General features: G+C 30.4%; 14 protein-coding genes and 1 non-coding gene across 32 annotated transcripts; 8 read left to right on the plus strand and 7 right to left on the minus strand.

Moving 5' to 3' along the window:
* Window positions 1-8,250: 8,250 nt before the first annotated feature.
* Window positions 8,251-8,946, minus strand: LOC113850725 (uncharacterized mitochondrial protein AtMg00860-like). Its single transcript, XM_027481281.1, has one exon. It carries the CDS (start codon window positions 8,944-8,946, stop codon window positions 8,251-8,253), a length of 696 nt encoding a protein of 231 aa, XP_027337082.1.
* A 2-nt stretch (window positions 8,947-8,948) lies between these two features.
* Window positions 8,949-10,922, minus strand: LOC113850732. The gene is made up of 2 exons (XM_027481287.1): window positions 10,262-10,922; window positions 8,949-9,955 (listed from the first exon to the last, which is right to left on the minus strand). The coding sequence occupies exons 1-2, from the start codon at window positions 10,920-10,922 to the stop codon at window positions 8,949-8,951; spliced, it is 1,668 nt and encodes a 555-aa protein (XP_027337088.1).
* An 11,300-nt stretch (window positions 10,923-22,222) lies between these two features.
* LOC113845933 (protein TRANSPARENT TESTA GLABRA 1) lies at window positions 22,223-24,817 on the plus strand. The gene is made up of 2 exons (XM_027473663.1): window positions 22,223-23,315; window positions 24,610-24,817. Exon 1 carries the CDS (start codon window positions 22,313-22,315, stop codon window positions 23,312-23,314), a length of 1,002 nt encoding a protein of 333 aa, XP_027329464.1. The 5' UTR covers window positions 22,223-22,312; the 3' UTR covers window position 23,315; window positions 24,610-24,817.
* Window positions 24,818-26,322: 1,505 nt separating this feature from the next.
* On the plus strand, window positions 26,323-28,312 carry LOC113847914. Its single transcript, XM_027477248.1, has one exon. The coding sequence runs from the start codon at window positions 26,472-26,474 to the stop codon at window positions 27,363-27,365; it is 894 nt and encodes a 297-aa protein (XP_027333049.1). The 5' UTR covers window positions 26,323-26,471; the 3' UTR covers window positions 27,366-28,312.
* Window positions 28,313-31,839: 3,527 nt separating this feature from the next.
* LOC113852714 (NDR1/HIN1-like protein 26) lies at window positions 31,840-33,394 on the minus strand. Its single transcript, XM_027483062.1, has one exon. The coding sequence runs from the start codon at window positions 33,340-33,342 to the stop codon at window positions 32,710-32,712; it is 633 nt and encodes a 210-aa protein (XP_027338863.1). The 5' UTR covers window positions 33,343-33,394; the 3' UTR covers window positions 31,840-32,709.
* Window positions 33,395-37,086: 3,692 nt separating this feature from the next.
* On the minus strand, window positions 37,087-43,439 carry LOC113852425 (two-component response regulator-like APRR5). Of its 7 annotated transcripts, XM_027482687.1 has the most exons (10): window positions 42,266-42,628; window positions 40,660-40,821; window positions 40,430-40,560; window positions 40,156-40,311; window positions 39,470-39,641; window positions 39,290-39,382; window positions 39,046-39,169; window positions 38,049-38,814; window positions 37,796-37,954; window positions 37,087-37,445 (listed from the first exon to the last, which is right to left on the minus strand). In XM_027482687.1, the coding sequence occupies exons 1-9, from the start codon at window positions 42,498-42,500 to the stop codon at window positions 37,841-37,843; spliced, it is 1,953 nt and encodes a 650-aa protein (XP_027338488.1). In that variant the 5' UTR covers window positions 42,501-42,628; the 3' UTR covers window positions 37,087-37,445; window positions 37,796-37,840. The 7 variants fall into 7 exon arrangements, with proteins under 7 accessions (XP_027338488.1, XP_027338484.1, XP_027338483.1 ...); XM_027482683.1 differs by having other exon boundaries at window positions 37,330-37,445; window positions 39,046-39,382; window positions 42,266-42,631; XM_027482682.1 differs by lacking the exon at window positions 37,087-37,445 and adding an exon at window positions 42,659-43,435 and having other exon boundaries at window positions 37,511-37,954; window positions 39,046-39,382; window positions 42,266-42,538.
* Window positions 43,440-54,278: 10,839 nt separating this feature from the next.
* LOC113869587 (ribosome-binding factor PSRP1, chloroplastic) lies at window positions 54,279-56,412 on the plus strand. Of its 2 annotated transcripts, none has more exons than XM_027505984.1 (5): window positions 54,279-54,690; window positions 54,898-55,044; window positions 55,154-55,399; window positions 55,734-55,842; window positions 55,930-56,412. In XM_027505984.1, exons 1-5 carry the CDS (start codon window positions 54,448-54,450, stop codon window positions 56,058-56,060), a joined length of 876 nt encoding a protein of 291 aa, XP_027361785.1. In that variant the 5' UTR covers window positions 54,279-54,447; the 3' UTR covers window positions 56,061-56,412. The 2 variants fall into 2 exon arrangements, with proteins under 2 accessions (XP_027361785.1, XP_027361794.1); XM_027505993.1 differs by having other exon boundaries at window positions 54,372-54,690; window positions 55,955-56,393.
* LOC113869579 (transcription termination factor MTERF8, chloroplastic) lies at window positions 56,354-60,079 on the minus strand. Its single transcript, XM_027505973.1, has 2 exons — window positions 59,808-60,079; window positions 56,354-59,707 (listed from the first exon to the last, which is right to left on the minus strand). The coding sequence occupies exons 1-2, from the start codon at window positions 60,010-60,012 to the stop codon at window positions 58,464-58,466; spliced, it is 1,449 nt and encodes a 482-aa protein (XP_027361774.1). The 5' UTR covers window positions 60,013-60,079; the 3' UTR covers window positions 56,354-58,463.
* Window positions 60,080-64,259: 4,180 nt separating this feature from the next.
* LOC113852631 lies at window positions 64,260-67,765 on the minus strand. 3 transcript variants are annotated; one of them, XR_003502453.1, is made up of 3 exons: window positions 66,985-67,765; window positions 64,871-64,944; window positions 64,260-64,647 (listed from the first exon to the last, which is right to left on the minus strand). XR_003502453.1 is itself a non-coding variant. In XM_027482950.1 (3 exons), exons 1-2 carry the CDS (start codon window positions 67,619-67,621, stop codon window positions 64,887-64,889), a joined length of 687 nt encoding a protein of 228 aa, XP_027338751.1. In that variant the 5' UTR covers window positions 67,622-67,765; the 3' UTR covers window positions 64,397-64,647; window positions 64,871-64,886. The 3 variants fall into 3 exon arrangements, 1 of the variants encoding a protein (XP_027338751.1); XM_027482950.1 differs by having other exon boundaries at window positions 64,397-64,647; window positions 66,993-67,765; XR_003502454.1 differs by having other exon boundaries at window positions 64,261-64,647; window positions 64,744-67,765.
* A 5,655-nt stretch (window positions 67,766-73,420) lies between these two features.
* Window positions 73,421-76,484, plus strand: LOC113866489. 2 transcript variants are annotated; one of them, XM_027501329.1, is made up of 6 exons: window positions 73,421-74,365; window positions 74,618-74,780; window positions 74,960-75,136; window positions 75,229-75,312; window positions 75,437-75,518; window positions 75,628-76,484. In XM_027501329.1, exons 1-6 carry the CDS (start codon window positions 73,980-73,982, stop codon window positions 76,062-76,064), a joined length of 1,329 nt encoding a protein of 442 aa, XP_027357130.1. In that variant the 5' UTR covers window positions 73,421-73,979; the 3' UTR covers window positions 76,065-76,484. The 2 variants fall into 2 exon arrangements, with proteins under 2 accessions (XP_027357130.1, XP_027357131.1); XM_027501330.1 differs by having other exon boundaries at window positions 73,447-74,218; window positions 75,628-76,064.
* Window positions 76,485-82,921: 6,437 nt separating this feature from the next.
* TRNAL-UAG lies at window positions 82,922-83,001 on the minus strand. The gene has a single exon. It is a non-coding gene; the product is annotated as a tRNA-Leu (tRNA).
* Window positions 83,002-105,516: 22,515 nt separating this feature from the next.
* LOC113852652 (60S acidic ribosomal protein P1) lies at window positions 105,517-107,179 on the plus strand. The gene is made up of 3 exons (XM_027482982.1): window positions 105,517-105,677; window positions 105,757-105,969; window positions 106,851-107,179. Exons 1-3 carry the CDS (start codon window positions 105,609-105,611, stop codon window positions 106,902-106,904), a joined length of 336 nt encoding a protein of 111 aa, XP_027338783.1. The 5' UTR covers window positions 105,517-105,608; the 3' UTR covers window positions 106,905-107,179.
* A 1,909-nt stretch (window positions 107,180-109,088) lies between these two features.
* LOC113872855 (protein EMBRYO SAC DEVELOPMENT ARREST 30) lies at window positions 109,089-115,895 on the plus strand. Of its 3 annotated transcripts, none has more exons than XM_027510727.1 (11): window positions 109,089-109,500; window positions 110,167-110,400; window positions 110,499-110,583; window positions 111,130-111,174; window positions 111,351-111,439; window positions 111,549-111,792; window positions 112,510-112,622; window positions 112,906-112,996; window positions 113,229-113,357; window positions 113,616-114,169; window positions 114,977-115,895. In XM_027510727.1, exons 3-11 carry the CDS (start codon window positions 110,557-110,559, stop codon window positions 115,422-115,424), a joined length of 1,740 nt encoding a protein of 579 aa, XP_027366528.1. In that variant the 5' UTR covers window positions 109,089-109,500; window positions 110,167-110,400; window positions 110,499-110,556; the 3' UTR covers window positions 115,425-115,895. The 3 variants fall into 3 exon arrangements, with proteins under 3 accessions (XP_027366528.1, XP_027366512.1, XP_027366520.1); XM_027510711.1 differs by having other exon boundaries at window positions 109,099-109,500; window positions 111,130-111,200; window positions 114,977-115,878; XM_027510719.1 differs by having other exon boundaries at window positions 109,106-109,500; window positions 110,163-110,400; window positions 111,130-111,200; window positions 114,977-115,777.
* Window positions 115,896-116,822: 927 nt separating this feature from the next.
* Window positions 116,823-122,507, plus strand: LOC113868635 (serine/arginine-rich splicing factor SR34A). Of its 4 annotated transcripts, none has more exons than XM_027504405.1 (13): window positions 116,823-116,959; window positions 117,648-117,911; window positions 118,054-118,163; window positions 118,698-118,763; window positions 118,860-118,934; window positions 119,010-119,151; window positions 119,493-119,539; window positions 119,610-119,667; window positions 121,039-121,088; window positions 121,180-121,236; window positions 121,505-121,662; window positions 121,764-121,806; window positions 122,233-122,507. In XM_027504405.1, the coding sequence occupies exons 3-13, from the start codon at window positions 118,077-118,079 to the stop codon at window positions 122,251-122,253; spliced, it is 804 nt and encodes a 267-aa protein (XP_027360206.1). In that variant the 5' UTR covers window positions 116,823-116,959; window positions 117,648-117,911; window positions 118,054-118,076; the 3' UTR covers window positions 122,254-122,507. The 4 variants fall into 4 exon arrangements, with proteins under 4 accessions (XP_027360206.1, XP_027360215.1, XP_027360224.1 ...); XM_027504414.1 differs by having other exon boundaries at window positions 116,824-116,959; window positions 117,839-117,911; XM_027504423.1 differs by lacking the exon at window positions 117,648-117,911 and having other exon boundaries at window positions 116,841-116,959.
* Window positions 122,508-128,785: 6,278 nt separating this feature from the next.
* LOC113869033 (polyadenylate-binding protein-interacting protein 12-like) lies at window positions 128,786-135,883 on the plus strand. 3 transcript variants are annotated; one of them, XM_027505141.1, is made up of 12 exons: window positions 128,786-128,964; window positions 129,051-129,102; window positions 129,201-129,730; window positions 129,843-129,953; window positions 130,054-130,098; window positions 130,188-130,260; window positions 130,344-130,456; window positions 130,561-130,620; window positions 130,747-130,794; window positions 130,971-131,039; window positions 135,300-135,361; window positions 135,463-135,821. In XM_027505141.1, the coding sequence occupies exons 3-12, from the start codon at window positions 129,269-129,271 to the stop codon at window positions 135,518-135,520; spliced, it is 1,101 nt and encodes a 366-aa protein (XP_027360942.1). In that variant the 5' UTR covers window positions 128,786-128,964; window positions 129,051-129,102; window positions 129,201-129,268; the 3' UTR covers window positions 135,521-135,821. The 3 variants fall into 3 exon arrangements, with proteins under 3 accessions (XP_027360942.1, XP_027360949.1, XP_027360958.1); XM_027505148.1 differs by having other exon boundaries at window positions 128,786-129,102; window positions 135,463-135,883; XM_027505157.1 differs by lacking the exons at window positions 135,300-135,361; window positions 135,463-135,821 and adding an exon at window positions 131,134-131,160 and having other exon boundaries at window positions 128,788-128,964.
* Window positions 135,884-144,179: the final 8,296 nt, after the last annotated feature.

Here is a 144,179-nt window from a genome sequence, read left to right on the forward strand (position 1 = left end):
AGTTGAGTTAAAAAAATTAGTAATAATAATATTTTATTAGAAAATCATAATATTTTTATAATTTTAACATAATCAATATATTTTAATAAAAACTTAACTCTTTTAAATACATAAACTTAATTATAGTAACTGAAATTAATAAAATTATTAGTTATTTATTTCTCGCAGAAGAAGAGAGAGAGAGAGAGAGAATATTATATTGATATCCTGTTTTCCGTAAAGAATCTTATTAAGTATTTTTATAAAGATCAATTAAAGAGTTAAAAAAATTAAAGTTTGTGTTAAATTACATTTAAAAAAAGTAATTCTTATACTTGTAATAAAATTTGTAATTCTTTAATTAATGTCAGTGTCTGTCTTACTTGAAAATGAAAAGAGAAACATTAATGGAAAATTGAAAAGATCCATTACAGCTGTATTGACACATTTGTAAACAATTGCATGTGAAACTTGACAGATGTCATCGAGTTTACGTCAACAGCTGACGAATCTATGACGCATATTAATGTACGACAAAGCCCACTTGCTGTCCCTCGTTGGACATTACTGTGCCTCTGTACTCTCTAAAGCAAATTCCACGCACCAAAGCAGCGTCTAAATTTAGTAGATAGATAGGTAGGGCCAGGGGTAGGCGGCGGTCGGGTTCGGGCGGGTTCGGACCCAATAACCCAGAACCGAGGCAAACTGATGAATTAATTTCAAGGCCCACTAGTGACCGAATAAATAATCGAGTCACACGGGTTTCGGATTGAGTGGGTACCGGGTCAGAAGGGTGGGTTATTTCGGGTGGGCTAAAATATTAGTCCTTCAAAAAATTGCAGATTGTTCAGGCCCAAATCTTTTTTTTTTGCTTTGAATCTTTGGTACTTTATTCCATTTTTTTAAGATAAGGCCAGATTCTAATTTTTGCTTCTTTATCATATTTTTTCAAATTGTACAGGCCCAATCCATTTTCAATTATTTTTTTTACTGAATAAAAAATTCTGGTTCAGGAATGAAAAAAATTGTACCATTTTTTTAACACCTAATTAAATCATCTTCATATTAAGTAAATATAAAATAAAATTAATGAATAACTTACATCATTGTATAATATTCACAGTTTAAAAATCTAAAATTAAAATATTTTAAAAATTAAAATTCATCATAGTTCAAACTTAAAAAAAAACATAATTATTTATTACAATTAAAAATTTGAAACCTTAAATATTACATCAATAATATCATCATCACGATGAGAGTAAATATTTCATTAATATATCATCATCAATAGTCAACAGTTTAGTTTATTGTCAATAATATCAAATATATTATCATCAATCATAATAATTAAGAGTTTAAAATTTATTGTCCATTACAATAACAATGATGATTAAGACAAGTAATCATATTCAATGATGTTTAAAGTGATGCATATGTTAAATTTCAGTAATCAATAGTCAAGTAGCTTGTATGAAAAAAAATCAATGCATTAGTAGAAAAAAATAATACACAATTAGTTTACCTAATTTAAACTTCAAATTAACAAAGAGGAACATACTTACATAGAATATCATGTGAATTATTTTAATAATCAAATAATTTCAACATAAACTTCAACAACTTGATTACAACATTAACTGAAAATAAAAGGAGAACAATATAATAACTAAAATGCACAGGATACGAAATTGTAATCACAGTTAAAGAAAAAAAGAATATGCTTGAGATAAAATGAATTCTTATTTTATGAAAGCTAACTTGAATAGAATCTATTGTGGATTTCTGTCAAACTCCAAAAGTAGTGGCAGCACCTCCAGAACAACGTTTCTAACACAAAATAAAATAAAATGAGACAATGATCAAATTTTAAGACAATCAAATCTAAAAACTATAATTGCAAGACATACTGAAAAATTTATATTACCGTTATTTTACGATATATTTGCAATTCTTATCATGACGAAAACAACAAAGATACAACTCTAAGCCTCAAAACTATATCAATAAAATAATTAAAGTAGGTAAAATTATAAATGAATTAGTCCTAGCTAACATTTAGAAATAGTTTATAGGACTTAACTATCAAGTAAAGCCCAACATATATCCTTGTAAAAATATATGATGATGAGTGATGACTTCCAAAAGTATTAAGTCCAAGTGTCAAACAGCTTCAAGACACTCCAAAAAGTTTAAAACTATAAAAAAATATATAAATTCTGAATTCATGGTATAAATAATAAACATTAAATTAATTTAAAAATCAGAATGAAATAAAACAACAACCAAATAATGAGATTTCAATGATTTTCCATTGGCTGTGACTGAATACACAGCCCTACTCCAACCCCAAAACCAGCAGCAGCACCTCCATAACCAGAACCAAGGACAACACCTCCAATACCAACATAAAATTCTTGAAAAAATTCAAAGCAAATTAGAAACAGTTAGGTAGTTAAATAAATTAATTGAAAAATAATACAGGATTAAATTAACTGAAAAATCAATTACCTGTTACAACTTTTTCTGAGTTTTCTAGTTTTTCAATTAGACTAAACTCTTTAAATTGTTGAAGAGAGGGTCTCAACCAATTTTAGGCACAAATCAACCCCTCTGCCATTTCTGGACTGAGAGAGCTTCTAAAAGTGTCTAAAACTCTATCCCCTGTGCTAAATGCACTCTCAGATGCAACAGTAGATACAGGGGGTAGCTAGAACATCTTTAGCCATTTTAGACAAAATTGGAAATCGTGAGGAGTTTTTCTTCCACCATAAAAGTAGATCAAAATTTTGATCTTCATCTACACACACGCAACCTTCAAAAAAGTACTTTTCTAGCTCATTTTTTGTTCAATTGAATTTTTTTTGTTTCAAGTGTTCTTTATAGGCATCAACCCTATTTTTGTGGAGAAGAATTTCAGCAGGACCACTAAGTCCAACAGCTGAATTCCCCTCTAATGGACCACGTGATGACTAACCACCCCTAATTTGTTGCTAATGAGATGTTGCATACCAACCTTATCTTAACAACACAAAAGATTTTAGCTAAAATATCTGGTTCAATTATGTATATTTGTTCAAAGGACCAAATCATATAATTCAATTTGTAATGAGGGTCAAGAGTGACATCAATGTAAAGATGATTAATATTGAGTAAATGTCCCTAATATTTATCATATTTCCTTTTTCATTTTTATTTCCATAGTTGTTAGAATAGAATTCAGGTTCATGCAAGATGCCATGATCTCATCATGGATTAAGGCAAGCTGATGAAATGTGGAATAAATGGTAATATACAAAGATCTAGAAAATATTTTGGTTGCCTCGTAGAATATCTTTAGAAATTGGACAAATGCTCTTACATTTTTCCAATCTAAACTTGTAGGAGCACCAATAGTCCTAAAAAATTGCATGTATCCAATGTCATCGTCCTCTTCAAGCTTCTCAAATGCATGCTGGAATTTCTCCGCAGCATCCAACATCAAATAAGTTCAATTCCATCTTGTAGGAACATCAAGGCAAAAAAGCTTTTGACAAGTGCAAAGTTTATGTATTCTTTAAACTTTGCAAGACGTTGAGGAGAAGACCTCACAAACCTCACAACAGTACAAATGCTTGTAATTGAGTTGTTTATATCTTTTAACCCATCATTAACTATAAGGTTAAGGATATGTGCACAACATCTTATTGCAAAAACTCTCCATCAAGTACTAGGCCAAAACTGTTTTTGAATTTTTTTTTCTTTAAATAGGTCATGACTACATCATTTGAGAAAGCATTATCAACTGTTATTGTTGAGATGTTTCTAATACCCCACTCCCTAAGAACCTCCTCCACATGTTTTCCAATGGTTTCACCTTTATGGTTAGGAATTAGAGAGAAACTAAGAATTCTTTTTTTATATTTCAACTCATCATCAATAAATGAGCAGTAAGTGTGAGATAATTCAAATTTTAAATCGAGGTCTAACAATCCATAGTAAAAACCACCCTACTACTATTAGACTTCAAGAGAGATTTTAATCTAACTTTTTCTTCTTAGTAAATTTTAAAGGAATCCCTTGCTCCAGTATACCTCGAATGAGGCTTCATTTGAGGTTGAAGTTGTCTACAAAGATTTTTAAACTCCTCACCTTCTACAACCTTAAAAGGTTGTTCATCTAATATGACAAACAATGCTACTGTCCTTCTACAAGCCTCAGAGTTAAACCTATGACTAGATGCAGTCAACGTAGAATTATCCCCACTCCTATTAGGTTGAAAGGTTAAAACTGTTTGGCTAGGGTTATTACTAACAACATATGGAAACTTTGGACACACTTGAATATGATTAAGCATGTTTTTGGTTCCATGTGTTTTAGTGTCACAATAATAAGTTTTGGAACAATATTTACATTTTGCAGTTGAAAAGGTAACTTCATTGTCAAACAATTTTTCAAAATGGTCCCATGCACGAGATGATGTGCGAGGACCACTCGCATTGGGTTTTCTCTTCTTCACCGCATTTGATGGGAGAGGAGGATTTGCAGCTTCAATTGTAACTACATCTTGGTTAAAGGGCTGGTTTAGGGAATCAGCCCTTGTACATTATAGTTTCACATACATAAAAAATAGAAATATATGATATACATCCACATGCATAATATAAATAGAAATACATACTATACTTTCATAATTATATACGAAAAAGAAGAGAAACATGTTGTTTAACATATTTTTCCAAAAAAAAAATATTTTCCAAAAAAAAAAAAAACATACAAGCAGAAATTTTCAAAAGTATTACAACACCTTGTATTTTCCTGCTAGACTCAACATGGCCTGTAGCTAGAAAGCCATTCAATTCCACCCAATGCTCTTCTTCTATAGTTGTCTCCATGTTCCAAAAGGGTTTGCTGTTAAAAATAAAATAAAATATAACACAAATAAAACATAATCAAATGTTAGTACACACAGAAAATAGGGGAAAGATAGGCAAAAGTGAGAGCTGAAGCATCATCTCACCAAAAACTATTTTATTTTGTTTTTTAATACGAAATCAAAGGTCCATTGCTCTCATTTCCTAGTTGTAGCAGAACATTTATATTTATGTAACATAAATATGAAGTTCTATTCTGTGATATCACATATGTCAAATGTAGGATCTAGTGCTAAAAATAGAGACACAAAATACACACATAGAAGAAAATAACAAAAACATTCAAGGAAAGTACAAACCCTAAAGAAGTCCAAGAATAACAAAATACAAGAGAAAATTTACCTTCTTTAATTTCTAAGGGATCCAATACCGAAAATAGAGACACAAAGTGGTATTAATGAGGATGTGTGAGAGATAAAATCTTAAAAAAAGATATTAAAAATGTAGAATTCAGAAACTCTAATAGGGATAGAACAAAATAACATTCAAGGAAAGACTAAATAAACACAAATACTTAAATAGGGATAGAAAAACTCTAACCCAAATGATAAATAAGGAAGAAATATACCTTCTTCTTCCTTGATTTTTTTCAATTTGAGAGGGGATAAATATGTTGACTGTTGAAGAAACAGGAGAGAAAGAGGTAGGGAGGGAGAATAGGTAGGGAAGACAAGAGGAGAAAATGGAAGAAACGGTGTTGAGAAGGGAGGTAGCGGCGCAAGAAAAAATGGTGTTGTGTTTTAGTTGAGGGTTTCAACTAAAATACTCTCTTTTAATTTTAGGCAAGAGCTCTCGGGTCCTATCGGTAACCGATACCCAGAACTGAACCTGACCATTGCAATCTTCCAATATCCATTATCTTTCACCCGTTTGGAGCAGCTACCAACTCAACCCAACAAATTCTATTTTTTTCCCTTGACATTATTCAATCATTTTTATAGAAAAAAGAAACTGAATATCCCTTCAGCGCACTTCATCTACCTACACTCCTTCGACCTTATCTCAGGACGAAGGGTATCCACACCCCTTTGGCCTCACTTTTAGATAGAAATACTAACACATTTTTAGTCACATCAAAATAAATTAACAGGCTAATTAAGATAATTAACCAATAAAAAAAAGCTAAACGTCTAAGCAATCAGAAAGATAATGTAGGGCTGACCCATTAAAGCCCATAGTAAGAACGATAGGTAAAAGAGTTGATTTTAGAATATTAATCGCATTTATTGTTATATACTGAACACTAACTTCACCATCAAAGTGCCTTTGAAGGTACATTTTTCATCACATTCAAGAATAATTTAGAATATTCAACAGGAATGTCATAACAAAAGATAAGAACAGAAATTATAACAGACAAGTGTATCATTTACAGGAACAGTAAGAGATAGGTGAAAAGCTTTCATTTGGACCAGAACAATGCATTTGTCTTGAAACAACGTAGCCTTTATTCTCTTAAATGTGTGGTTGGTTTTATTATATTTTAGATTTTACCAACAAGGCAATAAAACTTTTAGCCAGATTTTAATTATTTTCTTTTAGTCAAAAAATGGTATGACTAACTCTTTTAGTTAATTTATTAATGCACCAAATCTTTGTGAAATGGTCTAAGGCTGGGTTGGTTTTAGTGTCTATACATGAATCAAGTTCTTGACACGACTAACTAGGGAGAAATTTTTAGGTGAGAATTTATTTTCTTAGCCATTCAGATAAAAATTAACATAAGCAAAACAATTATTACTACTTTTTACATTAATATATATCTAATATGATAGACGCAATATTCAATATGTTCAATTGTTAATTTGATTTTATATAGTAGAAAGCTTCTGCTTAAATCGTTTGACTAGGACCTTCCATCTCTCTCATTGTTGTTTCATCATGGCAGAATATGCAATTGGCGAGCCCAATTTACGCCTAATTTTGTATTAAGGGGTAAGCAGTTTCTTCTCTGTCTAAATTTCCTTATTCTGGGCTTACATGTGTTTTAATTTTAGTCTCTTTTCACATGCGCACTTCCTGTATATTTGAGTGAGTATTTGTAAACTTATACTTAAATGGACTTAAGTTTATTTTATTTAAAATTATTTTTACAATGATATGACAAATATTTGATTTTTTTTTCAAAAATATAAAATTCTACTATTTAATTTAATTTTCTGAATTCACTACAAATATTATAATCTATTATGTTGGTCCAAATATGAGTTCAAAGGTAAAATCAATTTTAATCTAAAAGAATCAAATACCAATTTTTTTTATAAAGCTGTATTACAATAAAATGAATGTAATTTTCTAATAATTTAGCACAAATCTAAAAATGCAATTCCTCTGCTTATGAATGAAACCACGTAAATGCAAAGTTGTGCTTTGTTTTCCTTTCTTTTTTGGGTCCATAATGCTTTGATGTGGGTTTTTGGTCTTTTGATGCTTCATTGTTCAAGTAGCATTATACGATTATACCCAAGCCTCGCCTCAATATGGGCCTTACAGAATTCGGCCTGGCTCATCCATTTTTAAGTGGCTCAGGACTATGTGGAGCTTCTTTATTTTTATATGATTTTTTATTTTTAAAATACAAAAAATATGAAATTTTTTCCTATATTACATGAATATGGGATTTTCATAAAAGTTGCCGGTGGCGATTTTTTCATCTTATATATCAAATCACAATTAAAACTCACCAATGGCAAGATTTAAAATAATAATTTATTTATGGCAAAAATTATCATTGACGACTTCTGGTGCTATAATTAAAAAATATATATGTGAAATTGCAAGTGGCGATTTTTAGGAGTAGGAAAAAAATAAAAAATCATTATTGGCGAACTTTAAATAATATTAATTAATCTAAAATTTTTAAAAGTTGCTATTGGCGATTTTTAAAATACTTGCCTATAAATACGGAGTTCTTCTTTCATTCAAGTTGTAGGTGAGTAGATATGAATTTATATATATATACACATATATACATACATACATACAGAGAGAGAGAGCGTGATCATTATAGAGCTAAAATGAGTGTGCTCTTGTTAATATATTTTAATAGCTAGATTATTATAAATACCCGTAAACGTGTGTTATTTAGATGTGAAAAGCTAACATGTGTGTACATGAGAGAGAATATGTCATTGACGAACTATGTTATTGGCTTACTCAAAATATTGAATTTGAGTTTCCAAAAGCAATGGAAAGTATTGTTTATAAGTGTCCAATATCTATATTTGGCAGTTTCATGCAATATTATACAGTTCCAAAAATAAACGTGCTAATGTTGTACAGATGTTTCAAATACATCACCAATATCATGCACCAACTCCTGCTATTGAGTTATATGTTATTTTCAAAGAAATTGCAATTAACATTGATGAGAAGATGAGGATGCATATGTAAGCACTGTCCCAAACAGAGAGGTAGAATGGATAAATGTCAACAATAAAAATGGTGACTTTGAATCTGAAGGAGAATAGGGAAGTAGTGAACTGAGTGAAGATGTAGATGACGATGGTGATGACGAGGTCCATTTGTCAAATACAATGGATCTGGCTGCCAACTCAAGGTCAAGTGTTGGGTAATTCCTTTCATGTGGTTTCAATTGCTTGGAAGCATATGCAACCACATTCTTATTTTGTATTAGTACGCATCCTAGTCCTTGTTTGGAGGCATCATAGTAGACTTCAAATGGTCCTTGAGGATCTGGCAAAGTTAACACGGGAGTCGTTGTTAACTTTCTCTTCAATGCTTGAAAGCTCTGCTCACACTCTGGTGTCCACTCAAATGGAGCATTTTTCCTAGTTAACTTCGTCAAAGGCAGAGCCACTTGAAAGAAATCTTTTACAAACCATCGATAATATCCACCTAAACCCAGAAAACTTCTGACTTCAGTGACTGTGGTTGGCCTTTCCCAACTTAGTACGACTTCTATTTTGTTGGAGTCCACAAAAACTCCTCCTTGGGACACTACGTGTCCAAGAAACTTCACTTCAGCCATCCAAAACTCACACTTAGATAGCTTAGCATAAAGTTTCTTTTCTCTTAGAGTTTGTAGAACCATTCTCAAATGCTCTTTATCCTCCTGTTTTGTCTTCGAGTAAACAAGTATGCATCAATAAACATCACCACAAATTTATCAAGATATGGTTGAAATATTCTATTCATATAATCCATGAATATTGCTGGTGCATTTGTCAACCCGAAGGACATCACAGTGTATTCATAATGTCCATAACGGGTTTGAAATGATGTCTTGGGAATATCTTGCTCTCGAACTCGAATTTGATGATATCCAGAACGTAGGTCAATCTTGAAAAATACCATCGCCCCTTGCAACTGATCCATGAGGTCATCAATTCTTGAAAATAGATATTTATTCTTAATTGTCATCTTGTTCAACTGTCTATAATCTACACATAGCCACATACCTCCATCATTCTTTTTGACTAACAGAATTGGAGCTCCCCATAGTGATGCACTCGGTCGTATAAATCCTATTTCCAAGAGTTCTTCAATCTGCTTTTTAAGTTCTGTTAATTCTAAAGGTGACATCCTATATGGAGCTATAGATATTGGCCCTGTCCTCGGCACTAGTTCAATGGTGAATTCTATTTCCCTTTCAGGAGGAAATTCGAGAATATCCTCTAGGAATACATCAGGGTATTCCTTGACAACTAGAATATCTTCCATTCTTTTATTAACTTCTGTCACACTGGTTGACAGAAGAAGGAAACCCTGGCTCTCTAGTCCGCAATGATTTATAGTTATGGAGTTCAAATAGAGGTTTACTAAGTTTTGAGATTTAGGAAGTGAAACAGAGGAAAAAATTACAGTCTTATCAGAACAATTGAGCATGACACGATTAGCAGAAAGCCAATCTATGCCCAAGATTATATGAAATCCAGACAGAGGAAGACAAATCAAATTGGCTGAAAAAGTTCTATCATTAATTTGGAGAAGAACATTCATACATATCTGACTAGTTTTAACAGGTTTGTTGGTTGGAGTAGATACCAACAAATCGTATGATAACTCAGAAATTGGAATTTGCAAAATAGACACGCAATTACCTGAAATAAATGAATGTGAAGCACCTGAATCATAAAGTACAATTAGAGTCTCACCATTCACTTCACATGTATCTCGAATTAATCCCTCAAAGTTTTCAACTTTATGTGCATCCATGGTGAAAACTCGCCCTTAATGTTGAGGTCTAGAGTTTTGTTGCGGATTTCTGGTTGGACATTCGTAGATCTTGTGGCCAGGTTTGCCACATCCAAAGCAAACATTTTGACCTACTAGGCACGAGCGGTTGCCATGATTCTTGCCGCACTGATTGCAGATCTAGTTCCTAAAAGGCTGATGAGGTTATTTACCTTTATTACTAGTAGGTTGGAACATCCTCTGTTGTTGAAAGTTAGGCTTGAACCTTGGTGCTTGCGTAGACAATCCCTTCTTAAATTTACTATTGGTTGACCTAACAGCAACCAACTTTTTATTACAGTCTTCCACAAATCGACACTTGTTAACTAAGGTAGGGAAACCTCTTATCTCCATTGGCCTTATGGTGGCAAGAATATCCTCTCGCAGTCCACCTTCAAACTTCACGCACTTCCAAACCTCATTGGGGTTCTTTTGATAGATTGTGGAAAACTTACACAACTCCTCAAAATTAGCGATATACTCCGATATACTACTGTTTCCCTGATGAAGTTGCATAAATTCTAGTTCCTTGGCATTACGGATAAAAGCAGGAAAATACTTCTGATAGAACGGATCACTAAATACATCCCAAGTGATTTCAGTTTGGGATTCTTCTAATAACCTTCGTACACCATTCCACCAAAATTTCGCATCTGCTTCCAACATATAGGTGGCAAAGGCCACCTTCTGACAGTTTGTACAATCTAAAACAAAAAATACTTTATCAGGATCAAAGGCTCCTCTAAAGTTAGGCGAGTTAGCTTTTCTAAATTCTGCAAATTTAAGATACTCTAGATCCATTATAGGACCATTTGGATTCCCTCCGCGAACCATCATTTGAGTTGCTACAGCCGCTTGTTCTCACATGGCATGCGTAATATCTTGCATCGTATTCATAAAATCAGTCTGGTCCTCTTGTTCAGGTACAATTCGTTGTCTACCTCACCGTCCCGAAGCCATTAAATTTTGAACACACAAAACAAAAGTCATTGTGTTGATCAAGCTCATTACTAAGTTTAATGTGCTAGTAAATAATAGCTCACATGGACAAACACCTCTTACAAATACACTTCTAGAATTTAACCATAATCCAGTACATTATATCTAAAAGTTAAAAGAATATATATGGAGCATAATCAATCCAATCCTCAGGCCCTTGCTAGGATAAACTGCTTTGATACCAAATTTGTAACACCTACTGAATTTAGTTTATGCTTAAGTAATAATTACTAAATGCAGTAGTTGCATTACATTAATTAAAATTTTTATTTATTCCATTCCTTCATTTCATATTGATTTTTGTAGTAAATTATCAAATGTATAAATGAGCGAAACGTTATAAAAACAAAAATAAAAGAAGATCAAATATGGAAATAACCTGGATAAACATAGTAATTAATTTAACTCATACATTTTACAGAAAGGTAACTAGATAAACATATGTATATATGATACCATGTTATTTACATACAGTTAGGAATACATATATGAACCACTATATACAAAAAGATCAGTGGCCCATGTTATCAAAGTGCAGTCCTAACGAGATTTCATAAGACAATTTAGAACTAAGATTAGTGTCCTAAAACTACTTTCATGGCCCAATAAACTATCCTACCAAAAGAGGGCTATATTGTACAAAGTTAACTACTCCACCAACTACTCAGACAGAAAACCATTGGCCATAGCAAGCCCAGCAGGAGTATAGTCATCAGGTCCAAGAGAGGATGATGATGAGTCTGTAGCTTCTGATGGGTCACTTTCAGATTCAAGCGGATCTTCGATGATCACCCGCAAAGGTGAAATAGATATAGGTTCTGTATAATCTGCAGGAGTAGGATGTGTTGCGTACAGTGGAAATGCAAAATATGGAGTAGCTGGGTCGAATGCAGGATGAAAAAGAGGTCTAGAAAAGTCCCTATTACTAAAGAAATAAGCTCTAAAACGACACGATCCAACTATATAAAGAGAGTGAAAGGTAGGATCATAGTGTAACTACATATCCGAGAACTTAATGTAGATCACTGTTGTTGCGTCCATCATATAGATCTGAGAATGAAACGAAAACTAAGTAATGTGAGAACTTCTAAAAATTCTCAGTAGGGTTGTGTGTTTCTATGTGACATCGCTTTCATTCTCAATTGCTTTAGTTTTTATTTAAATAAAGGGTTATTAAACTAATAAGGAAATATTTCAATTATGATTACTGAAAACAGAGCCCAAAACAAAGTAAATTTTATGTCTAACATTTGCAATACACAGGATCATAATGATTATGATACACATATACCAGAATATGAACCTGAATCATACATGTAACATAACAGTACTTAAAGTTGTAATTGAAAGCAACATTGGAATGAATTAATATTAATTAAAATACTTTCAATCACATAATAAGGTACTTAATTCTCATATATATTCCTATCCTTGGTTCCCTGGGAGTTCTTGGCCATAAGACTACTGGATAATAGTCTGGTTATCAGGATCGAGCTTGTTCCTATACAGGATTTGTTAGGTTTACTTTCCCCAACGCTCGCACCGACTTATTCCCCTTAACTTTTTATCTGGGGCTGGCCCAAGTGATATAGGACTTTCTTATAACTTTCAATCATCTTAAACTTTCATAACTTTTATATTGTATCTCACATATCTCTTTAAAATTTTACAATTTATCCATAATTCTTACAAAATATGTGTAGCCTAACGGATCATATTTGCTTTCCCATAACTAGTGCCAACTCACAATTAGACATTCACAAATATCATAGCAAAGAAATAAATAAATAAGTAAATAATTAAATGAAACCTTAACATTCAAGATCATTTCCTTAAAAGGATAAATTTTTCCTTATTTTATTTTTTACTACGTTTATTGCTATATGACTTTAATAGACTCAATTTTTGTATGTTGAAGCCCTGTTTGTCTATTTTCTAACCTAATTGGTCTCATTCAGTTTTGACAACTACAACTCAAGATTTTTGCTTTCTACTATTACCTGTCCTGTGATTAGCCAGAATAGCACTCAAAAATATTAAAATCCACCAAAATTCGAATTCTAAGTGTATGACTGTGAAATTCATGTCATTTTAAATTTAAGAAATCAAATTTTAATATCCAAAAAGTTTCATTTTATTTGGTTAAATAGAATTCAAGCTATAAGGTTCTAAAGTTGGTTATTATAGGTTGCTCTGTTTCTGACTCAATAGTACTAGAGGTAAATTCAGAAAAATTCTGGGAACTACTCAAAATGAATTGGACTGTAAAATTTTTATGGTATGAACTAATATATCTTAGCTTTTTAACAAATTTTGTTTCACCTCAATCCAAGTTATGTGGAACGAGTTATGTCTTACACAAGCTTACTTGCCCAAAATCAAAATCTGAAACTTAACCCAAACTTCAAAAATTCATAACTAATTCTATACTAATCCAATTGCTTAATAATTTATATGTACAGAAAGATATGGATGTCTAGTTTAAGTTAAAAATATTTTAATAATATTTAAACTGTAAATAATTGGTCGACAGAGTGTATTTGTATGGAAACCCTAGAAAATTTTGTTTTTAAACTTGCTGTTTTCTTTCTCTTCTTTGTTTTTCTACTTGATCTACCTTCAAACTAACCCAAACCACCATTAACCCAACTATACATCATAAAAGAAAAACACCACATATATCATGTATTAAAAGATTTAAAACATAAAATAGATAGGTACACACATCCATATAAGCATATCAACATAGATAGAACCCTACTTCCTTTTAGCACCAATTTGATTTCAAAGATGTTTTTAAGTTGCAAGTGTAGGTGAGCTTGAGAGAAAAGCTTATGGAAGTAAGAAAAGGAGAAAGATGAAGAAGAGAATGAGGGAGAGAAGTGATCAATTTTATAAAGAGATGAGAGAAAGCAAAAGATCTAAGTGGCTATGATGAATGGAGTTACTTGGCAAATTTTGATTGGTTCATAAATTTTGTGGTCTCAAATGAGCCACAAGGTGGATTATGAACCATTGGATCAAGATGTGATGGATGACTTCCCCACCGTTGGATCTAAGGTAAATAATATTATTTTATTCTGCTAATTTAAATTACTGAAACTATACTGGTCGCTCTCCTAAGATGAAATTCTACTATAAATTTTTAATTCTAGTCTACCTAATTAACATAGATTTGAATTCTAATAAATATTCAATTAATCTCTTATTAACCTTATTCATGTAAATTAATCGAGAAAATCAATTAATAGCATACAACAGACATTTAAAATTTTAGACGTTACAGATGGTTGCTCTATCGGTTGGCATAACCATAGCCAATTTGTTGCATAAAGTGTGTACCATACCCAATATTTGGCTGAAGGATAATAGTGATCAATCTCCAATCCTAGTAAGATACGCTGATACCGATGCTCCCACATTATCACCCAATTATCATGAATGACCCTCCAATTCTTTGGTTCTTTTAATCCTCACAAGTCTTTGTTATAAACCCTCTCCAGACTTTTAGGTGGTTGAGGAATAGGCTGTGCATATCTAAATTGTCGCATGATACAATCAGCTGCATGCCACGATTAGCTACATGCCACTTTATAACTTTGAAACAAATCAAAGGGCTCACAGTTGACCATACAAAATGTTCTCTTCTCACATTATCTGCAATTAATGCATCGATATCATCATCCTCATATGGTTGCAATAGAAACTGCATGAAATAAGCAAATATTTATGTTATTATAAGTTACATACAGAAATTAACGGTATTAACAATTACAAGAATATTATAATAATTTACCTCATGAACACCCATTTGATCCAGAGCCAATCTAATACTGCTAATATTCTTAAATGGTGAGTTTGCTGGATATCGTATTTTTCTCCATCTGAGAACAAGTGAAAATACTATTGGTTCACCAAAGATTGGAGCCAACCACGATAGTCGATGCGTTGCCCATACTTGCAACAATATTATACACCCACAAATTTCTCTAGCATCATGTCGTGAACCATGATCCAAGCCTTTATAAAGAAATGAAAGGCATGTTAAACCCTGATAACTGCATAAATTTTGTATATGCCACTAAATTGCTTTTATTTGGCATTAAGACATGTCCCAACAGACTAACTATATATTCATGTGCATGTTGTGCTCTTCTAATGTCAGAATTAACAGGAAGCCAACCAAGATGTTCTGTAAGCCACTTTAATCTAATTTCTGATCCTTCAATATCACTCACTGACGGTCGACCCCCCAATAACTTATCACACATGTTTTGAACCACTGTAGAATAGGGATTAGTAGACCCACTAGTAGACCATTAATCCAGAGTTCAAATAGCATACAATGATACAAATATCTTCTAATGTAATTGTGCATTCTCCACAAAGTAAATGAAATGTTTGCATTTTGGGGCCTCCAATGTTTGACAAGTGCATTAATCAAATGACCATTTATTTGTATATGATAAATTTTAAAAACTCGATCAAACCCAGCATCGCGTAATATGTCATTTATTTCTTCTCTAGGTGGCATTATGGATAAGTGGCGAGAACGTAATTGTCTCATCTCTTGTCATAAAAAATTTATATTAGTCCACACAAAATTATTATGTCTAATTTATAAACAAAAAATAAGAAAAGTATAATTTATTAAATTTACTAACCAATTATAACTAAATAATAATAGAATTCCGGTCCCACAAAAAAAATAATAAATAATAATAATAATAATAACACAACAACAAATATAACATAAACAATTTTATTATCGTAAAGTTTATACAAAATAGAATGTTATAAATAGAATTTTATCTAACTTGCGGTACTTTTTCTTATTTGTTATTTATATTAAACATATTCAATTAATAATATATGAAAAATTTGTTTTAAATTGACTAAAAATAATTACAAATATAACATGAATTTTTAGATTACAATAAATATGTCATAAATTATTATATTTACTAACTAATTATACAAAATTAAATAAATTATATTTTTTAACCAATTTATAATATTTTTAGAATATGGTAATAAATGTTAAAAACACTAATTACAAAAATTAATTTAATTTATTAATGGTACGTGTAAAACGAATATGCTTTTATTAAATATCCATTTTTAGATTCTATTTTTTTGTCAATTTTTTATATTAAATAATTTTAATTATTACTTAACATAATTTGTTTTCAAATTATTAAAATAATAACAATTTATTATATTACCGTAAATATATATTTCAAAGTTTATATTAAGTAACTATTTAAACTAACAAATAATTGTTACGTCATTTCTCCAAAAATAATATAATTTAATAATTATATTAATACGTATAAAAATAACTAATTATAATTATTTCACAATTTTAACTAAACTATATAAATAAATGCAGATTTTATTTTCAATTACTTAAAATTATTAAACTTACATTTAAATTGCAGATTTTTTCTTAAATATGCGTCCTCGAATACAAAGTAAAATCTCTAACCATCTTCAAAAATAAATTTTAAAAAATTACACTCAATATTATTTTTTTCAAATTTTCTTCACCTTTATTCAACCTTATAACTCACCCTTCCTTTTTCTTCTCTAAGATCCTTCTTCAGAACCCTCCTTTTTCCTCACACGGTTTCACTTTGTCTCTCTTCTTCGCGCATGATTTTTGCTCAACTTGAATGCCATTTATAGCACCAAAACTCGCCGCTGGCAATTTTTTATATATGAGAGATGCCTGACAAACGTGAATATCTACAGTGACGGGTTGAATAGTGATTTTTCAGAGATTCATGATGCAAAAATCATCAATGGCGATTTTTCATATCTCAGAGATGTCTAGCAAGTGTGACCAACTACAGTAACGAGTTGAACAGACCTTATAGGGTCAAAGATCGCTAATGGCAATTTTTCAGAGCCTTTAAACTCCATTAATGGCGTTCACGTTGTTGCAGAAGTATTGCAGGTCATTTAGACACCATTAATAGCGTTCAAAGGTCATTGGTGGTGAGTTTTCAGGCTTCCTAAGAGCTCAGATTTAGGTAATTCAAGTCTGCAACTGGTAGTTTTTTTTTTGTTCCATGAAAAAATCGCCAATGACATTTTTTGGAACACCATATTTACGTATCTTCTCAAAAAAATATCATATTTTATATATTCTATTAATATGTTACCTTATTTAAATTATTCCCCCAGCCATATGGTTGATTATGTTTTTCCAAAAACAAAAATAGTTTATATGTAAAGTCTCTTTGTTTTGAAAATTAAACAAAATTAGTAATTGAAAAAATTTTACTAGCGATATTGGGAAATTTATTTAGATGTACTTTAAAAGGGATTTTATTACACATAACTTATTACAAAATATATTTTTAATTGTTTATAAAAATAAAACAAATTATTAAAGACTGACAAGGAAAAAAGTTCTTGGAGAACTTAAAGTAAAATTTAACTATATTTACTTCAATTAAAAACATATTTAAATTTAATTTTTTGGAAAAATGTTACTACTATACTCCCTTAAGGTTATTTTATTTTTAATTAAAAAATTTAATTTTTTGAAAAAATGTTAATACTATACTCCCTTAAGGTTATTTTATTTTTAATTAAAAAATGTACGATTTCCTTCATAATTTTCAATTCTGTCAACATGACTTTTATTAAAATTTTGACTATTTTTTAATTAGACTCATTATTTAAAAAATTAATAACATACCTCCTTTGTCACATGCAATATACTTTTAAGTAATATTATAATATTTTATGAATTTAATTTTAATTTATCGTTAATATAAAAATTAACCTTTAAATCAATTATAAAAAAATATATTATAATTCTTATATGATAACACATGATTGAATGATAATATGAAAAATATTTTTATGATAAAAAATTTTATTTAATTATTTATTACTTATCTAATATTTAAAAATCAAAATTTAATATTAAAATGTTTTATTTTTATAAATATAGTTAATTTAAATTTTTTATTTTTTGAACAAATGATATATTGTATTTATTTATTATTAAAAAATATACGATTTCTTTCATGATATTCTATTCTTGTCAACATAATTTTTTTAAAATTTTTTACTAATTTTTTTTAGTAAAACTTGTTATTTTAAATTCGATCATTATAGAATTAATTAGATTAAATTTAAAGATAGAAATACTAAATTCTTTTATAAAATTGTCATTCTTTATATGAAATGAAACTCTATCAAGACTCTAAGAGATAATCTAAATAATTGGAAATATGATCCCTTAAAACTTAAACATACTGTTTTCAATTTTTTTTGTGAACCTTTATTCTGATAACAATTTTAACAAATCATTTTTTAATATTGTTAATTTTTTTCTCCTATTAAGAAATATGATAAATCTAAATTAAACTCTGAGTTAACTCTTAAAGAAATCAAAATTTCCTTGTTTAGCAAAGAAAACTTTAAATCTTCTAGTTTAGGTGACTTCTATGCTTTATTTTTTAAAATTTAATGAGACTTTTTGAACCTTTCATTCATAAATTCATTTTAAATATTTATAGAAATCCTAAACAAATTACTAAAGTTAATGAAACTGCCATTACTCTTATTCCTAAATCTGAAAGCCCCGAGTCCATTAAGAATTTTAGATCCATATTCTTTTGTAACGTGAGTTATAAAATTATCACCAAACTTATAGCTAATAGGATTAGAGAATCCCTACTTTACCTAATTTTCCCCAACCAATCCACTTTTATTTCTGGCAAGTAAGGCATCAACAATTCTCTTATTTTTCAAGAAATTCTGTATTCCTTCTATAATTTTTAAAGGAAAATTTGATTATATAATCTTTAAATTAGACCTTGAAAAAACTTATGATAGACTAAATTAAAATTTTATTAGAGATACCCTTCAAAAAGTTAGTCTAAACCCTAAGCTTACTGAGTTTATTTACCATTATGTATTTACTACCTCAATGTATATCAATTGGAATAGTTCTAGGATTGAGAAGTTCAAACCTTCTAGGGGTATTAGATAGAGGGATCCTATTTCTTCTTACATTTTTGTCTTATACATTGAAAGGTTAACTAATTTACTCTAAGACAAAACCCTAAGTAAGGAGTGGTCTCCTTTTACCTTTAGCAGTTCTAAGTCCTGGAATTTCTCAAATTTGTCCTCAATGAGTTATGTTATGCTTCTGGACCTAAAATTAATAATACTAAATCCTCTCTATTTTGTCATAGGAAAACTATTTACATGTTAGTTAAGGATATTAGTGAGAGTCTTGGAATCAAACACTCCATCCAATTTAGGAATTACCTTGGGATCCCTGTTTGCCACCATAAGCCTTCTAGACAAGACTTTGGTTTTATAGTATATTAAGAAAAAACTCTCCATTTTGGAAGATGAATTTCCTTTCTATATCTGGTATAGTCACCTTCGCCCAATCCAGCCTTATGAGCATTTCATCTTATATTATGCAATCTCTTTTGCTCCTCAATTTTATTTGTAAAAAGATAAATAATATTTGTAAAAGATTTATTTGGAATTCCTTACAGAGTACGAAGTGTCACCTTATTGACTAAGATAAATTCTGGAGGCCCAAGACTGATGGTGCCCTTAGGTTCAGGGATATGAAAATTTTTTGGTGGATGATGTCTTCCCCCAATGATTTTGGGCTCAAGTCATTAGCAGCAAATATAAATTTTTTATTCGTAAAAGTCCTTATGCTATTAATTTTCATAATTTTTCCTACTTATGAAAGAGTGATTTGTCTGTTTGGGATATTTTTTTCAAATGGTTGGGGTGAATTATTGGGGATGGCCTATTTGCTAAATTTTGGAATGATAGATGGATTACTAACCTTCAATCTTTATCTCACTATGCTCTACAGTCTATTTATGTTGATAATCTTAATGATCTTATTGTTCTGTTCTCATCTCAGAATGATTGGGACTGAGCTAGGATAAAAAAATATATTTCTTGCACCTATCTATGATCATATTGTCCAAATTAAACCCCCTAGTAATTTAGGGGGTATGATGTGTTTTATTGGTGTTATGCTAATAATGAGATTTTTTCTATTAAATCTACTTATAATTTGATCACTACATCTGAATCTAAAAAATGTTGCCTGTAATGATATTTTTAAGCTTGTTTGAAAATGGGAAGGCACTCCTAAAGTAGCCTTATTTCCTTGGTAGACAACGCATGGTAGGTTACTTACTAATTACGAGCGTTGTAAGAGGGGCATGGCCAATTCGTCTATCTATTTTAGATGTAGTAATGCTCCTAAATCTGTGTCCATGTCTTCAGAGATTGTTGACATACTAAGTAAGTTTGGAAACAACTTATTAGACCCAATAATTGGGCCTGTTTTTTTTAGTGTAGATCTCTCTGATCAGATGACTTATAATTTGTCTAAAACTGATCTTAATGATTTTTCTTGCTCGAATTTGTTGTTTGGGGTTATCATATGGCATTTATGGAAAAATAGAAATTATGAAATTTTTTAAAACTCAGCTGTCATGCCTGATGTTTTAATCAACAAGATTATGTGTGATTTTGAGTATCTTCTTTCTTGCTATAGGAATATCTCTAAATCTAGTTCTATTTTCATAAGCAACCATAGTAAAATGAGATGGTACCCTCCGTTGTAACTTAGTTTAAATTGAACGTGGATGACTCTGCTTCTAATTCTAGTCTAGCTGCTTGATATGAAGGCTTGATTGGAGATGCTAAAGATAATTTTGTTGCTGGTTCTTAGAGTAGCTTGGAGCTATGTTCCCTTTTAGTTGCTAAGATTTGGATCATTTTCTAGGGGATCAAACTTGTGTTGTTGAAAGACATTGAGCTATTTGGGTAGAAAGTAATTCCAAAAAAGCAATCTCTTTGATTTAGGATGTTCAAAATTGTAATCATCCTCTTTTCTCATTGATAAATAATGTTAGATCCTTACTAAAAAATATAAAATTTATTAAGTTTAGTCACTCCTTTAGGAAGGCTAACGAAAATTCTGATAGGCTAGCCAAATTTGATTTAAAGGATTGTTTGCACTATTTTCATTTTGATACAATTAACTTGATTATGGTATTCTTTTTTAAAATTAGATACTTTGAGCTGTTAGCTCCTTAGATTATATTTGGAAGTTGTGTTTAAGAGGGAAGAGGAGTTAAAATAGATTAATCCTTGTTTGAGAGTTGCTTAATTAGGAGTGAAAGAGTTTAAATATTTTTCTAAACCTTCCAAAATCTTTGAAAATTTTTGAGTTTTTCTCCTATTCTTTCATGATTAGGATTTTAACTTTTTCTTTTAAATGTTAGTTTTTCAAATGATGATTTTTTAAAAATTTATAAAAAATAAAAATATTAATTTTAAAATTATTAATTTTTAGAGAATATTTTTTTTATTTTTTATAAAAATAAAAAAATATAAATAAAAAATATAAAATATAATAATATCATTTATATAATTAAACTTATTAATTTTTTTTATCTTTTAGTATTAAACATCTAAATAAAGAGAAGTCTAACCTTTTTACTTCTCTGTTTTCTTTTTTCTTCAAATTCTTTTTGTTTCTTTTTTTTTGAATTATCAAACAAAATTTTAGAAGAGCAGTGTAATTATTTGAGTTTGTTTAATCCTATTTATTAAAATAATAATTTATAAAAATTAAAACTAACAAAATAATTAAAAAAATTAATTTAATTATATTTATGAAAATTAAAAACATTGAAGTGTTGATTTTCTTAACTGGTGGGCAGGTTTAGGATGTTCTTTTTATCGGTCTCGTCAATTGTGGCGTGCCATTACCCCAACACGCCCAAAGCTAACCCCCTCGCGTGGGTATGAAATTTTTCAAGCCATTATGCCTATACTTTTCTCTTAGAGGACTTGTATTTTACACTTTTTTTAAATAAAAATATAATTAATATTCATTAAAAAAAAACTAGTTTTTAATTTAAAAACACAAAAAGTATTTACTCATATAATTTTTAATATTCATATTTAAAAGAAATACTATTTATTAATTGAACACAGATTGACAAATTTATAAATATATATATGTATTCTATTTATATATTTATTTGACACTTAAAAAATGGATCGTCAACGGATGATTACTCCGTCTCCACTGAACCCCTTCCATTCCACCCTTTTCTCTACCACCTAACTTTTCAGTTTCATCTTCCACAGAGTTCCACTTAACACCATAGCCATAAACACACAACCACCATCGTTTCAACAAAATGGAGAATTCGACCCAAGAATCCCAAAACTCGGTGACCTACGAATCCCCATATCCAATATACGCAATAGCGTTCTCACAATCACAATCGCACCCTCAACGCCTCGCCCTCGGAAGCTTCATTGAAGAATACACAAACCGCGTCCACATCCTCTCCTTCAACCCCGACACCCTCTCCCTCAACCCTCACCCTTCTCTCTCCTTCGACCACCCTTACCCTCCCACCAAACTCATGTTCCACCCTTCTCCTTCCCCACCCTCCTCCAACCACCTCCTCGCCACCTCCGGTGACTACCTCCGCCTCTGGGAAGTCCGCGAATCCTCCGTCGATGCCCTCTCCCTCTTCAACAACAGCAAAACCAGCGAGTTCTGCGCCCCTCTCACCTCCTTCGACTGGAACGACGTCGACCCCAACCGCATCGCCACCTCCAGCATCGACACCACTTGCACTGTCTGGGACATTGAACGCGCTGTCGTCGAGACCCAACTCATCGCCCACGACAAAGAGGTGTACGACATCGCGTGGGGCCAAGCCAGAGTTTTTGCCTCTGTTTCCGCTGATGGGTCTGTTAGGATCTTCGATTTGAGAGACAAGGAACACTCCACCATTATCTACGAGAGCCCTCACCCTGATACCCCTTTGCTTCGTTTGGCTTGGAACAAACAGGACTTGAGGTACATGGCTACTATTTTGATGGATAGTAATAAAGTTGTGATTTTGGATATTAGATCGCCCACTACACCTGTGGCTGAGTTAGAGAGGCATCGTGGGGGCGTTAATGCTATTGCTTGGGCTCCTCATAGTTCTAGGCATATTTCTTCTGCTGGGGATGATACACATGCTCTTATTTGGGAGTTGCCTACTATGGCTGGTCCTAATGGCATTGATCCCATTTGCATGTATTCTGCTGCCTCTGAAATTAACCAGTTGCAGTGGTCTTCGGCTCAGCCTGATTGGATGGCCATTGCTTTTGCTAACAAGATGCAGCTTTTGAAAGTTTGAGGTCTGCTATTGATACCATTCTAAGCCTTCTTTTCCTCATCTTCAATTTCAGTTCTTAGATTTTTTTTTAGCTTCTGTATGGGAATCAGTTAGTACTGTACTGTAATGTTGTGGTTATAGAACACACTAGTTTGTCTTCGCGTTTTGCTTGTAGGGGAATTGATGTTGCATTTGCTGTTGAAGATGGAATTGAATTGACCAATTTAGTCTTGTAATTTTTACTCCTCCAGATGATAGAGTAAAATGTTCACTGTCTGTTCCCATTTTATTGTGTTATGCAACGCCTTGATCCTGTTAGTAGTATGCATCGGTTTGTCATTATGACCATATGCCTATCATTATTTTGCTAATGCCTTTGTAACATTCCTAGACCAGCACAAACTTGTCAGTATTTGAACTTGCTTAATTGAAGGTGAAGATCACCTTTGACAATTGCATGTTAACTTTGTATCTCTTCCCAATGACTTGTTGTCTCGTTAAGAGTAGGGCACTTGTTGATGTTCATTTGGTATATCTTTTCAGCTCGCTGTCTCTGCATTTCAAGTGAAAAAGAAAATGTTAGGTAGTCTTGTTATTAAATTTTCAAAAGATTTAATTCAGGTTTCTGTTTGGATGGATCAATTTTAATGATAAATTCCTGAATTGTTTCTTCTTTGGACATCACTTTGTTATCACATATAGCAATTCTGTTTTTTAACCGGCTTCCCACCAAATGTGTGCTCCTCTTCCTTCTTCCTTTCCCTTTGCCTTCAGCTTTTAATGATTTTGGTAGCCTTTAAGGCAATTGTCCTGGTCTTCAAGATTTTAATTTTTTTAATCGTATCTGCGGATCATGTGGTTTACATGAGCAGTCACATAACTTCCCATCATGAAGGCTAAACATAATTCTTGGTGCATTTAAACATCATATTTCTTTTCCCAATATGCTTGAAAATGCTGACTATTGTGTATGATGAATATACTTATGGCATTTTGAAGTAACAATACGCGGATCAAAAGTCCCATTGATGAATGTAATTTTCAACTACACTTCGTGACTGTTTTTGGCTGATGTCTCTGCTACTCATAAGTAACAAGATAGTGAACCTCATGACTTCAATCAAGTTGAAGTTTTCTGCGATCAATTTTAGGATTGGATGTGTGGTTATAAGTTGGCTCACGTAATGCATTTATCATTTTACTTAGAAGCAAACTTATAAACATATTTTTGTACACCCTACTTACATGAGAGCTTAGTCATTCCTTTTCTGCTGATATTTCCCTTGTGTGACTAAAGAATAATGTTTCCTTTACAGAAATCCATCCTGAAGGATGTTTGCGTATTTAAAGAATTGTTACTGATTTCTATTTCCTCCATGTCAATGATAAATAATGTTTCTGCTAGGTAATTCTGGAATATTTAATTGGTGCTGCTGAGATTCTGGTGTAGGGCAAAGTAACTTTTATTGCCTCCACCATTTTCATGTTGAATATCCAGTTTCTTGGAGTTGGGACTATATTAAATTAAGGCAAAGTACAAGGGAGTTAAACACATTTTTTTGAAGAATCATCTATTAACCCACGTGTCTCTTACTTGCAGGATTATTAGTGGCTTATGACTTGCCAATTTTTTTACTTGTTTTATATCAAAGAGACTTCCTTTGTTTTTTTTTTTTAAAAAAAAAGAGATTTGCTTTGCTATAAGTTTCTTTTATCCCTTGCTTTGTCCCTTTGTGGCGGCTTTTTCTTGTCTACTTGTGATCTATAAGATAAAAGTAAATTATAACGTTAGTTGTGTAACTGTGTGAATCATAACAGCTTATGCGTAGCTTTAATATTTTTTACGGCAAATAAAGGATTGATCAAAGGACTTTATCATTTCTAAAGATAAATTAAATGATTTTATTAAATTATGATATAGAAGCTGTACTCATCACCACAGATTTAATGATTTTATTAACATCATCTCTTATTATTAATTTTAAATTTTAAAAAATAAAATTTGTTAAAAAAAGAATTCTATTTGTTATATCAACTCCAAAAATTTATGTTAGCATTTTTCTAAATTAAAAGAATATTAAACAACGTTGCATGAATCTTACTGCTGAAATGTATTTCTCCAAACTTAATTTGACGAGTTTATAATTTAGAAATCTGACTTTACTAAAGAGCTTGTTTATGTACGCATCTGAACGGTATTTATGGGATTCTCAAGGCACAAGAATGGAGTTTTGTCCAAAAGAAATTTACCTTCTCTCAAGGACGCTCTTCAAGACATAAAAAAACATGCTAATCAGTTTAACTTTCATGGGGATTCCAAGTCGATGTTTGATACTATATTTATTCTGACCAGAGAAGAATTAGCCACGTATTAAGAAACTCTTCGTTTTCAAATGTTAATGATGTGAATCACTGGATCAGGATCGAAGCATGGAGGGGACAGCACGTAAACGTTTTAAGTTATTAATTAGAATTAAAATAGCAAAGGTTTCCGTGATAGTGTGATTAGATCGAAAAGAATCACAGCACACTTCATGTGGATAAACATATAATGTTCTTTGATATCCCTTGTACCAATTTTTCAAAACTAATTTCATGGCGACTTCATTTAGTAGTATATGATATACAAAGTGCTAAATCATTAATTTCATAATAAACGTTAAAAATTTTATTGCAAATGATTAGTAACTAATAAAATACTTGATGATAAATAGAGTAAAGCTCACCACTTATATTATTAAAAATTTGCCAATTTTAGTAGAAGATCAGTGAGGAAGTATGAACCCTATTGACAGGACCCATATACTATTGGGCCTGTGAATATGCATGGCACTACTTAGGGCTGCAGTCCAAGTAGAGCAAAAGGGTGGGACCAGAATGAGAATTGAGAACCACAGAGGCGCAGCACAGTGAATGAAGCAGAGGGAGGCCACGTAACAAAGAAAGAGAAGACCCACAAAACAGAACAAGTAAAAACAAAAAGAAAAGGAGAATATAAAGAACAACCAAAGAATTATCATATCAAAATACAATTTACAAAACCACACCTCTAATTCGTTTTCCACAAAAACCCGTCCCTTTCTTCCAACCATGGACCTCCCCAACACCACACGCCCCCCACTTCCGCCGCATCACCAAAACCACAACACCCACCCCGAAAATCACCGCCACGGCTGAAATGTCCCCACCGCCGCCGCCACAACCGCTGACCAATCTCCCCTCCTTGCCGGATCTCCTCCTCACAGCCCTCTCCGTATGCTTCCTCTTCACATCCTCTAAGTCCCACATCGCTTCCACCAACTGTCCCTTCCTCTCTTTCCCTCTTAACCCTCGGCGTTTCCTCAAAATCCCCGCTATGTCCCACACCGCAACCCCAACAACATCGATATCATCGAACCCTAACAAGCTTAACCTTAATCTTCTGCCTCCTCGCCGCCATAACTTCGCTTCCCCACAATCTCTCTCCGATTGGCTCAAACCTCGTTTACCCTCTGACTCCTTCGCTTCATGGGGGGTCAAGCCAGGCACCAAGAACGTGCACAATCTCTGGCTCGAGCTCTCAGAAGGTGAAACCTCCCTCGCCGATTCAACCCCTCCGGTTCGAACTGTTCAGGTTCTTTCGGTTCGGATAACCGGAAAGGACGGTAAATTCTTAGTGGAGTCGCACCAGGAGTTGTCTGACGGTAACGTGAGACAGCGGGGAAGACCCTTATCGGAGAAGATGAAGCCGAACGAGGTTCCTGAATCTGCTGCTGTTAGGGCCATCAGGGAAGAGCTTGGGTCTGTTATTGGGGATGAAACGGGTTTTGATTTGCGTGACATTGTGACCATTGATCCCAATTCGTATCAGATGAGAGTGGAGGAGCGTGATTCGGGTTCTTATCCGGGTTTACCCGGTTGCTACGTTTTGCACACGTTGAATGCCACGGTGGAGGGTTTGCCAGAGGGTGATTTTTGCACCTATGAGATGGATGAGTATGGGGATTTTGATGAGAAGAAAGTTGCAGACAGGGCTGTCTCTGTTAAGAAGCATTATTGGACATGGGTTAGTGCTGATTCCATGGAAACTTGATATGGAGCTGGAGCTTTTTATATATATATTTTGAGTTTAAGCTGACATTTTTTTTGGAAGTTTTTATGCATATAGGAATATTGATACCAACGGTTTTTGCACTTGTAAAATATTATTGAGGTTTTGGGATAACAAGGTGAGTGTGGGAAAGTTATTATTTTGCATTGTTTGGGGTTTACAGATAGAGAGTGGAGCTGCTACTTGTTGATGTCAATAAATCCCGGGTATAGAATTTGTTGTTTTATTTTTATCTGTAATTATGTTGCATTCTTTTACCTCACTTGTTTACATTGTGGGTTATGCTTGTGAGTTGTGACCATATGGTGAATGGTTGGATAGTGGGATAGGGGATAGCTTCCCATTCCAATTTAAGGATCCCCAAATATGTATTGGCAAAATTTGATTTGGTGGTATGGGTGTGTCATGAAACGAAGTGCTGAATTGGACCTTCTTTCTTGAATGGCAATTATGCAATCTGTTAAGAAGTATTTAAAAATACCGGTGATTGTCTGATAACCTCTGCCAGATAAAAAAATGGCCTGAATCAGATGCTGTTAGCCTGCTACTACCTACTGATGCTTTGAGGCCGTGTTGGTATCGGTGATGGTTCTATCTTCATGAGGACTCAATGCGTTTTATTCCTTGTGCTTCATTATTTGGTGAAATCTTGATTAAAAGTAGGGGATTAGGAAGAAAATTGGAAGACAGCTTCAGTACAAATCTTACATGGTGTAGAGACTATTTTATAAATATTTTTCTTTTCTTTCAAATTCAGTTGGACAGTGAAAAAGGTGGTTAATCAAGTTGAAATTTTTAAATAAAAGCTGAAAACAAGAGGTGCATTCCATAGTCACTGTTCCACCAAGCAATTGCAGTTAGAGGAATTATGAGGGGCATTCTCTAATCCTTACATATATGGTTTTTTTCTTGTCTTATTATATATGAATTTAAACCATTGATTGTCTTTTCCACACATTATGTGGGTTCTTCGTGATGCTTTGGGCTTGTGGAAGACAAATTCATGGACAAGGTGGAGCACAGTTTAGGCGTGACAAGGTGGAGAAGGTTTTTCATTCTATTTGCTGTAGAAATTGGGTTGGGGTTGCTATACATTCCGGTGGATGACAATAGATTGGGTTTAAGTAAGGTAACTAGATCCGATTTCATACACATTTTTCAAAAAAATACTTGTATCTAGACTTATGCACGCTGGGGTAATAATTATAATATAATACTTGTATCTTCTTACTTGTTAGGTACCTAGCATCTAAACTCATCAGCTGCATTTTAATTAACTTGATTATGGTCTCCATTATGAGTTTTTGCAATAATTTAATAAAGCATGAATGCTATTATAATACTACTATTAATGATGAAAACCAATACAAGGGCATTAATCAAATGTAAAACATGTAAATTAAAAGGAAAAACTCTAAATTTAATTTAATTAACAAATTTAAAAATATTTTAAAGTCTAGTTATAAAATATAATAGATATATTATGTAGCTAGGGGTAAAGGTGGATAATATAGCACACCGTACATATACTTAATTTTTTTTGTAAATAATTACTCAACTGACCTCTGGCTCATTTAATGGATAAATACCTTACCTATTTTAACAAGTACCCTTTAGATTTAACAATAAATATCATTTCATCAATAACCCAATTTGAATAGTCACACAAAATGATATTAACAGCTCAAAGAGATTCAAGTTTTTGGTTGCATAGCTTCGTAAAATGAATAAAGGCTTAGCAGAGATGATGGCTTTACAGTGATGAAGCACCTTATATAACTCAACCACGGTCCAAATCAATCGGATTCTCCGTCTTCACTACCTTAGGCTTTTTCAATAGCTCTTTTTTCCCTACCAATTGAATAAACACGCCATTTTTAGAGTCTAATTTCACAAACTCAGGTGAGAAGTCAAGTATAACTCGAGTTGCTTATTGTATAACTTAAGTTGGGATCTTATTCATAAAAATATAGCGATAAAAAATTTATCCACCAACTACTGAATGATATATAAGAACTTGAATACTAAAGGTTCAATTCAATAAAACCCACGTTAATATAATTTCTGAAATTATTCAAAGTGTATTAGGTAAAATTAGTATATAAGTTACTTGAAAATTAAAAAGTTAGCTGAACCTGAAAAATTAGCTAGAAGTTGAAAGCTGATAAACTAGTTGATTGAATTGAAAGTAATCTTAATGGTTGAACTAGCTAATAAATATTAAATGACAGATCAGGGTATAATTAATTATTGAACTAAAACTTTAAATTTGGTAATTATATATTTTAAAATAATTATAAAATATATATTTTCATTTAAAAAAATTTTCATCATCCAAAAAAACTAGGATAGTAGATTTTTAGTTTTATTTATATTTATAAATATATTAATAAAATGAAATGAGAAAATATAAATAAATTTAAATTGTATTTTAACAAATTTATTTTACAAAGACATGATATTTGATGATTTTGTTAAATGAAAATATTTATGGAAAAATAATTATTTTTATTATTATTTTAAATTTTTTGTGCAAGTGACGATTCTTTGAGCATTGAACTTAATATAGAAAGAGATATTAAGTTTCTAAATTTGAACGACTAAAAAGAGAAATTACAAAGGGCTATTAAAGATAAAAACGAGAAAGGTATTTTGGTTAGCAGTTAAAAATAAAAAATATTAAAATAAAAGAGAGAAAAAAATATTAATAAATACCTATTTCAACTACTTTGTAAAATAAAAAAAATATATTAAATAAACTTTAAAGTTGATAAAATAAATTTTTAATTAGCTAAAATCATTACGAAACACTAATCTTACTTGAACTACATCTCAATGTTGAAAATTGATTAGTATATAACTCCATTTAACTTTCTCACCATTTATGACAATTTAACTCTGATTCATCAGAATATTCTATTATTTCCTTCAATTTTACCGATGCTTATAAATAAATGTTGCAAGTATAATTATTAAAACTCCTGCATCTTCACAGTCCAATGTCCGAAAGAGTTGCCCTATGCTTAATCACTAAGTCTATTTCCGAAGTTCTGATTGGTGGGTACGTACCCTTCTCGTTTGCGTTATATTAATAATGGATGAGTAGTAGGGGTTTGGAGTGGAAGACGGTAGAAGCAAGCTGTGTATGTAATAATAATATGCTCATCTTTTTGACAAATGTGTTTCATACCTTCTAAAAGTTAAACGGTATTCAAGCAAAAAGGAGTTGAATTTTCGGGGTTCATCGATAACCAATGCATTGCCTAACATTTGGAAGCGACTTTCATGTACATAAAAAGACATTGCACATCAAATTTTCAAACGTGAAGGATCAAACTAACCCAGCAGCACTTCGAAATTGCTTGTCCAGTTGTCCTTAACCAAAAAATCAACAAGCAATTATTGGGTCAAGTTTTATAGAACTTTAAGTCTCATTTATAAATTTTTTGCACTATAGGTATCCTCCACCAGAAGCTGGTCTTATTTATACTTGCCATTTATACCTAAGTTACATTCTTTCATAATAATCTCCATTTAATGCTTATATATATGAATTTAAACCATTGATTGTCCACACATTATATCGCAAACAAGACTCATGGACTATATCTTATTTGCTTTATAGAACAGTGTATTGCAACGTTTGACATTTGTTGCGCATTACTTTCATTTTCCATCGCAAATTTTGCATAATTGTAACTTATTTTCTGTACATGTTGGCCTATAAATAAGAAGTGATGTAAAAATAATGATGCACTAAAAATGTCACATTCATGGTTTAAATATTGTTCCTTGGAGACTTTATAATGAATAATTTCTCAAGGTAGACGACTTAAAGGTTACTTTTTATAAAGAATTTCTGTTGAGGTAGGTTTCAATGTTGGCTGACTTCGTTTATCAAAGATCCGAAGCAGGATAAGTATTTGTCAAAATGTTTGTTTCTATTCAATGTGGAAGAGGGCTTCCTCTTTTTGAAGCCTGGCATATTTGTATTTGTATCACCCCCTGATTGGACCTTTTGAAATTGGAAAGTTTTAGCTTGCTTTATATATACACACACACAAGTCTATTAAAACAATTGAATGGTGGGCTGAATTGCTTGCTATTGTCAAGTTTCTTTCTTTACCCTGCCACTTTCATGTTAATATCAGTTGCAATTGTAGGGACGGTAGGTAGAGAGATTCTTGGCTTTTTTTATCCTGAAAAAGTTACCTGACTTTTCAATTTTTGTGCCACTACAAAATTATATTAGAAAGAGTGATATGATAAGAGAGACGATATCTGACCTTAAACTATTTACCAAATTAGCTGCTTTAACTTTTGTAGGTTTACACTTCAAGCATATGTTGGGCGGTAAGTCATTAGCTTTCAATAACAATACATATTACAAGTATACAACCACCACCCAAAACTTTTGAATTAATGGGATAAATTTGAGAGGGTCGAGTACAAGTTCTTAACATACTTTAGAAAATATGAATTCTGAAAATGCTGGCATAAGCATAAGTAGCTCCTGGTAATCAATATTCTGGGTTGCTGTAGACAGAATGCGGAAAATCAATGAAGAAAGTGTTCTAACTATCAACTTCCTAGATCCCACAGTTAGCATGTCCTGGTATATTCGTTTGAGACATGCATGGCCAATATCATTTCTTGGGTATTGCTAAAAAAAGACAATAAATATATAAGCTGATTCACGGTTACCAAAAGTTTGATTAAAGTATACCATATATGATTCTTAAAGCCTTTAAGTTAAAGGCAAGGAATTGACATGTAAAATCTGCAGATTCTCCAAAGAAAGCTACCAATTTCCCCCTTTTTTTCTTCATTCTCTCTCTCTTCTTCGAATCTCGTCTACATAATCTTCAATCAAAACATTTTTCATCGTATCCCAAAAACCAACCAAAGAAACAAAGGTGACCCAATATCTACTCATGCATCCACTCCCAAAAGCTACTAGAGATATACCACGAAATCCAACACTCAGCTTCTTTTCATTTTACCCCGTTTACCATAACCTCTACCATCACGTGCAACGCAAGACAAATTTAGATAAATAGTGGGAGAAGAAAGAAAGAGAAAGATAAATGAATCCAAAAGCAAAGAGATAAGATTAACCATCGAACATGCATCCTCTTTTCATGATCACTCACAAATTGTAACTTTTGTCCTGTCATTCATATATTTGATTTACAAATGACACAGTGGCTTCAAAATACGTTTTAGTACAAAGCCAATCAAAATGTGCAAACAAGAAAACTGGAAGAACTCGCTATGATATATGAATAGTAGATCATATATTTAAGTTAGCAACAGTATGATAAGTTTAAATTGTGGTAGAACACTGAGCCCCTTGGTTTGAAGTAAGAGGACCTGCAGGCATAGAGGGTCCAAAGGCCATGATAGTAAAACAATTAACATTGAACCTGTAACGTCCAGAGACCCAAGTTCCCACCTTCCAACGAAGCTTCCCAATAACTTTGAGATTCAAAACTAGTCTTCCAATAGTTTGATCACGACCCACTTCATAACTAAGAGAGGGTGCAACTGGTAACCCATTTCCTACCAAAGATGCTGTTAAGAGATTACTCTCTTCTTGGCCTTGGTAGAAGGGAGGAACTGGGGTATCACCAGTTATCTGTTGGCCCTTGTAGGTTGCATAAACTTGAAACTCATCATAGTAAATGCCAACTTTCTGATTTGGATTTTTGGAGAGAAGAGTGAGTTGGATGGAGGAGTTGAGGCTTGGTCCTGAAAGGTTCAGCTGGTAGATATCAACTTCTTTGAGGGAGAATTGAGGCTTTGCAGGGTGGAGGATGAGCCAGATAAGAAGTATTAGTAATAGGATTGAGGTGAAAAATGCTGAGAAAGCAAAGAAGAGCTTCTTGTAGTTCCTCTCAATTCTCAGTCCTTGCTTGCTAGCACAGTCCTTCGGAGATTTTATTTCGATTTTAGACATTTGTAAAAGAGAGAGAGAGAGAGAGAGAGAGAGTTGAAACTTGAAAAGAGGGATGCTTACAAGGTTAAGGAAGAGGGGTAGGGTGGTTTTATAAAGAGAGCAAAAAGCAATAATCATTATGCCTGGTAGCATGCTTTTGACCGGTAGCACTAGGTCCCCTTTGAGGTGATTATTGATTAAGTATATAATTATGAGAGATTAAAGTGGTAAACTTCTGGAAAATTGCTTTATATATACCTAGACATTCTAATTCATTAATTCTCAGTTAAATTCATTAAAAATTATAAAAATTACGTGGGACTCATTCTTTCATGTCTGATTTAATATTTTTTTATCTTTTATAATTTTTAATAAATTTTAATCAGTAACTAAAAAGATTATTAAAAGTGTGTTCTTAGCCTGTCTTACAGGAAAATCCAAGCATCCTAAAGATGCACACGCGTCCTGTTAGTATGATAAATTAAGCGGTAAACTCTGCTGAAAAATTACAAAGTTTCAGGCTTCTGAATCATACACTTGTTCACCTTTTCAAAAGGATAATATTGGCATTCAAATATACTTATCGGTACGTAATTCGTATACTCTTCTTCTTTTAGGTATCGAGAAAAAAGTGAAAAACGCATATTCTAATGCCTATTTTGGTTTAATTTTTCCATTAAGGAAAGTGTATTAGTGAAAGAATGTAACAAACAAGAAAACCCATAAAAGAGAAGGAAAACGTCCCTTGAACATGTATGCACTTTGGGACACATAGAAAGGCCTATTTTAAACGTGTAATTTGGTTTACGGGTAATTAGGTGCACCTGAAAGGCATATGTATATACTTTTAAATAAAAATCTTTTACAAGGAATTGTGGAGCGAAGTTTCAGTGGCACAAATCAAGCTTTAACCTTTTTGCTGTGAAAACAAATTCCCCCGTTTATATGTTCGTAGTTCGAAGGTTAACAGCAACATAAAGTTCACACATGAACTGTATAAAGGCTATAATGTAACCTAGTAATGTAATAGATATTAACGATTGTTTCCACAGTACTTCCTTTCTTTAAATGCTTCGGTGGCTTTCACACTTTTCTTTATGATGAGCTGATTGGGACTGCCATACAATGCTAAGGACCAAATTTGTGGCAATCTCTGTCCCCAATCCAACCTGTTCTTTTTGGAGCAATTGGGTCCGTAGAAGCTTACTGCAAGTGAAAAAAAATCTATTTCATATACAACTTTGTTTGAGCATTATTATTTTTAGCCAAAAAATAAAGTGCCAATCGAATTGAACTCGCAACCTACTCGTAATAATTCGTATACTTAGGTACAAGACTAAGGAAAAGCCAACATAGCATGGTAAAGACAAAATCAATTAGCCGCATGAAGTGCACGTCATTGCTGGTGATTGAACAGCTGTAATAAGAGAAGCGAGACACATGGCACACAAGGTAGACCATAATAGTATATATTATTATATAATATGATATATGGGGGTAGGGTAACTCTTTTAAGTTATAATGGGTCATTAGGAAAGAAAAGCAAAAGCAACACTTTTAAAAGAGCCGTAGAAGAGAGATGCTAAATAGTCTTCGTTCATGATTGAAGATAGGGTGCTAATGGCCTCTCCCTTGTGCCCATTGGAAACTATATCTTAGCCGTATAGTGAGAGATGTATCCTTCAGAGAAATTATTGAGACTAGTGGATGTGATTTTATGCTTCTGCGTGTGTTGTTTCATTTCATAATAAAAGAAAACTTGGCCGTAAATGTGTTAAGTTTTGCTTTTTAAGTTGAGAAAAGGTCCCACTCCCGAGATGGTTTTCTAGTTTAGTTGATATGAATAGTCTTTAAAGTATTGATACTTTTTTAAACACTTGATTAACCAGATAAATAATTAATTAAGTAAAGGATTACCGTGTGAAGTTCGTCATACATGTCAATGCATGGTGATGGTGGACCATTTTATTACTTTAATTTTCGTTCATTTGCCATCATAGGACCCTTCTAGTTGGAGTTTGGATATATGGCACTCATAGAAGAGACGTTTGACATTAAAAGTTCCTTTTTCAGTTATTATTGTGTATTGATCCCTTCAATCAAGAGAAGTTGATGACCCCATCAAAGTGGTTTTGCCTCTTCTCATTTTTGTTTCTCAATTTCTTTTGTTTATTTTATGTCTTTGCTCATGGACCATAAACACTCCCAATTTTGTTCATAAAATACAACTTTTTTCTAATTATTCAAAACTTTAATTTGAGACCTCACTAATTGAAAACGATTTGTTCCGTATACAAACATAATGATTGATTATGTTGGTGCTTTGAAAACTGTTTATTGAGTGAAGATCCCTAGCAATCAAACAAACCCAAGAAAGCAACGAAATTGGCTAAGCATTAAGCAAAGTGAACAATGTTGAAATTTGGTTGTTGGGAAGTACAAGCGAGGAAAAGGGGATGGTGGGGGACTGAATTGTTTAAACTTTGGACAACCTTTGGCATTATTATTTCCAGAATTCCGAAGGGTCCCCTGGTTTTGGCTACTAGCATTTGTCCATTTACGTTGTATGTATTCTGTCTACGTTTCTTCTCAAATTTTGTCCACAAACTTAAGGGAGAATGGAGATGCTTAATGCTTTATTGCTGCGATCAATTCTTGAACGCAAGTATCACTTCACAATTTTCAACTATGCAATTCAAAATTTCAGGTGATAAGGATCCCCAAACTCGGATATTAGCGTGAGAAAAGGAATTGTTAGAGCTGCCAAAGTGATCTTTGATCAGTGGGATAACTCGGCCCATTTTTAGTTTTTAGTGAGTTAGATTATTAAAAAATTGACCCCTATATCATTCGAATTTTTTTAACCTACACCATGTCAACCCATTAACAAACACAGATCAACTCGTAATGAGCCAAGGTTAACTGAGGAGTTTTAAATTTAATTTATGATTAATAATTTAAATTTAAAAAAAATTTATAATTACATCTTAAATTAATTATTAATCTCTAAAATTAATCTCCTTTCCTTTTTATTCTTACTCATTTTTATTGTGTATTGCACTTTACTTTATACTGTAACTTTATCAACTTGTGCGATTAGAGATTTATATGACTTATACAACTTGTGTGACTAGATTTACGTGACATTGATGACCTATGAACTAATTATATATTTTTAAGATTTATTTTAGTTTTTTATTAAATTTTTTTTAATATAATAAACAATTAACCTGTGAGCTAATTCACCAAATTAATGAGTTGAGTAAAGATGCAATTTTATAAACTTACTATAAAGTAGGTTAGTTGAGTTAGCTAACTATTAAGTTTAACATGTAGTGAGTCAATCTAAATGAGTCAGATTAATTCATTTTCACTATATATATATATATATATATATATATATATATATATATATAATCATTTTAAAATAAATCCCAAAGCTACCTATTAGAAAAAAAATTAGTACTAAGGTTTTGTGGTTTCTTCAAGAATATTTTTCTTAAAATTTTTCAAGCATAATTTTATTAATAAGAATACTTTCACCGAAATGTGATTAAACTACTCTCTCTTCATCTAGTTTTAAAAAATATACTTTTTTTCCTAAGAAATAAATCTGCATTACATTTTAATTTATTTTAGCTTAATTAGATTTTTTAGAATATTTCTTTCCCACGATGGTTTTCAACACAATTGGTTATAAACCTATATTATCAATTTTGTAAGTTTAAAAATAAAACATAAAGATAAATAAAATTTCAAAACTAACAAAAGTGCTTCAACTTTTATTTTCAATCTTTTAAAGGTATAAAATCAATAATAATATTTAAAATAAGTTGTCAATAACATTAAAAATAAAACTTTATTCATAGTTGTTTTGATTTACACGAAAAAGTTAGTCACAAACTCCAAAATAACTTGGTTTAGAAAGGTAGATGGCGTCCTGATATCATGCAACTTCCAATGGAAATCATCTTACTTTTCTTTTCATTTCTCAATTCTTCTTTTATGGGGAAGGAATATTATATGGTTAGTGGAAGTGGGACAGGAATCACTTTCGAGAAACTCTTTCAAATGCACTCTTTAAGAAAAGTTTGCTTGAGAAACCTGCAACCACCTTGGGTAAACTGAAAATAGAAAGGTAATAATTTTGAACAAAATATAGAAGTTCAACTGGTTGTTATGGTAAAAAATCAAGATGTTATGGTATTTAATTAAGAAGCTCCAACATGATCAATTAGTGAGTCGAATCCTTGTAAGTAAACAACTCCTTAAAATAAATAAATAAATAATGTGGCAGGAAGATCCCTATAAAACTGTATAAAATTACAATGATATATTACACAAGGTATATTATATATCATGATCTAGAGAAAAAACGCAAATGAGAAAAAACGGTTTTAGGAAGCATATACAGATCAAGTGTTTTAGGTATTTAAAGATTGAGGAAAACAAAATTTGGAAGAACTATACTAACAACTCATGCTCTCCTCTTCAGTGAGTCAGAAACCTGTGCATGATCTTATTCTTTGCCATCTTTTTCTGCAACAAGAGGATCAGCATGCACTTGACGAACAAATTGTCCTTTCACTCTTGGACGCTGCTCTGCTAGTTTCTTTCTGCTCTCATATCGAACCTATTAAAAAGGATAACAAAAAGTCAGCATCTTTTGGAAACAATGGTAGTAATGCTTAATACAAGGACCAAAGGTTATGCTTATAGTGATGAACCTTCTTCTCATAGCATCTCTCTTTCCTTTTCAAGCGGAACTTGTTCAGAGCTGCTTCTCTTTGGATTGATCGATGAGAGTTTCCGTTGTTTGTGAGGTCTCCATTCTTACCTTCTGAAGCTGCCCTGACAGTGGCAACTTGATCAACATTGCTATTACTGCCACAATTGCTTCCATAACCGATGCTGTTAAGATGGCTTGCATTTCCATTGCAGAAACTACTAGATACACTTTGATCAGTTGCTGGAGATATGTGTCCTCGCTCCTCTCCATGTTCTGATTTGTGTTCATGCGTGTACACAACGTGGTTTGTGGTGCTGTTTCCATTTGGGCCGCGAGGTTCATAAAGCTGCTCTGAACTGCTCTCTTTCATATTTGACTGATAAAATGTATTCACTTGAAAGTTTGGTTCAAGGATCACAACTGGACTTGGACTTGGCATTGATGGTGGACCAGACTGTGTATGAAACACTGGAGGAAGTACAGAACCATAGGCTGTACGTAGATCGTTGAACCTCACACCTTTTACTGGAATTGGGAATGAATGCCCTTGATGGGAGTGTGAGGTTGCAAGTTCAGATTCTTTTGATTGGACTGTGGTTGGAGACAAGATACATCGTTGCGTGCTAGGCGTTGAACTATCAGAATTGCAGCCAGTGGCAATATGAGAGATATTTTTCTCACCATTTGTTCTTTGTTCTTTCTGTTGGTCGGAGAAGTTAATTAACACTGCAGGAGGCGAGCCTTGTGATGGCTTGTTAGTATACCTGCAGGAAATTCCATTTTAATGATTAGCTTCTTCCCCTTTCTAAAGAAGAAACACATCAAACTTATACGCCTTGAATTCCTTCATGGTAGGTTAATAAAATAAGGAAAATGTGCCACGTTTATAAGCAACCGACTGATTTCTACAAGTTTATGAGCATTGGAAGTAACTTCCAAAAGATTTTAAAATCTGAGAGGAAAAAGTAAGAATGAAAAGGGAGTTTAGCAGATACCGCTTGAAAGCTGATGCATTCGAATGCATGAGGGTGTGCCTTTCTTCAGTGGGTTCATTCTCAAAACTGCTGGGATGAGATCTTCTCAGGGAAAGATCCAACTGAGGAGAAAAGTCCAACATTCCTGTGCAATTAACTGAGGGGTTTTTGAGACTGCAGTTTGGATGAGTATGAAATGCTCCAATCAAGTCAATAGCTTCCCTAGAAGAGTTAATTTGAACATAGTGATTGTCATGAGCCTCACCACTGATGCTAGCACTCCCAAAATGCTCTGGATCACCATCCTTGCCATTAGTTGTGCTTGTCTCACCATTTTTGTGGATACCTACAGTTAATTCTACAAAAATAAAAGTTGCTCAATTTTCAGATATTCTTCCTTGTCAAGCATAACAAAAGATTATTACAGAAAGGGGAAGAAATTTACCTCCAGCATTACTGTTATGCCTCATCAATGTCTGGCCTAAACGAATACATGTTTCGACCTCCTGTGTCTCTGTTCCATTTGGATATGCTTCCCCGGATTTCAACAGAGAAAATTCCTGCACCTTATCGACCGGGCCACTCTCAGCTTCCAAGTCAGGCTTTGTACAAGAGCTCTGAAACAGACAGCAAACAACCAGTCTCTATATGAAAACTTCATCTAGCCAATCCAAACTGAAAGCAATTTTCTTTAAGATACATTAAGCATTTGGAGTACACTAAGACTTGATTAATCTAGATTCTGGAGGGCTGTTGAGATACCAAACGTTGATAAATTCGATAGTATTGCAAAGAAGTTGAAAAGAAAATTTACATAAGAAATAACCGGTGGGCAATTTCAGACAAGTATATGCTAGAATTTCCAAACTGAACAAAGATTAGCAAGCAAAACAGTCAACCATGGAGACTGTAAAGAATGCAGTAGCATATTATCCTAGCATCTGAAGAAAAGTTTTTCATTTGCACCAGCAACTAGAAATGGAGTGACAATTAGACAAATCTATCTAAACCCCACAGTCTGGTTACTACATACTAACTGTACTTGACTGTGTCTGTTCTTTGTCCTTTGCCACAAATGTCTTCAAATAACAGCAATAATATAAAAATAATGTCTTGATCTAGGAAACTAACCTGCGCATCACTTCCTTTCTCAATCAATTCCTTATTTCTCTGAATGCATGCGGCATCGCCACTTGAACGATTACTAGCAGCATTGTTTTCAGCAGTGGCTTCAACCTTCTGCTGAGCAACACTCTCGTCTTGAGGGCCATTGACGCCCATGGTTGACTGACAGAGAAGGTAAACAATAAATTATATTTTCAACCAGTTGTCAATAACATTTGATCGGACCATTTAAGAGTAATAGTTAAAAAAAAACTGAAAAATGAGTGAGTAGAAGTCTTACGGATTGTCTTCTCCAAACATGTTGCCACAAATTCCTCAGTTCATTTTTTCTAATGGGCTTAACAAGATAATCAGCGGCACCTCTCAGCATGCATCTGTATACCGTGCTAATTGAATCTTGTGAGGACATCACTGGAAAATCATTAAAAAAAAATGCAGAACAATTAATTAAAGCATTAGCAAAGTGGGAAAATTCAGTAACAGTTAAAAGATTTATCTTTGGTATCATACTTATGACAGGGATGTTTTTGCAAATATCATGCTCCATAATTAATGTGAGAAGCGCATAGCCAGATATGGATGGCAAATCAACTTCTGTCAATATTAGATCAACATTGTGTGGTCTTCCCTTGAGTAACTCCCATGCCTTCAGGCCATCAGGAACAGCAGCCACTGCTCACAACAGATGAGCGAAGTTATTTTGAAGATCTAAGAGCATATCATGAGTTTTTCAAATTACAAGCTTCTCTTTATGGCAAATAAACATTGCAAATAATTGCATCAACTATCATGTTTAAGCCTGTAGTTTCCAGACTACTGAGACTAACACTAAATAAAGGAAGTTGAAAGGAGCCATTAGTTCCTCAGACTTCCATAGAACTCAGATCCCCATCACATAATAGATAATTTTATTTCATTTCTCATAAGGAAAAACCTACTAAGCAACATCAAAAACAAAAATGCCTGCGTTTTGTGCACATAAATTTTCTTTTTCCTTTTCCTTCCCTTAAAATTTTTTATATTAGATCCTTATGAGCTTTGAGGCTGCTGGTGCACTTTGTATTGCCAAAGATCGTACGTCAATTCTTTCTTAAATCAAATTTGTATTCAGAAGACTTTGATTTACTGCAACAATCACGCCTTTTTCTCATTAGGTGAAGTTGCTACATGGATCAAACACCATCATACTCTGTTGACTTTGATTTACTAATAGCTTGTATAACATTAATTTAGACCTAAAATTAACACTACCGGTCAATTTGATCCTTGGTGCTACAAAAATAAATTTGGTCCCTAAAGTGGGTAGCACTAGGAATTTGGTCCTTAGCATCTCCAAATCAATCAATTTAGTACACGAATTAGAGAACTATCATTGATTTGGTCCCTGATTTTGACAACCCGAGTCAATTTGGTTATAACATTAGGGACCAAATGGAGTGATGTGTATCAAAATCAAGGACTAAACTGACTTATGTGCACCAAGTAAGGTACCAAAATACCTTACAGTTACCAAAGTTGAAAGACTAAATTAACGGACCCTAAAATGACAAAAAGTTAAAATTTTATCAAGGACTAAAATTTCTTTTACGTAATTCACAGGCATGACTAGCGATTGTAATTTCAAGGACCGATTTGATGTTTTGCTTCCTTATTTTCTTCTTTTCATTGGCTCTGGTCAATACTATTGAAGACTTAGACCGCAAAAAACACATAGCAATGTTTACATTTAATCAAATTCACGGTTTCAGCCCTGAAAATCGGAAGGATTAAAGAAGGGCGAAAAAAATAACAGCAATCAGACCTACGTGCTTACATGACAGTAAAGCAATAGAGCACGCAAGCCATAAAAGGGAAAACTGAGCAGAGAGAGACCAACATAATGCGTACCGAAAGATCAGAGAGTTAAAAAAAAAAAAAAAAAAACACAGACACACACAGAGAGTTTTAATCTAGACGATAAAAGAAACAAGAAAGTACCCATACTCAGATGGAGTTGAATGAACAAAAACAAACACAAACCCGAATTGAGAAACGAGGATTGAAGAAGACCCGAAACGGAAAAGAAAAATCCTCTGGAAAAGCACGAAATTAAAAAAGAAAAAAAGAAATTACTGACCTTTGTAACTGCATTTCCTGAGAAGCGCAGCTATAATCTGGCGAGTGGAATCATCAGCTTCAACCAAGAGCACCCTCAGAATCATCCTGGGCAAGAACTTCTCCCACCTCATCAAGCCCTTCAATTCACCTTTGCTCCCACTTAAACTCTCTTCTTCCGTGTGCTTCTCTTGGAGTACTTCCACCTCCTCTTCCACTCTGAGTAACTTGTCTCCACTCGTCACCACCTCCCCCATATTCCAATGGAATCGGAATCGCCGTATAGCATGAGAATCTTCCCAGGTGGTTCGCGAAAACCGAGCACAGAAAATTAGATATGTTTGTAACCAAATTTGGAGGGTAAAAAAGAGAGCAACAAAAGAAAAAGGCAACGTATGTAAGGATGGATGGACACCGTTAAGTTTAACAGCGAGCACATCGAAGGGTGCAGAAGGAGACAGCAAAGTTAAGCTGGTTCTGATCCTACGGCTGGCGAAAATATCCACCTTTGTGAAAATATCTAGAGAGTCGGAAAGGTGGCCCACATGGTCCACGTCATCAATCAGATCTGATTTTGGACCAAAAATCTAAAGCCAAGAACCCATTGGCTTCTCGTGGTTGGTGCTGGTGGTGGATATTATTTCACCCTTCTTTTTTTATTATTTTCTTTTCTTTGGTTCTTACTTCGCTTCCGTTCCCATCCAAATCCAAAATATCAAAAAATATATGTGTGTGTGTGTGTGCGCATTTGGATATTTTTTCTGTGGGACAATTGGCGCCTCGTCGGCCCCACCTCGAGAAAGATATTAAGATTTAAACCCACTCGCTTAAGATATTTTTTAGTGCTTTGAAGCTGCCCATGTATCACATGGACGACAGCCAGACACGTGGCTCCCTTCTAGGGGATCTCTCGTTTTGTGGCTTTGAAGTTGTCAAACGCTATCTACGAGAAGGCCAGTTCCTCACGCTTCCACCGTTTCACCTGTTCGCTACTCGCTCCTTCGTTGGATGGTATCTGTATCTGTGCTTCAGACATTCACCATTTTGACCTTTCGACACAGAGAGTGCGTGCTCACTGCTCACCCACTGAGCGTGGGGTGACGTTAAATAAACCTAGGCACACTTTTAGATATCCTATTTGTTGTCATCCCACACCCTTCTTATCCCCTTATTAACTAAACTATTTTATTTCTCTTCTCATATCCCCTAACTACTCTTTAAATAAATACTATTTTCCGATGCAGGGTTAGAAGGAGGAGATTTTTTCTCTTGGTTCGTTGAAACCCATATTCTAAAACAAAATAGACAACTGTCATAACATGAGACACATAGTCTACCTTTGTTTATTTTTTATTAACAATACTATCACTTTAAATTCCTGTTCTTTATAATTTAAATTCTCCTTAAATTCGCTTTTTAACTTACAATTTTATAAGCTTAGAAGACTATGTCCCTACAATAAAGATAGCCATATGCCGTATGCAAAATATTTGAGGTCCCCCTTTGCTGTGTGTATTAAATGAATGACAGCATTCTGATTATATTTTTCAATAGGTAGAATTCAATACTAAGGCCTTTTTGACATAAAGATATTGGAAACAACAAAAAAAGGAGAAAACTAACGATGAGAACATATTTTAAAATTTTATTGTTCTAAAACTTAATATTAGTTTTTATAACTTTTCCTTAATTAATATTATATATAATTACTTCAAATAAATATTATAATTTTTCTCTTATTTATTTATTTTTTCTTTACATATCAAATAGGAAGTTTGTAAACAAAATATACAGCACAGCAATAAAATAAACATAGTTTAAATCAAAAAATAAAATTATATATTATTTCAAAACTTTAATCAAGAAATAATAAAACAAATAGCGTTTGTATACTTTTAATTCAAATATTTTAATACTCTGTCCATTTAAAATTAAGTACCATTACTTTACTAATTGAAACATTTATTATTTTCCTTAATATTTGTGAGAAAAAAAAATTGAAATGGAGAGGGTATTAGGATACTTAATTATTCCTTTCATTTTATATTAAGTGATCTTTTAAGATTTAGATGAAGCATTTATATGTTTATTCAAATTCTGCCTCAAGTAAATAATAAATGTAATGGTTTTTAGACTTTCTATATATGGGTTGATTTTTCGGCAAACAAGTAAAATAAATGATAAAAATACTTTTAGCAGAATTATTTTGTTAGCTTTATTTATAATTTTCTTTAATCTTTGTAAAAGAAAACTTAAACACCAGTTAAATTGAAATGGATGGAGTATTTAATTTATATTCATTTATCACTCAAATCATATTTATACATACAGTAACAACAACAAAAAAACATGAGTAAAATAATACAACGGTAATCAACATAATTCAATAAATTTATAGGTTTCCAAAATTTAAGGAATCATTTGATTTGAACGGAAATATTTTTGCCCTAAGGATTTAGAGAAATAGCTTTGATTTAAGTGGCATAGTTATTTGAAGAGCAGTTGATAGAATAGGTTTTGGGTTGAGGAAAGAGATAAAGCAAAATCCAAGTGTGATGAGATTAGAAAAAGTTTAATATGTGTGGCAGTAACACGATCTGAGTACATTTATAATGAATATTAAATGGTGAGGTTAGTAATGAAAATAACTTATAATGGTGTAGTGCCCGACAAGGGAAAAGAAAACGTTAGTTCTATGCAATCTACATTGGGTAAGCAGGTATAGAAAGGGCACGTGCATGAGAGCATGTGCAAATGGCGATGAACCATTTAAATTTGGCCTCAACTTTTTTATTGCAAGCTACGATGAAAGCAACAGGACTGAATGCAATGTTGCAATGCTCATCAAATACTTACACAACTAAGGTAAGGACGGGACCGCTTCTGACCCTCCCACCATACCAAATTCCTTTTCCTTGGAGCTTTTCATGGTGGAACCATCATCATATTTCAGCCTCATTTCAATATTATATTTCCCTTCTTTTTCTTTTTCACTAATCAAACTACATATTCCTTTTGTATGATTTACTGATGGATAAAAATTATTTCAATTATATTGTTATGTCTCTAATTGATAGACTCGGTATGAAAACACGAAATTAAGGAAATAGAACAAGTAATCAAAGATATCAAACTTGATAGGGGAGCATAACTATAGGAAAAATCAATTATAATTAACTAATTAAAACCTAGCGTAATTACTTGTAGGTCTTGGTTGTCTTGTTTACTTGCGCAAGTTTCTATGCCTAAAATCCATCGTAATTATAGTTTGAGATGCTAGTTGATATATATACGTGATTCTCTCCTTGGGGCCTAAAGCTTGTGGAAGCAAAATATTAGAACACTAATATATCTCATCATCATGAATGTAAGCTTTATTTTTTTTTTAACTATAAAATTTCTAATTTTCTTGAGTTAAGAGATGAAAAATTTCAACTTAAATTGTATATAAGTTTGGATTTCATTTTATCATTGATTTCAATTGATTGTTTATTTTATTTTTATTGTTTCTATGAATTGACCACTCATAACGTTAGGCCTTTATTTACATAAAATAAATTATAGCAATATAACATGATTAAAGATAATTTAAAGATAATTACTAATTATGATATCTCAATAATTATAAAACATTACGCTTGTCTTAGTGTCTCTAATTTAGAAAGAAAAATGATTTATTAAGGATTTAAACTTTGACCACTTTAATATTTGTTCTTCAATATTCTTTTAAGAGTTGAATTTATACGAATGTTAATTGTTTAAATAAAGCTTTAAAGGAATCAAAGCTTAAAACTATTTGCAAATTAAAATTTAAGCAAGAGATAACCTTACTTTATCTTAGCTTCAATAATTATAATCGAAATCTTCATTTTAAACGCCAGTCCAAATCATGATAAATTAAGTAGTTAATATTTAGGGTATAAATTCTTTAAAGAGATATTTCATTTACTTTATATTGCTTAATAAAAACTAATTCACTTGTCATTACCGATTATTTTTTTTATTATAATGTATTATATTATTAGTATAGATTCACACCATTTATATTAACAATTTAATATTTATCAAACAAAAAACTTTATCAAAGAAAACTAATTTAACACCAAACTAATAATTTTCTCGAAGTCAGTCGTATGGCCCTTCATTAAATATCAACACGGTACGCATTAAAAACAATATACATGGGTTGAAGTAATATTTGCAAGAGAAAATCTGAATTAAATATCAACAAAAATAAAAAATAAATTTAAATTTCAAAGATAATGAAGTTGTAAACTATAACAATATCGATATTTAGTAATTTCTAAATAAATAAATGATAAAATTTTAAACATATATTGTAATTGATTTCTACAAATTAACAAAATCTATAATGAATAAAATGGGAAAGAATCTAGAATTTTCATCTAAAAGATTCACATTTAAAAAAAAAAAAAGTAATAGTGAAATTAATATATCAATTTGGGGACAAAATATACTCTGAGGTTTTGACAGCCACCAAATTACACTTAAACTATCATAATTGTTATTTGATTGCATAAACAACACCTCCTCCTCAAATCAGTTGAGTTACTTATGCTGCACAATTTGAATTGTCAACTGAGTTTGAAATTATGCAATACGCTCATATTTTTGGTTCCCTCATTTTCTTTCTTTTTTCTTTACAAGGCCAATTATTAAATTTTCTTAAAAATTACACAATAAGTAAAATATAAAAGAATTAATTAAGAATATTATTATTTAAATACATACTTTTTATTATAATTGATCTATCTCGCTTTCTATACATCCATATGATGTGATATGTCCACCAAGCACGCACCATGGATTTCTGTGAAAGGATTTAAAGATGCTAAGTATCGCGTGTCTACTTTATACTCATCCACTTAAACTCCAAGTTTTAACTAGTTATATTTATATTTTTTATAAATTTTAATTAAAATCTCAATATTTTATTAATAAAAATATAATAAATTACTTATTCTGATCTCAAATATAATAAAAATTAATTAAATTATTTTTCCTAAAAAAATTAGTTAATATTTTAATTTTATTTTAAAAATACACTTATTTTTAATGTGTCTTTCATGATATTTATTATATAAAAAAATAAATTACTTAGTAAATTATTATTAGAATTAAATAATATTAATTAATGATTTAATTTTTTTATATTAAATATTAAATGTAAAAAATAATTTGTAATAATAAAATTAAATTTTGGAAAATCATTTTAAGTAAATTTTTCACCTTAAAAGTTATATAAAATTATTAATCTCATATATTAATAATAAAAATTTATTAAAAACAAATTTTAAATAAATAAAATGTAAAATTAATTAAAAATTAATTATATTTTAGAACACTGTATCTAAATTTAAATTTGTATGAATTAATAAAAATATATCAATATTTAAACAAAAATAAAAATATGTAAAATATAATAAAAATTTTAATTTTATTAAATATTCAATATTTTTTTGAAATTTAAATAAATGAACGATATATTATATTTTTATAAATTGTGAGATAAAATTATTAAATAATAAAATATAAGGATGAAAAGTGGAATAAAATAATAAAAGTAAGACCATTATTCACATATATATATATATCACTAAAGTTTTAATGAGACTTTATTTTAATTTATTTTTTATGGCAATTTGATCGATAATGTAATTTTGTTATTTTAATGTAATAATGACATTAATTTTGTTGGTAAAAATGTTGACCCGTATCTAACATTCCTACTTACAAAATTTAAAAGAGGGGCACTTTACGAACTATATTTTTTACGTGCAAAAGTACACTTATTATTATTATTATGGAAATAAATTATAAAAATAATCCATAAATATATGAAAAATGTTAGATAAATTGTACGGAAACTTTATTCATACTGTGTTAATTTTTCCGTTATCTTAAATTGTTAAATTAAATCTATGTTCATTTTTTAAAAAATAATATTTGTGAAGATCCTTTTTTGTCATTTAGTGCTTACATATCATATCTTTGCACTTTACCCAAAGGCACTATCCTGCACGTCCCATTCTACGCACATAACACATTAATTTGGTACCTCTTCGTCTCTTTTTCATGTTCATTTTCAAAACACAAGGATATTGTGTGATTAGTATGTTCAATTCTCATCACAAAAGTTTTATGTCTTCATAGGTTTTTTCATAACTTTTTCAACACCACTTAATTTAGCTTCATCATCTCAACAATACTGCACAAAGTTAGACAAGAGGGTCCAACCTAACACATTAGTAAATTAAAAATAAACAAAAATAGCACCACTTTAAAATATCAAGATATTTTTAGATAAATTAGTTATTCAAATTGAAAGTTCATTAATTCAATCTACCTACGCTCTTCAACAGAGTATGTCCATAATTTTAATGTAATATTAAAATATTACATTGAAAGAACTAAGGAAATGGAGGTAGGATTCTAAAACTCAAGGAAAAAAAATCAAGTTGGACTCTAAATTGCAAGATTTGAATTTTATACTGGTGGGTGCAAAATAAATAAATAATATATAAATAAATCTTAAATTTAAAGAGTCAAAATGTTGTTAAATAAATAGATTACGGAAATTAAAGCTCGTTAAAAATAACATAGGGAGTTAATGTTAGCTCTTTACGAAGGAAACGTGAGTTTAGGTATAGATCGGTAAACTTAGGGACTTGTAAGTATTTGAGACGAGAAGTGGTGGGTGAATTGCCAACCAAGTGGAAACTTTAAACAACTTCTTGTATCAGTTGCTTTTTTACTTTTAATATTATAACGAATTTTAATACATATACGCATGGCAGTATTTTTTATATTTATATTAGTATAAATTTATTATTCATTTAACTTACATATAACAAGTTATAATTTATTAATTTATTAACTATTAGATAAAAATTAAATAAAATATAAAAAATTTAAAATTTATACTAATATAAGAAAATTTTATTTTGTATATATATATATATATTAATAGATTTTTTTAATAATTTTATATTTTAAATTTTTTTAAAATAAGTTATAAATGTAAAATATTTTATGCAAGTATATTATTAATAGTAAAAAGAGTTGCAGATGAGGTTTGTAAATGTTTGTTTTGATAAAGTTATACACATTCAAAGACAAAATTTTTATGATTATAAATAATTTTGTATAATTAATTTTAAAAAATTAAAGAAGTTATCTAAGGTAATAATGTGTAAGATAAAATATTTTAAAAAATAATGTATTTAATGTAATAAAAGTAACATAACTATCTTGAAAGTAAGAATTATAGGTTTTCAAAATTAAACCAAACCATTTTTAAACCGTCAAACTAATTTTAAAAAAAGTTTAATTAAATCATAAATAAAAAATTGCATCATTAACTGCAGTTGAGTTTGGATTTCAGTTTGCGTTATTAAAATTAAAACAAACTGCACTGATTTGGATTGTAATATATTTATATTATTTTTTATTATATTCTCTCTCTCTCACACACACACACAAATTAATTCCAATTAAACTGCAAAATATTGATTTAATTTGATTCAATTTAATATTATATTTAAATTTAACTAACCCAAACTTTGATTTAGATGACTTTTAAAATAAAAGTTTAATCACAGAAAAATGTGAACACTCTCAAATTAGGATTTTTAGTTTTTTATATTCCATAAATTTATTTTATTTTAATTTATACTTTAATTTTGATATTTTTTCTTTTATTTTTTTTAATTATAATTTTTTTGAATATTTTTTACTTTTATTTCTATGCTACTTTTAATTGAGTCAGTACTATATTTTCTCTAAAATAAATTGTCAATTAATATCGTCAACTTTACTTATTACTTTCTTGATAAATGCATTTACAAATATCTTAATTTGAGAATAAACTATTGAATAAATATAGTAATTAATTAGATCAACACAATTTTTGTAATAAGAATAATTTCTTTTTAAAAATAGAAAAAAATAATTTTCCATTACTGAATTCATGAAATCATATTAATGATAAAATTAGTGACAACGTATATTGGAGAGGAAAATTTTCAATCATAAATTCTCTTGCTAACCATATCCTGGCTTTTATAGTGGAAAGCTTTTTTATGGTTTTTTTGGTACGGGTTATAGACTTAATGAATGTTATCTTTTAAAAAAATTTATCTACTTTTATTATAAAAAAAAAAGTTATTTTATGCTTTGATAATAAATTAAATTAAGTTTTGTCTAAAATAAAGTAAGTCAAAGTGTTTGTTATAGGTTTTTTAGGTTGCAATATATGCTTGACAATAGTGTGACTTTCTATGTTTGAGAGATGATTTTAAAGAAAAGAGATAACTCATAAGAGAATATATTTTTTAATTTTAAAGTGAGAAAATTATATATTATTTATAATGATAAATATATTCTTTATTTTAAAAAATTAATCTAAAATATATTAATTTAAAATAAAAAAAAAATTACTTTGTTTTCCCTTCTCCTTTCGATCACTTTCTTTCCCACTAAAGCTATCTTTTCCAAACAACTGTTAAGAGTTTTAAGTTTTCATTTTCTTATCTTGGGACAACAAATTTCAACAACTGCAATAAGAATAACTCTAACCAAATGACACTAAACTTGCAGTAACCCAGATATCTAGGAACAAGTATTTGATATTATCAAAAAATTCATTTTTAAGTAATTAAGATAAATTATATTTTTTTTTATTCTATAACTTACTACTAAGATTTCACGTTACATAAATTCCATGTTATCTAAGATCAGATTGAACATCTTAATCGATTTGGACTGTGAATCAAGCAGCTAATAAATTATGGTTTAGCACTATATATTATTGGATATTCATGTTGAACCATTTGAAAGTAGTTATAAAATCAAAGAAAAGCAACTTGCCATTATAATGGCCGCATGGGGAATACTTTGTTGAATCTACTTTTGAAAAATATTAAGAGTATGTTTGATTACTGTTTTCAACATAGATTTTTATTTTTAAAAATATTTTTTAGTACAAAATTATATTAAAAATTATTTTTAAAAACAAAAACTACTAAAAATTATTTTTAAAAATAAAAAACTGTTTTTAAAATAATAATCAAACATGCTTTACCGTTTCTCTTTTGCAGAATCGTCTTTTTTTAAATTCAATCAAGTAAAAAAAAAAAAAGTTTTAACTTAGTCTTATACAGGGTCAACAAAAATACTCTTTGGTTGAAAGGAATGAAAATGAAAAAGATAGAAATTTTGATAAAGGATTGAAATTGTTACCATAAATGGACCATTGAATAATGGCTTTTAATTTAACAAGTTAAGTGTAACGTGGCTAATATCAATTTAGACAACTTGTAAAATACCTTAATGTAAATAAAAGTTAAAATATTTATAAGTCTTTATATTAACAAAATTATAATACAATTCTTATATATTTTATATTTATAATGAAAATATTATTTTGAAAATTATAAATTAATTTAATGAATAAGAATTTGTTATAAAATATATTAAATAGATAACTAATAACAAAAAGAATTAAAATTACAAACAGATCAGTTTGTTTGTTTCATTTTACTTGTCCAGATCTAAGCTCATCTTCATCTCCTACATCTTCAGAATGCCCATAAACTTTGTCTTTTTTTTTCTTTCATTTTTCTAATTATTATGCTTAAAAAGATATTCATAAAACATATTAAGTAAATTGAACATATAGTACCCCGATGTGGGATATTCAATTGCAAGTTAATGGAACTTAATTTCTATTGATTTTCTTTGATGTCGTTGGATTTGAATTACAAATAGATTTAGTTATATATATATATATATATATATATATATATATATATATATATATATATATTATTCTACTACAGTCCCTAAAAAACCGGATGGTTTGGAGGCAATTCTTTTGAAGTCCAACACGGGAAAGGATCTTGGAAGAAATTTTCACCCGTGTCCATTTTTAAAATCCCCTCAGTTGAGATGCAACCAATGAAGAACCCCATCAAAAAAGACATTTATGGCCTCAACGTTGACATTACTAGAATATTCAGAGAGCTTGAAGAATTTGAAGAGTTGAAGACGAAGAAGTCATATATATATATATATATATATAAAGAAAGATACATTAGTATAAGTTTAAAAATTCTTAAATATTGATAAGCTAATGAGAATTAATTTGAATGGCAGAAGGCTGAATATCGTTTAAGCAATTCTCAAATTTGAATTTTTATGTAACTTAAGTTGGATCTGGATTAATCTAGATGAAAAAAAATTTAATAAGATTCTACTTAGGATAATAATGATTGCTTTCATAATAACTTTGTTGATGATTGGTTATCATATTATTTAAACATGCATTAGACGTTCAATTCCAATTTATATCATCTTGAATGGAATGCAAATTTTGTTTATGCTAGCCGATCTACAGATAAGATTATAACATAAGGATGATTGTTTTGAGTGCGATTATAGGACACTGACGGCAAAGAATCTAATAATTACTTGTTAATTATATTACAAACCACCCATATACACAAAATACAATATACCTTTTCCACTAACATACATGAAGAACACCCACAAAATATGTTCACCGGCTAGCAAAAGCATGACGAAAATTACAAATAATATCCTATTAAATACAACAAAACCAGTAAAATCCTCAATAACCAGCTAATATTTACAGACCACTAATAAACTCATATTTAGATAACCATGGAAGTACATGCTATTTTTTCACCTTCGCATAGTGCTCGATCTCTTTGTTGTAATGGCCTTCGGTGAGTATTCCAAGCCTTCTTCTATGGCATCAGTGAACAAAGAAGTCATTTAGTGGTTGGGTTGTATATCTAATATCGGAAAATATGTCAATGTTGTCCGTGTAACTCATGCTAAGTGACGCCAATTAGCATTTTTATTAATTCTTTCCTAGATTTTCCATGTCTTAAAATATTGGGAAATTAATTGTTGACGTTAACTCGTTGCAACATGCAGATAGTTGTTTGCTTTTGCTTATTCAATTCATTCAAATATTAGATTACATGCAAACTTGGTTAACGAGATTTTAATAATTTTTCAAACATATGCTATAATTGTGGTCTCATCCTACTATTCACCCTGTTCTGGACTTGTATTGTATCATAGATCATAGATTTATTTTTTTGTCAAAGTATATTGAATCACATATCCTAGAGAGCTTGGCTACCTCAAGGTGAGCCAATCAAGCTTTAATTCCGACCAACCAACATATCGACTTGACTTTGCTTGTAGAAACTTGAGGAGTCACACTACAATCATTCAAACAATTCATGGGCCATTTGGCAAAAGGCATGTCTATATGGATCCAGCTCACCTCAACAAGCTATTAGTCTCCCACACACAATATGGGAGATCATTTTCCTCCCACACGTAGACAGGTACGCTTATATTCTTCCTACATATTGTACCATGCCATCCTTAACTAGTGTTAAAGTGCCTTTGTAAATGCTCCTTATTTCTACTCAGCCCCACCAATTGGAGGCAAAAGCCACCATCACAATATTTTTTTGTATATATTACTCTTTAACAAGATTTTTTATAAAAATAGTTTAATTTTAAAATTTTTGTTAATTTCAATTCTAAAGATTAGAAATAAGCGAGTAATAATAGTAAAATTTTATTAAAAAGATAAATATTTATTATATTTTTATAATTTTATAATTTTAATATAATAATTATATATTTTTTATTAAATTTTTTTATTTATAGATGATTAAACTCAATTAACAAAACTCTAATTTTAAAGATATTATTAAAAAAATTTAAAAAAATCTTTTATCCAAAATATGATATTCAACATTACTAATACAATCATAATATAGATATTTTTTTTATTCAACATTCGAGTAAAAGCACCATGATTTAAATAGAAAATATTAGCTAATTTTTAAAAAGCACTAACAAAAATATTTAAAAATAATAATATTAATTTCAGAAACAGTTTTAGGTTTTAAATATCCGAAATTGAGTGTATTACGGTAAAATTGGGCAGAGAATCAGAACTTGGGACACTTGAATATTCATCGTGATCCGACAAGAAGAAAGAGACACCCCATATTGAATGGTGTCACTCTCATTGATCAGAGAACCCGACACATCAGCATTCATCCCCTTCCAAACTCCGAAATCTAAATATCCCTAATCTTCATTTCCCTCATCCACTCAAAACCCTTTTCAATGGCCACTCTCTTCAACTTCAACACTACTCTCAGCCCCTCTTGTTGTCTTCCCTCGTCATCTCATCAACTTGCTCCCTCACAATTCTCCAAGACACTATCAACAACTTTCTTTGCCCCAATCCAAAGCCTCAAACATGTTGCCACTGTCTCAACCAAACGTCGCCGTTCACTCTCCGTTCGCATGTCATGGGACGGTCCACTCTCATCCGTCAAATTGATCATACAGGGTAAAAATCTCGAGGTATGCTTTGCTATCATTTTTTTATACAACTTATTTTAAAATTTATTCAATAAAATTTGATGACTAAATTTATTAAAATAAGTTAAAACAACTTTTTTTTTTAAATTATCTGAAAATAGCTAGTGCTTCTAAAGAGGCACTAAAACAGAAAACCCTAATTTGAAGCTTTGGCCTAACCTGCTATATTATGTGTTGGTGTTTGTGTAGCTCACTGATGCAGTGAAGCAGCATGTGGAGGACAAGGTGGGGAAAGCTGTTCAGAAGCATAGTCATCTAGTGAGAGAGGTTGATGTGAGGCTATCTATCCGAGGAGGAGGAGAATTTGGGCGAGGACCCCGGACTCGTAGATGTGAGGTGGGTCTACTCCTCTTTTCAAGTTTCAATTTTGTTAATCTGGGATGGGATATGTTGCAGCATTACGAACTGGGTTGGAATTGAATTCGTTGATTCTTATTTGCTTTAGGTGACTTTGTTCACAAAGAGGCATGGAGTGGTGCGAGCTGAGGAAGATGCTGAAAGTACCTATGGAAGTATTGATTTGGTGTCATCGATCATTCAGAGAAAGTTGAGGAAGATAAAAGAAAAGGAGTCAGATCATGGTCGACACATGAAGGGGTTCAATAGGTTGAAGGTTAGGGAGCCCGTAGAGCCATTACCCTTGGAAGAGGACCAAATATCCCCACAGGAGGAGGAAGAATCAATTGATGAGGTTGGTAGTTATTACTTAAAACAGTTTTCAATCTGTAACTCATTTGCTTTATTGTAGTTTGATTTCTGATTTTGCATATCGATGTTTGACTCTGGTATATCCTAGAAATAGAGGTGAAAGTTGTTCTACATCTTCAGAATTGAGAATTTGATAGTATCTGGTTTGGTGAACTGTGGATTTGATGGGTGTTTTGTTGTGAATAATTAGAACTTGCATGCAAATTGGAAAACTCCTGTGTTATATGTTGTTAGACACGTTATTGCTTAGCATGAGATGGTGCTTTTCTCTTTATTTTCTTACGGTGCTCCTACTAAAGTTGTGAGTTGTCTTACAGGTTGTTCGCACAAAGTACTTTGACATGCCGCCATTGACTGTGGCTGAAGCAATTGAGCAGCTCGAAAATGTTGATCATGACTTTTATGGTTTTCGAAATGAAGAAACTGGTGAGCAATTTGCGTATAGCTCTTTCATTTGGCTTAGTAATTTATCTATTTGCTATCCTGGGAACTAAATGTTTTTCCTCTGTTCAGGGGAAATTAATATTGTGTACAAAAGAAAAGAAGGAGGTTACGGACTCATTATACCCAAAGGAGATGGTGAAGCAGAGAAATTGGAGCCTGTAGTAATTGAACCAGCTAAAGAACCCTCACTGAAAGAGTGAAATGCACTCACGAGAAACTCTTTTTCTATTAACATAAGAGCTTGTACATGATTAGCGGATAATGATGGCGATTTCTATGGAACCTGAAGTGCATAGGCAATTTCAATCGAGGCTCCGACATTTTAAAGTGCAAATCAAGTTTTATTGTATGTACACTTGGATGACTAGCGACTGTAAACTGAAAGAGATGCACCATTTGTGTGTGCTGCATATAATGTTCGGAATACACCTTTTCTCTAACAATGCCACCTACTTTCTTTAATCTTTTGGTTTTGTTCTGCTTCATGTCTATTTGTTATCTAGATTATACCATAACAAGTTAATCATTTTTCTCTTCAAATTTCAAACCTTTATAGAATTGTTGTCTAGCAAATTTTAATTTCTGCTGTGCAGAGTTGATTGGGTAAATGTTGACTGCCAAGAGAAATGCAAGTGATAGGATCACGATGAAACAAGGGTTTTCTAGTTAAGTGGCAAGTGATAGAATAAAATGGCTACAATTGTCTTTAATGGATCTTGTTATGCTGCTATACATTTGTCTTGGATATAGATTTAAAATAAACATATTTGGTTGTAATGCTATAAATATGCTAAGGTGGAAGATCTGTAAGACCCTTATAATTTGAGAGAATTATTGCAACATTTGTGACATTTCTAGTTACGGATGTTAAGAGTTTACAAGGAATGGAATGGTTATGGTAAGTGGATTAATGTCTAGCACAGTGTTGTTCATTTGGGCAGGGCTGGGAATTGAAAGGCTTTTGCTCACGGCAGAGGAAAGTTAGGAATTGAGTCGGTGAGATATAGTTATCATTCATTAGTTTTAGATTATATGAATTAGTGATGTTACAATTTATAAATGCTAAAATAAAACTCTTATTTGAGGTTATGTTACTTTATTTGGCAAAGAATTTTTGACGCAAACCTGAAAGTTATAAAAATACCATGATAAAAGGATTACGTTAGCCTGGTAGAGAGAGTCCGGATTTCATTATGTTTTTTGTGAATGGCACGAATAAATGAGCATTAGGTATACCAACAAGCATATACAAAATAACAAATGCATTTACGAAATATTGTCCTGATAGCCAACTGTAGGATCCAATGCCTTTGAGAGACTTTCCTTTTACCAAATACTTTTCCTTTTTGGGTACATTATTCGGGCCGATGGCCTAACCATCGAACTTGTAATCATATGCAGGAAAAATTAGTGATTCTTTTTTACAATGACTATCTATTCTGTCAGGTACTCCATCTTTTTGTCTAGAAAAGTAGGATGATTACACTCTATCATTTGCAGAAAGTTACAAAAATCGTATTCCGAAATGCTATTATCGAGAATACATATAATGGATTTCCCTGTAGAAGTGAGTTTGAAATATTTCCTTCCTTTAATCCTATTTTGGCAAAATTCCAAAATAAAACTTGGTTCCTCTTTTTGTTAAGTTAAATTGTAATAATTTCTTAAAAAAGCAAAATGAACATTTCCCCCCACAAGAAAATGCAATCTTAGTTTTTCATAAACAATTGAAACAATTTCAGAAAATTTCCAGAACCACGCCATTCTCTCCTGCCTTCCTCAATGAGACAGAACCAAAGATGCACACTATAACTTTTCGGTCAGTAAACATATACACAATAACCAAAATTCTAATGACAACAACATACTCTTGGAAACATGAAATCCTAGGTGTCTTTTATAAACAAATATCACTCTACCAATCGACAAACTATGAATCAATGTCTAACTGTGAAATTTCCTGCAGTCAAGAAAACGTGAACAAAATCTTCATTCTTAAATTTTATATTTCATACATTAATAAGTTAATATAATATGATAACAACAAAGTCTTATCTCATTAGGTAAATTTAACAACATGAATCATACAATCTCATTAGACTTGGTCAGAAACTACTTCTCAAAAATAAAAATAAAAAGTTAATAGAATATAAGCCAAAAAAAAAAAAAAAAAGTTGAACCATTGAACCATGAATGTAGGATCCTGTATTGTTTCGTTTACTTGTGCAAAACAGCATTGCACCATCCCAACCAAACAAAACTATCTTCATTGCTACAAGGAAATCAATTACTGGTCTGTCCATCCACAGCACAAAGAACAAATATGTTCAGCAGTTGCCAATAAAAATAAGGTACTTTGCATCAGAAAAATCTTACTTCTAAAACACTAGTCGCGACTGCCTCAATGACCACAATTGCCTGTCAACACCTAAGTAATGGCGATTTTAAGTGTTGAGGAAGTAGTATTATTACTCTTTCCACCAATGTTTCTTGGGAAAGGCTTCAAAGCACAAGGAATAAAACGGAAAAACAAGGAGCAGAAAAACTGACACAAAAGGAAAACACTTATTTTTCTCAAGATCGGCTATGGCATATGCCATTTTTCATTTGCCAGTGAATCTCTCATTGGAAACAGTTAAAAGCTTATTGATAGACATTCCTCCTCCTCTTGTACTCTTCTTTACTTCAAACCTATGCTTAATTCTGTCATCAAACTTGTAACCAAGGAATGCAGGAAAAACCAGTAACTCCTCAATGTCACGTTCCATCTCCTCTATCAAGTACTTCATCTTCTTCTCCAAAGAAGCATTATTATACTGCAGTATCTGTGGATGCTTCTTGGCCATAGCAACAATATCTTCACACGTAAGCCCATAACTCAAGAACAAACCAATGACCTTTCGCAAGTTCTCACAGTTTGTCCTAGTAGCAGACCTCATTGCCATTGCCAAGTCCCTTGTCCTATATCTATACCCAATCTTAACCAAAAGCACAAGCTTATGCACAATGTTCCCGTAAAACGAATGGCTTAGAAACAAGGGTGCTTTAATCAAGAACTTGAAGATATCGCCCGAATCCAATCCACAATCCTTGAGAAACTGTATCCTAGGACGCAGTTTCCTCTCCCTACTAGCAGTAACAATAGCTGGGAATCCAAGTATGATCCTAAAAATTTCTTGGTCACCAAGGTCAACAAAAGACCTCAGAAACTCTACATGTTCCTCCACATGTTCCACACTATAGTTCAAAAATGCAGGGAACCTAAGCAGCACTTTCCCAACACTATCATCATCTCCACCACTAAGCTCTGTCAAAACGTTGACTCTGGGAACAAGTTGACTTTCCAAATCGAAGTTCAAAACCGCAGGGCGTTTGAGAATCAAACTAATGCCACTAAAGGGTTCTAAGAAAGCTATGATTTTGTCAATTTCATCAACTGCCCTATAACACAAGGCCTTTTGCAAATTGACTTTGTTAAGCACGTGAACAACCTTGTAAACGGGAACTCCACGGTCAATGAGCAATTGAACCTTTTGAGGAAAACCCACCAAGAATCTTGGTTCTGTAGCAAAGAAAAGACGATTCAGTTGCTCTTTCTCAATTTCCCCTTGCAATTCGTCTCTGAGAAAGGTTAACAACGGGTCGATTTCTTTATCTGTTAGAACGGTTGGGCGCTTTGTAACTAACTGGTAGAGAGTGACACGATCGAACCCTAGAGAATGCAAAGATAGAAGGCGAGTTCGCAATGAGTCCAATGGCAGCGAGGTGAGGTCAGGGTTATTGGTGAAGAGCGTTTGCGTTTCCACGAAGCCAATTCCGATTTGTTGAAAGAGAGAAATGAAGGACGCTGAAACAAAACGAAACGAAGCAAATTAGGTGTTTGAGAAATTGACTCCGACGAGTTAGTTAGTTAGTGAGTGATTGATTGAGTGAGTTAGTTTATTCACCAATTTGGGTATTGAGAGTGGCGACGGAGTTAGTGCACCGGCGGCGGAAGAAGTGGTTGTTTGATTGTTGTTTTGTTGTGAGGGAGAAGAAGGGTTGAGGTTGAAGGGAGAGTTGAAAGGAGTGTGAAAGGTTTAGTGGGAATGGATGAAATGTGATTGAAGAACAGAGAGATGAACGGTTTGGGGACAGATGAAGAAGCAACATCGTTTTTGCGTTACGCCTCCGTAAGGTTGCTCTGCGCTTATAGCTTGTCTGGCGTCGCAAGGGAGGTGAAAATAGGTAATCACATCCCTCCAAATGATACCAAGTGAAAAACTGAGCATTACCTTCCCAAATTACTCTCTTATTTGTTTATAAAAGTGTAAATAATTAAAAAAGATAATATAAAAAATTTAAACATCTCTCGAAACATAAAAATAATTTATTTCTTTAAGTTATAAAAAATAGTTTCTAACAAATAAAAAAATATAAATTTATTTTATTTTATTTTATTTTATTTCTTTATAAAAACTTGTCACAAGTTCATCTCAACATGTATTGTCAATCTTACTTTTACTGTTAGGTTTTTCAAAATGATATAAACTCGATTTCCAACCTTCAGCATCCCACTTACAACTTGGTACAATACTTAGAAAATAGCTTTATGTTTCAATCAACATGACTTCGTCAATTCAACTTGTTTCCTATGTTTTTTCTCATGAGTTTTCTGAAAATAGAAAAAATATAAATTGTTCATAGATTTTGACTAGCCCTTTTTGCCTTGTATGTTATTTTTTCACTTATGCCAAAAAAGGATATTAATATCCACATGCTTTTCCAAGTTTTAATGCTCATTTTTGTTGCTTCTTCTTCTCATCTAAGGTGGACCCGTTTTTAGTTTTCTTGCTCTGCTCAAACCTGGTTCATTAACTATTACTTTCTTCTCTTTTGGTCAGATCTAAACTCGTCTCACACACTTTGTAGTTGTTCTTTACTTTCTTACATAATTTGAGTTATGGTAGTATGAATTTGAAAAGTGGAGAGGAAAACACTAACACTACTAGAAATGATGTCGTTCAAATGCAAACTTGACAAAATAGAGAAAGACCAAATCAGATCTAAGGCGTAAAAAATGACTCAGACTGTGTTTTAGTCAAAACTCATTTAAACTTATCCTTCTATACCATTTTTTTACATAGAAACACTTTTAAAATCCGATTGAAATTGACGTGTGCCCACCCCTAATCTACACCATTTTTTTACATAGAAGCACTCTTTTAAAATTAGAGTTATAGAAAATGAAGTAAATTCTCACTGGGTTAAGCATATAAGGGTACAAATTAATATGTTTATTTTTTTAAAAAAGAAAAGTTATTGGACCCACCACATTAATAAACAGGCTTCATAATGCTAAACCCTCAAAAAAGGTTTAAAATAAAATAAATAAAATGATGACGAAAAAAGAGAGAGATGTAAATATAATAAATAAACTGTAAAAAGGATATGTTAGATTTATTTTTTTACGGGATGATTTGGAATTTTTGTAGTTAACTATGAATGAATACTGTTAAATCTACAGTCAAATAGAGCTTAAGATAATTCCTTTTATTGGATGATAAATGAAACAAAAATTTAAATAAAAAATACAATAATTAGAAATTATATATTGTTTAGATGAATAAAAATTTAAAAAGTGAAAAAAATAACAAAATGTTATAAAAATAATTTTATAATAATTAAAAATAAATAAATTTAACTTTAAAATTTTATTATATATTTTTATTTTAATATAAAATTATTTATTAAATTTTACTTATAAAACAATAATTTTATTTTTTTAACATTTAAATAAAATTTTAAAAATTGCAGCACTTCATTGGCTGCATTTACCATCTTACTAGCATTGAAATGTTTTACACTTTGTTTGAATGAGATGAAATTAAAAAGTAGGAAAGAAAGCAAAGAGAAATTTAATATTTTTTTTCCTTAGTAGGAGTTTTTTTTTTTTAGTCCCACCATAAAAAATACCACCAAAATTTTAGGAAATGAAGGGTAGCAGGAGAGGGAGGGGGATGGGGGGGGGGGGGGGGGGACAATCGGGTTGGAATTTTTTTATATAAAAAATAATAAAATTTTTATTAAGAAAAATTAAAATTAAAAATTTAATTAATTTTAATTTTTAATGAATATTTTTAATACAATTTATTTATTTCTTTTACACTCTTTTACTTGTCTATATAAGTGTAAGAAACTTTTTATCATTTTTTCTTATTTCAACTCATCTAAGCATCAAATATTTTTTACTTTATTTCTTATTCTATATATTTTACCTCTTGGCCCAATAGACCATTAGTATGGGATTTACCAAAATAAAAACATTTCAACCCTACCAAATCAAATGAGAAAAATGGACAAACATGATGAATTTCATCCTTTGCTATTTCAATACAAGCAAACACAACCATGGTAAATAATGATAACTCTACCTCTACTTTCACATGATTATATATATATATATATATATATATATATATATATATATATATAACACTTGTACTCATTCTTAAACCATATATAAATACAATTTTTTGTCAATTTAACTATTAAATTACAATTATATATTATTTTTTGATAAATTATATCAAATTTTATCTAAATTAAACAGCTATAAAAATATAATTAAAAGGTCTATGTTCTCACATATTTCAAAAACATATATTACTTTATTTTTTATGTATAATAATAAGATATCAAATAATTTTAGATTGATTTAAAATTTTGCAAAAATCATGATTAAAAATTTTAATTTAATAATTGATTTTAAAATTTAATTATATAACAAACAATTATTAAACAGTATAAAAATAATATAAATTATATCAGTATAATTGAATCTTTATTAAACTATTACATATGTTTGGATGAATTTATTTAAAGAATAAAAATAAAAAAGAAAAACTTAGAACGTGATTAGAAATAATTAATTTTAAAGAAATAATTATTCAAAAATTATTTTAGGAAATTAGCAAAAATAAGAGTTTATTATTCAAACTAAATAAGACTAAATTAATGCATAGGAGAAAAATGTGTGAAGTTAATTGTTCAAAAGAATCTGCTCACTCTTAGGGTAGAGATAAATATTTAGGTATGATATCCACTCAAGATCTATCTTTATCCGAAGAGATATTTTGAACTAAGAAGAACGGAATGTGTTTTTAACAATATTATCCCTCTTTAATTTGAAACTCGTCATTTTGATCATCATAAAGGTAAAAAAGCCTTTATACGTAATTCCATTTTTCTTTTTTCCACTCTTCTAATTGTTAAAATATTTTTTTCTTATTCGCATTCAATTAGAGAGTATATCTTATTATTATTATTATTATCTTTTTCTCTATTTCTTTCATTAACCAAACAAAATATAAGACTAAAAAATTTTAAATTTTAGAGCCTTTATTTAAACTGAACAAAACGAAGTTTGTGAACATTAGATATATTTATTTAATTTAAAGTTCGATAAAATTACTTTTAGATTGTTGAGAGCAATTAAAGACTTCTTTAATTGCACCATAGAGATACGCTTTTAATCAATTCTCAAATCAAAACAAACATTCATGATATTTGAACATAAAATTCAACGCACCTCAAATGATAATGATTATTTTTTGTTGTGAACAGAATCAACTCTTCAGGATATACAAACAGCCACTAAAATGTATCTAAATTAATCTGAACTGTTTACGGTAAGACATTTTTCATTAAAAAGTACAATAATATATAGTTTAGCCTAAAAAGATTACAAAATTGTGTGCAGCAGGCAAATTATAATGAGTTTCTAGTTAAAAGAGTCAGACAGCTAGTATTTATAATGATAATATAATAATTTCAAAATTTTCCACATAGAGCAAAGACAAATAAGTTTGTTTTACATAGCCTTTGTAGTTTTTAAGTGTTCTAAATTGACCTTTATTGTTAAAACACTTGAAAATTTCTAGCAGTACTTTCAATTAGCCAATTACAAACTTCAAAATATAATCTTAAATAAAAAATCCTAAACATAGAAACCTAAAGATTAATTAACCTGCATTCTAACATACCAGCTAACATTATAACATAAATGTAAACCTGTAATAACAAATACAACCCTTCGATTATAGATCCTACTTAAATAATGATAAAAACTAATTATAATTTTGTCTTTTGTCGTTTTTTGCTCATAATGTCATCATCTGATTATAGTTTGTATGATGAGATAATTTTAATCCTTCTTCTTCCTTTTTTTATTTTTTACTTTAGCAACATACAGTTTAAATGTATGATCACTTGCAATCTATCAATGCTCATTAAATCCTAACCACTAGTTCATTCTAAATGGTTTCGCTGAACTTAAACTAATTCACTTTTGATAAGTATTATCTATCAGCTTCTGCCTAACACGAAGCAAATATCCCAATAGCAAACTACGAAAAGAAAAGCAACTTACGGCTTATATAAGGGGAAAAATTTCTTCCCAGTTAAGGAAAATGGAACCAAAATTTACAAGGTAAATATTTTGACGCTACAATGCATGTTTAGAACTCCAAATGTCACTTAATCCAAGCTCTTTTCAAGAGGACAGTTTTTAATAGATAAATGCCAATGGAAGACCAGTATGCCACTATCAAATAGCACAAAGACAAAGCCTGCATCTTAATTTGCTGCAGCCAAATTAAAATTTAAAGTTAATGACCTGTAAAGACGGAATTATTTTCTGACTCTCTTAAGTTTTGTTAAACTTTGTTTTTGTTCCTTTGCTCTTCTACAAGGGATGACTTTTATTAAAATGAAGATGTGTTTTCCTTTCTTGATTTTTTGGAAGACCTGAAAAGAGAACCACCAAGGTGTTATGGTCAATGTAGACACAAAAAGTACTTGGAGAGGGGAACTCAAAGGAAGAAGATGACCTATCTGGACTACCTTGTAGTCTAGATATATCAATCTCCTTTCATTCCCTGCACTTTAATTACTTTCTACCAAAATAGCCTGTTTAAAGCATCAAAAGAATAATCAGTAACCACAAGCAGCTAGTAGTAAGTCCACTTGCCTCCTTTTGGGATAAGTTAGATCATCTTTTGTATCTTTACAGGCTTCTCCGCTTTCATGTTGATTACATTGTCCCTGAACATGACAGCACAAGAAATATAAAAAATCCCATGACTGCACAATTGTATCTACTTGTAGCATACCACATCCATGAAATGTGTTACTAGCTCTAAGCAATGACTATAAATAAAACAACATTTTTTCATCCTGATTAATCGGCTTATTGTAACTTATTTCAAAGGTAAAAGGCATGCCATATAATCACTTGACTTACAAAGTGAAAAGAAACATGGTTCAGCATAATATACATTAATTAACGGATCAACTATATCAACTGATAGAACAAAGAGAGCAAATGCAAAGTGTTACAACTTATCAGTAAGTAGAAACAATCACATGTATCAACAGCTGTTGACAGAAATCTAGCTTGTTCTAGATCAAGGCAACATAGAGATGTCTTGTGAAAATTTCTCAAAAAGCTAAAGGGAAAGTTAGAGGGAGGTGTAGAGTGGTAATATCAAAACAAACTGAACACCAACAACACAATTTATAAAAATCTAATAATGCAAGAGTAAATTCATGCTGCATTGTAATGTCATGTGTGTTAAAAGCTAAAAAGTATGAAGAGAATACTATTCATTGGTATTTAATGCAATCATATCTTTTTAACGACAAGGAACAATTAAGGATAAAATTATAGATGATGATTAATTGTCTCCCAACGGTTGTGGGAATAACTTAAGCCAATTTAGAAAAATGTTTACGAAGAGCTAGTTAAATAGACAATGGCTGATAGAGAAACAGTGAAATGCATGTTAGAGTATTATTACTCTAAAATTAATTATGAACAGGATAAAATAGAAAGAAAATAGAAAACTGAGCTGCTTAAAGGCTTTCTCAGTAAGCTTGTACATAACAGAGTCTCCTACTCCTACCAGTAAAGTTAATCATAATGATGAACCTTCTTTTCATTTTACTGTTGGATGTCACGTGGTCTGTTCAACAAACAACAGCAGTATGTAGTTGAAAGAATCATCATTATACTTGTCTTTGAGAGAGAGGGCAAAACAAGGATATCAACAAATCAACAAGCCAATCTCAATAAGAGAATTAGGAGGCCATAAGCACCACATCAACCCCCATAGTTGCAAGACGACAATTTGCCCATTTATAGTTAGGATATATTTTTTTTCTTATATTTTCTTTCTCTATTAATTACGAAGCAGAAGGAGAATTGAAAATGCTATAAAATTCTGAAGAGGGTTGGCCTACAAGGAGCACTCTGATTCAGTACACTGGACGCATCAATACACAGAAAACTCTTAAAACATAGCATAGAGCTTGTGAGAATCCAATTAGAAGTATAAGTTTTTACCAAATTAAACACAATTTACCCATGTCAGCACCATAAGCATCTAAATGTCACCAAAAAAATGAACTGACATTTCTGATATTGTAACCTAAGTAAAATAACAATACTACCATGGTATAGCCAACCTTATCAAGTTTAAGAACAGAAATCAGAACAGGAAATTTGATGGTTCCTGAAACAAGCCTAAAAATAGAATGTTATAAACAACATAATAAAACTCCGGTGGAAAGGGCTATGAAATAGTGAGATAGATCCCATGAAATCATAATAAATAGCAAGGACATTAAACACTTTCCAATATTGCACTAGAAGTTGCAGTTTTATTGTTCACCAATAACCTTTCGTACGTGAGATGGTGAAACCACCATAAATAATTAAACGAACACTGATATTACCACTCCAAATCCCCACCAACACAAATCTTGAACAGCAAAGGAGTCAATCTGCCGAAACCAACATAAAATATAAAGATACCACCATTTTCCAAGCATGCAATAACGAACAAACAACACAAGACATTCCATAACAGCAACACCCAATGCATAAACACGCCAAAATAAAGCCAGCAGCGAAGGTCCTAGCACATGATAAGAGTAACACAGTTCAAAAATCAAAATTTCTATGCTTATACAGAGCGCTGACAAAATGAATTAGCAATGAATACCTTCCAAGTTCAAACCACAAAATAAAAAACATTCGACGGATCGAAACAACAAATATTTGTAGTAACAATAGCGACGTACGCTCTTACTTGGAGGTCTCAAATCCATTGACATCAAGTTCACGTGGCACGAACGTGGAATTGCTCTTCTTCTTAGCGAAGAACTTGGTCTTCAGTTTCCTCTCTCTGACTTTCCACACGTTGTTCTTCCTGAACACGAACTTATCCACCTTCCAACCGGGTAAACTCGTGTCGATCACCGTCACCTCGCTCTTCGTGAAACCCTTCAACTCGTTCCCCTCCTTCTCGTTCTCGATCTCATCCTCATCGCCGCGATCCGCGCCCACTTCATCCTCCTCGGGCACCACCGCATCGGCGCTGGGAGCGGCGGCGGGGGCGGCGGCGCTGCGTGTGTTGGCGGCGAAGGAAGCGACGAAGATTTTAGGGTTTGTCTGTTTCCTTGGGCATTTTTTGGAGGTTTTGGTGAGAGTGGCGCCCATGTTGAAGAGCTCAGCGAGGACGGAGCTCATTGGAGGGTCGCGGGTTTCGGATTGACGGGCCTGGGGCGGGATGTTGGGGCGGGCCTGTGGTGAATGGGAATGGGCGGTGAGGAGGAAGGAGTCGAGGTCAAGGTCGTCGCCGGTTGGGATGCCCTTGTTGGACCGGAGGCGGTCGAGCCAGTTTGAACCGGATTTAGCGGTTTGAGGCGAGCAGAGCATTGTCGTGGAACGGAAGATGGAAGATTGTGGAATTGAATGGGGATGCCAAACAAAGGGGGAAAGGGATAGTGCTCAATGCGCGTCGTTGCTCGTCGGTGACTGCCACGTGGACGACAATATTACTAGCTGCTTGTGTTTTGAAATTCAAACACACACTCCTACACTACTTCTACTGTTCACTCACTTGTTCCTAGGAATGGGTTTCAAGCAATGTTCCATATTACCCCATCATTAACCTTTGGATCATCCCACAATTTTTTTAGTGTGGTTAATCTGTAAGTTTTGTTTTGCCCTGGTCTAGTAGAATTGATAAAACGAATTTGTCCTATTAAATTAGTTTAATGCACTTAATAAAATGTACAACTTAATTTTAAAATTTGAATTAAATGAAGTTAATTTACCTTCATTTGAGTAAGTTTGATGCTGACTACACCCAAAAACAAAGCTTAAAAAAAAGTTTTACAGCCTTGAACATTTTTTTATAAATTTAAATTAAATGTAGTTTTTTTAATTGGATTCACTAAAATTCACCATTCATAATTGACTGGCGTGAATATTTCAAATAACTCATTTTACCAACTTTGAGTTAAAATTAAAATAAGTTATAGCGAGCCTGTTTGACAAATGACAACTCTAATAAGAGTTTCAGGAATCTTTCCACATCTCTAACAAAGATTATTTGAGGTCATACCTCTATTATCCTTTCTTGGTCTCTATTTTTTTAATATTTTGTAATGCGATCTGCCAAAGAAACATCTTTCCACGTAGAAGGCCTTACCATTTAGCAGCTGTGTTTGATACGTAGGCTTATTACTTTATAATAGAGTCTATTAAATAAGATATAAATATATCTTTGACTAGGTTAACAGACCTATACTATGCAAGCTATAAATTTTAAGTCTGTCATTGATTATTTTTTAAAATCTTATTTCTTATATTTTATCGATAATTTATAGAAAAAGCAATTATTTGTCTATAATTAAGTTAAGGCAATCATGTAAAAAATTATAGAAGTGTACTGAAGTATATGATTGCGGATTCCCTTTGTACTGGATTCCCCAATTTTCTGCTCATATGTATATTTCCCCCGTCAAGCAAAACAAACACCAACGAGTTTAAAAATTTAAGAAGTGCAATTCGAAAGCTTCTTCATAAATTAATATATTAAATTTTCAATAAAAATGTTAGATTTAGATTCAGTAATTACAATTAGTGTGCTTTCCGTCTTGATTTTATCCACCTCTAAAACTTTAAACTATAAATAGAAATAATGAGTTGTGAAATTCACTGGTTCGTGTGCATAGTTAAACATTCCATATTAATTAAAACTTTTATTTCCTTGAACATATCGAGCGTGTCAGTGAGCTTACAGACAGTGTAGTATAATTTAATATCGTACAAACTTATTTTAAATTGTTTGTAATAATGGGTTGCAATAATTGTATTTTAAGATTTTGTGGGTACAGCAGACCACCTTTTTGCTATCATATGTGCTTAAATGGCCAGAATGCAGCTACATCATTTTCTCAACGAAAGATTATGTAGAAAATGCAAGGCCACATTCTCTATCATGTCCCTGTCAATTTGGCAAGCTAATTTGTTTTTATCCCTTCTTTGCCACTCGATGAGACTGTTTTCGTTGTTTTCTATATATTATTAATTAATTAGCAAAATATATTTTCTTTTCTTTTGGTAGGAAGAAAGATAATTGCTCTGTTTTAAACCTTGCAAATCTAGTAGAAAATCTACGAATGATTATGAGTTGGCCCACAAATAGTAGCACAGGCAATAGCAGCAGAGAGAATCGGTCTCACGCTACCCAGTATCAACAGGCTTTAAAATTGTGATTTTCACAACCTATAAAAAGTCAATTATATCTGCCTAAATATTTTTCTTTTTAATTCAATATCAGTTAAATTAATTAAAAAATATATCAAGCTTACATTTCCTTTGTAAGCACCGACGATTCTACAAGAAACTGCATTTACACGTGGGATTACTTTTTCACAAAATCCTATTATCATTAGGTGAAGTTCATGTTCCCAGTAATTATGTTCTAACTCTTACTAAACATGGCAACAACACAAAAAAACAGAAACAAAAAAGGAACATCACAAAAGAAACAGTAGTTTGTTACTATAGCTGAGATGAGATGATATTATAGATTAAACTCCGCAAGCTATTATGCGTGAGACTGTGGAATGCTTGAAAATAGTGTTGATAATGGAAACGTTGTTGCATAATATTGTGTGTAATGTCAGCTTCCACATTTATTGCTACAGACAATGCGGCTAGCATGTGCTCCCTTTATAAATCCTTAATCACAATGATGTGGAACATGGTAGGTGTGATGTGGATATCTTTCTCCCTTCTAATTATGTAACCTGAGTCCTCGCTGTCCTTTTGGTCTAAATGCGTGTTTCCATTCAGGAAAATAAGCAGAATTTCAAAACCGTGTTTGATGACTTTTCACTCCAAAGGCCAAGCTATACCCAGTTTAATGTTGCATAATTTATGTTAGCACAAGTTACAACATACGTTGACTTAACATATAATACTCAACTCAACATATTCTTTGATATATTATTTTAGTATCTACGTTGATTAAAATTTATACAAGTTCTATTGAAGGGTTTGGTTATTTATTTCGTTTAATAAAATTTACATAGACATCATTTAGTATAAAAATGTTTTAAAAACTGTGTTGTTAAATTTTTCACATTCTAATCCCACGCAAGGCATGCATCAAATATCATTCTTAGTTAGGGATCAATTCCCTGTGTCAACGATCCACTGTGGTCTCTTCAAACTTTAAATTAATGAAAGACTTATACCAATTATATGATATGTTGTTCATAGTTTTACCATGCCTCCTATTTAGAAGGCATAATTTAGACTTGACTCTCCAATCTCATACATTTATATGGACTAAGAATTGAAATGGTAAGTATGACAGGTATCTATATTGACCCGGCAATTAATTAAATATCAATTGGACGTTATAGTAATGTGAATGCTGCTAAGTACTTCAACAGCTTTTACTGATTCACAAGGTCTTATTTTCCTTTCCAATTTAGTTATCTTTCCTACGCTTTATTTCTCTATATTTAATTGTTTCTCTGTAACCATTTTGTTGATTATATATTGACCATGATAGTTAAAGAATAATGAATAAAATTTTACTAAAAATCATAATTTGTTAGATTAATAATATTAAATATAATTATTTTTATGAAAAAATATTTTTAAATTACTCTTATTTTTTAAAAAATCATTGTTCTTAAACTAAGAAAGATATTAACACACCACTAAGACATTAGTTAACAAAACTTCTAAAAATTAAATAATTCTTAAGATATTGGTTAACAAATCCTCCAAACTAATAATTAGCTTAATTATTCAATGTGATGATATTATGTTAGAAACAATAGTGATATTTAAACAAACAAAAGATTAATGAATTGGATAATAAAAAAACAATGGTTATCACTTTTTTTTTTCTTCTTTTTCTCTTTCTCTCCAAATTTTTCCTTTCTCTGTTTGTTGTCTCTATCTCCTGTTAAACTAAACACATGTACATTTGGGTTAATTTTATTTTAAAAAATATATAATTTTTTAAAAAATAAGTTTAAAAATTACTTTTCCCTTAAAAATTACTAATAAGGAACCGATTATTAATTTATTATGCATTAAGTTTAAATGGTTTTATTTGTACGTGAGATTACCTTACCTTCGTACATATTAGATACATTAAATTGATTAAGTATTAAACTAATATATTTTAAAATAAGCCCTTGAAAGGACATATTTAAATACATAGTTTATGCCCAAAAAAATATTCGAGTCATAGATGACTGATAATCACTTCAGCTAAATATTAACTTTGGATAGTAAAGAAGTGAGATTTATTTAACGATCATTTAAATGTGAGGTGTGAGCAAATATTTTTGTACGAAACTAGTCCTAATTTGTCGAAAATGCAATACATGAGAGCTTCTTTGATTAGAAAGCACAAAAAAGTCAAACCATTAAACATTGTTTTGCATGATTTTCGAATATTACACATTCAAATGTTAGAGCGTTAGAAAACACATACAAAGAACGTGTATACTATTTTTTTTTTATAAATTTGATATATTTAAATAATTTATTAAAATAATTTTTTTTGATATAATTTTTTGTACAATCAATAATTATTAAATAAATATTTTGATTAAACTATTACCTAAACACATCTTTAAATTCTAACCATACGTTGAATGTGGAATATATAAGGTGTTTACTCCATTTTCGATTACAAATATTTCTTTTTAATTAACATAAAGAGAGTATATAAAGTGTATAACAGTTATTTAGACTCTCATGTTATCTCTGTTCACCACACGTTTCAAACGAAAACACGAGGTCAATCTTCTTCCTTCAAAATTTCAAATCAAATTATCATAAACTCTCATTGAAGCTTTTCATTTTTTTTTTCATGCATGCTGGTAGTGAATGTTACCCCCAATTCAAATCACATAATATAATATAATATAATACAAAGATTCACCAACCAAAACTGGTCGGTGCGGCAACCGGAGATGGTTCGGGTCCAGAAATTTGGTAAAGTGCCACAAAGAAGAAAGGGAAGAGTAAAAGTGTCTTGCTGGAGCAATTTGAAAAACAAAAAACAATGCAGACACGAGGGAAATGAAGAAGTGCAATAAAGATTGTTATAATATCACGGATCATTATATTATTTTTAAAACTTTATATTTTTATTAATTATTTTATTTATTTAATATTTACTAAATTATATATTTTTAAGAAAGCATTTTTATGTAAAAATTTCTTACTTAATTTCATTGATTATGAGTTCATATTTCAAAAATAAAATTTAATGATGATTTTATATTTTATTAAATTTTATTTAATTAGGATGTTGCATGAAAATTTATTGAAGTAAATACACTTTCTATCAACTACTTATTTCTATCTTAAAAATATTTTTAAAAAATGAATATTTTATTTATTTAATAAATAGGTAACTAGTAAAAGATGTCACAGGAAGATTTAAGACTACTTTTTAAAAAATAATTTTATTATATAAAAAATAAAAATATTTAATGCTTATGTTTGTTAGTAATTTAAAAGTTTACAAGGATTTGTTCAATAATTTTTAATGTATGTTTAAAAATGTAAAATAAAAATTAATAAATAATAAGTTTTATTGAAATATAATATTTAATAATATTATAATATTTAATAATATTACTATATTTAATTTTAAAATTTTTATAAAGATTTATTTTGTATAAATTTGTAATGTTTAATATTTTAAAATCCATGCACTTAGTGAAAAAAATATAAAAAGAAAAGAAAAGAAATACTTTCAGAATCCTATTAACAAAATATAAGTTATTAATTTTAGCAAAAAAGAAAAGTATAAGTTATTAATGGTTACATTAAATGCATGTTTAATTTATTTTTTTAGAAATAGTTATTTACTTTTAATACCTTTGTTAAAAGAATTTTGAAAAACAAGTGAATATTTAAGAAAAGAAAAATTCTTTCTAAATGTACACTAAATTAATATACTAACGAGCTGACATATTTTTTTGAGTAGTAAAACCCAAAAAAGAATTACAAATGGACTGTGGCGTGTGAAGGAACGTTGAAATAATAAAAAATGCAAGAAAAACGAGTTTGCGAAACGTGAAAAACAAGGACTAAGAAGGAAAGGCTTGGCATAGCCATAAAAAACCAAGCCCTTTGAATGGCCTCCACTCATAAAAAACCAAGTCTCATTTCCCCACAACCAACGAACAATTAAACAAACACCCTCAACCTCAATTTGACAAACGTTAGACTTCAAAGTTCCAACCCTCGGTTCCATTTCAACATCACACTCCCATTTCACACGCATCACTCCGTCACCACCACCATTCTTTTTATGTGATTCCCCTTTCTTCACCCTCATTCGCTCTTCAAACACTTATCCCTTTCCATCCACCAATAGTCACACCCCTCACAACGCCACCGCCTCATTACGGCGTCGTCTTTGCGCCAAACCCTTTTTCCACCCTTCCTGTCTTAATCAATCTACCCCCCTTATCACCCAACACCCTTTTGTCTTCTCTTCCTCACAATTTTCGCCAAATTTCTCCTCTTTTTGTTTCCTGTGCCTGATTTTTCCTCTCCTAAAATATTCTTCAGCTCCTTCTTCTTAACCCCCTTTTAACTTTTCCTTATCAGTTTCTGCCAAACTTGTTCTATCAGGAAAAAAAAGAAGGGGGAACTTTTGATTGTTGAGAGCTGAATATATTTTGGGTGTGCCTTTTTTAATTCATTAATATTTTTTTCCTTTTAAACTCTTGTTATGGCTTTGCCACAGTCCTTTTATGATATATTGGAAAACCCTGCAATTTGGGGTTTGTGTACAGCTATAGGCATGTTTTTTAGTCCCTTGTGGGTAGCATTTTCCGTTGGTGTTATCGTTGGATGGTTGTGGAAACCGAAATGGGCGAGTTTGGGGAAAGAAAAATTGACTAATTCTCTTGCCAAGTCCTTGGATTTTGCTTCACCATCCTCTTCTTTTTCGCCTTCAAAATCTGTAGTGTCTTCCATCAAGAGTTTTCCTTCCTCTCCTTGCCTTAATTCTATTAAAATGCAACCTCCAAATCCAGAATCTTTGGCCCTGAATAAAGGGATGGATAAAAAGGCTTCTACCTCCTCATCACCCATGAAATTTGTTAGTTCCGGAAGGTACTTTTGCATTATCGGTTGCTTTGTTATTTGGATAAATTTAAGATGTTAAATACTAATTAATTTCTCATATCAGAATTAAACCCATCTATGAAATTCAGACATGTTGCCTTTAGTTTGTGACTTTTTATGGCAGCTTGGTTTTTTGTAATTGAAAATTTGGGAATCTGGATATTGAAGCACCAATTACTCTGGCAATGAACATGTGATATAAGTATGCCATTTTATTTATGGTTTTATTGTACTTTACAGCACACCGAAATCCAGCGAAGAAATTTCTGATGCTGTTAGAATAGACGATTTACATCATCTATGGCAGCTTGTGGAAGAGAAAGATGGAGGTCTGCCTTGGATACAGATGATGGACCGTTCCACCCCTACCATGAGTTACAAAGCATGGCGCAGAGAACCAAAGGTATGAGACTTTTTTGGTTTCCTTGCTAAATTGAGAAGTGTTATTCCTTGAATCAATTTCAAATGATTGTTTGTAAAATACAGTTGAAGATTGATGTCACTTTTATTTCCAATATCTTTTGGTTTTATTCTAGTTGCTTATTTAATTTTCTTTTAATTTTTGTCTTGTGGATTTGTTAGGATGGTCCTCCTCAATATAGAAGCAGCACTATTTTTGAGGATGCTACCCCTGAGATAGTGAGGGACTTGTTCTGGGATGATGAGTTTAGACCTAGGTGGGATGACATGCTTTCAAGCTCCTCAATTATTGAAGAGTGTCCCACTACTGGTGCCATGAAAGTGCAGTGGATACGGAAGGTGCAAAACCTTAACTTGATTAAGCTACTGAACTGCAATTAGTTGTTGTCTTGGTTCATTGTGCTAATGGATGCTAATTATCTGTGATACAGTTCCCCTTTTTCTGTAAAGACAGAGAATACATAATTGGTCGGAGAATATGGGAATCTGGAAGATCTTATTATTGTGTGACTAAGGTATGAGAATAAAGTTCACTTTTTCTTGTGGAATATTTGAAGATGTTGATTGATGATGGCTATATTTCCTCTGTATTATTACAGTGTTGTTCTTACCTTCTTTCTGTTTTATTTGTTCTTTCAGGGAGTAGATTGTCCTTCAATCCCAAGAAGAGAAAAACCTAGACGTGTTGACGTGTACTACTCCAGTTGGTGCATTAGAGCAGGTTAATTTTGACTCATCTTTGTTATTCAATTACTCATATAACATTTGTATAAACTACTGTTCCTTCACTACTAAATTTGTTGTGACTGATTTGATGTTTCATTTGACAGTGGAATCAAGTAGAGGTAATGGCCAGTTAACAGCCTGTGAAGTTTTACTCTTCCATCATGAAGAAATGGGTATTCCATGGGAAATTGCAAAGCTTGGAGTACGGAAAGGAATGTGGGGAACTGTTCAGAAGATTGAGCCTGGTTTGAGAGCCTATCAAGAAGCTAGATCCTCAGGTGCTGCACTGTCTCATTCAGCCTTTATGGCCCAAGTTAACACAAAAATAAGCCCTGAGTACTTGGAATCCATTGGAGCTTCTGAAAATTCATTGGAGAATCAAAGTGTGGTTGCTTCTGACAAGCCACAAGGCGTGAACATACCCAAGATGCTTGTCATTGGTGGTGCTATTGCTCTTGCATGTAGTCTTGATAGGGGACTAGTGACCAAGTATCTTATATTTGGTGTTGCTAGAAGATTTGCTAATATAGGTAAAAGATAGTTAAAAAATAGAGGTGGAAGCATTGTCTTGAATGCCATTCTTTTGGAGGATCGACCTTATCCAATTCTACTCGAGTTATTGTTACTTGAGAATTTAGAGGTTCTTTAGTGGAGAAATAATCTATAATCTAAAAATAAAATCAAGGGTAATTGACGATTTTTTTAACCCTTTTTTTTCTTGGAGCATGAGTAATTGCTGGTCAAGACTGCAGAATCTCAATGTTATGTATGGTTGTATAAAGTCAGTAGCTTAAAAAATCAATTTTATTAGTTCTCTTGTATAACTCTTTATCAATGTTGGTGCAAAGAGTTTACGAATTCTGTATACTCGCAGTAATGGCATTAGTCTATTAATTTTGACATTGTTTCCTTTTTCAGATTTTGTTTGCTGTGTTAGGAGCTAATGAGTATTAGGTTCCGTCATCTTCTATTTTGGATAGTTTTTTCACGCAACGACCTCTGCATATTTTCGATTGATTCATCGTTTTGCAATTAGTTCAAGTTAAAAAAAAAATCCAATTTAAATGGGCAAGATGGGATCTGTTATTTAAAGGATTTTAAAAAATAATGAAGTGTGTTTTTTGTAATGCACAAGTATTATTAAATTAAACTAAAATTTTTAAATAAAAAATAAAGATGTACTTGATGGTTATTTTAAATTTAATAAATTTTTAAAATTTAAAAATAAATATTTTTATTGATAATAACAACTATTTTATTAAATTACAAAAATTAAATTCAAGAGAGATAAGATTTTTAAAATTAAAAAACAAATATAAAATTCAAATTCAAATTAAATAAAATAAGTCATATTTTATAAGCAGAAAGATAATCGTTCTTAATAACGATTTGATTGAAAAAAACTTCTAAAAAGGTGCTAGTTTAATATCGAAGATTTAAATTTCAATAAACAGAAGGAGATAAAAGTAAAAAATAACCTATAAGAAATATCTAGTTTATCATTAAGCAATCAGCACAAGAAACAAACAGCACCAAGCGAATTCAACTCCTCACTGGCTCACTATGGTTTCAAAACAATGCAAGCCATCTAGCTCTGGTGCAAATCGCAGCATTGGAGGGGCCTTCACTTGTTCATTCACTTCTGCTATCTTTTTTGGATTGGATACCGAAGATCCTTGTTTCATTCCCTACAGATGAGACATCTTGAACTTTAGATACACAAAACAAAAAATAAAATAAAATAAAATTCCTACGTTGACACACCCTAATGTTGAAATGCTGATAAAATAATACATATAGCAGTTTTTTACCTTGTTATGGCTCTTGTTTATGAAAGAGAGTCCAGCAGCAGCAGCTATAGCAGGCACAGCATAAATGCTTCCTCTAGCCATTGAAAACTTAATTCTTGGAATGAACAACTAGCCTTTCAGCCAAATATATTGTAAGAGTGCACCTAAACACACACACACACACAGAGAGAGAGAGAGAGAGAGAGAGGGAAGATTGAGAATGAGAAGATCCCTTGTTATGAAGAGAAGCAAACAATGATCTATAAAGATGGGCAATGAATAAAAGGCAGTAAGGTTTGCAATGTCATTAACTTTGTGAAAAGTAAACTTCAAATGGCAGGAACAGTGGGAATATATGTTACTCAACAACGCCTCCTTTTTTAAGGACAAATAGTACTAACAACAACAGATACAGTAGAATAAACAAAATAGATTTTGTATCTAAAATATATTAAAGTAAGAAGATAAATAAAAACAAATGGGAGGGGGGGATGAAGATTCTGAAACTTTACCACGAAGAGTACACGGGTAACAAAGCAATTTACGTATCTTTAATTTGCTAGACAAGTAATCAGATGAAGAAGAGAAGTGATTCCTTTGTGTCCTCTTGGTGTAGCAACATGCTCGTATTTATAACATGCAATATGTAATCAGTTAATTTGAGATAGAAACAATATTATTATCACTATACTGACCGTCCGTTTTTATTTAACTTTATCCACTAAACAACCACTTTTGGACTTTTGGATTTTATTTTATCTTCTAAGACATTTGAAATAGTTTCACTAAGTTATACTATTCAAAATTATTCATCGCCTAATTTCATCTTTTAACAAAATTTAAATATGGCTAGCAGTTAATAAAAAACACTAAATTTTATTCCACAATTTATATTCTAAACAAAAGATGCCTTATTAATCGGAAAAAAAAGGCCTTATTCACGTATTATTTGATTTATATTATAAATAGCCCATACAATATATGAAATTTTTGTTTTAAATATAAATTTATGTGCATAAGTTATTTTTTAAGGATTAATGATTTTAATATATATATATATATATATATAATATCAAATAATTTTGTTTCAATATCCAAATTTAGATATCGATGAATATGATTGAAAACTTTATCTTAATAGTTAATTTTATAATTAAATTATCCAAACGATATAAGAAAGTGTAACTTATATCAATGTAATTTGATACGCACACATACATATAAATGATAAGAAATGTCTTTACTGTTAATAGAAAAATTTACGTTTCACTAAATTAAAAAATATAAAAATTAATATAACATAGTTGTGGAAATTTTTTATATGCTAAATAATTTGTTCATAAAATATTATATATAATTCGTGACAAGAGCGTTTTTAGGAGTTTTTTTTAAAATAAAAATATTTTTAGGGATATGATTTCTTTCTTATCATGTCAAATGAATTTTTTAAAACTAAGTATTTATATTTTTATTTAATATTTATATAATTTTTAAATTTTATCTATTTATTTATTTTAATTTAGTATAACAGAATACTTATTATTAATAATTATCATATTTGCTACTTTTAAAATTTATAAATTTTATTAAATTTTAAAATAGTTTTACAATATTGTTTATTTATTATTTTATTTTTAAAAATAGACTATTGTATATTTCAAAATCTAAACATCTTGTTTGACGCCAAACAAATTTTATGAATAATTATGTACAAAATTAAGTGACACACATATTAATGATATTCAAGTAATAAATTAAAATAATAACGTAACGAATTCAATAGTGCTCTAATATTTAAAATTAGTTTAATTAAAATCTTATAATTTCTATAGCTTAAAATATAATTTGTTTAAATTTTTAATTTAAATTTAAAAATTTATTCTTTACTAATTTGTTTATAGTTTTAAAGGTGAAAGCGTCGTCTTGAATGCGATTCTTTTGGAGGATCGACATCAAATATTGCACTTGTGTTTTGTTACTTGATAATTTAAAAGTTTTTTATTGGACGAAATAGTCTATAATTTAAAATTAGAACAAAGGGAAATGGGAAGTCCCGACTTGCTAGGAGAGGGTAATTGACAATTTTTTTAAACCCTTAGAGCATGAGTAAATGTTGGTCAAGATTACAAAATCTAAAAGTTATGTACGTGTTTATTTATTTTAAAATTTGGCTATAAAAATAACTAATGATTAATTACTTTAACACCTTAATTAAAAATTATTGATTTGACTAAAATATTAGTTAAAATAGTAGTTCAATAACAAAAGTGACTAAGTTTTGGTCACTTAACACCTTAATTCAAGGGTATGTGATTTGACTAAAATATTGGTCAAGTAATGGTTTAGCCATAAAAATAGTAATTATAACTTTATATAAATAATTCAATTAAAGTATAAGTTTTATCAGCTCAACTAACCATAAAAGTAATTAAGTATTGAATATTTAGAATTTCAGATCAATGATTTGACGAGAATTAAGTTCTATTATTTTAACTAGTTATAAAAGTAAGTTAAACACTTTGAATCTTAGATTAGTTATTCAACTAGAATTTAAGTTACATTAGTCCAACTATTAGTTTTCAAGTCACATGTGTGAAGGGAATTATTAAGGAAAGAAATCTTACATTGTGTCTAAATAATATTAAAGCAATTTTTTTTCTATCTTGAGCGCGGGTTTTTCTGGTCTAAGTATATCTTATTTTTATCACGAGTTATTTTCCTTAGTTAACAATAATTGTAGTTTTGCCAATAGCTGGAGGTTCCTTAATTTTCTTATTTCCTCACAAAGGAAATAAGGTGATTAGGTGATATACTATTTGTATATGCTTAACGGATCTCCTTCTAACAACGTATGCATTTTGTTATCATTTAGAATTGGATGATCCACTAATTCAATTGACAAAGAATTATAAATAGATCTATTTTTTTTACTTTTACTGAAAATTTGGAATAGATGGACTCTCTTTAGGACCCATTTTATTGACAGATTTATCACTACTTTAGCTACGTTAGCAGCTCAGCCGGTTACTCGAGAATCACCATTTTTTTATTTCCTAATGTTAGCAATGATAGTGGTCAAATAGAATCATTTTCTTCTCAAGACATTTTACTTTTTTTCATCATGTGAGAATTAGAATTAATTCCCATTTATCTACTTTTATTCATGTGGGTGGGGGGGGAGGGGAAGAAACGTTTATATTCAGCTATAAAGTTTATTTTGTACACTGCAAGAAGTTCCATTTTTTATTAATGGGAATTCTGGCTATGGGTTTATATGGTTCTAATGAACCAACATTAAATTTTGAATCATTAACTAATCAATTGTATCCCATGGCGCTGGAAATTTTCTATATGGGATTTTTTATTGCTTTTACTGTCAAATCGCCAATTATACCTTTCCATACATGGTTACCAGACACCCACAGGGAGGCACATTACAACACTTGTATGACACTTGTATGCTTTTAGCCGGAATCTTATTAAAAATGGGAGCATATGGATTGGTTCGAATTAATATGGAATTATTATCCCGTGCTCATTCTATATTTTGCCCCTGATTAATGTTATTAGGTTCAATTCAAATAATCTATGCAGCTTCAACATCTCTTGATCAACGTAATTTAAAAAAAAGAATAGCTTATTCCTCAGTATCTCATATGGGTTTCTTAATTATAGGAATTAGTTCTATAAGCGATACGGGACTTAATGGCGCTATTTTACAAATAATCTCTCATGGATTTATTGGCATTGCATTTTTTTCTTGGCGGGAACTAGTTATGATAGATTACGTCTTCTTTATCTCGACGAGATGGGCGGAATGGCTATCCCAATGCCAAAAATATTCACCATTTTCACTATTTTATCGATGGCTTCTCTTGCATTGCCGGGCATGAGCGGTTTTATTGCAGAATTGATAGTTTTTTTTGGAATAATTACCAGCCAAAAATATCTTTTAATTAAAAAAATACTAATCACTTTTGTAACAGCAATTGAAATGATATTAACTCCCATTTATTTATTATCTATCTTACGGCAGATGTTCTATGGATACAAGCTTTTTAATACACCAAACTCTTATTTTTTTTTATTCTGGGCCATGAGAATTATTTATTTCAATTTTGATCCTTATACTCGTACTATGTATTGGTATTTATCCGGATTTCATTTTCTCATTCTCGGCTAACAAAGTTGAAGCTATTCTATCCAATTTTTTATAGATAGTTTTCGTGAATATGAATAAATGAAAAAAAAAAAGAAAAAATAGTAAAAAATCTTATGTACAATAAAAAAAAATATTTTTCTCTTGTATTAACTTACAAAAAAATGAATTTAAGTTGTAATTGAATATGCTTGTTGTTTGTGACAACCCCTTGAATCACTACTACATTACTTGATTTAAAGGGTTCTCGATGATTTATGGGAAGTTTGCTTCATATATATATATATATATATATATATATATATATATATATATTATTTCTTATATATAATATAATGAATGGTTTCCATATTTATATTTGTGAAGTTTTTTTTCACTCACTTTAATTCAATTAGATGTAAATGAACCATAACTATGTAGTCCTATTCCTAATAGATTTATTCCTAAATAACATACCCAAATTATAAAAAAGCCTATATAGGCCACTATTGAAGAATTTAAATTTTCTATTGTTTTTCTTTTTTCTAGTATGTAAATAAATTGCGAATATAGTCCAAGTAATGAAAGCCCAAGTTTCCTTTGGATCCCAATTCCAATATGACCCCCATATCTCATTAGCCCATACTGCTCCTGAAATAATACCTATTGTTAAAAGGATAAAACCTAGACTAATAATACGGTAACCCCAACAATCCAATTGTTGAATAAATTGAGACCTGTAATAATTTCTAGAAGAAGAAAAAGAAGTTTTTTGTAAAACATTATTTCTTTCATTCATATTCATGTATTTGATTTCAGCAAACGAAAATGATTCATTTAAAAAATACAAATTATTGCTTTTACTAATAATTTGTGTGAGTTCTCGAAATGAAATGACTAAAATAGCTACTGATAATAATGATCCACATAAAAGAGTTGCATAACCCAATATCATCATACTTACATGCATAATTAATCAATGGGATTGTAGAGCAGGTACTAATAGTATGGATTTTTGCATTTCTGTTAGAAGACCTGAAGTAGCAAAGCCTTGGGTAAAAATAACACTTGGTGCGATTATTATATTTAAATAGTTGTTTTTATGCTTTTTGAAGCATGGAACCATATAAAAAATGGAAAAATTCCATGAAAAAAAGATTAATGATTCATATAAATCACTAAATGGTAAATGGCCCAAAAAACCTAATGAGTAACTAACAATCCTGTTATACAGAAAAAAGTTATTATCATGCCTTTTTTGGACAAATCATATAATCTTAGGATTTCATTGACCGATAAAGTTATCAAATGAATTGAAATTACAATTGATACAACTGAAAACGATGTATGAATTAATATATGCTCTAAAGTTGAAAATATCATATATAATAAATAAAAATCAGAATACTAGGAATAGAAATAGGAATTGAGTTCATTATAGGACTTATTCTTTTGGAGGATAAGATATCATGCCGCTACTCGGACTTGAACCGAGATACTCTAGCACTGCTTCCTAAGAGCAGCGTGTTTACCAATTTCACCATAGCGGCTTACTCGAAATCATAATAACCAATTTTTAGTCAATTGTCAAGATTCAAATAAAGAATCAATTAAAGTGTAATATTTGTTTACTAAACATTAACGAATTAAAAGAAGTCTATTAGAGAATCCATTAGAATTTTCAAAATTCTATATATATATATATATATATATATATATATATATATATATTATTATTCTATATTCTTATTCTAAATATATTACATTTTAGAAAATTTTAGAAAGGAATAGAAAAATAAAATTAAGAATATAGAATAAATAAAAAAATGGTGAAATTTTCATAAAAAATGGAACACTACATTCAAAGTATTTTTTTATTTAGAATATTGTTATACATATCCTAAATTTGTAGAATACTAATTTAGATATGAAAAACGAATTTAGATATTCCAATTATATTAGTATTTTAATATTCAAAAATGTTATTTGAATAAAGTTAATTCAGATTATTCTGACATTTGTATTTGTTACAAAAAAAAAACTTTTTGAATTCCCCGTAATGATACTAGAAATACTGAGAATACTAAAATAAATGAATTGGCTTTACTACGTTATTCACAACAACCGGATTTTCAGCGAGACATAATCAAAGGATCCATACGTGCTTAAAGGCGTAAAACAGTTACTTGGAAATTTTTTCAAAGAACTGTGCATTCCTCCCTTTTTTTGGACAAATTTGAGAAACGTTTGTTCTTTTTTTTTTTATAGTTTCGAGTCCAAGAAAATCTTTTTTCTGTTCCAAAATTGGATTCGAAAAAAGACAAAATTTCCAATTTTGGATTATATAGAGGAAAAAGCAAAAGAAAGTGAGAAAAAAAGAGGAGGACGACAAAAAAAATAAACAAAAATGCGGAAAAAAAACGTATAGAAATAGCAGAAGCCTAGGATAACTTTATATTTGCTCAAGGAATAAGAGGTTTTTTATTAATAACCCAATCGATTCTTCGAAAATATATTAAATTATCCTCATTGATAATAACTAAAAATATCATTCATATACTACTTTTTCAATTTCTCGAATGGTCAGAAGATTATAGGGATTGGAAGAGAGAAATGTATATTAAATGTACCTATAATGGTGTTCAATTATCTTAAACAGAATTTCTCCAAAAATGGCTAACATACGGTATTCAGATAAAGATCTTATTTCCTTTTCGTCTGAAACCTTGGCACAGATCTAAGCTACGATCCAATGAAAAGGAAAAAGATAGAATGAAAAAAAAAAGTGAAAAAAAAAGAACTTCTGTTTTTTAACAATTTGGGGAAGGGAAGTTTAATTGCCCTTTTCTGATTCTCAAAAAAATTGATTTTCTTTTTGTGATCCTATTTTTAAATAACTCAAAAAAAAAAATTGAAAAATACAGCTTGAACCCAATTCCTACAGTGATGAATATAAGCGCAATTAAAATTTCTGGGAAGTTATACATTTGTGTATTTATAAGACCATTCACTATTTCTTGAAGCTCGATCTCTCCCCCGGATGAACCATATAGCCAAGAGAAACCATAAACCAGAATAAAAGAGCTTGCCCCACCCATGAGTAAATATTTCGTAGTAGCCTCATTAGACCGTACATCTTTCTTGGTATATCCAGATAGTAGATAGGAGCATAAACTGAAACATTCTGGAGCTACAAAGATAGTTATTAAATCGTTAGCGCCGCATAAAAACATTCCTCCTAGAGCAGTTGTTAATACGAATAACAGAAATTCTGTTATAGCCATTTCTGTACATTCAATGTACTCTACGGATAGAGGAATACATAGAGTTGAACATAGTAAAATAAGAAATTGAAAGATTTCGTTGAAATTGTTCGTTTGGAAATTTCCTGAAAAGCTAATCATAGGTTCTTCTCTCCATCGGAACAATAGGGCCGTTATGCTCATTACTAAACTTGTTGAAGTCTGTGACACTAAAACTAAACTAGGTTCCTGATAGATCAGATAAAATCGTAAAAGCCCTCTCTTTCATACTACTTTTTTGATACATAATCAAATGGTTTAAAAAACAAAAATTTGTATATCGAATTTGAAGTACCATGCTATTATTACTTAAGTATTTTTATGGCAAAGGTATAGTCTTCATATATATTCTCAAATAAAAGAATCATTGGCGCCAAGCGTGAGGAATGCTAGACGTTTGGTAATTTCTCCTCCTGCCAAAAGAAAGGATCCCATTGAAGCGGCTAATGTCATACATATTGTCTGTATATCTGGTTGTACATACTGTATAGTATCATAAATAGCCATTCCGGGTATTATCCATCCACCCGGAGAATTTATAAACAGATACACATCTCTGTTATATTTTTCTATACCGAGAAATAGCAGAATGCCAATAAGTTGATTCGATAGTTCACTATCGACTTCTTGGCCTTAAAAAAGTAATCTTTCTCGATAAAGTCGATTGATTAGGATTTAATCTTATACCTTAAGAGCCGTACATGCACCTTTTGATGCATACGGCTCACTAAAAATCATATAAACAAAAAGGAATCAATGTGTCTATTTCAACCCTCTTTCCGTTTTCATATTGGACTCTTTCGAATTTTTAACGAAAAAAAATGTACTAAATTTATTGAACTAACTTCTCATTGATGTATTGCTTTCTAATATCTAATAATAGTAATAAATAATCTAATAATATATATAGAATAATATTTAATATGTTATAGTTATAATTGAATGAACAAAAAATGGAATGAACAAAACAAAATATAACAATACAAAAAAAAATTCATTGGAGGAAAATCGAAATAGGTCAAATAAAAAGTCTTTTTAGGAAAACTAGGAAAAAGATCTTTTGGATGGATCTCTTTCCTAGTTTTTTTACAATTTTCTGGTAATCTTTTCTATTTTGCTATTACATTAAATTGTATATTGATTTTATTTATACTTTATTGCATCTTTATTTTTTTGGGGGGGGGGGAGAATAACCCTTTTTCTTTATTATTATTCCAAATTTCTTTCTATTATATATGTTGTTCCTAAAATAGATTATCTTGAGCCGCAGTGCATGTGCGGTGGGCTAAACGAAAAAGACTTTTTTCGACAACTAGTCAATGATGGCCTTCCATGGATTCACCTATATAAGCCGCAGCTAAAGTAGCAAAAATAAGAGCTTGAATATCGCTTGTAAATAATCCAAGAAACATGACAGGTATAGGAACAACTAAAGACACTAAAGAAACAAGAACAACAACTACTAATTCAGCAGCTAATATATTTCCAAAAAGTCAAAAACTAAGCGATAAGGGTTTTGTGAAATCTTCTAAGATGTTAATTGTAAAAGGATTGGAGTTGGTTGGATGTATTTACTAAAATAAGCTAATCCTTTTTTTGAAAGACCCGCATAGAAATATGCTACTGACGCAAGTAAAGCTAATGCAACAGTAGTATTTATATCATTTGTGGGCGTAGCTAACTCCCTGTGAGGTAACTGTATTATTTTCCAAGGCAAAAGAGCCCTTGACCAGTTAGAAACAAAAATAAATAAAAACATAGTTCCAATAAATGGAACCCACGGACCATATTCATCCCCAATCTGACTTTTGCTCACGTCTCGAATGAATTCAAGAACATATTCAAAAAAATTCTGACCAAAAGTGGGAATGGTTTGCAGATTTCGAACAACTAGAATGACTGAAACTAATAAGATAGCAATTACAACCCAAGAAGTAATAAGTACTTGGGCATGCACTTGGAAACCCCCTATTTGCCAATAGAAATGTTGACCCACTTCCACAACAGATATATCATATAATCTTTTTAATGTGTTGATAGAACATAATAAAACATTCATATTGTCCTGCCCTCTTAAAAGAAATTGAAATTGAAAGGGAATTATTTTAATTCAACCATCTCCTTTCCTTTTTGATTTGTCTACTTTCATTTTTTATTTTGAATACCGATTAATCACATAATATTTCTGTTTGTTCTTTTTATATTTTTCTCTTTCTTTTGTGCACCGGGTTTTATCAATTTGCAAATTCTTCCTCAATTAGTTAAAACAATGAAATTGGCCGATATTATGACAATACTAGGTAGCATAGATATCATTATGGGAGAAGTTGATCGTTGAAATGATAATTGATACAACAAAAATACAAGATATCCATTTTTTTTTCAGATTGGAATCTTTTAAAGAGATATATGGAATTCTATGGGTATTTGCCCCTATTTTTATTCTTATATTAGGAATCACAATAAGTGTACTAGCAATTGTATGGTTAGAAAGAGAAATATCCGCAGGGATACAACAGCGTATTGGACCTGAATATGCTGGTCCTTTTGGAGTTCTTCAAGCTCTAGCAGATGGAACAAAACTACTTTTCAAGGAGAATCTTATTCCATCTAGAGGAGATATTAATTTATTCAGTATCGGACCATTCACATCAGTCATATCAATTATAATAAGCTATTCAATAATTCCTTTTAATTATAACTTTGTTTTATCTGACCTCAATATCGGTGTTTTTTTATGGATTGCTATTTCAAGTATTGCTCCCATTGGACTTCTTATGTTAGGATATGGGTCAAATAATAAATATTCCTTTTTGGGTGGTCTACGAGCTGCTGCTCAATCGATTAGTTATGAAATACCATTAACTCTATGTGTGTTATCAATATCTCTACATGCAATTCGTTGAGACAGAAGCTTTTCGATACTATTGCTATACTCCCCCCTTTCTTTATAGTGCTTTCTAGTAAGAAGGATAATAAATTGAATATATATCCTTATCATTATTCTTTTTCAAAATTCGGATTGAAGAATTTAATCAGATAGTTATATGAGTGAAATAAAACAGCTTCTATTGAATAGAATTTATTAATTCTATATATATACTATATTACTTATAGTTATATATTACTTATGGTTAATAGATAGTATAAGGAGTTAAAATTGTAGTCAAAATATTAAGTCTCATTTTCCATGTATAAGAATTAAGTGAAAAAAAAATTCTATTCTATTTCTTCAATAGAAGAGGTCATTTACCCCCAAGGTTGGTTGATTAGTCATCCTGTCTTGAAGCGGGCACAAAAGAAAAACCAACCTTTTTTTTTTTAGTTTTCACTATCATTTGTATGAATTATCATACATGTATTAACATAACTAAAGGAGTTTAATAAAAAAATGAATAGATGGGTAGAAACACCAAAATACACAAAGGATTAGTAATGCAAATTTTTTTAAATATTCCAAAGAGCATTTATACATAATAGAAAAAGAATACTAATTGGGGCTTTAAGTTGGTAGAAAAAATCAGGCAGTACTCCCTACAATTTCGATCCAGAGTATGGTCCCATCCACTGATTAAATAAATGACTATCAGGAACGAAATAATCCTTTACTTTTGTTTTCATTAATTCACTTTTTTGTAACAAATACAATGCGGAATTGATGACCTATGTATAAATTTATAAGACTTCTTTGGATTTGAAGAAAAAAAACAACTTTGCTGACAATTATTTTTTTGGTTAGAAGAGTCCTCCAAATATTCTGGTCTTGTATTGGTAATCATTTTAAATATTTTTTCAATCTTTTTTTTTTATAAATAGAGAAGAGAGGATAGGCTCATTACGTAAAAAAAAGATAAGCAAATTTCCCATAACAAAAGTAATTGAGTGTGAGAGCCAAATGAATCGAAAGATTCATGTTTGGTTCGGGAAGAGATCATAGACATTTTGAAATAAATGGAAAGAGAATCTACTTTCATTAAGTGATTTATTAGATAAGCAAAAACAGAGAATCTTAAGAACTATTCGAAATTCAGAAGAACTATGGGAAAGAGCTGTTCAACAGCTAGAAAAAGCCCAGGCCCACTTAAGGAAAGTCGAAACGGAAGCAGATCGGTTTCGAGTGAATGACTATTCTGAGATAGAACGAGAAAAATTAAATTTAATTAATTCAATTTATACGACTTTGGAACAATTAGAAAATTACAAAAATGAAACCATTTATTTTGAACAACAAAGGGTGATTAATCAAGTCCGACAACGGGTTTTACAACAAGCCTTACAGGGAGCTCTTGAAACTCTGAATAGTTGCTTGAATAACGAGTTACATTTACGAACTGTCAATGCTAATATTGGCATGTTTGGGACGATGAAAGAAAAAAATAAGTGATTAGTCCTTCTACTATAATATCTACTATAGTATAGAGTATAGGCATTATTTTTTTCTTCTAAAAAAAATTAAGAAATATTCATGGTAACCATTCATGCAGATGAAATTAGTAAAATTATCCGTGAATGTATTGAGCAATATAATACCTAAGTAAAAATTGTAAATACTGGTACCATACTTCAAGTAGGTGACGGTATTGCTCGTATTTATGGTCTTGATGAGGTAATGGCAGGTGAATTAGTGAAATTTAAAGAGGGTACTATAGGTATTGCTTTGAATTTGGAATCAAAAAATGTTGGTGTTGTATTAATGGGTGATGGTTTGATGATACAAGAGGGAAGTTCGGTAAAAGCAACAGGAAGAATTGCTCAGATACTAGTAAGTGAGGCTTATTTGGGTCGTGAGACTCATAATTTTGATCAAGAAATTATTAATGTATAGAGGAACTTGTCAAAGTAATTCCAATTCCATTAACTAAATAGTATTTCGTTAGAAGTATTAATTGGAGCATTTTGTTAGTCTAACATGGTGTGGGATAGAAAAAGGTAGGACCCCTCTTAACTTATAAATAAAGCCTTGGGTCCCCCTTTCAATTATCCCAGGAAAACTCCTCCTTCTTCTCCTCTTTTTTCTTTATTTTACCTTGAGATCTTGTTCTCGATAGTAGTAGTAATAGTTTGAGTTAGGAGTAGTGTAATTTCCTTCTTTACTAAAGTTGCAATATTGTCTTTCTCTTAGCTATTATAATATTGTTTTGGTTCTAACACTGGTATCAAAGCTTCTAAGTTATTTATATTATTCCGCTGTAGTGTACATTGGTATAATGCTAAAGGAAATTCTTAATATACTCTGTGGTTGCAGTATTGTCTTATCTACCACATCAGAAAAGAATTATTTTTAGTACTGAGTATGCAATCTGTGTGAATGTTATTTTTTGTGATCAATTTTATGTGTTCACTGTGACTTTATTTATTAAATATAAGATATCTTTAAATAAATAAAATATGATCCTAAAAAAAACTAAAATCTTTAATACTTTAATAATTTTTAAAAATAAATTAAGAAAAATAAAAATAATTTTTTTAATATGAAACATTTATAATTAATGCTCAAATAATATTTTAAAAATTATTTATAAAATTATATAAAAATTATTATAATTATTTAATAATTATCAATAACATAGATGAAAATTAAAAAAAATATGTAAACTAATTTAATAATAAAATATTTATATTTTTATTAATATTAAAAAAATTAGCAGATTTTATTAACAAGTTTCAGGCTAGACTACCTAAGTAGGTCAGGCTAAGCTAAAAAAAAAAAGTCTTTAGCACATAACAAGCCTAATTCAAGTCTAATAATTATGTTACAGATTGCACCTTTTTAGAGTAAAATCTGATCTAATCTAGTCTATTTCCATTCTTAGTTTGAACTAGCTCAAGTTTTAAAAAAACTTCTAATTTAAAATGACAATATGGAATCCGTTATTTAAAGTTTTTTAAAAATACGTAAAACTGTCTCTACTTAGAAATTTTAAATAATTTTAAATAATCAGGTGGTCTTTTTTATATACAAGTATTAATACAAAAAATAAACAAAAAATTAAAGATGCATTGGATGATTATTTTAAATTTAATAAAATTTTAAATTTTAAAAATAAATATTTTTGTTATTAATAATATGTAGTTTATTACATTAAAAAAATTAAACTTAAGAGATTAAATTTTAAAAAATTAAAAATAAAAAGTCATACTTGGTAACGAAAAAGATAAGAGTTCTTAATAATAATTTTCTTTAATTTAACTTCTAAAAAGGCGTTAGTTTAATATCGAAGATTTAAAATTCAATAAAGAGAAGGAGATAAAAATAAAAAATAACCTATAAGAAATATCTAGTTTATCATTAAGCAATCAGCGCAAGAAACAAACAGCACCAAGCGAATTCAACTCCTCACTGGCTCACTATGGTTTCAAAACAATGCAAGCCATCTAGCTCTGGTGCCAATCGCAGCCCTGGAGGGGTCTTCATTTGTTCATTCACTTCTGCTATCTTTTTTGGATTGGATACCGAAGATCCTTGTTTCATTCCCTACAGATCAGACATCTTGAACTTAAGATACACAAAAAAAATAATAGTAAAATTCTTACGTTGACACACCCTAATGTTGAAATGCTGATAAAATAATACATATAGCATTTTTTTCACCTTGTTATGGCTCTTATTTTTGAAATAGAGTTCAACAGCAACAGCAACAGCAACAGCAGGCGCCATAGCATAAATGCATCTTCTAGCCATTGAAAACTTAATTCTTGGAATGAACAACTAGCCTTTCAGCCAAATATATTGTAAGAGTGCACCTAAACACGCACACACACACACACACACAGAGAGAGAGAGGGAAAATTGAGAATGAGAAGATTCCTTGGTGATGAAGGGAAGCAAACAATAGTCTATAAAGATGGAAAATGGATAAAAAGGAAGTAAGAGGTTTGCAATGTCATTAACTTTGTGAAAAGTAAACTTCAAATGGCAGGAACACGGGAGAGTGTTACTCAACAACGCCTCTTTTTAAAAGGAAAAATAGCATTTACAACACATACAGTAGAATAAACAAGATGGGTTTGGTATTAAGCTATATTAAAGTAACAAGATAAATTAAAACAAATACCAGGATGAAGTTTTTGAAGCTTTACCTCAAAGAGTCCACACTTGACAAAGCAATTCACGTATCTTTGCTTGACAAATAACGAGGTGAAGAAGAGAAGTGAACTTTTTTGTGTCCTCTAGGTGCGCCAATGTGCTTGCTATTTATAATATGGAAGATGTTAGCACTATGAGTCAGTTTTTATTTATCTTTATTCACTAAACAACTTTTAGATTTTATGTTATATTCCAGGCGTTTGAAATAGTTTGATTTATATTATTCAAAATTATTCATCGCCTAACTTTATCTTTTAACATTTTAAATTTGGCTATTGATAAAAGAAGCCATATTGATGCCACATCTTATATTCTAAACAAAAGATGCTTTATTCACTTATTATTTATATTAATAGCTAACCCAATATGCACGAGATTTTTGTTTTAAATAAAAGTTTGTGTTTAAGTTATTATTAAAGGATTATTTATTTTAATGTATAAACACTATAATATAGCAATATCTGTATCATATAAGTTTAAACTACATTTAGTTGCCTATCTTATCTACTAAAAAAATATTACACTCTTAATTTTATTTGTATCGATTAAGTTTTCATTTTATTTATGAATATTTTTAAATTATATTAAATTTAAAAATATAAATATGTAAGACATACAAATATTAATGTTATTAAATAATAGTGAACTTACGTATCAAAAGAAAGAAGTATAATACGATAACAAAATTTATATATTTTTATTAGATAAAAGGAATTTTTTTAAAATTAAAAATAAGTTATACAAATTAATTATAACATGGTAGTGGTGTAGTGCACATTTTTTATATGTTAAATAAATTATTTATTAGTTTTTACATAAAATTTGTGAATATAAATTCTTAAAAAGTGTTTTTAGGAGTTTTTTAAAAATAAAAAATACTTTTAGAAATTACTTGTCTTTCTCTATATGCTAAATGATTTTGTTATATTTAGTATTTATTTTTAAATTTAAAATTAACCTCTTTTTTTAATTTTTTTTCTCCGACAAATGAGCTTAATAGTCCGAATACAACAAACCTTAAACAAAAGGCCTAAGAAATTAAAAAATTACAAGCATCTAAGCTTAAGAAAGGGATAAGAGGGGAGGGTCCTCAAACTAATAATAAGAAGATAAAGATCTAAACTTATTTTAACTAAAGTATCTGTATATTAGTTTGTCTATCTACAAATATGAGTAAACTTAACAAATTTTATATCTTTCAAAGAATTTCTAATACACCAGATTAATTAATATAATGGATGGATAGATAGTTGAACTTTTAGAAAGAGAAATAGGATTTTTTTAGAGTCACTTTCTATTCAAATGATATAAATACTCCTTTACATAACAAGTTGAATACTTAGATAAAGACTACATTCTGCAACCAGAGAAGAACAAGGATTGAGATTATTGTAGAACTCAGCAACAAATTTATCATGACTGCCACCAAAAATAGAAACTACCCTATCAAGATTTAACTTCAATTCGATTGGCTAGTACAAGAAGGAATCAAGCTTACATTTCTATGATCATTAGCTAATCCGGACAAAGCTAAGGAATTTTTCTTGCAACAACTAAAAAAATAATCAGTATCAAATAATGCCTTTTGGACTAAAGAACTAGGCAAGGCTGAGTGTTGTTGGAAAATAAATTCGTTTCTATCTTTCCAAATATGTTAAATAATTGTATCAAACAGCATCAGCCAGTTATAAAAATTTCTCATGTAGATATTGGATAAGTTGGAGAAGAGCCAAGTAGCCAAACCAGAGCTAAAAAATTGGACCCATTGATCAGAAAAAAAATAAAATGGTTCTAAACTACCCTAGCATAGGAACAATCTCCCAAAGAATGCATGATGGACTCAAGGCCTTCTTACACCTAGGGTAGGTTAGAAATTTTGTCATACCTCTACTAACTCTCTCTTTATTAGTAAGGAATTTATCATGAACAATTTTTCAAAGGAGAAAAGCAAATTATTATAATATAATATTTAATAATAATAATAATAATCATAATCATAATTATTTTTTAAAATTTAAAATACCAATACAATATATTTTAATTAATCATTGAAAATTTTATTTTAATTTAATAATATTAAAAATAAAGCCTAAAAATGTAAAAAAGTATTAAAATAAATTAAGAGCTTATTTGTTTTCTCTTTTTAAATATAATTTTCTCTTTTTAAAATTAAAAAATAATAAAAATTGGTTTATCAACCTAAATTTTAAAAAAGATATTTTTAAAAACAATTGACGTTTTATCAGCCTAAAGTGTTTTAGTTTTAGTTTTTATTTTATTTTCACATCTTAAAAATAGTTTTGAATATTAAACTAATAAATAAGTTTTATTTTTATTTTTTCTTAAAATATTTTTTTAGAATATATTGGGTTACTTTTTTCCCCTAAATAATTGGTTTTCAATCTGCGTAATAAATGTTTAAATGGAGTGGAGCATTGGAATATTTGTTTTGGGTGGCTATGGCTGTTATATTTATACTATAATTTAAAATTTGACAACTTTTTAATTTAAATTTAAATTTAAAACTGATACTTTACTAAATTTTTTATAATTTTATTATATTGTAAAAAATATAAATATAATTCTCAACTTTGTAAAACTTTCAAGTTATTAATAATAATTAAAATACTAATATCTAAAAATAAAAAATAAATATTTTATTTTGTCCTAAATATTTATAAAATAATTTTATGAAAATTAGAATACACAATTGACGTGAATATTATTTTTATTGAAATTTTTAAAAAATTATAATCTGTAATATATACATCCAATAATTTATATCAACAATTTTTTTATGCAGCATACAAATACAAAAATATTTCATTTTGAATAATAAATATATAATTATTTTCAATAAAAATATTATAAATAAATTATGGTATATAACTAAATGTAAAATTAAAGGAAATAAGTTTGTATACTCTAAATCCATGTATGTAAAGAAAAAATGTTTTTATTCATACAACGATGTGACTTTACGTGAGAGAGTAGATTTGCATAATGTTTCATTTTTAAGAGCGAAGATTCACAAATATACAAGATGGTTAAGAATATATTTTTTTAACACACTATGAAATATTTAATGAAAATTGTCGAAATTTTCAAAAATATTAGTTAAAATTATTAAATTAGGAGTGGAAATTACATCATTTTTATTATTTTAAATAAAATTTAATAAAAAATTAAATAGTATAGTAAAGAATATATTATTAATAATTATATATATATATATATATATATATATATATATATTAATTTTGTGGTAAAAAGAGTTACTAAATTTAGGTAAATTTGGCTCAATGATTTAAAAATCAATGGACAAAATTTCATCATAAATAAGCAATGTGTACCAGATTTATTTTTTTTTTCGTGCCCTTTAATGGTGAAATCACCTATTAATTTTGAAGTCAATAACCCAAATTCACCCCAAGGCAACAACCTTTTCTACCACACAAAGTTAGAAAATTCAATTGCATGTTATTGACATTTTTATGTATAATACAAGTACATTTTTTATGTTAGATCAAATTATAAATTCTTTATTTTAATTATTAAATAATAAAATTATTCTTAAACAAATATTAGAACACTTGTTTTTATAATCAATAAGAAATGAATCAAATTAAGTTAGCTAAGTAATTGAAGTCGACATCCAATATAACACTCCTCAGTATTCATGAAGTAATTTGTTAATTAATGTGTTAAATTTTAAAATAATTATACAATTTTTTTATTTTAAATTTGTTATTTTAATAATATCCTTGCAACACATGAAAAGCTCACTAGTCCAAATTTCATCACGATAACAATTTTCCAATTTTAACTGGACGTTATTATATTAAATATTCAATTAAATAATAAATATAATAATGAAAAATAAATGTAATTTATTTTCAAAAATATGATAGATTGAATATTGAATTTAAATTAATATTAAATTTTAAAATATTCATGTCATGTGAAAAAAATTACTTAACATTATAGCAAAATTAATCTCCTAATTAACAAGAAATTATACTACCTTTTATCTTATCTAATAATTTTAGTCACCCTACTTCAAAGTAAATCCATGGTAATCAAAGATATCTTGTCTTAATCCAAATAACAAAAGATTAATGTTCGTAACAATATATCATTTAAATAATAAAGAATAATTATGATATGAGAGAAATATATATATTTTTTATTTATACAAGAAAATTAGACAATTCTATATTTATTTAGAAGAATCTTTTTTTTCCCATTTCAACTCTCTTTTTTTTTTTAAGTCTGACTCTTCTTTCTTTCATCTTCAAACTCTTTTGAGTACCTCACTCAACCCTAATTTTTTAGCCCACATTCTTGCATTCCCCTTAACTTCACCTCTCTCTCATCCTACTCTCCCTTCCCGTTTTCACTTTTGTATTTCTTTCAAATTTACTCTACTTTCTTGCATTCTTTTTATCTATTTGTTTATTTTTTTTTAAAAATGTAAGATTTATTTAAGTAAATTCATTTTTTAAAATAAATTTATTTTTATTTAACTAAAAATAAAACTAAACATCTAATTCTCATGTTAACGTAATAACATCATACATGAAACAAAGTTCATGATTGTATCAATATTTCATAATTGTCAAAAACTTTATGCCCTAATAATTGTGAGCAGAATCCATGGTTGTTGTGCGATAATCTTTGGAAAATTCATTACTTGCATGAGAACGTACTCTTTTAATGTACTGTTATTAACCTTGCTATTTTCCAAAAAATTGTACAATCATTTTTTCAACTCATTTTATAAAACAAATTAAACTAATCTATAAAACTCCAAATTGAAATTTCTGACAACCTATTCTCAATGGGGCGAATGCAGTTTCTATTTTTCTTACTCTTTATTTCATCACACCTATAAGTTACTCATTGCCTTATACTCTAAATTTAGATTTTTTTTTAGTTCTTTTAAGCATGTTCTCTGTATAATCACCAAATCAACATCATAAAGCAATTAATTAGACAGAAATAGCAGTGGGATAAGAAAGTAATATTAAACTAAATGCAAGGGGTTGCAAAAATAAACCAGAATTGAACCTAAATGACTGAAAATAAATTACAAAAATTTAGACGTACAACTATCACAATTAACACTAAGGACCGTAAATCTCCTAGTTGTTAATGTTTGGCTCGGTGCAAAATTTTAATGTGTGAAGAATTTAAGTGCTAGTATTTGGTGTAAAAAGTCATCTCTTGTAAATGTAAATCTTAGTGACAAATGAATCACAACTGTCCTCCTTCTTTCGTAGGCACTTCTTGGTAACTGTCTTTTAAGTGTGCTTTAATTCAACTGTCGTGGCCCATAATTGTGTCATTTATCTATAACCACATGTGATTGTACCTTCTCCACAACTGTTATCGCTCACGATCAGGTTCATGTGCCTTTGATCTTTGACTGATGATGAATACACTGCTAATTACTAATCTGCATCTGTTGTTAATTGGTTCAGGCCTTGCAATTTTTTTTTAAAAGTTTTTTCACCTTTTGAACTCTGCCTTATCACTTGGATAGAATAACTCGTTTGTCAATTCCTATTTCGACAAATTTTAAATAGAATTTGTTAGAGATCTCTTTTTTGATTGGTTTCTAATGTTTTCAATCTTGGACTCAAAATTTCGCAAAATTCTCAAAATGTGATTTCCTTTTCGACATAAAATAAGACTCTTCTTAGTAACCCTTGAAAATTTCATAAAATATTTCTCTTTTGATTAGACTTGAAGTCTTTCATAAAATATTGGAAGATCCTCAAAATATGCCCCTTGTGGTTATGAAGTTAAGTTTTTCATCTATTAACATAAAAACATATCAAAGAAAGATCCTTTCAACAAATTTTTGAGGTCTTTTCTGCATGTCCATAAATATTTGAAATATAGTCATATGAAGTTACAGTTGTTTAGTTAAAGTTGTTTCTAGGCCAACAATACTCTAAGGTGAATTTTTTCTCTTTGAGGTAAGCCTATTCTCTTACCACAAAATCTTTTACTCACTTTTGTAATTTAGTAAAATTTTTCTTTCCTCAAACAACTTCATAACCATACATAAAGAGAGAAATTTGATGGATAGGATAGCCATATTACGCATCATTGCATTAAGACATTAATTAAACTTTGTAGAAAGAAGGCCACGTCATTGAAATGTGAGAACCGCACAAAGCCATTTAGCTCGTGCTTTTTTCTATCATCCACGGTCCCACGGCTTGGAAGTTGCAACCGAATAATCCAATAGATTTTGCCTTTTATTCTGTCTTTTTATTTTTTGTACATAGAAATTATTTTCTAGATAATTGAAATTCTTCCTTCCATTGTAGGCTCCAATCAAGTAATATTGAACAATCGTATCACAAACGAAGATCCACCCATTGACTTGGAACTCGTGGTTGGTTTTAATTAATTAAGACTTAGAAATGGAGCCATCAAATCCTATGCTATGCGTTTGAAACTGGCTCAAGTTGGCAATTGGGAAAACGGGTAGGACACAATTTTGGCAGGAATCAAATAACATGTACTATATGTGTGGAAATTTGGTCACGTTACCTGCTGAAAAGAAATAATGAAAATCTGCACATGCTTCATATTTTACTTCCCAATTACCGACCAAAACACTGTCTTGTTATCTCCTTACCATGATTGGTTGAGTAAAATGAGAGAGAAATTTTAATTAAAATGGTAAATAATACAACCATACATATACATAGAAAATATTTTCTACAAAAAAAGAAGTTTTTCCTTCCTTTGTTGACTCTAATCATCTATATATATACGAAGATCCACCTTTTGAAGTCATGGTGGAGACCAATGCTAGCGTTTGAATTCAAACCGGCTAACTAAAACCTGCACATGCTTCGTGTTTTACTTACTACTGAATTGAAGAGGCTATGCAATTACCGACCAAAATACTGGGGGAAAATTTTGAGTAAGATAGATGTTTCGAATAATAAATTTTAGCATAAATCACACCCACTTCTCTTCTTTTATTTTTAAATTTATATTTTTTTAAAAATAAAATACATTATACTTTTGTTTATTCTAATATAAACAAAAAAAAAAACTACCTAAATTAAGTGGACCATTATGAACAAACCTTCTAAATATTTTTTCTTTCTAGAATATATAATATTATTAATAACTAATTTTAAACACAATCTTATTAATTTTTAAGAGTTAAAAAATTATGCTTTAAACATTTATACTGTCAATTTTAAAAAATTAATTTAAAACTTTTTTATATCTTTTAGGTTTTAAAGTTGATAATAAGAATTATAAAAAAAATTGGCAATGATTGTGTCAATGCTACTAAGAAAGTAAGAATCACAGAGAAATACATAACACAAAAAGGCTCGTTCAATTTCAAATGAACGACTATAGCAGATGTTAATCTTTTCAACAATGCAATTTTAAAAATAAAAATATTTAATTTTAAGCATTTAAAAATTTTATAATTTACCATAAATTTTATAAATTACATTTTTTTTAACATCAACAAATGTTCCTATAATGTAATATTGAGATTTAAAAAAAATTATTTTATAAGAAAAAAATTGTATGTAAAATTTATTATAAAAAATTACCAAATACATAATGAAACTTGTATCATGTTAATCACACTTTTTATTTTTTATTTTAAATTTGAATTGTGCACAAATTTAATTTTTCAATTTTTTAGTCAATTAAATTTCCATTTTAAAAATAGGTAAATTTAATCGTATTGTTATTTATTTAAAAAATTATTTTTAATATCTTAAAATATATAATTTTTTTAGTCTACTATTTTAAAAGGTTATAAGTTAATCTTTACAAACTTTTTTTATTTTCCATATGTTTCCTCGATCATTCTTTTTTTAATTTCATAAAACAAGTATATATATATTTTTTACTTTCTTATTCTTGTAATAATATTACAAATTACTTATTTAATGTCTCGTTTTTTTAAAATGTCTAAAAATTAATAGAATGAAATAAATAGAAACCTAATGTGAAAACATTGAGAAAAAAAACAATAAATATTAATAATATTTTTTAAAAATAAAATACGATAAAAAATCACAATCTTTTTAAAGTACCAAAAACATAATTTTTAACCGTTTTATTTTACATAAAATTTTCAAATTGCTTTTTTTTTTCTTCAAATATTTTTACAAATTAAGTAAATTAAATTGTTATAAGTTTACTTTCTTATAATTTATAAATAATTTTTGCAAAATTTAAAATAAATATTTTTCAATTTAAATCAAAATTTTCTTTTTATAATTTTTTGTTATATACTAAATTTATGATCTTTATAATTTAAAATTTATTTTATATCTCAAAATGATTAAAAATATAATTATATCTAATAAATAATATATAAATTTTATTGAAGAAAGTATTTATTGTTGTGGTACCTGTAGATCTGAAAGGATATTCTATATCTTCTTTAAATTAATTATTATAATTTTTTAATATTTTAAAAATAAAAAATTATTAATGTAAAGATACGGTATCAAATGAGAAATACTGAATGTGACCATTTGTCTTAAACACTTTGAACAATAATTTTTTACAAATTTAAGGGATAAGTTTAATTGATACTTTTATCTTTAAGATACATTTTAAAGATGCTTGTGTCTAAATAGTTTTGTTTGGAATACGTGAGGAATCTATTCCAGCTAAACAATAATAATAATAAACGCTATCTAATACCTATAAGCCTTGTATGTGTTCGTAAGTTCGAGCGTCTCCTCATCTTTTTTTAAGCAAAGAAAAAGTGATGGTAAAATCTCATCCCTGAATATTTGAAACTCTTTCTGGATTTTAATTATAAAATATTGGTTGTAGCTTGTTTAATGAAACCCTGTAATATGTTTGTATATTTGGTGGATATAGCTTGCTTAATAATAATTACCGAGCAGAAGAAGGCGATATTGTTTCAAATTTCAACTTGCTATTTTCATGTTACAGGGAAATATAATTTGAACCATCGCATACAGTATATAGCTTTCTGTATCATTGATTTGACTACACAGTAAAAATAAATTGAATTGAATTGCATGTCATTTTCATATGGTGCGAACCGAAATGAATCGCTCAGCAGGGTACGATGGATTCGAAGCAGTGCAGACCGTCGAATTCGGGCGCAAATCTGGGCCTCAAACGGGGCGGGTTTTGGTTGGGCCCGCCTGGTGCCGATGGATTCGGATCTTTGCTGGTGGTTTTGGGCTCGGCGTCGACGGAGGAGGAAGTGCCTTGCGGGTTGAGATTCGGGTTTGCACCTTTTACGGGGCCCACGCCCAAGGAAAACCTCCACATGGGTCCCTGCACGATCTCGAAGGGGCTGAAGATAGACATGAACATCTTGTTGTGTTGTGTTGTTTGTGTGTTTGAACTTTGAAAAAAATGGTGGAAAGGTTGGTTGGTTTGGGTGGTACTCGATTCAGCTTGCACGGTTACAACGATGATGAAGAGTATTTATACAATGTAAAGGAAGAGTCGTGGAAGATTGGTTTGGAATTTTCGTGAAGTTTCTTCACAGGGGCATTTTGGATAGCCTCGGCTAGAAGTTTCTTGCATTGACGCGTGGTTGAACCTTTACTCGTTCAACCTTCACCCATTTTGACTCGTAATGTTAATTGCTAAGCCAACTCTGGTGGATTCAGCCTTCTTTCCATTGCTTTTTTGTTGACTACGCGTACGCGTGCTTGACCACTAACTTACTACTATTTTTGGTCTTCATTATAATTTTTTATTATTAACATTTTTTTGTCTTAATATTTTTCGCTGATCAAGTAAACTTGCCAACCAAGATTATCGGATCTAATGCTCGTGAAATAACATCTATTTCTCGTAAAATTGGAGATTACCCGCTCACCGCTGTTACTTAAAAGTTAGAAAAACCTATACTCTTTAAATTTAAAAAATAAATATAATAATAATAAGAGTTTCGAACCAAATAAATAAACATATGTTAATTTTTACTTATAAAAAAATTATTTTACTACTTAATTTTTTACTTTTATAAATACTTATTGACAACATTATATAAATTAGATCTATATGAGACGGAGAAAGTAGTACTTATTGAATTTTCTAGCATATTTATTGTTTCCAGTGTAGAGACGGTCGCATCATCTTATTTTGTAACCTTTTTTTTAATATAGACAATAAATTGTGTGAAGTAAGAGGGACAATTTAGTACATATAATGAGAAGTTGTAGCGTTTACAAATACAATCAATAACGATTTAAAAACTTATATTTTAATAGCAATTGTAATTGTTATATTGTGCAATTATGTTTGATGAGGAAGATCCAAAGCATGACTTTTTATCATTATAGACTAAAATATCAACAAATTAACTGTCTACGGTGCTTTTAAACACAATTTACAACAATTGACAAAATGAAGAGTATACGAATTGCAAAACTCATGTTCATCAGATGTTATTTCGAGAGAAACTGACATATCTTAGTGCAAGAAAATGACTTCTATCTTACAAGTAACTCATGTTGAAGAGACATTACTCATGAGATTGTCACATGTTGGTGTTGGACTAATTACTCGTATCAGACATGAGTTACTCATTCTAGTGTTACCACTTGTCAAACATACTACTTTTAGTACCCATGTAACCTATCATAGGGTTGACACATATCATGATTCACTTTTGGCGTATATCACTCAGAATTTTTATCACGTGTTTTAATCTAGTTATTTGCACATCATCATTGTACTTAGTAATGAACTATAAATTAAATTCTAACCTTTAATATCAATTATTATTTTAATTGTACTTTTTTATTATTCTTAGTTAACATGAAAAAATATTATTGCTTGTAGTTTCTTAATTATTTTTATTAAATTAAATTAATTTATTTGAATAACTTAATTGTTAATGCATTTTAATTAAATAGTATTTAAATATAAGCCAAATTATTATACTTATGCATTTTCAAAGGGAAAGTATTACGGAGGAGTTGTAGGTAATAAAAAAATGCTATAAATAAAACAATATTAATTATATGAAGTTGAAAAGACAAATCATTTTAAATTGAAACTAAGAAAAAGAAAAAATATTATTTCATAAGCTATCTTGTAGGCTAGTTTTATCTAAGTTACAATGTCATATCTATCAAAGAAGTTGCTGTCCATTTTCATAAACTGGAAGGCTCATGTGTTTCTTCAACGCCGAAGAAGACGGGCGGTAATCCCCTGGGCCGGCCCAACGTCCATGGAGACCCAAAGTCAAATTTGATATAGGCCTTTTTAGAAGATTAAAAATATTTGATAAAATTCTTATAGTTCTATTTTAAACTGATATTTCAAAGTTTAGGATGTAAAATTATTTATTAAAGTAATATAATTAATTTTTTAACATTTTCCTTGATCATTAATGAAATCAATCCATTTAGAAAGCATGTAGAAGATATTTTGAAAATTTTACAAAAATAGCTTAAAACTTATTCAGACTTTTTTTAAATTTACTTCAATCAATTTTGTTAGTGTAGGTTATAAAATAAGTATTATTTAAATTATTTTAAAAATTATTTTTATTATCAAAATTTGTACTTAAATTTGGATAATTTTTATGTTCTTTTTTCCTTCCTTAATCCCCTTCTTGTTCTAGCTAATTATGCAGATCTTGAACAATGCATTTTATTGTGACTATCATACAATATTTACATATAAATTTATCAAATTTTAGAGGATTATTTGAAGTGACTTTTCAATTGCTTTAAAAAATTTCAAGTGAGTTTGTTATATTTTTTTTATGCTCTTGTCTTCTTTATTTTTTTTCTCTACTAATAATACTGCACTGCTCATATATAATAATGTACTATTATTCTCTTTCCATTTCTCTATTTGGTAAAAACTTAAATGATATTGCCATTGACTTGCTCTTTTTTGCTCTATTTAGTTGAGTTTGTTTCTCAGATATATAATATATAAAATGCTTGAAATTTTAACTTTTAAGTAGTGATTCTTTTTTATAACACGCGTCAATAAAAGGAAAAGGTAAAAGCTAAAATTGATATCATGGTCTCTACAATCAATTGTAGATCTTTAAAAAAAATAGATGTTTAAATATCTAAAATATAGAAATAATAATGTATACCCTATATATATACATATATAGCAGTTAAGTTTTTTACAGAACTATAATACTATTTTTAATTATATAGATACCTATTAGGTGAGATATAAATTTAACAAGTATTCTTATCCATAATTATTTATATAACTAGTTTCTAACATATGTTGTTTTAGTAATTCGAATGAGAGATTCACAAGGAAATAATAAAGGAAAAGGAAAAGAGAAATAAAAGTATGAAGCTTGAATCAAGGATAATTTCGATAAATTGTTATACCTGATAGTAAATACTATAAAAAGCAGATTGTATGATGCTAATGAGCCAATTAGCAAACTAAATGTAGAGAGAATTATTCTTCTATCTTAAATCTCTGTTCATTATATTCTAAAAAGTTGACTGGATGATGTTAATGGTTCAATTAATAAATTAAATGTGAGGAGAGTCATCTTTTCTCATCTCAATGTTAAGATTAAATTCTCTATCTTAAATTTCAGTTTGTTATATTCTAAAAAGTACTTTTTTCACTTACTCCTTTACTATAAATCTAAGTTTAGGCTTTTTTATTATACTGAAATATTTTATAAATAAATATGTAAGACTTATTTAAAAAACATTTCTAAACAAACCTTATTATATGTTATGTAAAATTCAAAAATTTCATTTATATATATATATATATATATATATATATGGAAAATGATATTCTTATACTAGTGTAAGTCTAAAAACTCTTAGACTAAATTTAAATTTTGTATTTAACTTAAATCTAATAGCCAGTGAAGTAATAAATTATAACCCGTTAGACTTAAGTTAAATGAAATACTCAAATTCAGTGTAAGAGTTTTTAAACTTACAACAGCGTAAAAAAATTCTGCCTTATATATATATATATATATATATATATATATATATATATTACCTATTATATTAATACAATTTTTTTAATGATAAGTTAATAATTAAAATTCATTGTTTAATTATTTATTTGTATATATGATTGTTACGGTTGATGATCAACAGACATTAAGTATTCTTCAGATTAATGTTAAGAGAGTTTAATATTTAAGATTATAATTTTTTTCTTTTGTTTTCGTCTAAAAAAAGAATTATAAAAAAACTAATACCAATAAAATCTTTTTATGAACTTTGCAATATAGATCAAACAGTGAGAACAAGCAAATACATGTAGGGTGATCAGGGTTTGATTCCTACACCTTGAAAAATTCCACTTCTCTTTCTCCTTCCTTCAGTAATAATTTTTTTTTAAAAAAACTTCTTTTTAAGTCAACAAGGTAATATTATATAAGCTATAATTTTAATATTTATTTTTTACTAAATTCAATTTAATTATAAAAACATTTAAAATTTTTAAACTTGTTTACATAAAACAATAAATCTGAAAGTTATTAAATATGAAAAAAAAAAATCCATACAGACATCAAGTACTTTAACTAATTTTGCGTAATATTTAAAAAAATTAAGTTCCTTGTTTCACAATTAAAACAAAACAAACCAAACCCGAATTGCTAAGAAGGCCCATGTGGTCCAAATCGATAGAAACCCTAGTCTCTAACAATACTATATATTCCACTGCTTCCCCTTCAACAACCCTAATTTGTGCTCTGTGCTCCAAGCAAAAGCAGCTCCAAATCAACAATTTCTGTGCTGCAATGGGTTCCAGCGAGTTGGCTTGCATATACGCCTCTCTCATTCTCCACGATGAAGAGATCCCAATTAGCGTTAGTCTACACTCTTTTAACCCTTCATTTTTATTATTCTTAAATGATATATCTCAATTTCCGGGTTCCTTTTCCTTAGGCGGAGAAAATCAATACTTTGTTGAAGGCTGCTAATGTTTGTGTTGAGTCCTACTGGCCCGGCCTCTTCGCCAGACTCGCCAACAGCAGGAACATCGATGACCTCATTTTTAACTGTGGCACCGCCGGCGGTGCTGCCGTTGCCGTTTCCGCTCCTGCCGCTGCCGCCGGTGGTGGTGGTGCTGCCGCCGCACCTGCTGCTGAGGAAAAGAAGGTACTGGTTTTGATGCTGTTAGCGAATGTTTTGTTTCTCATGTGATACGATAGTCAAATGATATACATCAAATTGTAGTGTCTTAGGGATCTTAATAATGAATTAGGTTCCAAAGTATTGATTAATTCTAAAGTGTTATTAATATAATCTTATAAAATTAACACAATGATGCTCAGTTAAGATTTTAAACATTGAATTTTCTACTGTAGGGTGGATGCCCATATTTTTCCCATGCTTGTAAAACAAATTGTTGCTCTTGTAATGTTGATTACCTTTTATAACCTAAATTAAGTATTTGGGACGCAATTAGGAGATTTTATGCTTCGAGAATCGAGAGGGGATCTTTGAAAATTTTCTGTTATCCATAATTGCCCACTTGAACAACTCCAATTAACTATTAAATTGGAACTAGAATTTATTTGATCTATGAGAAAATATTATCAAGCCGTTGTTCTGATTGAGATTTCTGAGTGATGAATGGGCAAAAACAGTAAAGCACTTTGATTAATTTTAAGTTTTTTTGTGAACTTGCGGCTATTGAGTTAAGAAGTGAAATAGCTTTACATGCAGTCAAGCCTGCAAGGAATGGATATCTTGTTATGTTGTTTTTCCTGTTTATCTGCGGTTAGTTGTGAATTGTTTGCTTTGTGTTTCTACTGTGGTGACAGCATGCACTGCACAGACATTTGATGCCTTTTTCTGATCTAGTGTAGTGTTTCCTTTGTGCTATTTGTTTTGATGTTCTTTGTTTTGTTTATTATTCCTTATGGTCTAATACATTTCTTTATATAGCTTACGCATTTCATAACTTAGCTGTTCGGTTATTTGTTTATGCAAGGCTGGTTTTGATGTGTTTTGAACATGTGAATTTGTGATTGCAGGAAGAGCCGAAGGAAGAAAGTGACGACGACATGGGTTTTAGTTTGTTTGATTAGATCTTTTTTATAGTTTATTGTAGCCAGACTAGGACTCCTTTCGAGAGTTCGCTTAATCCACAACTTGTTTTGTTCTATAAAATTTTTATCGTTGAGATTAGCCAATCGACTATTATAATTAATTGTTGAATTTTTGTGAGTTTTTTAAAATTTTTGTGTGGTAACTAAGTTTCTAATTGACTTGTTCACTTTCGTATTCTGTTTGCCATCGATATAGCACTTGTCTATTCTTCAACATGGAGCGGTTGTTTTTTTTTTTTTTTTTGTGGAAAATGTTACTGGGATTTAATAACAAAACCTCTCGGCAAAGGTGATGCTTAATTCAGGTGTACTTGGAGGCAATGACATTTAGGATGAGATTATTTGGTGTCGTTTTATATTGGATGGTGTTTGGATGATTTTATACAGAAACTGATGGTGTTTATCTACGAGGAAGGGGAAGTTTTTCAGTGATGATTGTGAAGCAGGCGTCAGGCTCTGATTTGTCAATTTTAAACAGAACTATTGAATGGTTCGAAGATATCTCGTAAGCAATGGATGGTAACTAAAAATTAGAAAATGAACTTGGTAGCTTGAAAAGAATATCATGCTATTCAGTAATACAGTTTTTGTCATTTTTTGTATACGAAAAAAATTTACACTTTTGAGCAATTTTCAATTGACAAAATTATTGTAATTCAAGTTTGAATCATTGTTAAAAGATCTACGGTTGTTTTTGAATCACGCCAAAATATATATAAAATTTAATGTAAAAACTATAATAAGTAACTCAAATAAAAAACCCTATAAACGGAAATTGAACGTAAAATTACAAGTAAATATAAAACTCTAGTATTTTAAATGTAAATGCAAACATGTTTTAGAAAGTTATAACATGCATCGTAACGTGAGCTAAGTAAATTTTTAGCCATCAATTTGCATAATTCAGTTACAAAAACAGAGCTGATGAGATATAGCATGCACAGAGGCAAACTTCTTTCGTCGGGTTGCATTAGACAAATATTAAAACAAACACACAGTTAAACTAACTTGTTGAATCACATAATATTTAATCGGGTTTTGATCGCTTTAACCCGGTCCTAGCTATGAAAAAGTTATAGCATCGATTAAAACCATGATTGGAAGCTGGTTCCTAATTTTTATTGTTGAACTTAGTATCTGCTGGTCCAAACAATAAACATTTGAAGAGTTGTGAGAACCCAGTGTAACTTGAATAATTCTCCTAGGTGGGTGATTAAAATTCAAGACAAATCTTCTTAGTTGGTTTAAAATCGTCTTGAATGAAGGATTTTGAAAATAGCAACTTAATGTAGGATTTATAGTACGTTTGAATTTATGTCTAAATCAACATAGATTAATATTTATTTTAAAATTATTAATTATAGTTTCTTCATTTTTCAGTATATTTTTAAACATACACTTAATTTTAATTATATTGCTCTAATTAGCTGTTTTATGGAGCTGGCGTCAAAGGTAAAAAGGTTGAAGCTAAGAATCTTTGAGAGTGTGATATAATTAAATATTATTTAGTAAACTTTTTAATGTAATAATTTATGTCATAAATTTAACTATAAAATTTATTAAAATAAGTTCAAAATATTTTATTTAAATAATTTATATCAAGAAATTTAATAAAACAAGTTGAAAAAACTCATGAAAATCATACACCAACTTGATGAGTTAACCTAGCTTAACAAATTATTATTTGTTTTGATCATTGAAAAAAACAATGAAACCAGTTATTTTCATTTCTTTAATCTCTATTTATAAATTTTCACTAAAAGTCGAATGGTTAAAAAGCTCAAGACCATTTCTAAGAACCATTCAATTAAATTTGACATGTTCGCAAGAATAATTATCATTAACATGAGTTTATATGAATTGATGTTGCGTTTAAAAAAATGAATGTAATTGAAATACAATGACAGTGTAGCTGTCATCTGATCATAAATTATTTTATGAAGAATATTTTTACTAGTATAATAATTAATATGGCATTTATACTTATTATATATTCTAATTAATTAACAGTATAAAAATTTTATACTAATAATATATCAAATTTACACTCATAAAATTTTGGTAGGAGAAAATTTCCAAAAAAAAATATATTATTATTTTTAAATATTTCCAAATATCCCATTGAAAAGGAAAATTTCTTTGTTTTATTATTGTTTTCCTTTTGACGCACTTCATTCATCTCTGGAAAATTTATAATAGTGATCAACTTAGTAATGAAGACGAGGGAGGAGTATAGTTGAATAAAGATCCACGTGATTTCGAGGTGCGTCCGAGAGCGTGATCTTGGATCCAAGAACCCAAATTCACACCCAGCAGCCATCGAAGCTGAATCCATATTCCTCCATCAAGCCCTTTTCCTTAACCCAGACAACAACCCATCAACCCCTTCGTTACAGTGATCCCAACATACACACAGAACAAGTCCGAATCTCGCTTTCAGAGATCCAATCGAAAATCGCCGAATTGATTCAGCATCCAGCTGAGACGCCCAAGCCTAGCGTAGTTGCTACTTGCTTCATAACTCGCTTCTTCGCTCTTCCCCAATCATCACTGCATCACTGATTGGGAATTTCAGGTTCGCTTTTGCTTCCTACTTTAAGACCAAATCTCTATCTATCTTATTGCTTAATGCCAAATGCATGTGCTTACCTTCTGATCAAAATTTCAATTCTGTATCAATTTTCTTACGCCTTTGTTCGTTATTTTCCTGCACTTACTGTGTTTGCATGTTTTACTTTACCCTAGGCTATGCTGCTTCCTTTCTCTTTTTACGTCATCCACATTCTTCTCTGATGACATAGAAGAAATCCATTACCGTTCCCTTGGATATTCTGCATTTGTTATGATCTGAATAGTTAAACTATTTGTCTTTTTTAGTAACATGCATCCTAATTTTAGATACTTGTTTTTTAATTTTTGTTAACAGTTACCTTATTGATGATGATATTTGCTGGACTCACTTAAGATTTTGTGTCAGTAGTACATGTGATGCTGCAACATGTGTAATTCCTGATATTGATCCTAATGTCGGTTGGATTAAGATTGCAATGAAAAAGTTATTTACGGTATTGATCCTGGTATTGATACTAAATGAAGTTTGTGAGAGATTGGTAATTGAGTTTAGGTACATGGATGTAAAACGTTCTTTTTGGATGCTGTATTTATCAACTATGACTCTATGAGCACTGTGCTGTGTACTTCATTTATTAACCGATTTGTTTGTGCACTTTCTTGTTGATAGATGTTGGAGCTAATAAGCTCAAAGTCGGCTGGTGCAGGATTGGCGATGTAGAGTCACTGAGCCAAGATGCCATTCATAACTAAGATAAAATGGGTTGTGCTTTCGGTAGTCACTTTATCTGTGGCTTCTATCATCATTCATCTGTCTTTGACAAAGTTGTGGACTGTTAATATAATGCAATATAAAGCACTACCCAATCTTCCTGAAGGTTTTGCTTCTGTGTTGGGAAGACAGGTTAATTTTTAATATTTTGTCTATTTGCTGCATGTGTTTGGTCTTGTGTTTTGTGTTTCAACTAAGTTATTTTGCTTTTATTTGGTGAAATGCTACAGGGTATAAAGAATAAGAAGCTATGGGGTTCCATAAAATCCTTGGAAGCATTGCAGCCTAATGCCGACGCTAGAAGCAATTTTTCTGGTAATAATTTTGCTCAAATCTCTCAGTTCTTTATTTGGGAGGTGGGGGATGAATGGAAAATATGCAATTTAGACTTGTTGATTCAAAAGTGGGTATGCCTTAAACTTTGTTGAAGTGTAAATATTTTACGTCGTTATGACCTGTTTGTTGTTTTCACTTGCATATATATAAGTTGCTTATTAAGGCAAACATTTAACATTGGAAAGGTATTATTAGTAAACAGATTACAGATTATGAGAATCTCTGCTTCATTTGATGTTGGAGATGGTGATTTTTTTCTGAGATATTACTTTCATATTTTAAAAGATCCTTAAAGATTTTCATTATAATCTAGTTTGAAACATTTCACTTATTAGTGTTACTGGAGTGAAGTATAGATTTGTGGCATAACCTTGAGTTGACTATGATAGGTACATTTTCTCTAATTTGTCTGAGAAGGTACATAATTGAGTATTTGGTGATTTTGTTCTTTGTCAAATATTTTATAACGTGCTGTGTTCACTCTCTCCATCTTCCACTTCAAGTTTCTTTTTTTTCTCTTTGCAGTTCCAAAGGAGCAGAGCAACGGTTTCATATACGCAAAAGTTTTTGGTGGGTTTGCAAAGATAAGATCATCGGTATACTCCACCTGATGTGTAGAAGTCTTGTTTTGTTTATCCCATTATTAGAGAGAGTGGGGGGGGGGGAGGTTGGGACTTAGGGGAGGGTCTGAAAAGCCATTTTATATCATTGTTTGTAATTTAACAACAGTATTCTTGATTTTATAGATCTCTGATCTGGTCGCCATATCTAGGATTTTAAACGCTACTCTTGTCATTCCTGAAATTCAAGAAAGTACTCGCTCAAAAGGAATCAGGTATGTGCAGGAAGGTTTCTTCAGTTGTTGTGTGTTAGACTGTTAAAGTGTTAATATTTCTTGCGGTGATTTGTACATATGATTTATTTGTTTTTGAAATTTTATTCAGCTCAAAGTTCAAGAGTTTTTCCTATCTTTATAATGAGGAGCAGTTCATAGCATATCTCAAAAATGATGTAATCATTGCAAAGACCCTGCCAGAAACAATGATGGAAAGGAGAAAAAGAAATGACATCCCTACATTTAAGCCCACAAGTTCTTCTTCTCTAAACTTTTACATCAAAGAAATTTTGCCAAAGTTAAAGAAATCAAAGGTTATTGGTTTAATTATTGCCAATGGTGGAGCTCTGCAGGTATTTCAGTATTCTGAAATTGTTAATTTAAATTTATGTTATTGTTGCAACCTTGTAGATGTCGGGGTCTACTTCAGGAAACATCTGTCATCTGTCATTTGCTGATACCAAATATTGTCTATATAGAACAAAGTTAGCATATTATGTTATCCTTGTAAGTCATTGAAACTGCTTTATTCTTAGAACTTCAAGGCTCTGTGCTAACCTCTGCTTGAGATCATATCATGGCCTGACCCTTTTTTCATGTACATACTGAGTTCTTTACCTGTCATGGATTTCAGACTTCGATGCATTTACTTTATCAGCTTAGCTTCCTTAATTCTATAACAAGTTAATAAATTTTCACAATAAATGGACGTCTTGTGACATTTTATCAAGTGCTTCATGCTTAATATTTCTATTCTTAGACTCTGGCAATTCACATCATATATTTTGGACTTTGCATGTTGCTTGCGTGTCATTTTTTTTTTATTTTTGCTAAAATTTTTATATTTGAAAATATTGTAGAAGGATTGTAATTCCTTCAGCATTTTACCATCTCCTTAACCTTTCCATGCCTTTGCCCTCTGTTCAAACGCTTTCTTATGTTGTGTATTTGCTGTCCAAAGGGCATTGCTTGTTTAGTATGCTTTTAGCTTCTTCAATACTAGAATTTCCACTCTTTCACTTTTTGTTTGAGCATGTGCATTTTTACCAAGTTGCTATACATTTTTGCAGTCAATACTCCCACCTAGCATGGCAGAGATTCAGAGGTTACGATGCAGGGTTGCTTTCCATGCTCTTCAATTTCGTCCAGAAATTCAAATGCTTGGCCGTCGGATGGTTCACAAGTATGAATACCTTTTGGTTAAACAAATTGATCTGCATTTGCTTTTTTATCACATAGATCACTCTTGTTTTTTGTCACTGCCAATTTTTTGGGTCTTTAACATATGTGATTGTGTGCTTGTGTCATAAAAAATATGAATATGAGAATGTGATTTTAAAAATTATAGGGTTCAGCTTGCCAGTAGAGTTTTTTATATGGGTTTTCTCTATGGTCGTCATGCTGTGCCCATATATCACAAACGTTTTTAGGGTTTACTTTATAGAGATTTCTTTAATCTTTTTAAGGTTAAGAGCGTTGGGGCAACCATTCTTGGCATTTCATCCTGGCTTATTGAGAGAAACCTTGGCATACAATGGTTGTGCAGAACTTTTTCAGGTTTGCTCAGTCTTTCACTTTTGTTTAATTGCCTAGAATTATTGGAGCTATTACAATGTATACAACTTTTAGGGTTTAATTTCATCTAAATGCTTATAAATTTGTAATGTGCTTTGGGTACACCAGAAATTGGTAATATATGAGTTAGGCTCTTCAATTTTCTGCTTCTGTCTCCCCCTCCCCCTTTTTTTTCTTTTTCTTTGGTTATTATGTTAAGGTTTTGGTTTGTTAGGATGTACACACTGAACTCATTCAACATCGAAGGGCTCAAATGATAAAAGACGGAATTCTTAAAGACGAATTGAATGTGAATTCACACTTGCAAAGAGATAAAGGTCTATGTCCACTGATGCCTGAAGAGGTATGCTAAATTTTACGATAGGGTTTCATGGTAGTGATGAAGTAGTTATTCTGCTGTATTCGGTTATAATTGATGATACTGATAAGAGTTTTATTAAAGATGACTTTTTGCATTTGGGGAAAACGATTGAAGTAATATTGATTAACTTTTGCACTGATCCTGGATGAATGCCAATTGTTAGCATCTGTATGGACTATGGATTTTCAAAGCACTACTATGCAGAGGTTAGATGTTTCTTTTTTGTTTAAACTTTTGCAGGTTGGCATTCTCCTTCGAGTAATGGGCTATCCTGCCAAAACAATCATTTACCTGGCTGGCTCTGAAACTTTTGGAGGTCAACGTGTTTTAATTCCTTTGCGGTCCATGTTTATCAATACTGTGGATCGCACGTCCTTATGCAGTGAAAAAGAGTTGTCTGACTTGGTTGGACCTGAAACACCTCTTCCACTAAATCGGTTTCAACCACCTCCTGCAAAAAGTGAGGAAGAACTCAAAGAAGAATGGAAGAGGGCTGGTCCTCGGCCTCGGCCTCTTCCTCCACCTCCAGATAGACCAATTTATCAACATGAAAAAGAAGGTTGGTATGCTTGGATCACTGAGACCCCTACTGAGCCTGATCCTTCCCCTATGGATCTGAGAATGAAAGCACACAGGTTACTTTGGGATGCACTTGATTACATTGTTTCTTTGGAAGCAGATGCCTTCTTTCCAGGATTTAACAATGATGGTAGTGGATGGCCAGATTTTTCAAGCCTTGTGATGGGGCATCGAATGTATGAGACTGCTTCTTTTAGAACATACCGACCAGACAGGTAAAAATAAAATGCACTTGGGAGTTGGAATTAATTTATTGAGAATATACATTTCATCTTTATTAATTAAAGATGTAGAGAAGACAAGCCAAGTATACCTTTCACACCACTTCGATGACTAGCAATACTTTCTAGAGGCATCCATACATGTCACATCTGAAAAGTTGAAAATATATACTAGACACGACATTGCTCTTATAGCAGACTGCAGACAAGCCTAGGGAATGTCTTTGGCACTTCCTTCCTAAATTTTTTGTATATTTCCACTCCTTGCTGCACTGCACTGAGCCAAATAATCAAATGTTTACATGAGATGCCCTCCTTTCCACATGTGCATTTTGAACATAGGCCCAAGTTGGATAAGCTTTTCTAGAAGTACTTCTGTAGGGGAAGAAAATTAGGAGATAAAACAAATAAAATATTTTGCATAAAGTTGATTATAACTTATGAGAAGGACTTTATTTATTTTATCATGCTTTTGTTTTTCTCCTACAAGTGTTTCTACACATGCTTATCCAAATTGGATCATAGTCATCTTTTCATTTTCTTGATTGTGTCAATTGGTGCCTTGAGAATTGTATGCATATTTGTATCTAAAGTGATGAGTATGATATCATCTTCCATCTTTTTTGCTTCAAACTTCTCAGCATGCTACTCCTTTGAAAATTTTGTAGGTCCTAGTGTTTATAAATAGGAGTTGAAATTTCTCTCTTGAAGTTGTTTCCCTAAATTTTGATTTCATTATGGCACTAAATTTCCCTTCATTTTACATTTTTTATGACACTAGTGTATCTCTATCTTTCACAGGAAACTTGTTGCGAAACTTTTCAACATAACTCGTGAAAATTTGTACCATCCTAAACATAATTGGACGATTTCAGTTCAGGAACATCTTAACAAAAGCTTGACTGAAGAAGGTCTCATAAGGCAAGCTCTTTTGTCAAAACCAGCAATGTTTCTTTCACATCCACTTCCAGAATGCTCATGCAAAATAGCTTCTACCAAGGTTGCTAATCGTGTCCGAGGTGACGGTGGCCAGGTTCTATATGGAGGTGAAGACCTATGCCCCAAATGGATGCAACATGCCAGTAAGGCAGGTTCCTTGGAGAAAGAGGGGGTTAAATCCGAAGATGAAGGGCTGGCAGACTATGAAATTAATGATTTTGTTGACGAATCTGAATCTGACAAAAATGGTAGCAAAACCAATCAGACTGCGCTATGGGATCAAGATGAGGAAATGGATCCAAATGACTAAAGTGGATGTGCATATCACTAGGTCTATAGTTATGCAGCATCCAATTTTTCCATAATTTGTGAGAGGCATAGGTTATAACATGTTTCGGCGACGTTCATGTCTCATTGCTATCTTCGCTGAGCATATGGGTATTCAAATCTATTCTTTCATTAAATTTGGGTTATTTTTCCATGGACAAAGGGAACAACAACTCTCTTTTTCTTTTTTCTTTTTCACTTCATATACCACTTCCAATAGAATTTTTGTTGTAACATACACATTACAAAAAGAAAGAAAAAGATAAGCCGTCGGCTTAATTGGAGCTCAACAGATGGAGTTTTGAAGAAGAATTTTTGTCTAGAGTTTTCGCATGGTATATATGATTGTAGGTTAATTTTTCTGTTTTGTACAATACTACACATCTTCCATTTTCATATTTATGTGCATGTACATTGTCGCGGTCAGCGTACCCCGGACAGATCTTGCTCTTCTACAAATTCTTGGTCTGATGGTGTTTGGTTTATCACTAACCATGTAAAGGGCAGCAGTAAACGGCGTTCCATGGATAGAAAGCATGTTGTGATTACCCAATACCACTTCCTACAAACTTAGAAGGAAGTGAAGAAATAAGTTAAAAAACGTCAGAATTTGTATAAAAATACTGACACTAAAAGCAAGGTTGCCTAAAAGGAACATGGATAAGTTATCCATTTAATTCTATAACAACCAGTTTGTGTGCTGGATTCTCGTAACTAATCTACATTTAATGAGTTCATATATTATCTTAGTTTAGCTCAATAATTTATCACTTATTAAGATTGGCAACAACAAAATATAGTTTTGTTTCATTAGGTAGACCGGTTATATAAATCATGCCAAGTTTTATTTGATTAGGTAGGGCCATGTAGTTTGGACAAGTTTTACATTGATTATTGAAGGATTAGAAAAATCATCTTTTACGTAGACTTAAGAATATCTATGAGATTATAAGCAAAGTTACTGGCTTATTGACTCCAAAAAATTTGTATGCATGTGAATTCAAGATTTTTTTTTCTTTTTTTAATGACTCAAAAGCAACTTTACGTTTTTGATTGATTCAGTTTATCTGAGTAAGTTTATATAAAACAATAAAATTAGACTTGAACTCAAAACCTTATTTAAGATAAATAATAAAAAAAAGTCCTTATTATTTGAACCAACGATTAATGATAATATATTTAAGTGATTGGTTATCATCTCTCTTGACATGTGAAAAGGTTTCAAAAGTAAAATTGATTTTTTTTTTCTTTGGGTCAACAAGAGTAAAATTATAATTGTGAATAGTTTTTGTTTTGGTCAGTAATAAAATTGTAGTTGTAAATATATATACGTCTTTTTAGCTTGATGGGAGAGATGGGCCAGTGCTGTTGTGAAGGCCCAAAACCAGTTTGGGTCCATAAATTCATTCCGCAACCCTAGACCCTTACCATTACGCTCCCTCGAATTCGAAAGGATCGTGTTTCTCAGCTTCAGCTTCGCAAACGGTCGATTGGGCATTCAAGTTGTTCCTTTCTCTGGTATGGCATTCATCAAATTATTCCTGTTCTTTTTTATATGCAATTGTTCCATGTCTCTATTCTGTTTGTGTGACCCCCTGCACAATTAGGGTTTTGAGGAATTTTACCTCAATTCCACCGGTGAGCTTGGAATTTTAATTTCTTCATATTTCTAACTTTGGATTTAGGTGCACGATATGTGTTATTGTTGGCGTGTTCTGAAGAGTGAAGACTCCGTTTAATAATTACGTTTAATCTTGAAAATATCTTTTCCTCACTCTCCTGTGTTTGTTTCCGACTTATTATTGGAGGGCAAAGTCGAAATTAGTTGATTTGATTGTTAAGGTTGTAATTCACTGGCGTGAAATATTTATAAGAGGTTGAAGAACTTGGTTACCGGCTCTTCCGTTGTAACATGTGAAATTTAGGGTTGCAATAGTACCTCAAACAAAGGATTCGTTGTTATAAACGGTTTGCCCATAGACACGAGTGTTTCAGATAGGGAGGGTAGGGAAATGTATTTCCACTACATATCCAGGACATTTAGGTTGCTTTACTAAGGTATACCAACACAATTAGGGGTCATGTTGCGAATTTTTGCCAAGGATGATTTTTCAATGCTGTTAAAAAGAGAGCTGAGTAAGGTAAATGCTTAAGTATATGTCGATCTTAATTTGATATCATGACACCAATGCTTTGTTTATGATAGATGACAAGCGCTTGGACAAATATGAGCTTTGCAATCAAACATAGGGATATAGAGAGGGAGTGGGAGAATCGGGGTGGAGTTGTGGTTATTTTTTAAAATAATTGGAGATTCTTGCTCACTCTCAGAAGATGTATGCCTGCTAATATTCTGGAAAGGATGAGGAGATCAAATTTAATTTCATATTGTTATAGCTTTGGAGCATCTTGGAGCAAAATGAGCAATGGAGCTTGTGGAGCATGGCTCACCTCAGGGATTGCTCTCTTGGTTTGCTTCATAGTTTTGGTTTTATTTTATTTTTGTGTAATCATTAGAGTAATGATGATGACAATTAGACATTTAGGTTTAGGTGTGGCTTCATAAAGTGACAGATTTCTTCTTTACTGATGATTTCCAATTTTGTTTGTAGACAAACTGTATAACTTCTAACAGATGAGTGGTCGCTTCTCTCGCACAATTTATGTTGGCAACTTGCCATCCGACATAAGGGAATCAGAAATTGAAGATCTGTTTTACAAGGTTAGATAGGCACTTTTCTTGTATAACATATTGTGGTGCATCCAGTGCATGATATTTTTGTGCACGCTCTGTTTAGTTGTCCTTCTGATTTCTCAATGTTTAAACTATTGTCTGGATTCTGGAATTTACCTCCCTGCTTTTGTAATTTGTTCAATGTGAATTTCCTTACTAGAACCGTGCATTTTTTTTATATTTCTTCTTTTTATATTGAAAATCAATTTAAAGTATTTCAATCGAGGAGTAAATGGTAGGTACTCTTTATTCTTATGGCTTATGAGCAAGGGTAAAGAATTGTCTTGAATTCTTGACCTCCATACTTGTTTATTTTCTTGTTGTGGACCCTGTTTTCCTTTTGAATATGTTGTAATTTGCCAAAGGTTGCTTGACTTGATTAGACTTTAACCCATTATTTTGTAGCAATCACATGATGCTTTTTTTTTCCCCCCAATATAATTTATAGTTCTTAATGTCTGATTAGTGGGGATGGTAGTTGTGTATTAATGAAGTTGTGTTGCGATGGTATTCCCTTTACAGTATGGCCGTATAATAGATATTGAATTGAAGATTCCACCACGCCCTCCATGTTATTGCTTTGTTGAGGTATTTATTTTGATCTCTCTTGTACTCATATGTGGACAATTCTGTGTCCTTTTATCTTCTGCAATTTGATCATTTCTATTTTGTTGGCATTGCTAGTTTGACAATGCTCGAGATGCGGAAGATGCAATTCGAGGTCGGGATGGATACAACTTTGATGGTTGTCGGTTAAGGGTAAGGAGCTCTTCCAACTTCTGTCATGCAAGGTAAATAGTCTTTTGTGTTATGTCTTATGTGTTCTTGTTGTAGGTGGAGCTTGCTCATGGTGGTAGAGGGCCATCATCAAGTGATCGACGGGGATACGGAGGAGGAGGAGGAGGAGGAGGAGGAGGCGGTGGAGGTGGTGGCGGCGGCGGCCGATTTGGCATCTCGCGCCATTCTGAATATCGAGGTGTGTCCATTAGGAATTTTTTTTTATTTTATATTGGAAATTATAGGGAGTGTACCCTATAAATTTTTCCTTCAGACTGCACATCCACTTAGCTGTGCTTTAATTGCATATTATTATTAAGGATTTAAATTCTTGGATATATGTGATTCCGAGATTTTACAGTATTTATGGTTAGAACTTTGAAGCCAAGGTTCGAGACTATCTCTTGCATGTTTATGAATTTGCCGTTTGGAAAATCTTATTTTTCATGCCTTGTGTTACAAATCAGCCATAGTTAATGAATCATTTTTGTTTTCATATTTTGTGCACTGCATAAAGCTTAATTTTTTTTTCATCTACAGTTATTGTTCGTGGACTGCCATCTTCTGCATCCTGGCAAGATTTGAAGGTATCAGAATGGTCATATTACTTAATTACTCAAATGGCCACCACCTTACATTATGAATATTTGATTTCAGGATCATATGCGAAAGGCTGGTGATGTTTGTTTTGCTGAGGTTTCACGTGATAGTGAAGGTACAACTTCATTACTATGAGTTAAATTGATGTGAGGTTATGTTTTGTATGTTTTGTTGCATCTGAGAAACAAATGAAGCTAGGCCCTAATAAAACTTAAATACTGGAGTTGGATGTTCCTTTCTGTGTTTTGTAATTAATTTTTGAGCTGTGCTTGTGTTCATTGCAAAACAATATTCTTTACTTAAATTGTCAGTATTTGGCCTAGATCATGTACCTTTAACAGAAAAAGTCTGCTTTGAATGATATTTGTTTGTTTAAAGCAGCTGTTCCCTCTTTTTTTGTATTAGAATTAAAATGTGCTTATAAGATCCCAGGGTTTTGAACTTCATAATCTAGAAGCATACAAATACAAACTAAAGTTTGAACTAATATGTTTGAAGAAATAGAGCACAATAACCAGGAAAATTCGAACTCTTAATAGGTACAGATCTTCAAATTTGTTGTTCAATTGCTTCTAGGAATATTAACACCTTGAAACTGTTGTATATTGTTATTTTGAGTTGAATTACTTTATGTGCACCGGGAGGACTAAAGTTGGAATTAAATCTTTCCCATTACTTATAACCTGAAGTACTTTATAATTAGTTGTATCCATTTTCTGCCTTATTATAAGTTTGGAGTTTACAAGTCATAGGCTTAGAGTAGTTCCCAAATTGGCAGTTAAAGTTTTTTTAACTTTGGAAGTAGTGTTCACTGCCCCCAAGGTTAATAAACAGCCCAATAAAGGTTTTGAATGGTGGGGATCTATATTTTACCCCATATGCTGTTGTATTTGATTCTTTTAACTACTGGCCTAGTTGTGAATGGATTGTATCTATATGTTAAAGAATCTTAGTCACTATGAAGTATGAAAACAATAATGAAACATGCAATGTCGTAATTTCAAATTACCTTGCTTTATTCAACTTGTATAGGTATCTGGAACTGGATGATATTAAGTTGGAAGATTACACTTATTAGGGTTAGGAGCATGTAGTTGAGGGCTTTGAGCTAATACATGTAATATCCTTTTGTATTTAAATGGGCATTAAGTATTCTACATAATCTGCTATTAAGGTTCCAATGCACAACGCCACTTGTGCCATTTGAGGTGGATAGTCTTTCTTTGAAGTCTCCCTAGGTGAATTAAGAGTATATTAAATGAAATTTGAGTTTATTTGTACAGATCAAATAATTAGAAAGGTAGAAGAGCAGTATTCTTGAGATCATTGTTAGCGTCTGTCTCTATTCATGCAAGCCTTTGTGAAATCAGATGGCTACTTAAATTTATATCTTTCTATTTTACAGAATCTATTCCTGTTCCAACATGTTTTATGCTAAAAATATATTTTTTCATGCATACCACTAATACTGATGCTCTCTGTCTAGGAACTTTTGGCATTGTTGATTACACAAACTATGATGACATGAAATATGCTGTAAGTTCTATGTTTCATTGAATGATAACAAGATACGGAGATTGCTGCTAGACTCTACTTCTATCTGTTATCTAATTCACCTTTTTTACAGATTCGGAAACTGGATGACACTGAGTTTAGAAATCCTTGGGCAAGAGCTTATATTCGGGTACACTAATGTTTAAAAATTTCTTATCCTGGGGTTACTCTTAGAGTGATTTCTCTATGCATGTGGTTATTGTTGCAGATCTTTCAAATTTCAAACAACTTTTACTTGCTGATTGATCTTGCATGTGTATTTCTTTTGCCCTTTTTCCCATGTAAAATGATCTTGCACCTGTCACTTTGAATGCGCACAGGATTCTTTTGATTTATGTGAGAAGTGTTTTGTGGAGTTACCAAAAATAGTGGGCAAAACTTTTGATTGGTGTCTGCAGGTGAGGAAGTATGAGGGTAGTCGTTCTAGGAGCAGGAGCAGAAGCAGAAGCCCCAGCAGGAGCAGAAGTCCCAAAAGGGCTAGGTCACGATCTTTGGAACGATCTGTGTCTAGGTCACGATCTAGATCTCGATCTGCATCACCAATCAAGTCTTCCAGGTACACAACATACTGCATTGAATATGGTTTGTAATACATCTTTTACACAGGTTTGTTATGCACTGTTTTTATGCACCTGAATTGTTCATTGAATAATGCAGGCCAAGATCACGATCACGATCACGATCTGGATCTCCACGCCAGGTATTTAAAGATTTTAAATTAAATTATTCAGAATCACTTAAGACTCATGTAATGAAGTAAGTAATAAATCAACATATATTTGATTATTTTTAATGTTCAAATAAAGATGATCTGGGTGATATAAATTCTGTTCTGTTTTGTAAAACAAGGATGGAGTAGTAAATCACACAAGTTGTGATTCATGTTTGCCTATTTGCTTGAGAAATGTTAGTGACACTTATTGTTTGCTAAATTTGTTGGAAAAAAAAAGGTAATGAGACTTCTAATTTAATGATTTTCTCTTATATTTTTCTAGTTTTCTATAAATTTCAGTTGATAACAGAGAGTATATTAGATTGAGTGCTCAACTCTTCATTTGTTTTTACATGATTTGCTAATATAAAAATGTGTAATCATCTTAATTGTGAAAATGAATTTTTTTCGTAGGTGCTGTCAGGTAGTGGTTGATTCTCTGAAAAAATGCCGGTGCTTCTCTGGAGATATTGCTCCATTCTGGGTAGTATTGGGATTATATGAATTCGTTTAAGTTGTTTGGAGGAAAATCATTGATGTAACAAAGCAATTTCCTTGGTAATTATCAGTTTGGTGATTCTGTAGGGCCTGTACTTATTTGATGCTTTCTACTGTCATGGTTTTGTTTCGTTTAAACAAATATGTTGGACATTAGCCTAATGCGCAAGAGGTTGTACTTTTCAACGAGTTACTATTGGCAATTATTAGTACTTTCAGTTAGTTTTTAAGTTCTGAAGAGTAGCCCGTTTCAAAATCAACTACTTAAAGCTAAACTGATTTGCACTTTTATTTTAAAATTTGTGCTCCATTTCCGAGGGACAAATTACACGAATTTATTTTAATGTAAGCAAGATTTTTAGGGTTGTTTTTCCATTAATTGTTTTTAAATATTTATTTTGGCCGAAGGATGGAATTAAAATTTTGCATGGAATTCAGTAATTGGTAATAGGTGTATTTAATTTTATCTTAAAGTCTTGAAATTACGCAGATTTTTACTGTTAGTGACAGTTGTAGTAGAAGAATCTTATTTAAGGTTTATTCATTATTTTTTGCGGGTCTGTTTATAATAAAATGAACTACGATGTAGTGTTATTTTTAAAAATACGAGTGTAGTTCTTCAAGTTAAGGGAATCCAATGAATGATTAAAGTATTTTTCAAGGGAAACCTACAAGAGGATATATTTGGTTAAATTTTTCAATATAATAAAATAAATATAATACATTAATATATATATATAGTTGAAGTGTCAAAAGACCTATTACTTCTTTTACACAATAATATAAATAATTAATAATTTATATTGTAGTGAAGAAAAACTTCTTATTTGTCAAGATTGATCACGATTGAAGATTAAAAAAAATGCAGACAAATTCTATTTTGTTGAATATATATTATTAAAAAATTAGTTATTCAACGTTATTAACAAAATTTATATTACAATAGAATGATTATAACAAAATAGTATATAAAATAAGATATTATTGTCATTATTGATTTAATGAAATAAATTAATTGTATTCTAGCAAAAAAATTATTATGCTAAAATTAAATATTTTATAACATTATTTTATTTTTAAGTTAATATAACTTTATCATAGTATTGTTGTAATATTTATATTTTATTTATATGTATGATAATTGAACAATATTATTAGCTGAAGAGAAAAATTATGAGAAAAATAGATAAATGTTATTAAAGTTACATTTGAGATCAATTTTGTAATTTAAAATGAAAATAGAAGCTTGAATTTTTTAAATTTATATTTATAAAAGAAGTGTGTGTATATACATATATATATATATATAGAGAGAGAGAGAGAGAGTCAATATATGTTAATGAGGTGTTAAACTTAAATATTTACATCACTTAATAATTTTTTTATAAAATATAAAATTGATCAAATCAATTGTTAAATTTATCATGTTTTCCTAAACATTAATTTTTTCTCATGTTTAGACAACATATATGTAATCAAAGAAGTAGGGTTGAGCGTGAACAAACCTCTTTAACAAACATTTATACAAAAAGAAAGTAAACAAACTAAAATGAATGAAACTGTCTTGCATAAAAATAAAATAAAATTTATGTGCATTACTAGATAAGTTAGATGAAAATTTTTAAAAAAATTAATGTACATAAATTAATTTTAACATATAATAAAATTTTAATATATTTTACATTTTTATTCTGTTTTTTTTTTTACAAATAGACTTAATTAAACATAGTTATATTACACAGGTTCTGGTAGGATATATGTTGGAGACAAAAAAAATCTTTGTTTTGAATTTATAATTATTTTAGTTGACCGTGGATTTAAATTGAACGCAGTAGGGGTTGGTGCATGGAAGGAATGATTCATAATTGACTGGCGCAGAATTGAAGGGCTCCTCTTGAATTTGAAGATTACCACCTTCTTAGGCGACGTTGAAAAACAAAAACCATGTCACAATTCAACGCGGAATTAAAACAAACACTGTTCCTGCATCCACCACTCTTTGTTTCTTTGCCTTTCCTTTTTTAATACTCTCTGTGTAGCCGCCTATCCCCTAACAATACACTCTGACCCAACCTTTTGTTTTCATTCATAGACTCTTCAAGATTCAAACGACCGCTAACATTAAATTTTAATGTCTTTTCTTACAATATTAATTATTATATTCATAACAAAATTATTTTAAATCAATATAAAAATTTTCATTTTCAATATTTAACATTTATGATGAATATTTTTGCAAATTCAGAAGTAATCATACATAAATTTAAAACTTTATCAATATTCTTTTGTCATTAATACTGAAAAATATATTTTTCTATAAAATTATTATTATTAATGAGCATGCATTTTTAATAATCCTTCATATATAACTTGTGAGTATAAATTCTTAAAAAAATAATTTTAAAAAATTTCTCAAATAAAAGAGTTGTTTTAATTATGTCAAGTCATTTTTGTACATTAAAAATTTATTTTTAATAAGTATTAGTTAATTTATACTTTGTAGTTTAAAATTTATCTTTTTATCTAATTTTACTATATATATATACACACGGACCAACCATGTTTAAAATAAACTATATTCCAAACACAGGCATGTTAGAGGAAGGGTAAAGAAGAATTATACTGTCTCGTTTATATACCACTTCTTTGAAATGATATGAAATATTTTTTTAACATAAAATTATAAGTGTTATTTTTTTATTAAAAATAAGATTATAATAAAATATATACACATATATAACAAATTATTAAAATTCTAAAATATAAATCATTCATTTTCTAACAAATCATTACTACATCTTTTTTAATATTAAATGCCACCGTCATCTTTCGGAGCTACCACTGCCGGTACTGTTGCTCGATTTGTCCATTGATGACAATAGAGCAGACCCAATGTTTTAGCAAGCCGAAAGCAAATTATAATATTAAGCCTTTCTTTTTAATTATTTCAATAAGATTATTATAATTTATCTAAATTTTATTTTTAAAACTTTTAAAGATGTAAAGGTGATATAATTAGTTTTATTTGGCTTCTTTTCATTGTCAACGAAATCAATTCATTTACTAATTACTTATTTAAAATAATTTATAAAAAAATATGATAAGAATCTATGACTTTAAATTTTTTCAAAACTTGTTTTAAATTTTAATAAAATTTATTTTGCATAACTTTTGAAAATATCCTTTTTAAAACTCATTAACTAAGTATTTAATTAAATCATTTAGTACGTGTTTACTCAAATGCACCATTTGATTTTCAATAAAATACTATTAATTAATCTTTAGAATATAATTAATAATATGTAATACAATTACTTGGTTAATCATAATATTTATATTTTTCTTTGATAGTTAGTTTTACTAGTAATAAAATAATTTTCAATTCACTAAAGACATTAACTTTTTATTTCAATACTTATTATTTTATTCATATAATATTATGGTGGATGGACTAGCAAAAAAGAAATAAAAAATATTACGATGGATGGGTTAAAATATATTATTATTTTAGGTTTGACACAATTAAATATAAAAAATTAGACTATGAATTACTTTATAAAATAGAGTGAAATGTCGATAAAAAAGTAAAAAAAAAAAAATAACTAACAAAAATATTTTTTTCTTCAATCCTATAGTAAGTTAAAAAGTAAAAATAACATAAAATTAGTTAAAAAATAATACCAACTACGGTGATATATACATATAGAGAGAGAAAGAGAGAAAAAATATATACGTATATGGAGTAAAATTTTCTTATAAGTTTAAAAACTCTTATACTTAATTTGAGCTTTTTATTTAACTTAAATTTAATGATCATTGAAGTAATAAATTATAACTTATTATATTTAAGTTAAATAAAAAGTTCAAATTAAGTGTAAGAGTTTTTAAACTTATACTAATATATATATATATATATATATATATATATATATAAAGTAATAAATTATAATTATTTATTTAAAAATTAACAATTGAGATACATATAATTACGTAACTCATTATGTATGTATTAATATTTAATCATAAATTTAATTGTTTCTTTATCAATTAATAACTATAATTCTTTACTTTAAAAAAATTAAATCATAAAAATAAGATATTTCAAAGTAAAAAGAATTAATTAATTAATTTTAATGTTTTAATATTTTTTTTAATTTTTTTAAATATTATTAATAAGTATAAATATTTTAAAGGTATAAAGCAATAATTTTAGTAACTTTTTTTATTGAATTGTCTCTCTTTATTATTGCTGTAACTTAAAGTATTTTATAAAACTTGTATTACTACTACTTAATTTCCTTCCTTATTATACATTATTCATAGTTAATGTTATAGTCATTCTTTAACATTTTTTATCACTATTTTTAACACATTTTATCATTCTGATATCATTATTATTTAATTTTATCTACTTCTATTATTGTCATTGTGTTACTTAACATCATCTAATAATGATGTCATTTAATAATTTTTTTGTCGTTTAATATTTTTCATTATATCATTTTAGGACATCTTTTGTTATTGACATATTTGGCGTTACTTGATACACTTTTTAACTACCATTACTTTAGTAACTTAATCGTTTTAATTATTATCAATATTATTTTGTTTAACATTTTTTAATATATTTAAAAAATTAAATTAATTTATTTTTAAATCATTAAATTGATATGGTCAAATTGAAAAAACTCAATTAAAATGCATTTATAATAAATTTATACTATTTTTTTTATTTTTTATAATTTTTTTTACTTAAATCTATCATAACATTTTATAAATATATAATGCATAAGCTTTGCTTACTTTAGTTCTTATTTTTTTAATTGAATGTTTTTTTTCTTTATCAATAATTTATTATTTTCTTTTATAATTTTATCTTTTTAACCATCAATTTTTCTCTATATATTTTTTTAACAAACACATTAAAATTTTTAAATTACTTACTACTCTAAATTTAAAAATAAAATAAATTCATACAATAATAAATAAAATCCAAGAAAACCAATCCAAAGTAAACCAATATTTTAGAATTCAATTTAATTTAGTTTCAAGTCGTATACGATTAGAATAAAATTGAACTACATGTTATTTTTATTCGAATGAAAAGCTCAACGAAACCAAATCACGAGCATCCCCGTTCTCCATTGCCACCATGTGACACACCCTCCATGCTAGACAGATAATCTCTATTAATATGATTAATTTTATAATGTTTTTTATATGCATGCAATTTATATTACCAACCGTTAGATTTTATTATAAGAAAATAATTTCTTACAGTAATTACATGCTGCAATAAAATTTTGTAGGCATATTCGCTTAAATGTCCCCTGCATTTGGGATCCATATCCCTACACTATATGCACCTTTTATCCTTTCTTAATCTTACTGTATTTACTATTCATCTTTATCTTTGTGACCACTAAATGAGTCATAGTGTAGTGTACCTAATTATTGTTGATATAACTGTTCCTTCTCTACATGTATGGAACATAATTTATTCGTGATCCTATATGCCAGCATGAAATTAACATAATCTCTAAATTTACAATTTTCCCAATTTTAATTAAACTAATATTCTATTTTTCTTTTTCTTCTTCTTGTCTTTGTTCAATTAATAAAAGAAAAAAAATATTTTCTCTTTCTTTTTCTTTATATCTAAACAAAGTATAACAAATTGGAAGAGAGAGAACATAAATTACGTGCATACATAGATGAAGGACAAAAGAACCTTTGATTTAATTACTTGCTTTTCTCTTGTATAATATTAATTTTGATTTTATTTATAAAAAATAACTACTAATATTTTATTAATCTTCATTAAAATAAATAATTACTCATTTTAAGATGCATTAATTATTCTTTTGCATATTTATCATAATATACATATTAATAAATGCACTCATTTATTACTTATATAATTTAATATATTTACTTCATTTAATATATAAGTTGATATTAGTTGCTAATTTGACCATTTAATATTATGAATATTTAAAAAAATATATATAAATTTATGATGCATAATTATATATTTTTTAATTAGTATATAAATGTATAACTAAACGATAAAATAAAATATTTTTGCATAATTAGTATATTGTAATAAATTTTAGATAAACTTTTTGAAATACAGGTTAATACATGCAAAGAATAACAAGTGAAGAGTAATTTTTGATAATCTCAATTAACTTTCCATTAGTTGTTCGTCCTATTATTAATCTCACAATAATGATTTAATTCGATTAAGATAAGCTGTGATGAGAGGCAAGTGAGTCATTAAATGATGTCTTGAATATAAAATCCGTGGCTAGCCTACATTGTGTTTTGTTTGGTTTGGTTTACCATATAACCTCGCCAATGCATCATCACCATGTACCGAGACGCGTGGCAACATGTGTGACTCAATGGGCAGTTATGGAAAATTAATGTTAGAAACAAAATAAATAAAAATAAAAAAGGGAAATTGGGTCACGCTGATCATTTTTTTTTTCTTCGATGCATTCATCATCATAATAATCATCATCATCACCAAAACATCAAATTGAGACGTTCTTCTCAGCAGCAAGGTCCAAAAAGTCAGTGCAGTGAAAACGGACGATCCGAAGAAAAATACCCCCTTCATCTCTCTATACACATCATTCATCAGTAAGATAAACCTCTCTCTCCATTTCACCAATTTCTCTCCTTTTCTTTTCTGGGGTTTTAAGGTTGTCGTATCTCACAATCTCCAGGATCAGCTTGATCTTATGTCAATGATGAATTTTTAGATAAAATAGGACCCGGGTATGCTTCCTTTTTCCATATCGTTTTCTGGGTCATTCTTATTTTTCTCTTTTTTTTGAGAAAAATCATTTTTTTACTAGTTCAATCCCTTGATACAGATTCACGGAAAAACCTTAAAGCGGAGAAAAAAGGTAACAGCTTTTTTTTTGTCTCTACGCTAGTGATTATGGCGGTTGCTGAGAATGTTGGGGCGAAAATCGGTTCTTCGAGTCAAAATTTGGACAACAGTGTAGTGTCAGCGGACTCGAGTGAGGTTGAGAAATCGAAAACCAGAGGCGATCAGAATCTGAACAACGGTGTGTTCAACCACCAAGAAAGAGTTTCCAGCACCGTGTCAGTTCCTAACAGCAATTACAACAACTACAAGGCTCAGATGCACGCAAATGGAGTGAACAATGATGGGTATGGGATGAATGGGGAGAATGGAGGCGATAGTTTCAAGCGTGATATGAGAGATTTGGAAGAGCTTTTGTCAAAGCTGAACCCCATGGCTGAGGAATTTGTGCCTCCATCACTGGCCAATAATCATGGCTACTTAACTGGACCTAATGCTGGCTTTGGTTACGCTAACAATTTTATACTGCACAATAATTTTGGCAATACTAATGGCCAAACTAACAACAGAAGGGTATGGATATTTTGTTTTGATTACTTTTAATTTATGCTGTTTCTCTCAGAATTGTGGGTTACTAGCATAAAGGTTTCATTTTTTCCCCTTATCACGATATTATATGGTACAGAGGAAGAATGGCTATAGTGCTGGGAAGAGAAGAGTGAATCATAAAATAGACATGGAGAAAAGAGAAGAGATGATTCGGAGGACCGTATATGTGTCTGACATTGATCAACTGGTACAAATTTTAGCTTTCTTGTGTATTGTCTTGTTTCAGCTACCTTGCAATGTTTGCCACTTGTTTTCATGTGAATTGCTGTTTTTCTGTTGGCGTCTAGGTTACTGAAGAGCAGCTGGCAGCTCTCTTTCTTAACTGTGGTCAGGTAAAAACGGTTATCTTTTGTTGATCACATGTGTTCTTCTTAGTTATGGTGGACCATGGTAACGAGTAACTCCTCATTCCTGGCTATAGGTTGTTGATTGCCGCGTATGTGGAGATCCTAATTCTATTCTCCGATTTGCCTTCATTGAGTTTACTGATGAAGGTAACATTGTTGCCAAATGTGTGTTGCTGATAAGCTGTAATTTTTAGTGATATTTAACTGTACTAACAGTGTTATGCCTGCAGATGGTGCGAGGGCTGCTTTGAGCCTGTCTGGTACCATGCTTGGATATTACCCTCTGAGAGTGCTACCTTCAAAAACTGCCATTGCACCCGTTAATCCTACATTTTTGCCAAGGGTAATCTTTTTTTCTTCAAGAAACCTATTACAGGCATTAGGAGATGATTGACCAGGTTGAACTAACGCTGCCCATTACCTTTCCGATGGTGCTTTATTTCTCAGTCTGAAGATGAAAGGGAGATGTGCTCGAGAACGATTTATTGCACCAACATCGACAAGAAGGTAGTTTAGGATTTGACACTTTCTTAGAATCTTGCTTGAAGGAACTACTTGCTCTTTCTCCGTTATCTGTTTGGGAGCAATTGCGACTCATGATTCCTAAAATTTCTTTTCTCGGTACCTCTGCAGCTTACTCAAGCAGATGTCAAAAACTTCTTTGAATCTATTTGTGGAGAGGTTTGTAGCTTTTAATGGTACCAAGATTATGGTTTCAATTGGTTGAATTTAAGCATCATATGAGATATTCTCTGTTTTTTGGGTGTATTTTTCTAAGTTCAATAGTGTTTGTTGTTGGTCAAATAAACAAGTATCTGGAGAAATATTTTCCATTATTTATTGATTTATTCATCTAGGTTCAACGCTTGAGGCTTCTTGGGGATTACCATCATTCAACTCGAATTGCATTTGTTGAGTTTGCACTGGTAATTACTCACTAACTTTTTAACTGTCTTGTTTTCATCCGAGTCAATACTGGTTTACATAACTATTTTTTCTACTGCTTATTTCTTTGTGAAGTTATAATCTTCAGATTGAATGCTACTGATGGCTTTAAACAATGCGGTTACCCAACTCCCACCCTACCCCCGCAAAAGAATCGATTGTGTTTGTACTTCTTGTGTGTACACTCCTCTCAGTAAATTGTGTTTTTAACTTTCATAGTAACAATGACTGTACATTTCCGACTAGAATAGCTCCAAAACAGTCCTTTCAAAGTAAAATAATCAAGTTAGAAGAAAAATTCTGGATGATGTGGTATTTGGATGACTGAAGTTATATATGTGTGCATAAATAAAGGGACCTGCAGAGATACTCCTACTTCGTTTTCTTTTGGAATATTTTAGCACTACATCTTTTCTTTTTGAAAAGAAAACAGTTGTGAATTAAGAAAAAGAAAAAAACAAATTTGTGGATTATTCAACAAAACAATATTACTATTTTTTAGTGTAAAATGAGTGATACGAACCTTGGGAGAACCACATGACTGAAGTTAAGTTAATTGTAGTTGGAGTTAGAGAGCACAATGCCTCACAAACATGGGGCTCAAGTCTCATACCTTGCTATTGAATCCTAACAATGAGAAAGGAAAATAAAATAGTTTCTCTCTCCCTCAGTCACACACTCACACACCCGCACACATATTATGCCTTTTCTTTTAAAATTTCATATGCTCACATTATTTGTAAAACAAAACAAGGAGAATTGTAGATCTCATGGAAGAGTTTCAATCAAATATTGGGAATGACTTCAGCTTGCTTTTCATTTACTTCTTCATTCACATTGAAGCCATTTGATGAAGATTTTGTCTGCTCTCAGTTCTAACACATAATTTGCACTCGTTGCAAGTGATGATGCTGGTCATATTTCTCATTTTTTTTATACATGAGGAGTGTTGGTTTGGTTCAGTTTAAAGCAAGGTTGTCTAGATTGTGATTTTACTCTGGTCTTACGAATTCTGTAGGCCCATGAATCTTGATCACATTCATTGACTCGCTTTAGGCAATGTTTGTGAGTTAGTTTTTAGGAAGAAGGGAAGGGAAGGGAAGAGGAAGACTTATGTGATGATTAGTCATGTTTGAAAGTTTTTTAAATAAGAGGGTGAGGGTTTATAAACCCTCATAATCCTATTTTTTTTAGTTCTCCCAATTTGGGGAGCTCTGTATTAATCCCCCCTTCTTCCTCCATTACCTTTTTCATTCGCTCTCCCTCAAAACTTCCAAATAAAACCTTAGTGACATTGGCGTGGAATTGCCATGTGAGATCATAGAAGAGGTGAAATCACCAATCTTAGTGTTTTAGTGAGCTTCTATTTGAGTAGCAGATCAAACCAATTAGGGGTTAAAACCACCTTGACCTACTTGAAGCCTGATTTCTTTTTCAACATCTCTTAATTGGTGCTGATGACTGGGTTTTGGCCTGTGGGCTGTGTCTGATGGCTGGGTGGCTTGTTTGAACTTGGTTATGCATCACGGTTGTAGTTGCTCACTTATCTCCTTCAAAGTGTAGTTGTGGCTGGCATTTGGCTATGATTCTGTGGTGATTTTTCCACACATTTTGTCAAATACTCCTCTCTCCTTTTAACCTGTTTCTATTTACTTGCTGGTTTGTTCAAACTCCATTTTGGGGTGTGGCTGATAGCTGACAGTAGGTGTAAAAAACACTTCTTCTTTTCTGTACTAAAACTTATATTGCATATACAAATAACATCTAAATATAACAACCAACCCTTATTCTACTAGGAACAAAACGTTTTCTAGTAAGATTATGCATAACATATAAATAAATAATGACTTTCAAAAAAATTATATATGATTTTATTGACATAAATAAGAGATGATTGTATGTTAAGAGTGGTGTTGTGAAATGATTTAGAAAGGAAAAGGGTTCAGAGTTCATGTAACATATATTTGGACTATACAAGACTTAATATAAGGGGGTAATTATTAGTGTGGGAACTCCTAGAAGAATATTTAAGGATTTTCTTATAGAGATAGATTTACGTTAGAGCTTAATTTTGAATTCTTACTTTTTTAACTTAGATGTGTTTATGAGTAACATACAACAATTTATCTCTAATTACATGCTCTTTACGAATGACATAATCTTAGTTTAGTAATCAAAAGAAGAAGATAACTCTAAACTTGAATTATGAAGGCATACTATGGAATCTAAAGGTTTTTGTTTGAACAGAAGTAAAATAGAGGAATGCATTGTAGTTTTAGTAAAAATGCAAGATGGAAATCATGTGTTAAAAGTTAAAATTGTAGATAATGTAATATCACGAGTTTGCAAGTTTAGATATTTAGCATTAATTTTATAGAATGATAAAGAAATTGATGATATTACTCAAAATACAAACTGGATGGTTAAAGTTGAGAAGAATATTGAGAATTATTTGTGATTGTAATGTACCTATCAAGTTAAAAGAAAAGTTTTATCATATTGCTATACAATCAACTCTCCTACATGATAATGGACAGTAAGCTTTAAAGAAATAATACGAGAAAAAATTGCAAGTAACAAAAATAAAAATGTTAAAATGGATAAATGGTCATACAAAAAAAAAATTGTATTGAAGTAGTTTCTACCATAAAAAAGATGACAAAATGAATAACATAATTTGGACACGAATAGGGGTCATTGGAGGTCCTGGTAAAGAGAATGAATCAAATGATTTATAATCCAATGAAAAGGAATAGAGAGAGATCCAAAAGAACTTTAAAAAAATTATTAAAAGAGATCTTAATAAATATTTTAGAGAACTTGACTTTTTTCAAATCAATGATGTCGTATGATCCATGTGGTTGATATTAGCCGAAAGGATAGTTTTATTATATTAGAGTAGCATTTATAGTTATATATATAAAAAAAAAAAAACAGAAAATTGATAAGGTAGCTTGGGTACATGCAGAGGTCACTGAAAGTATTAGTGAGTAGAATGAATGACATGACTTTTAATTAAAGGGAGAACCAAAGAATTTTTTTAAAAAAATATTAAAAAGATCTTGTGATAAATAGTATTTTAAAAAATTTAAATTTTGACCAAATTCAATAGTATCATGTAATTCAAGTAATAGATCTCACCTAGTGAGATAGGGTTTGATTATTGTTGTAATATTACATTATTGGTAAGTATCTTAAGATCCATGCCATGATCACACATTTTGCGTGTTTTTAACTCCTATTCTAGTTAGGATCTCAATTTAAAAACCTTGGCTCAAAGTGAAGCTCACCAAGCGAGTTATAGAACACAAATGGAATTGGCTTTTTTGTCACAAGAAAAAAAAGTATAGGTTGCTAACATACTCCAAGTGGGAGGATATTAGTATAGCAGCTTTCTTGTGTGTGCACAAGACACATACACGCACATGTGCACTGCAACACTTGCACATATGCACAATATTTTCTTTTTATGTGAGTCTTTAAATTGTACCATCTAAGGGTATGTTTAGGTGTTTGGTTTTAGAGGGGGAGGGAAGGAAGAGGAGGGAATTTTTTCATTTTTAATAAATGCTCTTACTTCTTAAATTTGTTTTTTCATCCATTGAGTGTGTATTAATGAAAGATGGGTGCACTTTCACTCTTAGCCTTTGTGTGTGTTGTGCTCCAGTATGATGCTCTATGATCTAGTGGTTAAGGGATACATATTCATTTGCGATATTTATTTTATGGTGGGGGGTCACTTTGGGCCATTAAATGGTAATGATACTTGGGCTTGCTCAATAAGCTGTAAGCTGGTTTCAGGAATCACATGATGACAACTTGATTTGAATTGGTGAAGCTGTTAAGCTTGTTTGACTGGTTTTCCCCTTATATCTTTTTTTGTTAAAGACAATAAAGTTCTCACACAATAAGATGTTGCATCTTTTACCTTTGTAGTTTTTGCATTTATGTACAGTCCTGGCTTGGTTAGTTTCAATTTCTCTATATTTTTGTAAGGAACATCTATAGAGTTGTTATTCAATGGGGCGGTCCTGATCTTCACTACCTTATTGGAAGGGTTTTAATAACCCAAGTACTCTGTACATGTGAACTAGATCAATTTTTTTGTTTTAGGAATTATATGCTGTGCTTACAGGTAAGTAATAACAGTTGTTGCAAAATATTTTTGGGCCAATATTTGGTTTGCCATGTCTCTTCTCTTTCTTGGGTGCCTGAAGATTTTCTTTGCCTCGTTCTTGCAGGCTGAGAGTGCAATTGCAGCTCTGAGCTGTAGCGGCGTGATTTTAGGTTCACTGCCCATAAGGTTGGACTGATAAATTTTATCTTTGATTTCAACTCTGCTAAATACTTTGGGATTTCTTTGAATGTGGCTTGAAGGATTCTTACGCCTGGTCTGCTATGCAGGGTAAGTCCATCGAAGACGCCAGTCCGATCTCGCGCGCCTCGGACTTCTATCCACTGAATCATCCTTCAACATGTTTCCGGGGTTGGTTGGTGCTGAGAGATATATTTACATCTATACATACATAGAAACAGATATGTTCTAAGGTACCGGTGGCGTTTTGTTGATACTTTTGTCATTGAGTCTTGCAGTATGGTATCTTTGTTTCCTGTTGGGGTTATGAGTTACGTGTTTAGGTTGTAGAGTTGGATGACATTTCGAGGATCCTGAAGGCTTAATTTATGATGGGTTGATCATGATCTTGATCTTGCAACCAGAGAATTTTATGGTTGGATGTTCCTAACATCTGGAATTTATTTAAAGAAACATTTTACAAAACCTTTGTTAGTCACGAGCTGTTTATTTTGCTCTTTCTTTTGCCGTATCAAGTGATGGCTGATTCTCTATTGTGTTACAATGGTCAACCCCTAACTTTGGTCAATATTTTTTGTTCTTTTTCATGTGATCATCTTGCATGCACCAACCCTCAACATCGGCGCTCCGCAGCCACTTTTTACCACCTTGTTTCTTTTTATAAACTTGCATTTTTTGTTTGTTATTTTTCACCCACCAACCACCACCTTATTCTGAATCTCTAAATCACCTATTTCCCTAATATCGCCCAAAATGTTCCCAAGTTTTTAATTAAAGTTTTAAATTTTTGTTTATTTAAAATAAGCTTTTTATATAAAAACAATAATTATTAGTTAATTTTTAAAAATTTACAATACAAGATTAAATAGTAATTTTTTTTAATTTTGTTTTACATAATTAACTAAAATAATTCAGTCTAAAATTACATTAAGTTGTTGTGACTATCCTTTTCTGGTTATAAGGCTTGTTTTGATTTTTGTCTGCGATTTGCATGATCTAAACTATGATTTAAAATTATATTTATGCGTTATTGCATATTATTTTGGAAAAAAAAGTGAAAATAATTTAGTTTGTAAATTTACAAATATGAAAAATTAATACTTAACAAGCTACCATATATTTAATTTCAAAATAAAAATTAGTAAACCATTAATTCTAATCATATTGGCTTCCATCGACATTATCATTTCCGTGGACAAATTCAACATGTCATTTACATTTGCGGCTATGAAGGTATTAGTTTTTAGAATGCTTAAAATGAGGTTCTTCTTTATTTTTTGGGGGTTAAAAAAGTGCTGTTCTTCTTATTTCATCACTTGTAAATTTTGACTAGTTTGGCCTATTTAATAGCTAGGTATGGGCTGTGGCAAATGCAGGCCAACTCCTAATGGATGAAATACAGGCCCACTCACCTAATCCATTCTAACCCGATTAGAGAAGAAGAAAAACATTTTAAAAATATGTTTTGAAGAATTTATAATAATTATTTCAATCTTACCTGAAACGAAAAAAAAATGTAAAATAAATATCTCAATTTAGACTCTAATATTTATTTATTTATTATAGAATATATACGACACAGTTGACTATTTATTATAAGGTTTTATATTTAAATTTCAATTTATTTTTATAGGTCAAAGGACACCAAATACGATTTGTAATTGACTAAGGATTGTAGGGGCTCCTCTTGAATTTAAAGATTACCACCTCCAAAGCTAAAGGTCTCTGACTCTCTCTTTGTTCAACGTTCAAATTATTAATTATTAATTATTATTCAAATTCAAATTCTAACAAACAACAGTTGCATTCAGGCAGAGCCAGATTTTTTTATCTCAAAACTTTGAAAGTCTACTTATCCAAATAATAATAATTTTATATATACATAAAACCAAACTTCTATCTTCTACTTTGAGTCTTGTTTTAGTTACTTTCTCACGCGTATATCTCTTTTTAATTATAATATATATTATTTAATTATGATACATATAAATATAATTCTTCATTAATTAATAATCAAATAGTATTTCACAATATGTTACCTTTTTATAATTATTATATTATACATTATAAGAAAATATAGTTTATACTTTTTTAATTTAATGTAACCATTTTATCTTCTTTTTTTTATGTTTTTTACTCAAGAAAAAGAATAATTATTAAGATTTTAAACATGTTTTTCTTTTTTGCTATTAAAGGAAGCTAAGAGTCCAAAAACATGTTTTTTTTATATATTATAAAAATTTTAAAAATAAAATATAACTAAATTATACCTGTGTAAATTATACTTATTATTATACCATTTAATAAATTTTTATTGAATGATTTAATTTCAAAATTAATATTAAATTAAAATTTATAATAACATAAATTATATTTATAAAATTTTATAATAATTTAAAATTTAATTACTTTATTTATATGCATCAAAGTTACCGTACTATATAATTTTAGAATATATAAAAATAAAGTATTTTTATGATATTTTTATATTTGTTTAATTTTAATAAAATTTAACACAAATAATTAATATAATATATGATTATACTTTAAAGTTGAATTGATAAAAAAATATTTTTCAATAAAATTATTAATAATATAGAAGTGAGTTACATGATATAATTTAATATGTTTCTTTAATTTATATTATTTATTTTTATCAATTAAAGAAACCCACTACTATCTTGTTCTTGGGTAGAGGGACTGGGTGTGTGAGGCATGTTTCTTTGAATTATATGAAATGGTAATAACATTTTTAATTTTCATTTGTGAATGTTTGACTAATATATGTGAAGCTTCCAGATAAACATTCATGGACATGATTAGACAAACATTGAATATAGAGCACGTGATAAATTGGGATGTAGGAAAATAGTATCACACTATCACTAGACTTGTCATCTTACTTCAGCCACAAAAAATACATCTCTATTTTTTAACATTATTTTCTATCAAAATTTAAAACAAACATATTAAATAACTCCTATAAATACTAAAACATTTTATAAAATAGTTAATTACTTATACTTAAAGTTTATTAATTATTTATAATTGTATATTTATCTTAAATTATTATATAATCAGACACAGCGACGAGTGTGGCAGGGGACCAAAATTCATACCGAGACATGACATGGCACTCTCAAATTGTTGGCATTTTCCATTTTCATTGTTTAAAGCCGTAACAATCAAAACAGTACTCGAAAGTCTGAACTCTCTGGTAGCTTCTGTTCCGTCCCCACACGCGTGCTCATGATAAGCCGTATTAATAATAGAAGCATGGAAAACAATTGAGCTATTGAATGATGGATACAGTTAATAAATTCCGGGTTCAGAAAAATTATGCCAACTAAAGGAAAACTTAAAACTTTAATTTTACGGAATAGTTTATACAAGCAATTAGTACCACTCTAAATTTAATTTTAACAATACAAATAACTACCTCTGATAAATGTTAAATGCATGTAGTATAATAAATTTATATAGATAAATTATATACTGACACATACTTATAAAATTCACTATATTTTAAAAAAATCATACTTTAATTTTTATACTTAAAAAAGTTATAAAATAATTTTTATCTTCTTTTTTCATTTTTATGGTATTTGAAGAAGAATAATATGCAAGACGTATCAAATTTACAACTTTGACTCATATTTTTTATCTTTTTTTTTGTCATTTTTATGGTATTTGAAGACGGATAATATGCAAGATATATCAAATTTATAACTTTGACACATATGTAAATAGTCTTAATTTTTAAGTTGCATCACCTCTGTTGTAACATTTCTTTTTGAGTGAATAATGGAAACCAAAGGAATTATTGTGAGTAGCAGTCAACAGTGTAAGTGTAGAAAGGTAATGTATTGTGAATATAGAAATAGTATGAAGATGTACATATCTAAAACTACACAAAATTATGAATGCACATTTTTTTAGGTGTCCAAAGGGTACGTGTAATGTATAAAGTGTATATTTGTTTTGTTGGTTTATAATTTCAAAGCATATAAGGCATGGAGTTGTAAGTTTTTCTAGTGAGTGGATTTAACTATATGAACAAGACACAGCTAAGGTAAGAAGAGCAAAAGGTTATAGCAAATTTGAAGAAAAGAATTTGAGTATTGAAGTTGTTTTTATGTTGTTCGTGGAAACTATTTTTATTTCATATAATTGTTGGTATATTAGTAGTGATCTATTATGTAAAAGTTGTAAACTAAATTTCACAGATAAATGAAAAATGGATTTAAGAACCAAATTGAGAGATGTTTGTCATTATAATGAGAAATAGGTTTAGAAAGCAAGTTTTCATGATGTATCTTTAATTTTCACTTTAATGAATGACAATGTAGTTTTGTTAATGTATTGATTATGAGTTATTTCATTTTAATGTTCATATTTAAATGATATTTGAACGAGTTAATGAAGTTTAAAAATAAGGTGGTCCACAATAAGTTAAATAAATAAAAGAAAATAAAGTACACATCAACTTAAGTAGGACCCTGACAATATTTAACATGTGAGCACATAGGCCAACTTGAAAGAACTTCTCTTTACAAAAGAAGTCAAAATTACAAAAGAAGAAGGTATATTCAGTTCCTAATGTGTAGCTTTACTTTTTTTTCTTTGAAAAGGTGAATTTTACTTCATATTTTGCACAACTTGAGTGACAACATTTTGCAATTGTTATGTAGTTATGATTGGCTTCCATTTCTACTTTTCCATAGTCCTAATTTAGGCTTCAAGTTATTTGTTATAGCAGCTACAAATTTCTTCTTCAATCTTATAGTGGCAGGGTCAACATTGGTACAATGGTAAAAGATTGTTAAACAAGAATAGGAAGTTCAATGTCGTAGCTAGGTTGAGAAGGTAAACATGTAGTACTTACCACTACATTTTTCTTTTGTATTTTTCTTGGAGTCGGCAGATGTGGTGGTAGTGTCACATTTTGACAAGCTTTTTTGTTGTGCCAATAGATCGCACTTACTCCATGTGAAGAAGGTATTCATTCTCTTTAATTTATGTCTATTAGATGTTTCATCTTTTTTTTTTCTACGAAGTTTTTAAAGTCTTCTAACTAGGATTATGTTGTGTGGAGGTAAGACAAGAGGTAGTCTAGTAGGTAACCACATTTTTTCTTCATTTATAGGATGGATGGTTGTAAAATAACTTTTGTTATAGATGTCAATATGATAGTATGGATAAATAAATTTCGTTGGATCTAACCTACTAGAGTGTATAACAGCTACAACATACCTACAAATAGAGAAAACATGTATAAGCTAAAACCTGCACACAGAGAATGTATGGCAATTACAACATTAACATTATACCTACAAAGAATGCAGATTAATTCTCATGATTTGCATGAGTAAATCTTTTTCCTAAAATCAACTATAAATACATCTACATAATTCTGCACTTCATATTTTTGTTCACCAGCTCAGATACATGACCATTTAGCTTACTCCATAACTTCCTTGTCTAACCTTTTTCTTAGTCTTGGACATATATATCCCTTTGTTTTAAAAATTTTAGCCAACATTCTATTTTTTGTAAATCTCTTCATGACATATTTCCTTATCATTCATACATAGAAATGATTGGTTTCTCTTTTGCTTCTAAGATCCTCGCATTAAAAGCTTCTAAAGTGAGATTTACTTCATAAGGTAGGGTCAAATTGTAGTAGCCATTTGTAAACATCCTTTGAAACATCTTGCAGTTCCTGCATTTTTTTTCTTCTAGGCAACATGGTATGGTGCTTTTTGATGTTGCTAATAGTCTTTCTTGCAATTTAGCTCCACCTCCATAGTACTTCTTCATGTTTGAATAAATATCTCTAACACATATTCTATGTTAAAAAAGTTCAAGCATTTTTTGCAATGCTAGAACTAAATCCTACAATACTGCAAGCAATTAATAAAAAATGAACATATAAATAAGTATTTATATAAATAGATAAGTATGTGTGTATATACCCTTTGTTGTATATAAATGAAAACTTAATTCTTATCATGGACAATGTCATCTAAAATTTTCTCTAAAAACCACATCCATGAATCTTTGTTCTCACTTTCTACAATTGCAAAATCTAAGGGATAATATTAGTCATTTGGATCTTTGCCATTGCAACTAAAAATATTCCTCCAAATAGTGTCTTCAAGAAACATCGATCAAGACCTACAATTGACCTACATGCCTTTAGAAACCCTTTTTTTCACACTCTCCAAACATATGTAGAGCCTTATAAACATAAGTCCAACAACATTAGGTGGTGTATTAGTTAGCAACAACACACTAAACTTAGAATTACCTCTTTTTATCTCAGCAACATAATCCCACAACTTGCTACATTGTTATGCATAATTTCCTTCCAACTTTTCATTTGACATTCTTCTAGCCCAATATGCTTTTAAAACATAAAGGTTAGTACAATAAGTTTGTCTTATATTTTTTTTTATCACTCCATTAATTGATATTTGTCAGGACTATTCAAATAACTGGTTAAAATCAAATTGAATCTTGAATAAAACTGCACTGTTGGCTAATAAACTAAACCTATGTGAGAAAAGTGAATCGGAACTGTATGTGTGAGAGTTTGGTTTGAGAACCAAACTATTTTTAAATGACATTTGGTTTACTTCAATAGAACCTTTTATCAATTTCCACTCCTTCATTGTTTCTTTTTTTCTTTTTTTCAATTCACTAATATTTCTAACCATTCTCAATTGAACCCTAACCTCTCTAATTCACAGCACCAAATTGTTTGAATGTTTAAATGAACAGGTACTATATTAAATGCTTATTTTTTATATCATGTACATGATTGCATTTAGATTCTCCTTTGCTTCAACTTCTTCCCCTTCGTTGTTTTCTTCTTGGGTCTCAAGTTTCTTGGTTTGTGCTGAGAGGGACTTGTCTTTGATGTGCTAAGAAGTGAGATTCCATAATATGAGGCACTCTAAGCAACATAATAGAATGTTATAGTGAGTTTAGTGAACTTTGGTAGTGTAACATCCTACACTTTGATTTAAATAAAATGAGGTTTATTAAAGTATAATTGGAATAGATTTGGATAGAATTTATATTTTCAAAAAAAAATTGTGAATAATGCCGATGAACAGTAAAACAGCGTATAAACTGTGTATGAATAGTAAAATTGCCTATGTACAATGATCACTGACGTCATCAGTGACATTATCATGATGTCATGGCTGACGTCACATATACGTACAGTCCGTATACAGTATGCGTGAACAGTGACCACGAACAGTGTTTCTGGTGGTGAACAGTAAAATTTTCTATAAAAAGGGAGTTTCACACAAAATTTTCATTTATTCACTCCTATTCAAGGTTCTCAAAGGTTCTAAGGCTATATCTCACCATTTTCTCTCATACTAAACCCTCCTAAACTTATATTTCTCTTTAGATCTTTGATTCTACATCCGTTCTAAAAGATTTCAAGTAAGTTTCTTTAAATTTGAAGTTAGATTTACTGTTCGTTTCTTTTTTTCTTCTTTTTCTTATAGATGTTCATGGTGTTCTTTGGAAAAACTATTGTTCTAGAGTTAAATCTTTGGTTAAATCTTTGTAAAAGCTGTTCTAAAGGATTTCAAATAAGTTTCTCTAAGTTTGAAGTTGGATTTACTGTTCGTTTCTCTTCTTCTGCTTTTTTTTTTATGGATGTTCATGGTATTCTTAGGAAAAACTATTGTTCTAGAGTTAAATCTTCAGTTAAATCTTTGTAAAAGCTCTATTTTGAGATAAGGAAGACTCTACTTTATCATTTTGTTATGTTTATTACTTGTATTCTCATAGATCTTGTCATGTATGTGATTATATGTAGAATAATCCTTGTTTTATGAAAAATAATCGGTGAAAAGTGAGAATAATTGGTTGTTTATGTGATTTTATGAATACATAGTGAAAATGTGATATTATGTTCAAATAGTGCATGCTAAGGTATATTGAGGATGATTGATATGATTTTGTGATATGAAATATAAAAAGAGATGGATGTTTCATGTTTGAATATATTGTGGTTCATGTAAAAATGATGTGTATTGTGAATATGTCATGGTATGATGTATATGATGAAAAATGTGTGAACATGAGAAATGACATATGTGAATATGTGAACATACTCGAAAGAGTATGAGATGAAAAAAGATATGATGTAAATAGTTATAGAGATACACTAGAGGAGTGGAAGATGGAGACGATATGGAATATCTTGGAGAAATGCAGTGTGGTGAGTGACATTCGGGATTGTACACAGAATGTTGTATACGAATGCACCACATGGCCGCACACTTGTTTCCCAACCTGACTCTGACCATTACCTTTGCTAAAGGGCTGTCTATTGCATGTGTTGTATATGTATTGCATTGGGCCATCCGACGACTATTTACATGGATGTGTAAGGCCTCAGAATAGAGGCATCGGATTACTGTGGCCACAGGGCACAGTAAGCGCGGATAAAAGTAAAAGAAATTGTGAATTTATGGAATATAATGTGTTGAGATGAGAACATGCTTTATATGATACTATGATATGTAATGCCATGATGTTTTCTTTAATCGTGATAAGATGTATTTTATGATGAATATATGTTATGTATGAGTGGTAGGGTAGAGACTCACCCTTACACAACATTTTCAGGAAACTAGGATGAATAATACTAGGCTCATAGTGCATGGATGGATGAGAACTGCTATAGGACTTAGTTATTTTGAGTTATGTAATGAATATTTTCAGTTCTATAGCATTCTTTTGAAACAGTTGTAAAACTACTATTTCTTTTGTTGCT

The sequence above is a fragment of the Abrus precatorius genome, unplaced genomic scaffold, assembly GCF_003935025.1.
Source record: "Abrus precatorius isolate BTA unplaced genomic scaffold, Abrus_2018 Scaffold10, whole genome shotgun sequence".
Classification (NCBI taxonomy): Eukaryota; Viridiplantae; Streptophyta; class Magnoliopsida; order Fabales; family Fabaceae; genus Abrus; species Abrus precatorius.

Coding starts and splice junctions, on each gene's coding strand:
- LOC113850725 (XM_027481281.1), bottom strand. CDS start 8,946: ATGGTTCTACAAACTCTAAGAGAAAAGAAACTTTATGCTAAGCTATCT.
- LOC113850732 (XM_027481287.1), bottom strand. CDS start 10,922: ATGGTTCGCGGAGGGAATCCAAATGGTCCTATAATGGATCTAGAGTAT. Junction 9,956..10,261: donor CCAACCTACTAGTAATAAAG/GTAAATAACCTC, acceptor CATTTATTTCAG/GTAATTGCGTGTCTATTTTG.
- LOC113845933 (XM_027473663.1), top strand. CDS start 22,313: ATGGAGAATTCGACCCAAGAATCCCAAAACTCGGTGACCTACGAATCC.
- LOC113847914 (XM_027477248.1), top strand. CDS start 26,472: ATGTCCCCACCGCCGCCGCCACAACCGCTGACCAATCTCCCCTCCTTG.
- LOC113852714 (XM_027483062.1), bottom strand. CDS start 33,342: ATGTCTAAAATCGAAATAAAATCTCCGAAGGACTGTGCTAGCAAGCAA.
- LOC113852425 (XM_027482683.1), bottom strand. CDS start 42,500: ATGGGGGAGGTGGTGACGAGTGGAGACAAGTTACTCAGAGTGGAAGAG. Junction 40,561..40,659: donor CAAAAACATCCCTGTCATAA/GTATGATACCAA, acceptor ATGATTTTCCAG/TGATGTCCTCACAAGATTCA. Junction 39,642..40,155: donor AGAAAGGAAGTGATGCGCAG/GTTAGTTTCCTA, acceptor TGTCTGTTTCAG/AGCTCTTGTACAAAGCCTGA.
- LOC113869587 (XM_027505984.1), top strand. CDS start 54,448: ATGGCCACTCTCTTCAACTTCAACACTACTCTCAGCCCCTCTTGTTGT. Junction 55,045..55,153: donor CCCGGACTCGTAGATGTGAG/GTGGGTCTACTC, acceptor TATTTGCTTTAG/GTGACTTTGTTCACAAAGAG. Junction 55,843..55,929: donor TTTTCGAAATGAAGAAACTG/GTGAGCAATTTG, acceptor TCCTCTGTTCAG/GGGAAATTAATATTGTGTAC.
- LOC113869579 (XM_027505973.1), bottom strand. CDS start 60,012: ATGTTGCTTCTTCATCTGTCCCCAAACCGTTCATCTCTCTGTTCTTCA. Junction 59,708..59,807: donor CACTCTCAATACCCAAATTG/GTGAATAAACTA, acceptor GTTTTGTTTCAG/CGTCCTTCATTTCTCTCTTT.
- LOC113852631 (XM_027482950.1), bottom strand. CDS start 67,621: ATGCTCTGCTCGCCTCAAACCGCTAAATCCGGTTCAAACTGGCTCGAC. Junction 64,945..66,992: donor AATGGATTTGAGACCTCCAA/GTAAGAGCGTAC, acceptor TGTCATGTTCAG/GGACAATGTAATCAACATGA.
- LOC113866489 (XM_027501329.1), top strand. CDS start 73,980: ATGGCTTTGCCACAGTCCTTTTATGATATATTGGAAAACCCTGCAATT. Junction 75,137..75,228: donor AAGTGCAGTGGATACGGAAG/GTGCAAAACCTT, acceptor TCTGTGATACAG/TTCCCCTTTTTCTGTAAAGA. Junction 75,313..75,436: donor CTTATTATTGTGTGACTAAG/GTATGAGAATAA, acceptor TTGTTCTTTCAG/GGAGTAGATTGTCCTTCAAT.
- LOC113852652 (XM_027482982.1), top strand. CDS start 105,609: ATGGGTTCCAGCGAGTTGGCTTGCATATACGCCTCTCTCATTCTCCAC. Junction 105,678..105,756: donor ATGAAGAGATCCCAATTAGC/GTTAGTCTACAC, acceptor CCTTTTCCTTAG/GCGGAGAAAATCAATACTTT. Junction 105,970..106,850: donor CTGCTGCTGAGGAAAAGAAG/GTACTGGTTTTG, acceptor TTGTGATTGCAG/GAAGAGCCGAAGGAAGAAAG.
- LOC113872855 (XM_027510711.1), top strand. CDS start 110,233: ATGCCATTCATAACTAAGATAAAATGGGTTGTGCTTTCGGTAGTCACT. Junction 110,401..110,498: donor CTTCTGTGTTGGGAAGACAG/GTTAATTTTTAA, acceptor GAAATGCTACAG/GGTATAAAGAATAAGAAGCT. Junction 111,440..111,548: donor ACTCGCTCAAAAGGAATCAG/GTATGTGCAGGA, acceptor AATTTTATTCAG/CTCAAAGTTCAAGAGTTTTT.
- LOC113868635 (XM_027504405.1), top strand. CDS start 118,077: ATGAGTGGTCGCTTCTCTCGCACAATTTATGTTGGCAACTTGCCATCC. Junction 118,764..118,859: donor CATGTTATTGCTTTGTTGAG/GTATTTATTTTG, acceptor TGGCATTGCTAG/TTTGACAATGCTCGAGATGC. Junction 119,668..121,038: donor GGTTTCACGTGATAGTGAAG/GTACAACTTCAT, acceptor CTCTCTGTCTAG/GAACTTTTGGCATTGTTGAT.
- LOC113869033 (XM_027505148.1), top strand. CDS start 129,269: ATGGCGGTTGCTGAGAATGTTGGGGCGAAAATCGGTTCTTCGAGTCAA. Junction 130,621..130,746: donor GCACCAACATCGACAAGAAG/GTAGTTTAGGAT, acceptor GTACCTCTGCAG/CTTACTCAAGCAGATGTCAA. Junction 135,362..135,462: donor TTAGGTTCACTGCCCATAAG/GTTGGACTGATA, acceptor TCTGCTATGCAG/GGTAAGTCCATCGAAGACGC.